The 144,179-nt window shown below is 49.4% G+C and overlaps 3 protein-coding genes across 6 annotated transcripts; 2 read left to right on the top strand and 1 right to left on the bottom strand.

Moving 5' to 3' along the window:
• Positions 1-39,388: 39,388 nt before the first annotated feature.
• Positions 39,389-103,678, top strand: POLA2 (DNA polymerase alpha 2, accessory subunit). Of its 4 annotated transcripts, none has more exons than XM_038764392.1 (18): positions 39,389-39,418; positions 48,651-48,775; positions 49,552-49,631; positions 49,955-50,012; positions 56,952-57,058; positions 68,303-68,496; positions 70,504-70,592; positions 78,836-78,991; positions 80,351-80,413; positions 80,581-80,623; positions 86,473-86,591; positions 89,602-89,640; positions 91,506-91,579; positions 99,513-99,621; positions 99,967-100,073; positions 102,471-102,530; positions 102,827-102,953; positions 103,300-103,678. In XM_038764392.1, coding segments are annotated over exons 1-18 (1,701 nt in total). In that variant the 5' UTR covers positions 39,389-39,417; the 3' UTR covers positions 103,450-103,678. The 4 variants fall into 4 exon arrangements, with proteins under 4 accessions (XP_038620320.1, XP_038620318.1, XP_038620322.1 ...); XM_038764390.1 differs by lacking the exon at positions 39,389-39,418 and adding an exon at positions 41,064-41,185; XM_038764393.1 differs by lacking the exon at positions 39,389-39,418 and adding an exon at positions 45,264-45,272.
• A 2,472-nt stretch (positions 103,679-106,150) lies between these two features.
• LOC119944150 (basic proline-rich protein-like) lies at positions 106,151-138,954 on the bottom strand. Its single transcript, XM_038765369.1, has 7 exons — positions 138,887-138,954; positions 124,721-124,895; positions 124,113-124,600; positions 121,105-122,058; positions 120,704-120,930; positions 120,456-120,607; positions 106,151-106,249 (listed from the first exon to the last, which is right to left on the bottom strand). Exons 1-7 carry the CDS (start codon positions 138,952-138,954, stop codon positions 106,151-106,153), a joined length of 2,163 nt encoding a protein of 720 aa, XP_038621297.1.
• On the top strand, positions 138,681-139,658 carry CDC42EP2 (CDC42 effector protein 2). Its single transcript, XM_038764786.1, is given in 2 exon segments — positions 138,681-139,239; positions 139,241-139,658. Coding segments are annotated over 2 exon segments (627 nt in total). The 5' UTR covers positions 138,681-138,952; the 3' UTR covers positions 139,581-139,658.
• The last annotated feature ends 4,521 nt before the right edge of the window (positions 139,659-144,179 follow it).

The following is a 144,179-nucleotide window of genomic DNA, read 5'->3' as shown; positions in this document are numbered from 1 at the left end:
TCGAACCCATGACCTCCGACTCCAAAGCCTGGGCTCTTTCCATTGAGCCACACTTCTTCTGATTGTATTCACCCCAGTCCTGAGTACAGTGCCTGGCACACAGTAAGCGCTTAACAAATACCAGGATTATTATTATAATAATGATGGTATTTGTTAAGTGCTTGCTATGTGCGAAGATTATGCGCCTAGTCCACTGCTCTGCACCCAGTAAGCGCTCAATAAATACGAGTGATTGATATATTGTAAAATGGGGATTAAAACTGTGAGCCCCACTTGGGACAAACTGATAACGTTGCATCTCAGAGAAGCAATGTGGCTCAGTGGAAAGAGCCCGGGCTTTGGAGTCAGAGGTCATGGGTTCAAATCCCGGCTCTGCCAATTGTCAGCTGTGTGACTTTGGGCAAGTCACTTCACTTCTCTGTGCCTCAGTTGCCTCATCTGTAAAATGGGGATTGACTGTGAGCCCCCCGTGGGACACCCTGATCACCTTGTAACCTCCCCAGTGCTTAGAACAGTGCTTTGCACTTAATAAATGCCGTTATTATTATTATCTCCCCCAGTGCTTAGAATAGTGCCTGGCACATAGTAAGTGTTAGCAAATACCATTAATTTCTAGATTGTGAGCCCATTGTTAGGTAGGACTGTCTCTGTTGCCAAATTGTACTTTCCAAGCGCTTAGAACAGTGCTTTGCACATAGTAAGCACTTAATAAATGCCATTATTATTATTATTATCTCCCCCAGTGCTTAGAATAGTGCCTGGCACATAGCAAGTGCTTAGCAAATACCATTATTTTCTAGATTGTGAGCCCATTTTTGGGTAGGACTGTCTCTGTTGCCAAATTGTACTTTCCAAGTGCTTAGAACAGTGCTTTGCACATAGTAAGCACTTAATAAATGCCATTATTATTATTATTATTATCTCCCCCAGTGCTTAGAATAGTGCCTGGCACATAGCAAGTGCTTAGCAAATACCATTATTTTCTAGATTGTGAGCCCATTGTTGGGTAGGACTGTCTCTGTTGCCAAATTGTACTTTCCAAGTGCTTAGAACAGTGCTTTGCACATAGTAAGCACTTAATAAATGCCATCATTATTATTATTATTATCTCCCCCAGTGCTTAGAATAGTGCCTGGCACATAGTAAGTGCTTAGCAAATACCATTATTTTCTAGATTGTGAGCCCATTGTTGGGTAGGGACTGTCTCTGTTGCTGAATTGTACTTTCCACGTGCTTAGAACAGTGCTTTGCACATAGTAAGCACTTAATAAATGCCATCATTATTATTATTATTATCTCCCCCAGTGCTTAGAATAGTGCCTGGCACATAGTAAGTGTTTAGCAAATACCATTAATTTCTAGATTGTGAGCCCATTGTTGGATAGGACTGTCTCTGTTGCTGAATTGTACTTTCCACGTGCTTAGAACAGTGCTTTGCACATAGTAAGCACTTAATAAATGCCATTATTATTATTATCTCCCCCAGTGCTTAAAATAGTGCCTGGCACATAGTAAGTGCTCAGCAAATACCATTATTTTCTAGATTGTGAGCCCATTGTTGGGTAGGACTGTCTCTGTTGCTGAATTGTACTTTCCAAGCGCTTAGAACAGTGCTTTGTACATAGTAAGCACTTAATAAATGCCATTATTATTATTATTATTATCTTCCCCAGTGCTTAGAATAGTGCCTGGCACATAGCAAGTGCTTAGCCAATACCATCAATTTCTAGATTGTGAGCCCATTGTTGGGTAGGGACTGTCTCTGTTGCCGAATTGTACTTTCCAAGCGCTTAGTACAGTGCTCTGCACACAGTAAGCGCTCAATAAATATGATTGAATGACTGAATATCGACTCACCCTCGGAGTTGAGCCCTGAGCCAGGACCTGAGCTTTGATCCGTGGCCTCCTCTCTCCCCTTGGGGCCAGCTAAGTGCCAGATTGGCATTCATTCAGAGCTTCCCAAGCGCTTAGTCCAGTGCTCTGCACACAGTAAGCGCTCAATAAATACGATTGATTGATTGACTGATTCAATCATATTTACTGATCTCTTCCTGGGTGCAGAGCACTGGACTAAGCGCTTGGGAGAGTACACTAGAACAATAGAACAATTGTCTGTTTCCTCCTTCTAGACTGTGAGCCCACTGTTGGGCAGGGACCGTCTCTATATGTTGCCGACTTGTACTTCCCAAGCGCTTAGTCCAGTGCTCTGCACACAGTAAGCGCTCAATAAATATGATTGAATGAATGAACAGACACATTCCCTGCCCACAACGAGCTTACAGTCTTTCTTTATAGACTAGTGATGTCCAGATGTAGGCTTACCGTTGGGGGGTCCTTTTGGTCCATAAGGAAGGGAGAACACCCAGCTCCCTCCCTCACTGTACCCCTTCCCTCCTCCTCCCCAATTCATCTTCCTCAGACCAGAAGGGGCCTTTTGAATAATAATAATAATAACAACAATAATAATAATAATAATGATGATGAGCAGCAGTGTGGCCTAATGGATAGAGCCCAGGCCCAGGAGTTAGAAGAACCTGGATGAATAATAGTAATGATGGCATTTGTTAAGCACTTACTATGTACAACGCACTGTTCTAATAATAATAATAATAATAATGGCATTTATTAAGCGCTTACTATGTGCAAGGCACTGTTCTAAGCGCTGGGGGGGATACAAGGTCATCAGGTTGTCCCACATGGGGCTCACAGTCTTTATCCCCATTTTACAGATGAGGGAACTGAGGCCCAGAGAAGTGAAGTGACTTGCCCAAAGTCACACAGCTGACAGTTGGCGGAGCCAGGATTTGAACCCATGACCACTGACTCCAAAGCCCGTGCTCTTTCCACTGAGCCACGCTGCTTCTGATCCTGGTTCCGCCACATATCTGCCTTGTGACCTTGGACAAGTCACTTCACTTCTCTGGGCCTCAGTTACCTCATCTGTAAAATGGGGGTGAAGAGTGTGAGCCCCATGGGGGAGAGGGACTGCGTCCAACCTGATTAAGAAGAGTGCTGTGCACGTAGTAAGTGCTTAACAAATACCACAATGAATTAACCCCCGGGCCTGGAATGCCCCCAATCCCTCTGCCCATCCGCCAAACTAGCTCTCTTCCTCCCTTCAAGGCCCTGCTGAGAGCTCACCTCCTCCAGGAGGCCTTCCCAGACTGAGCCCCTTCCTTCCTCTCCCCCTCGTCCCCCCTCCATCCCCCCCATCTTACCTCCTTCCCTTCCCCACAGAAACTGTATATATGTATATATATTTGTACATATTTATTACTCTATTTATTTATTTATTTTACTTGTACAATCTATTCTATTTATTTTATTTTGTTAGTATGTTTGGTTTTGTTCTCTGTCTCCCCCTTTTAGACTGTGAGCCCCCTGTTGGGTAGGGACTGTCTCTATATGTTGCCAACTTGTATTTCCCAAGCGCTTAGTACAGTGCTCTGCACACAGTAAGCGCTCAATAAATACGATTGATTGATTGATTGATTGATTGATTAACCAGCCCAGCCCTCTGCGTCCATTCCAGGCCATCTCCCCTCCACCCTCCACGTTCCTTGTACCCAAGAAACCCCAGCTGGTGGCCCTGGGGAGAGACCGCAGTCATTCACTCATTCATTCAATCGTATTTATTGAGCGCTTACTGTGTGCAGAGCACTGTACTAAGCGCTTGAGAAGCACAAGTCGGCAACATATAGAGACGGTCCCTACCCAACAAAGGGCTCACAGTCTAGAAGGGGGAGAGAAGTGGCAGAAATGGAGGCAGCAGAAGCGGCGAAGTGGGGAAGCACCACGGCCTAGGGATAGAGCACGGGCCTGGGAATCAAGCGGTCACAGATTCTAATCCTGGCTCTGCCACTTGTCTGCTGTGTGGCCTTGGACGAGTCACTTCACTTCTCTGTGCCACAGTTACCTCGTCTATAAAATGAGGATTGAGATGGTGAGCCCCACGTGGGACGGGGCCTATGCCCAACCCAATTTGCTTGTAATAATAATAATAATAACTGTGGTATTTGTTAAGCGCTTACTACGTGCCCCGCACTGTACTAAGCGCTGGGGTGGATACAAGCAAATCGGGTTGGACACGGGCCCTGTCCCACATGGGGATCATCGTCTTAATCTCCATTTTACAGACAAGGGAATTGAGGTCCGGAGAAGTGAAGTGACTCACCCAAGGTCACGCAGCAGACAAGTAGCAGAGCGGGATTAGAATCCATCCACTCCCAAGACCATGTTCTATCCACTACGCCAGGCTGCTTTGCTTAGTACAGTGCCTGGCACATAGTAAGCGCTTAATGATCATAATAATGGCATTTGTTAAGCGCTTACTAAGTGCAAAGCACTGTTCTAAGCGCTGGGGAGGATACGAGGTGATCAGGCTGTCCCACGTGGGGCTCACAGTCTTCATCCCCATTTTACAGATGAGGGAACTGAGGCCCAGAGAAGTGAAGTGACTTGCCCCAAGTCACACAGCTGACAACTGGCGGAGTCGGGATTTGAACCCTTGACTTCTGACTCCAAAGCCCGGGTTCTTTCCACTGAGCCATGCCGCTTCTCTAATAAATACCACTATTATTATTATTATTATTAATAATAATAATAACCTACCCGCTCCACGCACCAGGACCATGGCTGCCAGCACCAGGAACCCTGTCCACTTCATGGCCAGGCAGACCTCCCTGGAGCCAGAAAGTCTGGCAGGGTTATATCCTGCGCCTCCCTCCCCCCTCGAACTCCTCCCCTGAGGGTCAGGGTGCGGGGATATGTCTCTGTCACCGTCGGGATCATCCTTCTGAAGCGGGAATGTTTGTCCAAGGAGAGGGCCGGATCCCGTGTAAACATCTCCCCCCTGGGCCGCCCCACCAGTCGTGGACAATTCCTGGGGAGGAAAACCGGGCACCGTTCTGCAACGCCTTTTAGAGTTTCTGAAGGTTTGTCCCTGTCGGGCCCAAAAGGTGGTCAATCAGTTAATCTGTGTGCCGAGCACTGTACTAAGCGCTTGGGAAGAGTAGAATGTAACAATAATAATAATAATTACAATAATTATTGTACCTGTTAAACGCTTACTATGTTCCAAGCACTGGAGTAGATCTAAGGTAATCAGGTTGGACACACTCCCTGTCCCGCATGGGGCTCACACTCTTAATCCCCGACTTACTGATGAGGTAACTGAGGTACAGAAGAGTGAAGTGACTTACCCAAGGTCACGCAGCAGACGTGTGGTGAAGCAGGAATTAGAACCCAGTTCCTTCCAACTCCCAGGCCCATGCTCTATCCACTAAGCCACGCTGCTTCAAGGCCCTTCAAGGCCCTACTGAGAGCTCACCTCCTCCAGGAGGCCTTCCCAGACTGAGCCCCTTCCTTCCTCTCCCCCTCGTCCCCCTCTCCATCCCCCCATCTTACCTCCTTCCCTTCCCCACAGCACCTGTATATATGTATATATGTTTGTACATATTTATTACTCTATTTATTTATTTTACTTGTACATATCTATTCTATTTATTTTATTTTGTTAGTATGTTTGGTTTTGTTCTCTGTCTCCCCCTTTTAGACTGTGAGCCCACTGTTGGGTAGGGACTGTCTCTATATGTTGCCAACTTGTACTTCCCAAGCGCTTAGTCCAGTGCTCTGCACACAGTAAGCGCTCAATAAATGCGATTGATGATGATGATGATGATGATGCTTCCTGACACATTACAGACGCATTCCTCACCCAAAACAAACTTATGGTCTAGAGGATTGTTGGGGGCGGGGGGGGACCGAACTCAGCAGGACAAGGGTAGGGACTGTCTCTATATGTTGCCAACTTGTACTTCCCAAGCGCTTAGTACAGTGCTCTGCACACAGTAAGTGCTCAATAAATACGATTGATTGATTGATTGATTGACAGCTGATAGGTGGGGGCAGGAGTAGGCTTTTTCTGGCCTAGGGGCTTGCCCTTCTACCATCTTGAGTCCCAGGCCATGGTGAGTCAGTGAGTCAGTCAGTCAATTGTATTTATTAGTAGTAGTAGTAATAATAATAATAATAATAATTACAGCATTTGCTAAGCGCTTACTATGTGCCAAGCACTGTTCTAAGTTCTGGGGTAGATACAGGGTAATCAGGTTGTCCCACGTGAGGCTCACAGTCTCATTCCCCATTTAACTGAGGCACAGAGAAGTTAAGTGACTTGCTCAAAGTCACACAGCTGACAAGCAGCGGAGCCGGGATTAGAACCCATAACCTCTGACTCCCAAGCCCGTGCTCTTTCCACTAAGCCACAGCTTATTATGTGCAAAGCACTATACTAAGCACTTGGTTGAGCACAAATATAACATTCATTCAAGCATTCAGTCGTATTTATTAAGTGCTTACTCTGTGCAGAGCACTGTATTAAGCACTTGGCTCAGTGGAAAGAGCCCGGGCTTTGGAGTCAGAGGTCATGGGTTGAAATCCCGGCTCCACCACTTTGGGCAAGTCACTTAGCTTCTCTGCGCCTCAGTTCCCTCATCTGTAAAATGGGAATGAAGACTGTGAGCCCCCCCATGGGACAACCTGATCACCTTGTAACCTCCCCAGCGCTTAGAACAGTGCTTTGCACATAGTAAGTGCCTAATAAATGCCATTATTATTATTATTATTACTTGGGAATGTACAATAGGGCACTAAAGACTGACAATCCCTACCCACAAAGAGCTCCCAGTCTAGAGGGGTGGAGACAGGCATCAATGCAAATAAACAGATATCAATATAAATAAATAAAATGACAGATAGGGACATAAGCGCCGCGGGGCAGGGGAAGGGGGAAAGAACGAAGGGAGCAAGTGAGGGTGAAACAGAAGGGAGTGGGAGATGAGGAAAAGTGGGACTTGGTCTTGGAAGTCCTCTTGGAGGAGATGGGCCTTCAGAAAGGCTTTGAAGGGAGGGGAGAGTCATTGTTTGGCGGATTGAGGAGAGAGGGCATTCCCGGTCAGAGGTAGGACGTGGCCAGGGATTGGCAGCGGGACAGGAAAGATGGAGGCCAAGTGAGATTTGTAACTATTCTGTGCTGTCATTTACCTCACGGACCTCACCATGACCTTTCAATAGCCCCGCTCCTGTCTGCCCATCCCAGTACTAAGCCCCCCCTTTCCTCAGCCTCCCCATCTCCCCGACTCACTCCCTTCGCTCTATTCCCCTGCCCCTCGGCACTTGGGTACATCTGTATATATCAATCAATCAATCAATCAATCGTATTTATTGAGCGCTTACTGTGTGCAGAGCACTGGACTAAGCGCTTGGGAAGTACAAGTTGGCAACATATAGAGTTTTAGACTTTTAGACTGTGAGCCCACTGTTGGGTAGGGACTGTCTCTATATGTTGCCAATTTGTACTTCCCAAGCGCTTAGTACAGTGCTCTGCACATAGTAAGCGCTCAATAAATACGATTGATGATGATATAGAGACAGTCCCTACCCAACACTGGGCTCACAGTCTAAAAGGGGGAGACAGAGAACAAAACCAAACATACTAACAAAATAAAATAAATAGAATAGATATGTACAGATAAAATAAATAAATAGAGTAATAAATAAGTACAAACATATATACATATATACAGGTGCTGTGGGGAAGGGAAGGAGGTAAGATGGGGGAATGGAGAGGGGGACGAGGGGTAGAGGAAGGAAGGGGCTCAGTCTGGGAAGGCCTCCTGGAGGAGGTATATATCTATGAGAAGCAGCGTGGCTCAGGGGAAAGAGCCCGGGCTTTGGAGTCACAGGTCAGGGGTTCAAATCCCAGCTCTGCCAATTGTCAGCTGGGTGACTTTGGGCAAGTCACTTAACTTCTCAGTGCCTCAGTTACCTCATCTGTAAAATAGGGATGAAGACTGTGAGCCCCCCGTGGGACAACCTGATCACCTTGTAACCTCCCCAGCGCTTAGAACAGTGCTTGGCACGTAGTAAGTGCTTAATAAATGTCATTATTATTAGTAGGAGGAGGAAATCAGCAAGGAAAGAGAAGAGGGGGTGAGCTAATTGAGTGCTTTAAAGCCAACGGTGAGGAGTTTCTGTTGGATGTGGTGGTGGAGGGGGAACCACTGGAGGTTCTTGAGGAGTGGGGAATGTTTTTTTAGGAAAATGATCCGGGCAGCAGAGTGAAATAGAAACGCCGGCCGCCTGCTCCCCAACCGATCCACAAAATCAGGTGCAGAGTTGGCAGAGAGCGGGCAGGTATGGCAAGCTTTGGAGTGTAATAATAATGATAATGATAATGTTGGTAATAATAATAATGACAATGGTATTTCTTAATCACTTACAATGCTGCTGCTGCTGCTGCTGATGGTATTTGTTAAGCACTTACTATACGTCAAACACTGTTCTAAGTTCTGGGGTAGATATAAGCTAACCAGGTTAGACACAGTCTCTGTCCCACATGGGGCTCACAATCTTCATCTCCGTTTTACAGATGAGGCAACTGAGGCCCAGAGAAGTAGTTATAGTAAGTAGTAATAGCACTTATTAAGCGCTTAATATGTGCAGAGCACCATACTAAGCGCTGGGAAGGAGTATACAAGAAGTGAAGTGATTTGTCCAAGGTCACCCAGCAGATAAATGGCAGAGGCAAGATTAGAACCCAGGTCCTTCTGATTGCCGGGCCCATGCGCAGTCCACTAGGCCGTGCTGCTTCTCAATTAAGCGTTCAATAAATACTACTGATTGATTGATACTATTACTCATAGGGACCAGGAGTCTTCAGCATGTACATAGGTTCGGCAGACTTCCTCAAAGAGTCTTTTTGGATGTGTCCTCATAACAATAATGGTATTTGTTAAGCGCTTACTATATGCGAAGCACTGTTCTAAGCACTGAGCACTGTTCTAAGCGCTGATGATGCTATTGCATGGCCTAGTGGAAACAGCCCGAGCCTAGGAGTCAGAGACTTGGGTTCTAATCCCACGTCCTCCATGTACCTGCTCAGTAACCCTGAGCAAGTCACTTAACTTCCCTGTGCCTCAATTCCTTCATCCGCAAAATGGGGATTCAGTCGGTTAGTCAGTCAATCAATCAATCATATTTATTGAGCGCTTACTGTGTGCAGAGCACTGGACTAAGCGCTTGGGAAGTACAAGTTGACAACATACAGAGACAGTCCCTACCCAACAGTGGGCTCACAGTCTAGAAGGGGGAGACAGAGAACAAAACAAAACATATTAACAAAATAAAATAAATAGAATAGATATGTACAAGTAAAATAAAGAGTAATAAATATGTATAAACATATATACATATATACACGGACCACCGAGCATCGCTGGGCCGTGGGCACGGAAGGTTCTCTACCAGTGGAAAAGGATACAATCAGTCGTATTTGCTATGTGAAGAACGCTGGCCTAAGCGCTTGGGAGAGTACAATATGACAATATAACAAACACAATCCCTGCCCACCTACAGGTTTACAGTCTAGAGAAAGAGACAGATATCAATATAAATAAATAAAATGACAGATGTAGACATAAGTTCTGTGAGGCTGGGACGGGGAAGGGGGTGAATAAAGGGAGCAAATCAAGGCAACGCAGAAGGGAGCGGGAGAAGAGGAAAGGAGGGCTTATTCAGGGAAGGCTTCTTGGAGGAGATGGGCCTTCAGTAAGACTTTGAAGCCCGGGGAGAGTCATTGTCGGATTTGGGGGGTGGGGGGATCGTTCAAGGCCCTGCTTTCCTCCCTACTTTGTCTGTGAGCCCCATGTGGGACCCGATGATCTTTTATCTACCCCAGCTCTTCGGTACAGTGCTTGGCACATAGTAAGCATTTAACAAGTACCATAATTGTTATTATTGTGGCTATTATTAGTATATTACGTAATGTCTAAAGAATGCCCAATATTCTCCAGTATTAAGCACCTACAGGGTGCAGAGCACTGTATTAAGCACTTGGAAAGTATCATTCGGCAACAGATAGAGACAATCCCTATCCAACAACGGGCCCACAGCCTTGAAGGATTGCAGATGGACACGGGCTTTTCTGGGAGAAATGTGTCCCCGTTATTGGGTAGGGACCGTCTCTATATGTTGCCGTCTTGTACTTCCGACTTGTACTAAGAGCTTGGGAGAGTATAACACAACAGTATAACAGACCCATTCCCTGCCCATAATGAGCTGGGTAGGATAATAGTAATAATAATAAATGTGGATTGTTAAGGGCTTTCTATGTGCCAAGTACTGGGGTAGATACAATAAAATCAGATCAGACACAGTCCCCTTCCCACACTAGTCGGTGTATATATGTACATATGTTTGTACGTATTTATTACTCTATTTATTTATTTTACTTGTACATATCTATTCTATTTATTTTATTTTGTTAATATGTTTTGTTTTGTTCTCTGTCTCCCCCTTCTAGACTGTGAGCCCACTGTTGGGTAGGGACTGTCTCTGTATGTTGCCAACTTGTACTTCCCAAGCACTTAGTCCAGTGCTCTGCACACAGTAATCATAAATATGATTGAATGAATGAAGCAGAGGAACAGCAGGTACTCATTCATTCATTCAATAGTATTTATTGAGCGCTTACTGTGTGCAGAGCACTGGTGTAAGCACTTGGGAAGTACAAGTTGGCAACATATAGAGACAGTCCCTACCCAACAGTGGGCTCACAGTCTGGAAGATGGAATCCCCATTTTACAGAAGAGGAAACTGAGGCACAGAGAAGTTAGAGAAACAGCGTGGCTCAGGGAAAAAGAGCACGGGCTTTGGAGTCAGAGATCATGGGTTCAAACCCCAGCTCCACCAATTGTCAGCTGTGTGACTTTGGGCAAGTCACTTAACTTCTCTGTGCCTCAGTTACCTCATCTGTAAAAATGGGGATTAAGACTGTGAGCCCCCCGTGGGACAACCTGATCCCCTTGTAACCTCCCCAGCACTTAGAGCAGTGCTTTGCACATAGTAAGCGCTTAATAAATGCCATCATTATTATTATTATTAAGTGACTCGCCTAAGGTCACTCAGCAGACAAGTCACAAGGCTAGGATTAGATCCCAGTTTTCCCGACTCCCAGGCCTGTGGGGGTTTTTTCCATTAGGACATCCTGTTTACACAACAAAGAAATGACTTGTTCCTTGCCTTCAAGGAGCTAACACCAGAAAATCCGGCCTTGGTCCATGGGGTGGAATTTTCAGACTTGGAAGGTTCTACCATTCATTTTCATTCATTCAATCATATTTATTGAGCGCTTACTGTGTGCAGAGCACTGTACTAAGCGCTTGGGAAGTACAGGTTAGCAACATAATCGACATAATTCCAAGAGAACCTGCCCAGAATCCTTTCGGCTTTCCCCACGCTGTTTCTCCCAGGCCACTGATCCCAGAAGGGCTGACTTCTTTCCATGAGTGGGGCAGCTTAGTGCGTGTGACCTGATGATTTTACAAAGAACCGACCCACAGCTTGCTTCCACAGAGAGAGCAAGCCTGGTTTCTTTATGGCATTTGTTAAGCGCTTCCTATGCATCAGGCACTTTACTAAGCACTGGGATAGACGGAGGGAAATCAGATTGGACGCAGTCCCTGTCCCATAGAGCGCTCACAGTTTTAATCCCCATTTTACAGGTGAGGTAACTGAGGCCTGCAGAAGACAAGTGACTTGCTGAAGGTCATACAGCAAAGAACCCAGTTTCTCTGATTCCCAGGACTTGGGCTCTTTTCAGTAAGCCCCAGTACCTGTGCTCAGAAACTGAGGTTAGACCAGAAGCATGGGGTCAGATGATCAAATAACGGCATGAGAAGCAGCATGGCCTAGTGGATAGAGCACGGACCCAAGAGTAGGTTGGATCTAGGCACGGCCACTCGTCTGCTGTATGACCCTGGGCAAGTCATTTAACTTCTCCATACCTCAGTTCCCTCATCTGTAAAATGGGGATGAAGACTGTGAGCCCCTGGTGGGACAGGGGCTGTGTCCAACCTGATTGACTCGTATCTACCCCAGCACTTAGAACAGTGCCTGGCACATAGTAAGCGCTCAACAAATACCATTAAAAAAAAGCAAACAGGTTTTTACTGAAGGGAAAACAGCTGTCACAGAAAAGGAATGTTTTCTGGAGCAGGGCAGAATACCGAAACTGCGGAAGAAAACTGGGCATGGATTCGCTGGTAAATAGCTTAATCCATTCTATAAACAAGTTATTTGTTTTGGGAAGCAAGCAGTGGGAGATGGCTTTTCAGTGAAGGACTGCATAAGACCTAGAGTGAACTGGCTATGAATTGAGGTTTTTGGCCAGTCAGTCAATCGATCAATCAATCAATCAATCAATCAATTGTATTTACTATGTGCAGAGCAACATACTAAGTGTTTGGGAGAGTACACGATAACAGAGTTGGTGGACACTTTCCCTGCCTGTAGCGAGTTCATAGTCTAGAGAAGTGTGGACGTGGATCGGCTTAAAATTCCAGTGATTTAAAATCAACAGTGCGTGTTTGGTTTATGTAAAGTCAAGAGAAGCAGCGTGGCTTCGTGGAAAGACCCCAGGCCTTGGAACCAAAGGACCTGGGTTCTAATCCCAGTTCTGCCGCTTGTCCGCCGTGTGACCTGGGGGCAAGTCATTTAATTTCTCTGTGCCTCAAATATCTCATCTGCAAAATGGGGGTTGAGACTGTGAGCCCCGTGTTGTATCCTACCTGATTAGCTTGTATCTGCCCCAGGCTTAGTACAGTGCCTGGTACACAGTAACTACTTAACAAATATCATTAAAAAAATGTTTTCTGATAGGAGACTCAATCACCATCAGAATAAGAAATCTGGGCATGCAGAAAAATCCCTGGGAGAGACTGCCCTGAATTTACATAAAACCCCTGAATCATGTCAAGTTGCAGGGACCGTTATTATTGTCGTTATTATTATTATATTTATTAAGTGCTTACTGTGTGTCGAGCACTGTTCTAGGTGCTGGGGTAGATACAGGATAGGTCAGACACAGTAGGAGGGAGAACAGGTCTCAAATTCCCATTTTACAGCCGAGGAAACTGAGGCAAGAGAAGTTAAGTGACTTTCCCAAAGCCACCCAGCAGGTGAGTGAGAAGTACCATGGCTAAGTGGATAGAGCACAGGCCTGGGAGCCAGAAGTCGTGGGTTCTAATCCTGGCTCCACCACTTGTCTGCTGTGGACCTTGGGCAAGTCACTTCACTTCTCTCTGCCTCAGTTCCCGCATCTGTAAAATGGGGATTGAGATTGTGAGCCCCAAATTTTTCATGGACCATGTCCAAACTTATTAGCTTGTATCTAACCAGTGCTCAGTACAATGCCTGGCACATAGCAAGCACTCAACAAGCACCACAAAAAAGTGGCAGAACTGGGATTAGAACCCAGGCCTAAACTCTTTCCCCTAGGCCATACTGCTTCTCTTACAGAGGGGAAGTGTAGTAGAGCAAATAATATATGTTCTTTTAGACTGTGAGCCCACTGTTGGGTAGGGACTGTCTCTATATGTTGCCAACTTGTACTTCCCAAGCGCTTAGTACAGTGCTCTGCACACAGTAAGCGCTCAATAAATACGATTGATGATGATGATATGTACAAAAATGCCTAGAGGTTGTGGGAACTACAGTGCTTTTGGTGATGAAGAAAGACTGAGGTGGAAATCTGGGGGTATAAAGTGAGGAGGCTAGAGATTAAGTGGGGAAGGCTTCCTGGAAAACTCACCACTGGCTTCAAAGCTCTCCGTCCATCACCTTTTTACCTCACCTCCTTTCTCTTCTTCTCCATCGCAGCCTGCACGCTCCGCTCCTCTGGTGCCGCTAACCTCCTCACTGGGCCTCCTTCTCGCCTGCCCTGTCTTCGACCCCTGGCCCACGTCCTACTTCTGGCCCGGAACGTCCTCCTTCCTCAAATCCACCAAACAATCACTTTTCCCCCCTTCAAAGCCCTACTGAAGGCTCACCTCCTCCAAGAGGCCTTCCCAGACTAAGCCCCCCTTTTCCTCAGCTCCCCCTCCCTTTCGAGTCACCTCGACTTGCTCCCTTTGCTCTCCCCGCCGCCCCACATGTATATATCTATAATTCTATTTATTTATAATGATGCCTCTTTACTTGTTTTGTCGTCTGTCTCCCCACTTCTAGACTGTGAGCCCAGTGTGGGCAGGGATTGTCTCTATTACTGAATTGCACTTTCCAAGTGCTTAGTACAGTGCTCTGCACACAGTAAGCGTTCAATAAATATGATTGAATGAATGAATGAATGAATAGAAGGTGATCTCAGAAGGGTTTTGAAGATGGGGAGAATTGTCATCTGCTGGATTTGAAGGAGGATGGAGTTATCCATTCATCAATCTATCAATGAAATTTATTCATCAACTCATTGAGCACTTGGGAGAGTACAATATAAGAGAGCCGGTAGACATCTTTTAGACTGTGAGCCCACTGTTGGGTAGGGACTGTCTCTATATGTTGCCAACTTGTACTTCCCAAGCGCTTAGTACAGTGCTCTGCACACAGTATGCGCTCAATAAATACGATTGATGATTGATGATGATGTTCCCTGCTCACGGTCTCGAGGGGGAGACAGACAGAAATAAAAGTAAATAAATTACAGATATGGCAGATATGAAAGAAATAAATTACAGATATGTATATAAGTGGTGCGGGACTGGGACGGGGGAAGAACAAAGTGCTTAGAACGGTGCTTGGCACATAATAAGCGCTTAACAAATACCATTATATATCACAAAGGGAGTAAGTCAGGGCAACATAGGAGAGGGGGGAAGAAAAGGAAAGAAGGGCTTAGGATGCGGACGAGAGATCAGTGGAGAGATAGACAAGATAGAGATACAGTGAATAGAGAAATGAAGATTCAGTGTGGATTCAATCCTCCTCCCTCTTACTTGGAGTGTGAGCCCCATGTGGGACAGGACAGGGTTTAACCTGATTACCTTGTATCTACCCCAGCGCTTGGAATAATAATGATAATAATAATGATAGTATTTGTTGAGCGCTTACTATGTACCAAGCACTGTTCTAAGCGCTGGGGTAGGTACAAGATTATCAGGTTGTCCCATGTGGAGCTCACAGTCTTCATCCCCATTTTGCAGATGAAATAACTGAGGCACAAAGAAGTGAAGTGACTAGCCCAAAGTCACACAGCTAACAAGTGGCGGAGCCGAGATTAGAACCCATGACCTCTGACTTCCAAGCCCGGGCTCTTTCCACTAAGCCACGCTGCTTCTCGCTTGGAACAGTGCTTGGCACATAGTAAACACTCAATAAATGCCATAAATACCCTTTGTACCTATCTTATGCACTCTCTGTTCACCCTATAAATTCTATATGCTCACACACTCTATGTACCACCTTTCGATGGTGTGTAGATATCATATATTCTACAAAGTTATATACCTATGTGACTATCTCCATCACCGCCCTGAGGTTGTTGCCGTTCATTCATTTTTCATTCATTCGTATTTATTGAGTGCTTACTTGGTGCAGAGCACTGTACTAAGCGTTTGGGAAGTACAAGTTGGCAACAAATAGAGACGGTCCCTACCCAACAATGGGCTCACAGTCTAGAAGGGAGTGACAGACAACAAAACAGAGCATGTGGACAGGTGTCAAGTCGTCAGAATAAATAGAATTAAAGCTAAATGCACATTATTAACCAAATAAATAGAATAGTAAATATTTACAAGTAAAATAAATAGAGTAATAAATGTCATTGCCATCACTATAGTTGTATACCTATGAAACTATCTCATATACCCTAAGTGTATCTCATGGCTCAGTGGAAAGAGCCCGGGCTTTGGAGTCAGAGGCCGTGGGTTCAAATCCTGGCTCCGCCACTTGTCAGCTGTGTGACTTTGGGCAAGTCACTTCACTTCTCTGGGCCTCAGTTCCCTCCTCTGTAAAATGGGGATTAAGACTGTGAGCCCCTCGTGGGACAACCTGATCACCTTGTAACCGCCCCAGCGCTTAGAACAGTGCTTTGCACATAGTAAGCACTTAACAAATACCAACATTATTATTATTATTATGTACTTATACATTATACGCACCTATCTTGTATGCTCTATGTACTTACATATTCTGGGTACTTATTCATTCACTCATTTATTCATTCAATCGTATTTATTGAGCACTTACTGTGTGCAGAGCACTGTACTAAGTGCTTGGAAAGTCCAATTCGGCAACATATAGAGACAATCCCTAGCCCACAACGGGCTCACAGTCTAGAAGCGGGGAGAGGGTCTATGACAGAGGTGCAGTTTGCATAAGAGGCTCTTATTTGGACTTCAAATGTGCCTGGGAGCCCTTTCAAATCTACCAAACTATAGTAGAAGAGGTTGAACTATGACTCAACATTCATTCATTTATTCCTTCTTTGAGCCCGTTGTCGGGTAGGGACCGTCTCTTTACGTTGCCGACTTGTGCTTCCCAGGTGCTTAGTACAGTGCTCTGCACACAGTAAGCGCTCAATAAATACGATTGAATTCATTCATTCATTCATTCAATAATATTTATTGAATCCACACACACGAAGGTACACACAAGCAGGGACACCTAGGCATGCGCCTGCGTACAAACGTGTACACTCAGACGTACATGCAGATACTATCAAGCAAAAACCCTCGCTCTCGGCTTCAAGGCTGTTCATCCCCTCGCCCCCTCCTACCTCACCTCCCTTCTGTCCTTCTCCAGCCCAGCCCGCACCCTCCGCTCCTCCGCCGCTAATCTCCTCACCGTTAGGCCTCGTTCTCACCTGTCCTGCCGTCGACCCCCTGCCCACGTCCTCCCCCGGGCCTGGAATGCCCCCAATCCCTCTGCCCATCCGCCAAGCACGCTCTCTTCCTCCCTTCAAAGCCCTACTGAGAGCTCACCTCCTCCAGGAGGCCTTCCCAAACTGAGCCCCCTTTTTCCTCTCCTCCTCCCCGTCCCCCCCGCCCTACCTCCTTCCCCTCCCCACAGCACCTGTATATATATATTCATACAGATTTATTACTCTATTTATTTTACTTGTACATATTTACCATTCTATTTATTTGGTTAATGATGTGCATTTAGCTTTACTTCTATTTATTCTGACGACTTGACGCCAGTCCACCTGTTTTGTTGTCTGTCTCCCCCTTCTAGCCTGTGAGCCCGTTGTTGGGTAGGGACCGTCTCTAGATGTCGCCAACTTGGAGTTCCCAAGCGCTTAGCGCAGTGCTCTGCACACAGTAAGCGCTCAATAAATACGATTGAATGAATGAATACACAGACACAAACCCAGATGCGTTGCTGCACTTGTTTTATTTGACTTATGTGGGTAGGAAAAGCTCTGTCGCCGCCTAAGCGGCCTACGCCCTCTCTCTCCGGGGCTCAAGGAGGCTGGAGGAAGGGGCCGGGATCATAGCCCCGGGAAAACCGGGGGTCCCGGCGTGGGGGGACGGGAATGGCAACACCAGCTCTGGGCATCCTCACTGGCCGGCCTGGCATTGCACGTCCTGGTAGACCTTGTCCTGGAGAGAGGGGGTAGAGCAGTGAGGATGGGTTAGATCTGCTGGGGGGAACCATTTGCTCATTCAATCCTATTTATTGAGTGCTAACTGTGTGCAGAGCACTGTACTAAGCGCTTGGGAGAGAACAAAAAAAAGAAAGACATATTCCCTGCTCACAAAGAGCTTACAGTCTAGAGGGGGAGGCACAGTAAGCACTCAATAAATAGGATTGAATGAAAGAAACGTCATAACCATAGTACTAGTAATAATAATAATAATAATAATAATAATAATAAAGTAGTTAATGATGATAATAAAGTAGTTAAGTGCTTACTATGTGCCAGCCACCATTCTAAGCACTGGGTTAGATACATGATGATCGGGTTGGACACAGCCCTTGTTCCACAGAGGACTCACCGTCTTAATCCCTCTTGTAATGATAATAATAATGATGGCATTTATTAAGCACTCACAGTGTGCAAAGCACTGTTCTAATAATAATAATAATAATAATAATAATGGCATTTATTAAGCGCTTACTATGTGCAAAGCACTGTTCTAAGCGCTGAGCGCTGGGGAGGTTACAAGGCGATAAAGGTGTTCCACGGGGGGCTCACGGTCTTAATCCCCACTTTACAGATGATGATGATGATGATGATGGAATTTATTAAGCGCTTACTACGTGCAAAGCACTGTTCTAAGCGCTGCGGGGTGGTACAAGGTAGTCAAGTTGTCCCACGGGGGGCTCACAGGCTTCATCCCCATTTTACAGAGGAGGTAACTGAGGCCCAGAGAAACTAAGTGACTTGCCCAAAGTCACACAGCTGACAATTGGTGGAGTCGGGATTTGAACCCATGACCTCTGACTGCATAGCCCGTGCTCTTTCCACTGGGCCACGCTGCTTCTGTACAGATTAGGGAATTTGAGGCACAGAGAAGTGAAGTGACTTAACCAAGGTAACACAACAGACAAGTGGCCCAGCTGGGATGAGAACAAAGCAGCGTGTCTCAGTGGAAAGAGCACAGGCTTTGGAGTCAGGGGTCAGGGGTTCAAATCCCGGCTCCACCCATTGTCAGCCGTGTGACTTTGGGCAAGTCACTTCACTTCTCTGTGCCTCAGTTACCTCATCTGTAAAATGGGGATTAAGACTGTGAGCCCCCCGTGGGACAACCTGATCACCTTGTAACCTGAACAGTGCTTTGCACATAGTAAGTGCTTAATAAATGCCATAATTATTATTATTATTATTAATAGTAATAAAAAGAATAATGGCATTTGTTAAGCACTTACTACATGCCAAGCACTGTTCTAAGCACTGGGGTAGTTACAAATTCATCAGGTTGGGATGCAGTCCCTGTCCCACATGGGAACTGTGTGGGAGAGATGAGGGAAGTGATTTGCCCAAGGTCACACAGCAGACAAGTGGCGGAGCGGGGATTAGAACCCATGACCTCTGACTCCCAAGCCCGGGCTCTATCCACTAAGTCCACGCTGCTTCCTGCCTCGGGGTCGGGGGTCGGAGGTCAGAGGTCAGCAGCAGCTTTCCTCCAGCGGGGAACAGTTGTACGGTCTTCTAGACTGTGAGCCCACTGTGGGGTAGGGACTGTCTCTATATGTTGCCAACTTGGACTTCCCAAGCGCTTAGTACAGTGCTCTGCACACAGTAAGCGCTCAATAAATACGATTGATTGATTGATTGATTGATTGGTGGAGGCAGGGGCAGGGCACCTTGGCCTCACTGGACTTTCTCCAGCCCAGGGGTTTGCTCTCCTCCCCTTCCTCCTCCTCTTCCCCTGCCCATGAAGCTGAAGGAGAAGCAGCATGGCTCAGTGGAAAGAGCCCGGGCTTTGGAGTCGGAGGTCATGGGTTCAAATCCCGGCCCCGCCACTTGTCAGCTGTGTGACGTTGGGCAAGTCACTTCACTTCTCTGGGCCTCAGTTCCCTCATCTGTAAAAAGGGGGTTAAGACTGTGAGCCCCCCGTGGGACAACCTGATCGCCCTGTAACCTTCCCAGCGCTTAGAACAGTGCTTTGCACATAGTAAGCGCTTAATAAATGCCATTATTATTAAGGAGTGTTGCCTAGTGGGTTCGGCCTGGGAGTCAGAAGACCTGGGTTCTAATCCCGGCTCCGCCACTTGTCTTCTATGGGATCTTGGCTACAAAGTCACTTCACTTCTCCAGGCCTCAGTTACCTCATCTATTAAACGTCGGGAAGCAGCGTGGCTCAGTGGAAAGAGCCCGGGCTTGGGAGTCAGAGGTCACGGGTTCAAATCCCAGCTCTGCCACTTGTCAGCTGGGTGACTTTGGGCAAGTCGTTTGACTTCTCTGTGCCTCAGTTACCTCATCTGTAAAATGGGGGTGAAGACTGTGAGCCCCCCATGGGACAACCTGATCACCTTGTAACCTCCCCAGCGCTTAGAACAGTGCTTCGCACATAGTAAGCACTTAACAAATGCCATTATTATTATTATTATTATGCATATTAAGACTGTGAGCCCTATGTGGGACAGGGACTGTGTCCAACTGATTACCTTGTACTCATTCATTCATTCATTCAATCATATTTATTGAGCGCTTACTGTGTGCAGAGCACTGTACTAAGCGCTTGGGAAGTACAAGTTGGCAACATATAGAGACAGTCTCTACCCAACAGTGGGCTCACAGTCTAGAATTCATTCATTCATTCATTCATTCAATCGTGTTTATTGAGCGCTTACAGTGTGCAGAGCACTGTACTAAGCACTTGGGAAGTACAAGCTGGCAACATATAGAGACGGTCCCTACCCAACAGTGGGCTCACAGTCTAGAATTCATTCATTCATTCATTCAATCATATTTATTGAGCGCTTACAATGTGCAGAGCACTGTACTAAGCGCTTGGAAAGTACAAGCTGGCAACATATAGAGACGGTCCCTACCCAACAGTGGGCTCACAGTCTAGAATTAACTCATTCATTCATTCAATCATATTTATTGAGCGCTTACAGTGTGCAAAGCACTGTACTAAGTGCTTGGGAAGTACAAGTTGGCAACATATAGAGATGGTCCCTACCCAACAATGGGCTCACAGTCTAGAATGTCCGTAGCTGTCATTTCTTTATTTCTATGAACGTCTGTCTCCCCTTCTAGACTAATAAGCTTGTTGTGGGCAGGGAGTAGGGAAGCAGCGTGGCTCAGTGGAAAGAGCCCGGGCTTTGGAGTCAGAGGTCATGGGTTCAAATCCCAGCTCCACCGCTTGCCAGCTGTGTGACTTTGGGCAAGTCACTTCACTTCTCTGTGCCTCCGTTACCTCATCTGCAAATGGGGATGAAGACTGTAAGCCCCCCGTGGGACAACCTGGACACCTTGTATCCTCCCCAGCGCTTAGAACAGTGCTTTGCACCTAGTAAGCGCTTAACAAATTCATTCATTCAATCGTATTTATTGAGCGCTGACTGTGTGCAGAGCACCGGACTAAGCGAGTTGGCAACATATAGAGACGGTCCCTACCCAACAGCGGGCTCACAGTCTAGAAGATGTCATCATTATTATTATTATTATCTGTTTATTGTTCCACTGGACTCTCCGAAGCACTCAGCACAGTGAACGAAGGAATGGATTTATAAACATAAAAAAAGAACCCGATTCCTCCAGTGCAGCGGCGGTAGCCCCCCCCCCAAACCCCATGAGCGGTGGGTGGCGAGGGGGCAGGGGGTCACTTACGAGGATGACCTTGATCTTCCGTTTGTAGGGGACAGCGAGATCGTCCAGGTGGGCCTGCAGCTGGCCCAGGGCGGCCACGGCCTCCTCGTTGGGATCGAAACGGCCCGCGATCTCCATCACAGCCCCGGGGTTGTTGCCGTTGAGCAGGAGGGAGAAGATGTTCTGGTAAATCGGGCAGACGCCATGGCCGCTGGCTGAAAGACAATGGCGTGGGCGCTGGGCACAGCGTCGTCGGGCGGGAAACCCCAACTGTCTGCCCGAGAGACCCCCTCTCCCAGCCCGCCCTAGCCCCTTTTCTCTTTTAATGGTATTGGCTAAGTGCTCACTATGTACCTCATTCATTCAGTCGTATTTATCATCATCATCATCATCAATCATATTTATTGAGCGCTTACTATGTGCAGAGCACTGGACTAAGCGCTTGGGAAGTACAAATTGGCAACATATAGAGATAGTCATCATCATCATCATCATCATCATCATCATCATCAATCGTATTTATTGAGCGCTTACTATGTGCAGAGCACTGGACTAAGCGCTTGGGAAGTACAAATTGGCAACATCTAGAGACAGTCATCATCATCATCATCATCAATCGTATTTATTGAGCGCTTTCTATGTGCAGAGCACTGCACTAAGCGCTTGGGAAGTACAAATTGGCAACATCTAGAGACAGTCCCTACCCAACAGTGGGCTCACGGTCTTAAAGGGGGAGACAGAGAACAAAACCAAACATACTGACAAAATAAAATAAATAGAATAGATATGTACAAGTAAAATAAATAAATAAATAAATAGAGTAATAAATATGTACAAACATATATACATATATACAGGTGCTGTGGGGAAGGGAAGGAGGTAAGATGGGGGGGATGGAGAGGGGGGCGAGGGGGAGAGGAAGGAAGGGGCTGAGTGTGGGAAGGCCTCCTGGAGGAGGTGAGCTCTCAGCAGGGCCTTGAAGGGAGGAAGAGAGCTAGCTTGGCGGATGGGCAGAGGGATTGGGGGCATTCCAGGCCCGGGGGATGACGTGGGCCGGTCATGGTATTGGCTAATGGTGTTGGCTAAGTGCTCACTATGTACCTCATTCATTCAGTCGTATTTATTGAGCGCTTACTGTGTGTGGAGCACTGTACTAAGCACTTTTTTAAAAATGGCATTTATTAAGCACTTACTATGTGCAAAGCATTGTTCTAAGCACTGGGGAGGTCACAAGGTGATCAGGTTGTCCCAAGGGGGCTCACAGTCTTAATCCCCTGTATATATGTTTGTACATATTTGTTACTCTATTTATTTATTTATTTATTTTACTTGGACATATCTATTCTATTTATTTCATTTTGTTAGTATGTTTGGTTTTGTTCTCTGTCTCCCCCTTTTAGACTGTGAGCCCACTGTTGGGAAGGGACCGTCTCTATATGTTGCCAACTTGGACTTCCCAAGCGCTTAGTCCAGTGCTCTGCACACAGTAAGCGCTCAATAAATACGATTGATGATGATGAATCCCCATTTTACAGATGAGGTGACTGAGGCCCAGAGAAGTGAAGTGACTTGCCCAAAGGAGTCAGGATTTGAACCTATGACCTCTGACTCCAAAGCCCGGGCTCTTTCCATTGAGCCACGCTGCTTCTCTGTACTTGGAAGGGACAATTCGGCAACAGATGGAGACAATCCCGGCCCAACAATGGGCTCGCAGTCTAGAAGGGGGGAGACAGACAACAAAACAAAACAAGTAGACAGGCGTCAATAGCACCAGAATAGCGCTTAGTACAGTGCTCTGCACAAAGTAAGCACTCAATAAATACGATTGAATGAATGAATGAATGAATAGATAAATATTAATAATAATAATGGCATTTATTAAGCACTTACTATGTGCAAAGGGCTCAATAAATACGATTGAATGAATGAATATGTATATATGTTTGTACATATTTATTGCTCTATTTATTTTACTTGTACATATTCTATTTACTTATTTTATTTTGTTAATTTGTTTTGTTCCCTGTCTCCCCCTTCTAGACTGTGAGCCCGCTGTTGGGTAGGGACCGTCTCTAGATGTTGCCAACTTGTACTTCCCAAGCGCTTAGTCCAGTGCTCTGCACACAGTAAGCGCTCAATAAATACGATTGAATGAATGAATGAATATGTATATATGTTTGTACGTATTTATTACACTATTTATTTATTTTACTTGTACATATTATGTAATGGCATAAATGGCATAAATATTATATAATGGCATGAATGGCATTAATGGCATAAATATTCTATTTATTTTATTAATATGTTTTGTTTTGTTGTCTGTCTCTCCCTTCTAGACCGTAAGCCCGCTGTTGGGTAGGGACCGTCTCTAGATGTTGCCAACCTGTACTTCCCAAGTGCTTAGTACAGTCCTCTGCACACAGTAAGCGCTCAATAAATACGATTGAATGAATGAATGAATGAATGAATGAATGAATGAAAGCAAAGCACTGTTTTAAGCGTTGGGGAGGTTACAAGGTGATCAGGTTGTCCCACGGGGGGCTCACAGTCTTCATCCCCATTTTGCAGATGAGGTAACTGAGGCCCAGAGAAGTGACAGCTGACAATTGGCAGAGCCGGGATTTGAACCCATGACCCGTGACTCCAAAGCCTGGGCTCTTTTCAACTGAGCCACGCTGCTTCACTAGATTAGAATATAGAATAGAAATGGAATTATAGATATATGCACATCATTAATAAAATAAATAGAATAATAAATATGTAATAAATAATAAATAAATATTATTTATTTATTTATTTTACTTGTACATATCTATTCTATTTATTTTATTTTGTTAGTATGTTTGGTTTTGTTCTCTGTCTCCCCCTTCTAGACTGTGAGCCCATTGTTGGGTAGGGACTGTCTCTATATGTTGCCAACTTGTACTTCCCAAGCGCTTAGTACAGTGCTCTGCACACAGTAAGCACACAATAAATATGATTGATTGATTGATTGATTGATTGATTGATTTACAAATATACACAAGTGCTGTGGGGCGGGAAAGGGGGTAGAACAGAGGGAGGAAGTAGGGACGATGGGGAGGGGAGGAGGAGCAGAGGAAAAGGGATACATCATCAGGTTGGATACAGTCCCTGTCCCACATGGGGGGGTAGGCAGTCTTAATCCCCATTTTACAGATGTGGAAACTGAGGCAAAGAGAAATGAAATGACTTGCCTAAGGTCACACAACAGAGAAATGGTGGAGCTGGGATTATTAGTGTTATTATTATGGTATTTGTATACCATAATAATATGGTATAATATGGTATTTGTTAGACACTTACTATGTGCAAGGCACTGTGTGAGAAGTAGTTTGGCGTAGAGCATGAGCTTGGGAGTCAGAAGGTCATGGGTTCTAATCCTGATCTGCTACTTGTCTGCTGTGAGGCCTTGGGCAAGTCGCTTCACTTCTCTGGGCCTCAGTTACCTCACATGTAAAATGGGGATTAAGACCGTGAGCCCCATATGGGACAGGGACTGCGTCCAACCCGGTTTGCTTGCATCCATCCCAGTGCTTAGTACAGTCTTGGCACATAGTGAGTGCTTAACAAATACCGCAGTTATTGTTGTTATTATTATTATTACTAAATGCTGGGGAGAATACAAACAAATCAGGTTGGACACGGTCCCTGTCCTGCATGGGGCTCACGGTCTTAATCGCCTTTTTCCAGGAAAGGAACTGAAGCCCAGAGAAGTGAAGTGACTTGCCCAACCAAGGTCACACAGCAGACGAGTGATGGAGCCGGGATTAGAACCCAGGTCCTCTGAGACCTAGGCCCTTTCCACTAGGCCACACTGCTTAGCCTTCCAATCCATCAATGGTCCAGTGCTTAGTAAAGTGCCTGCTACATAGTAAGCGCTTAGCAAATACCATTTTTTTAATGGTATTTATTGAGCGCTTACTGTGTGCAGAGCAGTCCACTAATAATAATAATAATGATGGTATTTTTTAAGCACTTATACTTCCCAAGTGCTTAGTACAGTGCTCTGCACACAGTAAGTGCTCAATAAATACAATTGAATGAATGAATGAATGAATGAATGTGCAAAGCACCGGGGAGATACAGGGTGATCAAGCTGTCCCACGTAGGGCTCACAGTCTTAATCCCCATTTTACAGATGAGGGAACTGAGGCGCAGAGAAGTTAAGCGACTTGCCCAAAGTCACACAGCTGACAATTGGCGGAGCCAGGATTTGAACCCACGACCTCTGACTCCAAAGCCCGGGCTCTTTCCACTGAACCATGCTAAGCACTTGAGAGTCTACAACAGAGCTGATAGGCAGGTTTAGGGTAGTGGTTCCTCCTTATCCTGCCCCCAACCTTAGAACAAAAATTAACAATTATGGTATTTGTTAAGCACTTATTATGTCCCAGGCACTGTACTAAGCTCCCAGGCCACACACCACGGGGACTGGTGGCCAGGGACTCTGCTAGCCCCTGGCCTCAAACCTTCCCTTTTCCTCTCCCCCACTACTGGCCCCAAAGCACTTATGTCCATATAATAATAATAATGGCATTTATTAAGCGCTTACTATGTGCAAAGCACTGTTCTAAGCGCTGGGGAGGATACAAAGTAATCAGGTTGTCCCATGGGGGGCTCACAGTCTTAATCCCCATTTTCCAGATGAGGGAACTGAGGCGCAGAGAAGCGAAGTGACTTGCCCAAAGTCACACAGCTGACAAGTGGCAGAGCTGGGATTTGAACCCTATCCGTCACTTCATTTATTTGTACTGATGACTGCCTCCCCTAATGCTAATAATCATGGTATTTGTTAAGCGCTTACTATGTCCCAAGCACTGTACTAAGTGCTGGGATAGATACAAGGTCATCAGGTTGTCCCACGTGGGGCTCGCAGTCTTCATCCCCATTTTCCAGATGAGGGAACTGAGGCACAGAGAAGTTAAGCGGCTTGCCCAAGGTCACACAGCAGACGAGTGGCGGAGCGGAATTAGAACCCACATCCTCTGACTCCCAAGCCCGGGGCTCTTTCTACTAAGCCACGCTGCTTCTCACTCTAGATGTGAGTTTGTTGTGGGCATGGAATGTCACCATTTATCGTTGTCTTGTACTTGTCCAAGGCTTAATGCAGTGCTCTGCACACAGTAAGCGCTCAATAAATACGATTGATTGATTGATTGATTACTTGTACGTATCTATTCTATTTATTTTATTTTGTTAGTATGTTTGGTTTTGTCTCCCCCTTTTAGACTGTGAGCCCGCTGTTGGGTAGGGACCGTCTCTATATGTTGCCAATTTGTACTTCCCAAGCGCTTAGTACAGTGCCCTGCACACAGTAAGCGCTCAATTAATACGATTGATGATGATGATGATTGATAGAGAAGCAGCATGGCTCAGTGGAAAAGAGCCCGGGCTTTGGAGTCAGAGGTCATGGGTTCAAATCCCAGCTCCGCCACTTGTCAGCTGGGTGACTCTGGGCAAGTCACTTGACTTCTCTGGGCCTCAGTTCCCTCATCTGGAAAATGGGGATGAAGACTGGGAGCCCCCCATGGGACAACCTGATCACCCTGTAACCTCCCCAGTGCTTAGAACAGTGCTTTGCACATAGTAAGTGCTTAATAAATGCCATCATTATTATTATTATTATTGTTATTATTATTATTATTGAAGAACATCTGGAGGGTCCCCAGGAGAAGCTCCCCTTCTGGGCTTCCCTGGGCCCCAGTTGGGGGGGGTCAAGTCATGCCAATTTGTACTTCCCAAGCGCTTAGTACAGTGCTCTGCACATAGTAAGCGCTCAATAAATACGATTGATGATGATGATGATCCTCTTGGGTAAGAAGCAGAACCATGGGACTGGGAGTCAGAAGGATCTGGGTTCTAATCCCTGCCCCGCCACGTGTCTGCTGTGTGACCTCGGCCAAGTCACGTCACTTCTCTGGACTTCAGTTCCCTCATCTGTAAAATGGAGATTAACACTGGGAGCCCCGTGTGGGACCGGGACTGTGTCCAACCCGATTATCTTGTATCTACCCCCAGCGCTTAAAACAGTGCCTGGCCCATAGTAAACGCTTATCAAACACCACAAATATTCTTGTTATTCATAATAATAATAATAATGATGGCATTTATTAAGTGCTTACTATGTGCAAAGCACTGTCCTAGATACCGGGGAGGTTACAAGGTGATCAGGTTGTCCCACGGGGGGGGCTCACAGTCTTCATCCCCATTTTACAGATGAGGTAACTGAGGCACAGAGAAGAATAATAATAATGTTGGGATTTGTTAAGCGCTTACTATGTGCAAAGCACTGTTCTAAGCGCTGGGGAGGTTACAAGGTGACCAGGTTGCCCCACAGGAGGCTCACAATCCCCATTTTCCAGATGAGGGAACTGAGGCCCAGAGAATAATAATAATAATAATAATAATGGCATTTATTAAGCGCTTACTATGTGCAAAGCACTGTTCTGAGTACTGGGGAGGTTACGAGGTGACCAGGTTGTCCCACAGGAGGCTCACAATCCCCATTTTCCAGATGAGGGAACTGAGGCCCAGAGAATAATAATAATAATAATAATGGCATTAAGTGCTTACTATGTGCAAAGCACTGTTCTGAGCGCTGGAGAGGTTACAAGGTGACCTGGTTGTCCCACAGGAGGCTCACAATCCCCATTTTCCAGATGAGGGAACTGAGGCCCAGAGAATAATAATAATAATAATGGCATTTATTAAGCACTTACTATGCGCAAAGCACTGTTCTGAGCGCTGGGGAGGCTACAAGGTGATCAGGTTGTCCCACGTGGGGCTCACAGTCTTAATCCCCATTTTACAGATGAGGTCATTGAGGCCCAGAGAAGTGAAGTGACTTGCCCAAAGTCACACAGCTGACAATTGGTGGAGTCGGGATTCAAACCCATGACCCCTGACTCCAAAGCCCGGGCCCTTTCCACTGAGCCACGCCGCCCAAAGTCACACAGCTGACTATTGGCGGAGCCGGGATTTGAACCCATCACCTCTTTCCACCGCGCCACGCTGCTTCTAGATAGACAGGGTAGACTCCCCTGCCCTCCCTGCCCTCAGCGAGCTTCCAGTCGATCCAAGTCACCCACCCCGTCTCCTCCTCACCCGGCGGGCAAGGCGGGCGAGGACTCTTACCGTGGGGGAAGCAGAATGCCAGGAAGGCGAGCAGCGGGACAGGATTCATCCTCGGGCCTGGGGAAAACTCTGGGAGCGGCTTTCCGGTACGGCCTGGCTTTTATCCCTGGACTCTTCCCAGGGAAGCGCTCGGCTCTGCCCGTGAACGCTGGGTAAATCCTGGGGCACCACTCCCATCCCGCTCCCTTTCCGGCCTGCCTCTGGGGATAGATGGGGAATGGGCACCTCTCAGTGGGCCTGGGGCACCGTGGCCACAGGAAGCTTACAGTCTAGAGGGGGAGGCGGACGTTACCAAAAATAAGGATATGGACATTAAGAATATGGACATTGGTTCTGTGGGGTTGAGGGAGCGATGTACTGTACTAAGCGTTTGGGAGAAAACATTGCAGTAGAGTTGGTAGATATGTCCCCTGCCTACAATGAATTGACAATCTAGAGGGGGGAGAGAAACAGCATGGCTCGGTGGAAAGAGCCCGGGCTTTGGAGTCAGAGGTCATGGGTTCAAATCCCCGGCTCCGCCAATTGCCAGCTGTGTGACTTTGGGCAAGTCACTTCACTTCTCTGGGCCTCGGTTCCCTCATCTGGAAAATGGGGATTGAGACTGTGAGCCCCATGTGGGACAACCTGATCACCTCGTAGCCTCCCCAGCGCTTAGAACAGTGCTTTGCACATAGGAAGCGCTTCATAAATGCCATTATTATTATTCTCTGTGCCTCAGTTACCTCATCTGTAAAATGGGGATTGAGACTGTGAGCCCCATGTGGGACAACCTGATCACCTTGTAACCTCCCCAGAGCTTAGAACAGTGCTTTGCACATAGGAAGCGCTTAATAAATGCCATTATTATTATTATTATAGAAACATTAATATAACTATCCCCCCCCATCTTACCTCCTTCCCTTCCCCACAGCACCTGTATATATGTATACACAGCACCTGTATATATATATATGGGCTGACTGGTTTCTAGGACCAGAACATTGGCTCCTCCTCCATCACCATCATCATCGTCGTCGTCGGTGGTATTTTCTGAGCGCTTACTGCGTGTGGAGCCATCAATTGAATTTACTGATCGCTTACTGCATACAGCGCACCTGCTCCACCACTTTGCTGTGTGATCCTGGGCAGTTGCTTCACTTCTCTGGGCCTTAGTTACCACATCCGTAAAAGGGGGATTAGGACTGTGAGTCCCATGTGGGACATGATTATATGCTTATATATGACTATATGTTGCCAGCTTGTACTTCCCAGGCGCTTAGTCCAGTGCTCTGCACACAGTAAGCGCTCAATAAATCATCATCATCATCATCAATCGTATTTATTGAGCGCTTACTATGTGCAGAGCACTGTACTAAGCGCTTGGGAAGTACAAATTGGCAACATATAGAGACAGTCCCTACCCAACAGTGGGCTCACAGTCTAAAAAGGGGAGACAGAGAACAAAACCAAACATACTAACAAAATAAAATAAATAGAATAGATATGTACAAATAAAATAAATAAATAAATAGAGTAAAAAATAATGTACAAACATATATACATATATACAGGTGCTGTGGGGAAGGGAAGGAGGTAAGATGGGGGGATGGAGGGGGGGACGAGGGGGAGAGGAAGGAAGGGGCTCAGTGTGGGAAGGCCTCCTGGAGGAGGTGAGCTCTCAGCAGGGCCTTGAAGGGAGGAAGAGAGCGAGCTTGGCGGATGGGCAGAGGGAGGCCATTCCAGGCCCGGGGGGAATACGATTGATTGATTGATTGATCAATTGATTGATTGAATAAATACAATTGATTGATTGATTAGTACAGTGCTCTGCACACAGTAAGCGCTCAATAAATACGATTGATTGATTGATTGATTGATTGGTTAGCTTGGATCTACCCGAGAGTTTAGCACAGTGCCTGGCACATCGTAAGCACTTGAGAAATACCATTTTTAAAAAAATTATACTAACCACAACTGTGGTTTTTCACTCATTCAATTGTATTTATTGAGCGCTTACTGTGGTTTTTGTTTTATTATCAATCAATCAATCGTATTTATTGAGCGCTGACTGTGTGCAGAGCACTGTACTAAGCGCTTGGGAAGTACAAGTTGGCGACATATAGAGACAGTCCCTACCCAACAGTGGGCTCACTGCAGTAAGTTCAGGGGTGGACACAAGCAAATCGGGTTGGACACAGTCCCTGGCCCACATGGGTCTCACAATCTTAATCCCCATTTTACAGCTGAGGTAACTGAAGCCCAGAGAAGTTAAGTGACTTGCTCAGGGTCACACAGCTTGAGGGAGCACAATCTAACAGAGTTGGTAGGCACGTTGCCTGACCACAAGAAGCTTACAGTCTAGAGGGGGAGACAGACGTTACCATAAATAAGGATATGGACATTAAGAATATGGACATTAGTACTGTGGGGTTGAAGAAGGGATGTACTGTACTAAGCGTTTGGGAGAATACATTGCAGTAGAGTTGGTAGATACGTTCCCTGCCTACAATGAATTTACAATCTAGAGGGGGAGAGAAACATTAATATAACTATCCCCCCCCATCTTACCTCCTTCCCTTCCCCACAGCACCTGTATATATGTACATATGTTTGTACATATTTATTACTCTATTTATTTATTTATTTTACTTGTACATATCTATTCTATTTATTTTATTTTGTTGGTATGTTTGGTTTTGTTCTTTGTCTCCCCTTTCTAGACTGTGAGCCCATTGTTGGGTAGGGACTGTCTCTATATGTTGCCAACTTGGACTTCCCAGGCGCTTAGTACAGTGCTCTGCACACAGTAAGCGCTCAATAAATATGATTGATGATGATGATGATGATGATATCTATTCTATTTATTTTATTTTGTTACTATGTTTGGTTTTGTTCTCTGTCTCCCCGTTTTAGACTGTGAGCCCACTGTTGGGTAGGGACTGTCTCTATACGTTGCCAACTTGTACTTCCCAAGCGCTTAGTACAGTGCTCTGCACACAGTAAGTGCTCAATAAATACGATTGATGATGATGATGATGATATCTATTCTATTTATTTTATTTTGTTACTATGTTTGGTTTTGTTCTCTGTCTCCCCCTTTTAGACTGTGAGCCCACTGTTGGGTAGGGACTGTCTCTATACGTTGCCAACTTGTACTTCCCAAGCGCTTAGTACAGTGCTCTGCACACAGTAAGCGCTCAATAAATACGATTGATGATGATGATGATGATATCTATTCTATTTATTTTATTTTGTTACTATGTTTGGTTTTGTTCTCTGTCTCCCCGTTTTAGACTGTGAGCCCACTGTTGGGTAGGGACTGTCTCTATACGTTGCCAACTTGTACTTCCCAAGCGCTTAGTACAGCGCTCTGCACACAGTAAGCGCTCAATAAATACGATTGATGATGATGATGATGATGATATCTATTCTATTTATTTTATTTTGTTACTATGTTTGGTTTTGTTCTCTGTCTCCCCCTTTTAGACTGTGAGCCCACTGTTGGGTAGGGACCGTCTCTATACGTTGCCAACTTGTACTTCCCAAGCGCTTAGTACAGTGCTCTGCACACAGTAAGCGCTCAATAAATATGATTGATGATGATGATGATGATGATATCTATTCTATTTATTTTATTTTGTTACTATGGTTTTGTTCTCTGTCTCCCCCTTTTAGACTGTGAGCCCACTGTTGGGTAGGGACTGTCTCTATACGTTGCCAACTTGTACTTCCCAAGCGCTTAGTACAGTGCTCTGCACACAGTAAGCGCTCAATAAATATGATTGATTGATTGATAACTAAATAATGTATATTATTGCTATTATTATGAACAATAATAATAATGTATTGACAACAATTCCTCCAGTGGGGAAGGGCCTGAAGTGGATCTGGCCCATCTTTCCAGCGTGGCCTAGCAGAAGGAGCCCAGGATGGTGAATCAGGAGCCCTGGGTGCTAATCTTGCCTCTACCACTTTCGTTTTTATGGTATTTGTTAAGCGCTTACTATGTGCCAAGCACTGTTCTAAGCACTGGGGTAGATAAAAGGTGTCCCACGTGGGGCTCGCAGTCTTAATCCCCATTTTACAGGTGAGGTAACTGAGGCACAGAGAAACTAAGTGGCTTGCCTAAGGTCACACAGCAGGCAAGTGGCGGAGCCGGGATTAGAACCCACGTCCTCTGACTCCCAAGCCCGGGCTCTTCATCATCATCATCAATCGTATTTATTGAGTGCTTACTATGTGCAGAGCACTGTACTAAGTGCTTGGGAAGTACAAATTGGCAACATATAGAGACAGTCCCTACCCAACAGTGGGCTCACAGTCTAAAAGGGGAAGACAGAGAACAAAATCAAACATACTAACAAAATAAAATAAATAGAATAGATATGTACAAGTCAAATAAATAAATAGAGTAATAAATATGTACAAACATATATACATATATATAGGTGCTGTGGGGAAGGGAAGGAGGTAAGATGGGGGGGATGGAGAGGGGGACGAAGGGGAGAGGAAGGAAGGGGCTCAGTCTGGGAGGAAGGGGCTCACTCAACACAAAGCTCCCTGTTTCACCTGTCTGCTGTGCGACCTGGGGCACGTCACTCATTTTCTCTGAGCCTCAGTTTCCTCATCTGTAAAATGGGGGTTCAATCCCCATCTCCTCCCACTTTCAACTGTGAGGCCCGTGTGGGACAAGGACCGTATCTGATCTTATTGAATCGAGCCCAGGGTTTACTCTAGTGCTTGGCACCCATAATTTATTTTGTTAATGATGCTTTATTTCTATTTATTCCGACGACTTGACACCTGTCCACATGTTCTGTTTCGTTGTCTGTCTCCCCCTTCTAGACCGGGAGCCCGTTGTTGGGTAGGGACCGTCTCTATATGTCGCCAACTTGTACTTCCCAAGCGCTTAGTACAGCGCTCTGCACACAGTAAGCGCTCGGTAAATAGGATTGAATGAATGAATTGCCCTAAACAATTGGTGTAATTGTTACTATCATTTTTGGCCTAACCAGGATAGGGACAGCCTTTGCCTTAGGCCATTCAGGGAAGCCCAACCCTGCCGTTCCAGTCAGTCAATCAATCATATTTATTGAGCGTTTACTGTGCAAAGCAAAGTTCTGAGCATTTGAGAGAGGACAATAGGACAATATAACAGACACAGTCCCTGCCCAAAATGAACTTACAGTCTAGAGCGGAGGACAGACACTGATATAATAATAATAATAATAATAATGGTGTTTTTTAAGCGCTTACTATGTGCAAAGCACTGTTCTAAGCACTGGGGGGATACAAGGCGATCAGGTTGTCCCACGTGGGACTCACAATCTTAATCCCCATTTTACAGATGAGGGAACTGAGGCACAGAGAAGTGACGTGACTTGATATAAATAAATAAGTTACGGATAATAATAATGTTGGCATTTGTTAAGTGCTAACTATGTGCAAAGCACTGTTCTAAGCGCCGGGGGCGGGGGGGATATAAAGTGATCAGGTTGTCCCATGGGGGGCTCACAGTCTTAATCCCCATTTTACAGATGAGATAACGGAGGCTCAGAGAAGTTAAGTGACTTGCCCAAGGTCACACACAGACATGTGGCAGAGCCAGGATTCGAACCCATGACCTCTGACTCCAAAGTCCGGGCTCTTTACACTGAGCCACGCTGCTTCTCAGCTGGGGCTATGGACAGAGAAGCAGTGTTGCTCAGTGGAAAGAGCACAGGCTTGGGAGTCAGAGGTCATGGGTTCTAATCCCTGCTCCGCCACTTGTCAGCTGGGTAACTTGGGGCAAGTCACTTCAATCAATCAATCGTATTTATTGAGCGATTACTGTGTGCAGAGCACTGTAGTAAGCGCTTGGGAAGGGCAAATCGGCAACATATAGAGACGGTCCCTACCCGACAGCGGGCTCATGGTCTAGAAGGGGGAGACAGACAACAAAACCAAAACATACTAACAAAATAAAATAAATAGATCTGTACAAGTAAAATAAATAAATAAATAAATCGTATTTATTGAGCGCTTACTGTGTGCAGAGCACTGTACTAAGGGCTTGGGAAGTCCAAGTTGGCAACATATAGAGACGGTCCCTACCCAACAGCAGGCTCACAGTCTAGAAGGGGGAGACAAAGAACAAAACCAAACATACTAACAAAATAAAATAAAATAAAATAAGTGACCTCATCTGTAAAATGGGGATTAAGACTGTGAGACCCACGTGGGACAACCTGATCACCTTGCATCCCCCCAGCGCATAGAGCAGTGCTTCGCATATAGTAAACGCTTAACAAATACCATCATTATTATCATTATAAGTGCTGTGGGGCTGGGAGGGGGATGAATAAAGGGAGCAAGTCCGGGTGACACAGAAGGGAGCAAGAGAAGAGGAGATGGGATCGTGGTCACAGGGAGCCGACCAGCCTGGCTCAGTGGAAAGGGCACAGGCTTGGGAGCCAGAGGTCATGGGTTCTAATCCCGGCTCCGCCACTTGTCAGCTGTGTGACTTTGGGCAAGTCACTTCAATCAATCAATCAATCGTATTTATTGAGCGCTTACTATGTGCAGAGCACTGTACTAAGCGCTTGGGAAGTACAAATTGGCAACACATAAAGACAGTCCCTACCCAACAGTGGGCTCACAGTCTAAAAGGGGGAGACAGAGAACAGAACCAAACATACCAACAAAATAAAATAAGTAGGATAGAAATGTACAAGTAAAATAAATAAATAAATAGAGTAATAAATATGTACAACCATATATACATATGTACAGGTGCTATGGGGAAGGGAAGGAGTTAAGATGGGGGGATGGAGAGGGGGACGGGGGGAGAGGAAGGAAGGGGCTCAGTGTGGGAAGGCCTCCTGGAGGAGGTGAGCTCTCAGCAGGGCCTTGAAGGGAGGAAGAGAGCTAGCTTGGCGGAGGGGCAGAGGGAGGGCATTCCAGGCCCGGGGGAGGACGTGGGCCGGGGGTCGATGGCGGGACAGGCGAGAATGAGGTACGGTGAGGAGATTAGCGGTGGAGGAGCGGAGGTTGCGGGCTGGGCTGGAGAAGGAGAGAAGGGAGGTGAGGTAGGAGGGGGCGAGGGGATGGACAGCCTTGAAGCCCAGGGTGAGGAGTTTCTGCCTGATGCGCAGATTGATTGGTAGCCACTGGAGATTTTTGAGGAGGGGAGTAATATGCCCAGAGCGTTTCTGGACAAAGATAATCCGGGCAGCAGCATGAAGTATGGATTGATTCTCTGGGCCTCAGTGACCTCATCTGTAAAATGGGGATGAAGACTGTGAGCCCCACGTGGGACAACCTGATCACCTTGTTTCCCTCCCAGTGCTTAGAACAGTGCTTTGCACACAGTAAGCGCTTAACAAATGCCATTATTATTATTATTATCCCTGGCTAGATTTGGGCTGGGTTCCCCACAGGGCACCCCTAGGCCCTCTCTCCCCGACCTCGAGGTCGCAGTGGCCACCTCGGGCTTCCAGGTTTCCGGTCACCGTACACGCCCCGGGCCAGCTTGGAGACTAGTTCGGCTCGTGGCAGGCCAGGGCGGACCCTGATCCGGATCGCGCGGTGACGGCAACCCAAACACGGCACCATTTGCTGCCACGGTCGGCTGCGTGTCGTTTGCCCCGTCAATCACCTCGGCCCAGATCCCGCCTGGCCCTGAAGCTTTCAGATCCTGGTCCTGTTCCCCTCACCTGATCAGGAACCGGGAACCTCCCCTTATTTTTTTTTTTTAATGATATTTGTGAAGTGCTTGTAGGTGCCAGGCACTAAGTGCTGGAGTCGACACAAATTAATCAGATTGGACACAGTCCCTCTACCACATTGGGCTCACAGTTTTAATCCCCGTTGTACAGCTGAGGTAGCTGAGGCACGGAGAAGTGAAATGAGTTGTCCAGAAAGTCACCCACTTGTCTGCTGTGTGACCCTGGGTGAGTTGTTTCACTTCTCTGGGCCTCATTTACCTCATCTGTAAAATGGGGATTAAGTTTGTGAGCCTCATTCATTTGAAATGAGTTGTCCAAACTCACCCCCTTGTCTGCTGTGTGACCCTGGGTGAGCTGTTTCACTTCTCTGGGCCTCATTTACCTCATCTGTAAAATGGGGATTAAGTTTGTGAGCCTCATTCATTCGAAATGAGTTGTCCAAAGTCACCCACTTGTCTGCTGTGTGACCCTGGGTGAGCTGTTTCACTTCTCTGGGCCTCATTTACCTCATCTGTAAAATGGGGATTAAGTTTGTGAGTCTCATTCACTCATTCATTCATTCATATTTATTGAGCACTTACTTACTTACATATTTATTACTCTATTTATTTATTTATTTATTTATCTTACTTGTACATATCTATTCTATTTATTTTATTTTGTTAGTATGTTTGGTTTTGTTCTCTGTCTCCCCCTTCTAGACTGTGAGCCCGCTGTTGGGTAGGGACTGTCTCTATGTGTTGCCGACTTGTACTTCCCAAGCGCTTAGTACAGTGCTCTGCACACAGTAAGCACTCAATAAATATGATTGATTGATTGATTGATTACTGTGTGCAGAGCACTGTACTAAGCGCTTGGGAAGTACAATTTGGCAACATATAGAGACGGTCCCTACCCAACAACGGGCTGACAGTCTAGGATGTCCTCATGTGGGACAGGGACTGTGTCCAACCTAATTAGCTTTTGTGGTTAGGGAATATGTCTGTTTATTGTTGTATTATACTCTCCCAAGTGCTTATAACAGTGCTCTACACACAGAAAGCCCCCAATAAATATGATTGAATGAATGAATAAATGGATTTACCCCAATGCTTAGTACAGTGTCTGGCCCATAGGAAGTGCTTAATACCATTTTAACCCCCCCACCAAAAAAAAATGGGATTAAATCCCAATTTTGCAAAAGAGCAGCGAGGCATAGTGGCTAGAGCACAGCCTAGGAGTCAAAAGGTCGTAGGTTCTAATCCTGGCTCTGCCACTTGTCCGCTGTGTGATCTTGGCCAAGTCACTTCACTTCCCTGTGCCTCAGTTCCTCCATCTGTAAATTGGGGATTGAGACTGTGAGCCCCACGTGGGACAGGAACCGTATCCAACAAGATTTGTTTGTAACTACCCTAGTGCTTAGTACAGTGCCTGGCACATCATAAGCGCTTAACAAACACCACAATTATTATTATGAGGGAACTGAGGGGACGAAAGTGAAGTGACTTCCCTAAGGTTAAGCAGCAAACAAGTGGTGGAGTTGAAGCAGCTGGGCTTAATGGAAAAACCCCGGGCTTGGGAATCAGAGGTCTTGGGTTCTAATTCCACTCTGCCACCTACTTTGGGCAAGTCACTTAACTTCTCTGGGCCTCAGTTCCCTCATCTGTAACATGGGGATTAAGACTGTAAACCCCACGTGGGACAACCTGATCACCTTGTATCTCCCCCAGCCCTTTGAACAGCCCCCACTTTTCCTCTGCTCCTCCTCCCCTCCCTGTCACCCCCACACCCTCCCTCTGCCCTACCCCCTTCCCCTCCCCACAGCACTTGTGTATTGTTGTACATATTTATTACTCTATTTTATTAATGTGTATATAGCTATAATTCTATTTATTTTGATGGTATTGACGTCTGTCTACTTGTTTTGTTGTCTGTCTCCCCCCCTTCTAGATGGTGAGCCCGTTGTTGGGTAGGGATATACAGCACTTGTGTATATTTGTACATATTTATTACTCTCTATTTTATTAATGATGCTTAGGAGAAGCAGCGTGGCTCAGTGGAAAGAGCCAGGGCTTTGGAGTCAGAGGTTATGGGTTCAAATCCCAGCTCCACCAACTGTCAGCTGTGTGACTTTGGGCAAGTCACTTCACTTCTCTGTGCCTCAGTGACCTCATCTGTAAAATGGGGATTAAGACTGTGAGCCCCCCATGGGACAACCTGATCACCTTGTAACCTCCCCAGCGCTTAGAACAGTGCTTTGCACATAGTAAGCACTTAATAAATGCCATTATCATTATTATTATTAATGATGTGTATATAGCTATGAGACTGTGACACCTTTTAGACTGTGAGCCCACTGTTGGGTAGGGACTGTCTCTATGTGTTGCCAATTTGTACTTCCCAAGCGCTTAGTACAGTGCTCTGCACATAGTAAGCGCTCAATAAATACGATTGATTGATTGATTGAGCTATGATTTTATTTATCTATTTTGATGGTATTGATGCCCTATCTACTTGTTTTGTTGTCTGTCTGCCCCCTTCTAGACTGTGAACCCAGAAGCAGCGTGGTTCGGTGCAAAGAGCACGGGCTTTGGAGTCAGAGGTCAGGGGTTCAAATCCCTGCTCCGCTACTTGTCAGCTGTGTGATTTTGGGCAAGTCACTTAACCTCTCTGTGCCTCAGTTACCTCATCTGAAAAATGGGGATTAAGACTGTGAGCCCCCTGTGGGACAACCTGATTATCTTGTATCCCCCCCAGCGCTTAGAACAGTGCTTTGCACATTGTAAGCACTTGATAAATACCATTATTATTATTATTATTATTATTATATGTTGCTGATTTGCACTTCCCAAGCGCTTAGTACAGTGCTCTGCACACAGTAAGTGCTCAATAAGTGATTGAATGAATGAATGAATGAATGAACAGTGCTTGACACATAGTAAGCGCTTAACCAATGCCATCATTATTTTCTAGACTGTGAGCCCGTTGTTGGGTAGAGATTGTTTCTATTTGTTACCAAATTGTACTTCTCAAGCGCTTAGGCTGGGGGTTGCACCGCGCATGCGCGCCCTAGAAAACTGGCCCAAACCTGCGGACGTTTGTGCGCACGCGCGGGCGGGGGGGGGCACTGCTCCGGTCTGCGGACGTTTGTGCGCACGCGCGGGAGAGGCCGGGGGGGGGGGGCGGAGGCTGTGCACCGCGCATGCGCACCCTAGAAAAACCGGCCCCGACCTGCGGACGGGGGGGGGGGGGGGGGGGGGGTACTGCACATGCGCGCCCTAGAAAACCGTCCCCTGTGCGGACGTTTGTGCGCACGCGCGGGAGTGGAGGTGGGGACGATTGTACATATTTACTATTCTATTTATTTTATTTTGTTAATATGTTTTGTTTTGTTCTCTGTCTTCCCCTTCTAGACTGTGAGCCCGTTGTTGAGTAAGGACCGTCTCTAGATGTTGCCAATTTGTACTTCCCAAGCGCTTAGTCCAGTGCTCTGCACACAGTAAGCGCTCACTAAGTACGATTGAATGAATGAATGAGGAGGAGGGGCGCATGCGCGCCCTAGAAAACCGTCCCCGCCCTGCTTAGTAGTGCTCTGCGCACCGTAAGCGCTCACTAAATACGGTTGAAGGAATGAATGAATGAGGGGGCGGGGCGCAGAAAGCGGTCCCCGCCCTGCGAACGGTTGTACGCACGCGCGGGAGGTGGGGGGGGCCGCCCCGCGCATGCGCGGCGTTGCGTTTGGCGGGTTTTTTAGGCCGGTGAGGGTCCTCGTTCGGTCAGTGAGGGGGTGAGGCGCCCCCGGTCCCGAGGCGGCGGGGGGGAGGGGGGCTGGGTCCGTGTCCGTGTCCGTGTCGCTGCCCTGAGCGTGAGCGAGGCCTTCCTGCCCCGTTGCTCGGGGGCCGCTCAGGGGGCTGCTCTCCGCCTCCCCGGGACCACAACGACTAAGGGCTCGAAGGCCGCCTGCCTTGTCCGAGGGGGCCCGGACCCGCCCTCGTCGTCGTCGTCGTCGTCGTCGTCTCCTCCTCCTCCTCCTTTCCTCCTCCTCCTCCTTTCCTCCTCCCTCCCTCCCTCTCTTCCTCCTCCTTTCTTTTCTTCCTCCTCCTCCTCCTCCTCCTTTCCTCCTCCTCCTCCTCCTCTCCTCCTCCTTTCCTCCTTTCTTCCTCCTCCTCCTTTCTTCCTCCTCCTCCTCCTTTCTTCCTCCTCCTCCTCCTTTCTTCCTCCTCCTCCTCTCTTCCTCTTTCTCCTCCTCTCTTCCTCTTTCTCCTCCTCTCTTCCTCTTTCTCCTCCTTTCCTCCTCGTCCTCCTCCTTTCCTCCTCGTCCTCCTCCTTCCCTCCTCGTCCTCCTCCTTTCCTCCTCGTCCTCCTCCTTCCCTCCTCGTCCTCCTCGTCCTCCTCCTCGTCCTCCTCCTTTCCTCCTCCTCCTTTCCTCCTCCTCGTCCTCCTCCTTTCCTCCTCCTCGTCCTCCTCCTTTCCTCCTCCTCGTCCTCCTCCTTTCCTCCTCCTCGTCTCCTCCTTTCCTCCTCCTCGTCCTCCTCCTTTCCTCCTCCTCGTCTCCTCCTTTCCTCCTCCTCGTCCTCCTCCTTTCCTCCTCCTCGTCTCCTCCTTTCCTCCTCCTCGTCTCCTCCTTTCCTCCTCCTCGTCCTCCTCCTTTCCTCCTCCTCGTCCTCCTCCTCGTCCTCGTCCTCCTCCTCGTCCTCGTCCTCCTCCTCGTCCTCGTCCTCCTCCTCGTCCTCCTCCTTTCCTCGTCCTCCTCCTTTCCTCGTCCTCGTCCTCCTCCTCGTCCTCCTCCTTTCCTCGTCCTCCTCCTTTCCTCGTCCTCCTCCTTTCCTCGTCCTCCTCCTTTCCTCGTCCTCCTCCTTTCCTCGTCCTCCTCCTTTCCTCCTCCTCGTCTCCTCCTTTCCTCCTCCTTTCCTCCTCCTCGTCCTCCTCCTTTCCTCCTCCTCGTCCTCGTCCTCCTCCTTTCCTCCTCCTCCTCCTTTCCTCCTCCTCCTCCTCCTCCTCCTCCCCTCCTCCTTTCCTCCTCCTCGTCCTCCTCCTTTCCTCCTCCTCCTCCTCCTCCTCCTTCCTTCTTCCTCCTCCTCGTCCTCCTCCTTTCCTCCTCCTCGTCCTCCTCCTCCTCCTCGTCCTCCTCCTCCTCCTCCTCCTTTCTTCCTCCTCCTCCGGGGGTCCGGTCGGGGGGCCATGGCGGTGTCCACTGAGCGCCTGGCCCAGGACCTGAGAGACTTTGGCCTGGAATTCGAGGAAGACGAGGCCGTGTGCGAGAAAAGTGAGTCTGCCGCCCCTATTACCCATCTGGCCGTTCATTTATCAATCAATCAATCAATCGTATTTATTGAGCGCTTACTGTGTGCAGAGCCCTGTACTAAGCGCTTGGGAAATACAAGTTGGCAACATGTAGAGACGGTCCCTGCCCAACAGTGGGCTCAGGCCCAGTGCTCTGTATTCATTCATTCAATCGTATTTATTGAGCGCTTACTGTGTGCAGAGCACTGGACTAAGTGCTTGGGAAGTACAAGTCGGCAAAATATAGAGACAGGCCCTACCCAACAGCGGGCTCACAGTCTAGAGGGGGGAGACAGACGACAAAACAAAACATTAACAAAATAAAATGACCTCGGGCAAGCCACTTCACTTCTCTGGGCCTCAGTTCCCTCATCTGTAAAATGGGGATTAAAACTGTGAGCCCCCCACCGTGGGACAACCTGATCACCTTGTAACCTCCCCAGCACTTAGAAGAGTGCTTTGCACATAGGAAGCGCTTAACAAATACCATTATTATTATTCTAAGCGCTTGGGGGATGCAAGGTGGTCAGGTTGTCCCACGTGGGGCCCACAGTCTTCATCCCAAAGCACGGGCTTTGGAGTCAGAGGTCATGGGTTCAAATCCCGACTCCGCCACCTGTCAGCCATGTGACCGAGGGCAAGTCACTTAACTTCCCTGGGCCTCAGTGACCTCGTCTGTAAAATGGGGATGAAGACTGTGAGCCCCCCATGGGACAACCTGGTCACCTTGTAACCTCCCCAGCGCTTAGAACAGTGCTTTGCTCATAGTAAGCGCTTAATAAAATGCCGTCATTATCCCCATTTTACAGATGAGGGAACTGAGGCCCAGAGAAGTGAAGTGCCTGGCCCAAGGTCACACAGCTGATAAGTGGCGGAGGCGGGATTCCGATTCCCAAGCCCAGGCTCTTTCCACTGAGCCACACTGCTTCTCTGTACTGCTCTGCGAAGCAGCGTGGCTCAGTGGAAAGAGTATGTGCTTGGGAGTCAGAGGTAGTGGGTTCTAATCCCGAATCTGCCGATTCATTCATTCACTCAATCATATTTATTGAGCGCTTACTGTGTGCAGAGCACTGTACTAAGCACTTGGAAAGTCCAAGTCGGCAACATATAGAGACGGTCCCTACCCAACAGTGGGCTCACAGTCTAGAAGGGGGAGACAGAGAACAAAACCAAACATGGAGACAGGTGTCAAAGTCGTCAGAACAAATAGAATTAAAGCTATATGCTTATCCGCTGTCTGACCGTGGGCAAGTCACTTCACTTCTCTCCAGTGCCTCAGTGACCTCACCTGTAAAATGGGGATGAAGACTGTGAGCCCTATGTGGAATAACCTGATTACCTTGTATCCTCCCCAGCGTTTAGAACAGAGCTTGGCACATAGTAAGCACTTAATAAATGCCATCATCATCATCATTATTATTATTATTGTTACTGAGCGCTTGGGGGGGGGGGGGGTCTCGGCTCTGCCACTTACCAGTTGTGTGACTTTGGGCAAGTCACTTAACTTCTCTGTGCCTCAGTTACCTCTTCTGTAAAATGGGGATGCAGACTGTGCCCCACGTGGGACAACAATCAATCAATCGTATTTATTGAGCGCTTACTGTGTGCAGAGCACTGTACTAAGCGCTTGGGAAGTACAAGTTGGCAACATATAGAGACAGTCCCTACCCAACAGTGGGCTCACAGTCTAAAAGCCAACAAGTCTAAAAGTCAACAAGATCACCTTGTATCTAGATTAAGAGCCTGACATATGACAGGGAGACAGAGAAGCAGCGTGGGTCAGTGGAAAGAGCCCGGACTTGGGAGTCAGAGGTCATGGGTTCTAATCCCAGCACCGCCATGTCTGCTGTGGGACCTTGGGCAACTCACTTCACTTCTCTGAGCCTTTTACCTCATCTGTGAAATGGGGATTAAGACTGAGCCCCACATACGACAACCTGATCACCTTGTATCCCCCCCAGCGCTTAGAACAGTGCTTCGCACATAGTAAGGGCTTAACAAATACCATAATTATCATTATTATCATCTATCCCAACTGAAAAGTGGCGGATCTGGGATTAAAACTGTGACTCCGATGCCCAGGCTCTTTCCGCTAAACCACGCTGCTTCTCTGTCTCCCTGTCATATGTCAGGCTCCTAATCTAAGAGGGAAGGAGAACAGGTATTTAATCCCCATTTTAAAAATGAGTAATGTCAGGCACAGAGAAGTCAAGTGATTTGTCCCAGGTCCCACAGCAGGCCAGTGGTAGAGCCAAGATAAGAATCTGGGGCTCCTGGCTATCAGGTCTGTCCTGTTTGCACTAGGCCACAGTGCTTCCCTTCTCTACCATATAATAATAATAATAATAATAATGATAGCATTTATTAAGTGCTTACTACATGCAAAGCACTGTTCTAAGCGCTGGGGAGGTTACAAGGTGATCAGATTATCCCATGGGGGGCTCACAGTCTTAATCCCCATTTTAAAGATGAGGGAACTGAGGCCCAGAGAATCAATCAATCAATGAATCAATCGTATTTATTGAGCGCTTACTATGTGCAGAGCACTGTACTAAGCGCTTGGGAAGTACAAATTGGCATCACATAGAGACAGTCCCTACCCAACAGTGGGCTCACAGTCTAAAAGGGGGAGACAGAGAACAGAACCAAACATACCAACAAAATAAAATAAGTAGGATAGAGAAGTTAAGTGACTTGCCCAAAGTCACACAGCTGGCAACTGGCAGAGCCAGGATTTGAACCCACGACCTCTGACTCCAAAGCCCGTGTTCTGCCCACTGAGCCACGCTGCTTCTCTGGCTGGTTAAACCCCAAGATGGGTGTGGGAGTACAAAATAGCACCTCCACTTAAGAAGAGGAAATACAGTGAAGTAAGAGGATTTTGAAGTCCTAGGGAGAGCAGTAGGTGGGACCAAGAATAATAGGTGCTCAGTTAATGCTATTGATCTTGTAAGCTTCTAGAGAGCAGGGATAGTGTCTATCCATTCACTCAATCGTATTTATTGAACGCTTACTGTGTGCAGAGCACTGTACTAAGCGCTTGGAAAGTACTAGTCGGCAACATCTAGAGACGGTCCCTCCCCAACAACGGGCTCACAATCCAGAAGGAGGAGACAGACATCAAAACAAAACATGCAGTCAGGTGTCAAAGTCGGCAGAACAAATAAAATTAAAGCTCTGTGGACATCATTAACAAAATAAATGGAATAGTAAGTATGTACAAGTAAAATAAATAGATTAATAAATCTGTACAAATATATATACAAGTGCTGTTACTTGTTACTCCCTTTCTCAAAAATGTTACTCCCCTCCTCAGAAATCTCCAGTGGCTACCAATCAATCTGCGCATCATCATCGTCATCAATTGTATTTATTGAGCGCTTACTGTGTGCAGAGCACTGTACTAAGCACTTGGGAAGTACAAATTGGCAACATATGGAGACAGTCCCTACCCAACAGTGGGCTCACAGTCTAAAAGGGGGAGACAAAACCAAACACATAGCATCAGGCAGAAACTCCTCACCCTGGGCTTCAAGGCTGTCCATCCATCCCCTCGCCCCCTCCTCCCTCACCTCCCTTCTCTCCTTCTCCAGCCCAGCCCGCATCCTCCGCCGCTCATCTCCTGACCGTCCCTCGTTCTCGCCTGTCCCGCCGTCGACCCCCGGCCCACGTCATCCCCCTGGCCTGGAATGCCCCCAATCCCTCTGCCCATCCGCCAAGCTCACTCTCTTCCTCCCTTCAAGGCACTACTGAGAGCTCACCTCCTCCAGGAGGCCTTCCCAGACTGAGCCCCTTCCTTCCTCTCCCCCTCATCCCCCTCTCCATCCCCCCCATCTTACCTCCTTCCCTTCCCCCACAGCACCTGTATATATGTATATATGTTTGTACATATTTATTACTCTATTTATTTTTCTTGCTTGTACCTATCTATTCTATTTTATTTTGTCAGTATGTTTGGTTTTGTTGTCTGTCTCCCCCTTCTAGACTGTGAGCCTGCTGTTGGATAGGGACTGTCTCTATGTGTTGCCGACTTGTACTTCCCAAGCACTTAGTACAGTGCTCTGCACACAGTAAGCACTCAATAAATACGATTGATTGATTGGAATGCCCTCCCTCTGCCAATCCGCTGAGCTAGCTCTCTTCCTCCCTTCCAGGCCCTACTGAGAGCTCACCTCCTCCAGGAGGCCTTCCCAGACTGGGCCCCTTCCTCTCCCCCTCGCCCCCCCTCCATCGCCCCGTCTTACCTCCTTCCCTTCCCCACAGCACCTGTATATATGTATATATGTTTGTACATATTTATTACTCTATTTATTTATTTATTTATTTATTTTACTTGTACATATCTATTCTATTTTATTTTGTTAATATTTTTGGTTTTGTTTTCTGGCTCCCCCTTCTAGACTGTGAGCCCACTGTTGGGTAGGGACTGTCTCTATATGTTGCCAACTTGTACTTCCCAAGCGCTTAGTACAGTGCTTTGCACACAGTAAGCGCTCAATAAATACAATTGATTGATTGCTGTGGGGAGGGGAAGAAGGTAGGGCTGGGGGATGGGGAGGAGGAGAGGAAAAAGGGGAAAAGGGGGCTAAGTTTGGGGAACAGTAGTATTTCATTCAATCGTATTGAGCGCTTACTGTGTGCAGAGCAGTGTACTAAGCGCTTGGGAAGTACAAGTTGGCAACATATAGAGATGGTCCCTACCCAACAACGGGCTCACAGTCTAGAAGGGGGAGACAAACAACAAAGCAAAACAGACAGGTGTCACGTATTTTGAGTGCTTATTGTGTGCAGAGCACCATACTAGGAGCTTCAGAGAGTACAATATAATGGAGTTGGTAGACGTGTTCCCTGCCCACTAGGAGCTTACACTCTGGAGGGGGGAAACAAACATTAATATAAATAAATTAGAGATAAGGACCTAAGTGTGGTGGGGCTGAGGGTGGGGTGATTAAGGGTGTGAATCCAAGTGCCAGGGTGTTAGAGAAGGGAGAGGGAGAAGAGGAAATGGGAGCTAAGTGGTGGAAGGCCTCTTGGAGGAGATGTGTTTGTAATGAGGTGTAGAAGGTGAGAAGAGTGATTTTCTGTTGGATATGAAGTGGGAGGGAGTTGGCAGAGGCTGGGGGGCGGGGGCGGGCGGGTAGGTTTCAGTGGTGAGTTTGCCAAGTGCTTAGTTTAGTGCTCTGCACAGAGTAAGCGCTCAATAAAGTCTATTGATTGGTGTATCGTAGAAGAAAGAGAACACTTTAAGTCCCCAAACCCTTTCCTGGAGGGGATGGTATTGATGAGCTCCTGAAACTTCATTCATTCCCATCACTGTAGACGGCACTACCGTCCTTCCCATCTCACAAGCCCGCGACATTCTTGTCATCCTTGACTCAGCTCTCTCGTTCACCCCTTACATCCAAGCCGTCACCAAAACCTGCCAGTCTCTCTTCCACAATATTGCCAAGATCCACCCTTTCCTCTCCATCCAAACCGCTACCCTGCTGGTTCAGTCTCTCATCCTATCCCGACTGGATTACTGCATCAGCCTCCTCTCTGGTCTTCCATCCTCCTGTCTCTCCCCACTTCAGTCTATACTTCACGCTGCTGCCCGCATCATCTTTGTGCAGAAACGTTCTGGGCATGTCACTGCCCTCCTCAAAAATCTCCAGTGGTTACCAGTCGACCTACGCATAGGCAAAAACTCCTCACTCTCGGCTTCAAGGCTTTCCATCACCTCGCCCCCTCCTACCTCACCTCCCTTCTTTCCTTCTACAGCCCAGCCCGCACCCTCTGCTCCTCTGCCGCTAACCTCCTCACTGTGCCCATTTTCTCCTGTCCCGCCGTCGACCCCCGGCCCACTTCCTCCCCCGGCCTGGAATGCCCTCCCTCCGCCCATCCGCCAAGCTAGCTCTCTTCCCCCCTTCAAAGCCCTACTGAGAGCTCACCTCCTCCAGGAGGCCTTCCCAAACTGAGCTTCCTCCTTCCTCTCCCCCTCCCCATCCCCCTGCCCAACCTCCTTCCCCTCCTGTATATATGCTTGTACAGATTCAGTACTCTATTTTACATGTACATATTTACTATTCTATTTTATTTTGTTAATGATGTGCATCTAGCTTTACTTCTATTTATTCTGATGACTTGACACCTGTCCACATGTTTTGTTGTCTGTCTCCCCCTTCTAGACTGTGAGCCCGTTGTTGGGTAGGGACCGTCTCTATTTGTTGCCAACTTGTACTTCCCAAGTGCTTAGTACAGTGCTCTGCACACAGTGAGCGCTCAATAAATATGATTGAATGAATGAATTGAGCGCTTACTGTATGCAGAGCACTGTACCAAGTGCTTGGGAGAGTACAATACAGCAATAAACAGTCACATTCCCAGCCCACAGTGGGCTTGCAGTCTAGCTGGGGGGAGACAGACATCGATACAAATAAACAATTACGGATATATACATAAGTTCTGTGGGCTGTGGGGGGTGGCGGAAAGTAAAGAGCAAGTCAGGGTGACACAGAAGGGACTGGGAGATAAAGAAAAGTGGGGTTCAGTCTGGGAAGGCCTTTTGGAAGAGATGTGCCTTCAATAAGGCTTTGAAGTTGGGGAGAGGAATTGTCTGTCGGATTTGAGGAGGGAGGGTGTTTCAGGTGGCGGAGGGTTTTAAAGCAAATGGTGAGGAGTTTTTGTTTGATGCGGAGGTGGATAGGCAACCACTAGAGATTTTTGAGGAGCGGGGTGACATGTCCTGAACGTTTTTGTAGAAAAATGAACCGGGTAGCGAAGTGTGGTGTGCCTGGAGTAGGGAGAGACAGGAGGCTGGTAGGTCAGCCAGGAGGCTGATGCAGTCATCCAGGTGGGAGAGGATGAGTGATTGTATCAGAGTGGTAGCAGTTTGGATGGAGAGGAAAGGGTAGATTTTAGTTGTGTTGTGAAGGTGGGACCTATAAGATTTACTGATGGATTAAATATGTGGGTTGAATGGCAGCGAGGAGTCAAGGATTATGCCAAATTACGGGCTTGTGAGACAGGAAGGATGATAGTGTCATCTACAGTGATGGGAAAGTCGGGGGGAGGACAGGGTTTGCGGGGGAAAGATATGGAGCTCTGCTGCTGCTTTTTCCTCCTGCTCCTTTTAATTTTCTGCAACTGGGACCCTCTCCCATAATGTGGTATGCACCAATCAATTACAAGGTGCCAAAGCAGTGTGATAAATACAAACTCAACTAATTGGACACAGAATTTGTCATACCTGGGACTCAACCTAAAAGGTAGGGAGAGCAGGTGTCATCCTTATTGTACAGGTGAAGAAACTGGAGGAGAGAGAGATTGAGGCGTTTGCCGAAGATCGTACAGTATATAGGGATATAGAACTGAAGACTCTGAGTGTTTGGGAGGGGGGGGTTCCTTCTTCCCAGGGTGGAGGGCATGGGCAGCGAAGAGCGGGTCGATATTTTCTTGTGTCTCTACAGTGGTGGAGTTATGTCTCATGCACCGGATGAAGGACGACGAACTGGCTAGGGAGCTCATAGCCTACACAACGAACAAAAGAGAAGCGCGCATCACCCTAGAGCTCCTGAACGTCTTTGAGCATGATGTAAGGACCAGAGTTAAGATAACCACCTTTATCAAACTTATCCCGCCAGATTCGAGATCGGCAGACGGGACGCGACCCCTGTACCCCGAGGGGGCTCTCCGTATGTGCGGTAGGGAGAGCAGGATGCTTATTCCCCTTGTGCAAGTGGGGGAAACTGAGGCCCCTGAAAGGTTAAGTGGCGGGCCCAAGTTCCCGAAATCTCCCAATTGAAATTCACATATGCTGCCCAATGAGCCTCTCTGCCTACGCCGATTTCTACCATCTCTAAGGAAGAGGCTTTGAAGCAGCTCGTCAGAATAACGTTCCCCGACGAAGCCCCCCTTTTCCTCTGCTTCTCCTCCCCTCCCCATGGCCCCAACTCACTCCCTTTACTCTACTCCCCCCACAACACTTATGTATATATGTACATATGTATAATTCTGTTTATATTAATGATTTGTATATATCTATAATTCTGTTTACTTGATGCTATTGATGCCTCTTTTGATGCCTGTCTCCCCCCCCCCCCCTTCTAGACTGTGAGCCTGCTGTGGGCAGGGATTGTCTCTGTTGCCGAAATTGGACTTTCCAAGTGCTTAGTGCAGTGCTCTGCACACAGTAAGCGCTCAGTAAATATGATTGAATGAATGAATAATGGGTCCTTTTTCAGTGTCGTATTTATTGAGCGCTTACTGTGGGCAGAGCACTGTACTAAGCGCTTGGGAGAGGACAGTAGAACACGACGTACACATTCCAGAGTCGGTATGGCCCATTCACCCTCTCCCTTCACTCTTTAGTTGGCGAACAGGAGGACGAGCACAGCCAAGAGAGGCGGAGGGCACGCTGGGCCTAGAGACATCACTTCCATCCAGGAACTGTATCCTTTTCCACCGGTAGAAAACCTTCCGTGCCCACGGCCCAGCGATGCTCGGTGGTCCGTGTATATATGTTTGTACGTATTTATTACTCTATTTTACTTGTACATATCTATTCTATTTTATTTTGTTCTCTCTCCCCCTTCTAGACTGTGAGCCCACTGTTGGGTAGGGACCGTCTCTGTATGTTGCCAACTTGTACTTCCCAAGCACTTAGTACAGTGCTCTGCACACAGTAAGCGCTCAATAAATACGATTGATTGATTGGTCCCGGTCGGTTTCCACTGGAGGGTGGTGCTTTGTTTTCCTTGACAGGCATCCGTAGGATTGAAGAAGAGGCTGAAGTGGAAGACTTACTGGATTCCTACACGTCCTCTTCCAAGGTAAGCAGACCCAACCCTGAAAATGGGTTTTGGGGGTTTATTTTTCCTTCTTAAATGAGGAGGTCCATGAAATGCGAGCCTAGCGTCTCACAGACTACCTTCAAGGAAGCGGAGTGGCGGAACTCCTGGGGTGAAGAAGCCAACAAATCTACTTGGAAAGATGTAGAGGAGCGACAGACATTTTAGTTATATATTTGTTTAAATGTCTGTCTCCCTCTCTAGACTGTAAGCTCTTTTGGGGGAGGGAATGTGTCTGTTATACCATACACTCCCAAGCGCTTAGTACAGTGCTTTCATGTGGTAAGCGCTCAATAAATACAATTGGATGATTGACTGACCTCTAGTTGTAACTGAGGAAGACAGGGCGGGGAGCCTAGAGTGGGTGGATCTCTTTCATCAATCTTCAGTTATTATTGAACATCTACTGTGTGCTGTAGCAAGTGCTTAGGAGAATGCAACAAAATGAGAAGGTGGGGTGTTTTTAAAGGTGAGCATGGGGAAGAGACATAAATTTACAGAGAGGGGAGAGGAAAAACAGATATGCAGAGGAACAAGGACTTAAATAGTTGGGTATTTAAACGAATCCATGTGTGCGTAAGTGCTGTGTAAATTGGCACAGGAGTGCTAAGATGGTAGTTCAAAACCCCCTCTTTTTGGAAAGTTCTGTGCAAATCAGGACTCCTTATCTTCCCACCCATATCCTGACAGCCCCGTGACTGTTCTATCTCCGTAGACCCCATCACTATCCTCCCACCTCACAAGCCTACATAGTTTTGACACTCCCCTTGACTAATCTCTTTCATTCAACCCACACATTCGATCTGTCATGAAATCCTGAAAGTTCTACCTTCGCCACATCTTCAGAATCCACCCTTTTCTCTCCGTCCTGACTGCTACTGTGCTGAGCCCGTTGTCGGGTAGGGACCATCTCTATATGTTGCTAACTTGTACTTCCCAAGCGCTTAGTCCAGTGCTGTGCACTCAGTAAGCGCTCAGTAATGAGAACGAACGATCAAAGCGCTCATCAGTTCCCACCTTGACTACTGCATCCACCTCCTTGCTGACCTCCCTATGCTGAAGCCCGTTGTTGGGTAGGGACCATCTATATGTTGCCAACTTGTACTTCCCAAGCGCTTAGTCCAGTGCTGTGCCCTCAGTAAGCGCTCAGTAATGAGAACGAACGATCAAAGCGCTCATCAATTCCCACCTTGACTACTGCGTCCACCTCCTTTCTGACCTCCCTGCCTCCTATCTCTTCCCCACCTCAATCTATACATCTCTCTGCTGCCTGGATTGTTTTCCTACAAAAGCGTTCAGTCCACGTTTTTCCCCACTCCTCAAACGCCTCCGGTGGTTGCCCACCCACCTCCTCATCAAACAGAAACTCCTTTCCATCGGCTTTAGGGCATTTAATCGGCTCGATCCCTCCTGGCGTACCTCCTACCACAACCAATCCAGACATTTCCCTCCTCTAGTGCTGACTTAGTTTACCTCAGTCTCATCTATCTCACCATTGACCGATTGTTCACATCCTCCCTCTCCCTTTATACCCCACAGCCCACTGCTCTCCCCACCTTCAAAACAATCCTAAAATCACATCTCCTCCAAGAGACCTTCACCTGACCAAGCCCACATTTCCTGTTCCCCCTCCTGTGCATCACCTCTGCTTTTGACTGTGGACCCCCTAAGCACTTTGATGCCCCCCCGCACCCCCACTTACGTATGTATATCCTTTATACTCTACTATTTCCAGTCTCTGTACTTTCTTTTAATGCCTGCCTCCCCCAGAGGCTGTAAGATCGTTGTGAGAAAAGATCAGGTCTACCTCCTCTGTCATATTGTACTTTCCAAAGCGCTTAGTACAGTGCTCTGTACGTAGTAAGTGCTCCATAAATGCCATTGATTAGTTGATTGAATGGCGCCGCGGGACTTAGAAGCAGCCTGGCTCAGTGGAAAGAGCACGGGCTTTGGAGTCAGAGGTCATGGGTTCAAATCCCGGCTCCGCCACTTGTCAACTGTGTGACTTTGGGCAAGTCACTTAACTTTCATATGCCTCAGTTACCTCATCTGTAAAATGGGGGTGAAGATTGTGAGCCCCACGTGGGACAACCTGATTACCTTTTATCTACTCCAGCATTTAGAACAGTGCTTGGCACACAGTAAGCGCTTAACAAATACTGTTATTAATCCCATTTCCATAACTTTGCTGTGTGACCTTGGACAAGTCACTTCACTTGTCTGTGCCTGCTACCTCATCTGTACAGTGGGAATGAGCTGTGTGGGACAAGGACTGCGTCCGACCTGATGGTCTTGTATCTACTCCAGTACTAGTACAGTGCACAGGATAAGTGCTTAACAAGTACCCTGGGAATGATTGTTTGGTATGGAAGTCCAGGTAATAATAACGATGCCATTTATTAAGCGCTTACTATGTGCAAAGCACTGTTCTAAGTGCTGTTTTAAGGTGTAAGAAGTGCCTGTGTAAATTGGTAATGCAAACCGTCCCCCTCTCCCCCACCCCAACCTTTTTTAATAAAAATGGTATTTAAGTGTTTAGTATGTGCCAGGAACTGTAGTGTGTCCTGGAGTAGATACAAGTCAGTCAGGTTGGACGCAGTCCCGGTCCCATGCAAGGTTCATAGTTTTAATCCCCATTTTACAGATGAGGTAACAGAGGCCCAGAAAAGTGAAGTGACTTGCCCCGGGTCACTTAACCGAGTTAGAGCCCAGGTCCTTCTGACCCCCAGCCCGGGCTCTATCCAGTAGGCCATGCTGCTTCCATAGAACACCAGCTAACCACCAGGCCAGCTGGTATTCATTCAATCGTATTTATTGAGCACTTACTGTGTGCAGAGCACTGTACTAAGCGCTTGGGAAGTACAAGTTGGCAACATATAGAGACGGTCCCTATTCATTCAATCGTATTTATTGAGTGCTTACTGTGTGCAGAGCACTGTACTAAGCGCTTGGGAAGTACAAGTTGGCAACATATAGAGACGGTCCCTATTCACTCAATCGTATTTATTGAGCGCTTACTGTATGCAGAGCACTGTACTAAGCAGGTGGGAAGTACAAGTTGGCAACATATAGAGACGGTCCCTATTCATTCAATATTATTTATTGAGCGCTTACTGTATGCAGAGCACTGTACTAAGCGGATGGGAAGTACAAGTTGGCAACATATAGAGACGGTCCCTATTCATTCAATCGTATTTATTGAGCGCTTTGTATGGGGTAGTTTTTTAGAAAAATAATTTCCTCTGAGCCCTGGGAGTCTATCTCTTGGAATTTGAGGAGGGGGCAGCATTTTAGTACAGTGCTCTGCACACAGTAAGCGCTCAATAAATACGATTGATTGACTGATTTTTAGGGAGAAAGGTCCCTTCAGTTCTTTCCCCATCGAGTCCCTGTTGCGAGCAGGTCAGCCACTAGGAGGCGCCCTTGCCTGGGCAGCCAGTCAATCAATCAATCAATCGTATTTATTGAGCGCTTACTGTGTGCAGAGCACTGTACTAAGCGCTTGGGAAGTACAAGTTGGCAACATATAGAGACAGTCCCTACCCAACAGTGGGCTCACAGTCTAAAAAGTCACCAGGAGTCAGTCCGCCTCCCTCAGTCAGGTGGGGAGGGGCCCACCGGTGACTTGCCCTCCCGCCTGGGGCCTGACGGAAGGAGAGGCCCCCGAACCCAAGTCATCATCATCAATCGTATTTATTGAGCGCTCACTGTGTGCAGAGCACTGTACTAAGCGCTTGGGAAGTACAAGTTGGCATCATATAGAGACAGTCCCTGCCCAACAGTGGGCTCACAGTCTAAAAGTCCAGGGGAGTGTCGGTTGACGCTTGGTTCACTCTCCGGCCTGGAGGTTGGACGCGCTGCCTGTCAAGTGTCATCGCGTCTTTGGATGTAACGCACGGAAAAAACAGGTGGGAACAATTAAAGGGGTGGTGACGTGCCTTCCCACGGCACCGACAGTCGGGTCATAATAATAATAAGAATTTAATTGTGGTCTTTAAGCGGTTACTGTGTACCATGTAGTCTAGTAATCGCTGGATTAAGCTCATTGTGGGCAGGGAATGCATCTGCCAGCTCGGTTGTATTGTACTCTCCCAAGCGCTTAGATAGTGCTGTGCCCACAGTAAGCCCTCACTAAATCCCGTTCATTAATTAGGTACAAGTTGATCAGGTCAGGCCCCGTCCGTGCCCATATGGGGCTTAGTACAGTGCTCTGCACACAGTAAGCGCTCGTTAAATACAATTAAATGAATACGGGACTCGCAGTCTGAGTAGGGTTCAAAGACCGGTTCTCCCTCCTCAGTTTTACTGATGAGGGAACCGAGGCCCAGAGAAGTGACGTGACTTGCCCAAGGTCACCCCAGCAGGCAAGTGGTAGAGCTGAGATTAGAACCCCCGTGCCCTGACTCCCGGGCCTGGGCTCTTTCCACTAGACTATGCTGCTTCTCAAGTTTGTAATAAGTAAAAGAGTAGGTTCAAAGGTTCAAGCGATTAAAAGTGAAATGAAACAATTAAACTGTTGGGCACAGGGGTGCTAAGTGGCCAGTATGTGGGATTGTGCACAAGTGTGTGTATAGGGGAACATGACCAGGAAACTGGGAATTAGGGAGGGCCATTAGGAGGAGGTGGCGCTTAGTAGGGCTCTGAAAGTGGGCACGGAGGGGCAGAGTTTGGTGGCCGTGGGGCGGGCAGGGGTTCCATACCAGGAGAAAAGTACGAGCAGTGAGCCAGAGGGTGGGAGGAACCACCAAGGCCTGGTTTGAAGGACGGGGGAAGAGCAAAGAGTGGGACCTGGGGTATAGTTGAGAAGCAGATGGATTAAGTCATCATCATCGTCATCAATCGTATTTATTGAGCGCTTACTATGTGTAGAGCACTGTACTAAGTGCTTGGGAAGTACAAATTGGCAACATATAGAGACGGTCCCTACCCAACAGTGGGCTCACAGTCTAAAAGGGGGAGACAGAGAACAAAACCAAACATACTAACAAAATAAAATAAATAGAATAGATATGTACAAGTTAAATAAATAAATAAATAGAGTAATAAATACATACAAGCATATATACATATATACAGGTGCTGTGGGGAAGGGAAGGAGGTAAGATGGGGGGATGGAGAGGGGGACGAGGGGGAGAGGAAGGAAGGGGCTCAGTCTGGGAAGGCCTCCTGGAGGAGGTGAGCTCTCAGCAGGGCCTTGAAGGGAGGAAGAGAGCGAGCTTGGCGGAGGGGCAGAGGGAGGGCATTCCAGGCCCGGGGGATGACGTGGGCCGGGGGGTCGATGGCGGGACAGGCGAGAACGAGGTACGGTGAGGAGATTAGCGGCGGAGGAGTGGAGGGTGCGGGCTGGGCTGGAGAAGGACAGAAGGGAGGTGAGGTAGGAGGGGGCGAGGGGATGGACAGCCTTGAAGCCCAGGGTGAGGAGTTTCTGCCTGATTAAGTGGGAGACAGCTGGCATAAAGTCTTGAAATCAGGGGTCAGGAATGTTGGTTTGAAGCCAGAAGAAATAGGAGCCATCAAAGACTTTGGAGGAGGGAATGGTGCCCCGAATGGCATTTTCATCCCATGAAACATGCTCTGTGTATGTGGAATGGGCGGGCAAGGGGAAAGCATTGAGGCTAGAGGGCCTGTAATAATAATAATGATGACATTTATAAAGTGCTTACTATGTGCAAAGCCCTGTTCTAAGCGCTGGGGAAGTTACAGGGTGATCAGGTTGTCCCACGAGGGGCTCACAGTCTTCATCCCCATTTTACAGATGAGGTAATTGAGGCACAGAGAAGTTAAGTGACTTGCCCAAAGTCGCCCAGCTGACAGTTGGCAGAGCTGGGATTTGAACCCATCACCTCTGACTCCAAAGCCCGGGCTCTTTCCACTGAGCCACGCTGCTTCTCAGTAAAAGGGCTATTCCAGTATCCTGGCCAAGTGGCAGTGAGGGTTTTGAGGCAGGGTGGTGGCTGAAAGCTGGGAGAAAGAGGAGCAGATTGAGGAAGAACTGGAAGGATTTAGAGCCTGACCGAAACAGGGCGGTAAATGACAGAGGAATCAAGGGGGCCCCAAAAGTCGAGAGCTTCTAGGACAGAAAAGATGGGGATGGTCTTGTGAGTGACCCAAGCTCCCGGGCCCGGCTCTTCGCGTGGGGTGCTCGGTCTGTCCTGCTCATGGTGACCATTGCAGGATCATCGGGAAGCAATGTGAGCTAGTGGGTACCAGCCTGGAAGTCAGAGGCCCTGGGTTCTAATCCTGTCTGCTGGGTGACTTTGGGCAAGTCACCTCTATGGGCCTCAGGTCCCTCATCTGTAAAATGGGGGATTCAGTACCTGTTCTCGTGCCTGCTTAGACTGGGAGCCCCAGGAGGAACAGGAACCATGTCCAACCTGAGAAACTGGAATTGCACCACCGCTTAGTACGGCGTGTGGCACATAGTAAGCGCTTGACAACTGCCACAATCAATCAATGCTATTGAGCGCTTCTATGTGCAGAGCACCATACTAAGCGCTTGAGAGAGTACAGTACAGTTGGGAGAGTACAGTACAGCAGAGTTGGTAGACACATTCCCTGCCCACAGAGAGCTCCTAGTGTAGAAGGGGAAACAGGCATTAGACTGTGAGCCCACTCTTTTAGACTGTGAGCCCACTGTTGGGTAGGGACTGTCTCTATATGTTGCCAACTTGTACTTTCCAAGCGCTTAGTACAGTGCTCTGCACACAGTAAGCACTCAATAAATACGATTGATGATGATTAATATCAATAAATTACAGATATGAACATAAATGTTGTTAATTCTTATTAGTGACTCTCCAAATCCCTTTACTCCCTCCCGCCGTCCTCCTCTTCCCCCAGCCCAGAAGTTGGGTAGGGAACTTTGCCCGTTAGCATCGAGTTAATCTTAAAACTGACCCCCCATCCCCTTTTCATCCCCAGAGCTCCCAGAAGCGAATCATCACCACGCCAGAAACACCGCGGTCGAAGAGGATCGTGTCGACCCGAAGTCCTCACCTGCTCTTCTCTCCCACCAGCTTCTCCCCAAGGTAGGGACCCAGCCGAATGTGGCCTCGAGGGCCAGCAGGAGGTATTTAAGCCGCCTCCTTCCTCACCCTCCCCTCTGCTCTTCGGCCCTCATCCCGCTAGACTCAATCTCTGGTTGCCTGTGGCCGATCCATGAATATTAACGTCTTTCTCCCCCTATAGACTGTAAGCTCTTTGTGGGCAGGGAACACATTTACCAACTCGTATTGTATTATTATTGTAGTATTGTACTTCCCAAGCACTTAGTGCAGTGCTCTGCACACAGTAAGTGCTCAATAAATACGACTGAATGAATGGTCTCCCAAGCGCGTAGTCAGTGAGCACTCAGTTAATCCCACTGCTTTAGGTGTCCTTGAGCAGAGCCGTTACTGGATCAGACCGGGCTGATTAATTTTTATTAATGTCTGCCTCCCCTTCTAGACTGTAAGCTTGCTGTGGGTAGGGAACGTGTCTACCAAGTCTGTACTGTATTCTTCCAAGCACCGAGTATAGTGCCCTGCACAGAGTAAGCACCCAATCATTACGATTGATCAAGGAGTCCTCAGCAGGGCCATTATTGGATCAGACCAAGGTGGCACCGGGCTTCGAATCCCTCTTGGAGGGAGCCTGATTCCCCTCCCCCAGGGAAGGGCCCACTCTGGTCTGTAATTGAAGAAATACAATTTCCACCCACGTCTCAATCATTTCCTCGTTAAAGAACAGTCTCGGCTGTGTGCCGGGATGACCCTCAGGGCCGGTTTCAGCTCAAGAACGGAGAAAATGATGCCCCGAACTTCATCTCTTCCCGGATTGTCCACAGCCCTCTCCAGGGAAGGCCCAGTTCACTCCCTCTCCCCCCTCGCCACCCACCCAACTTCCGGAAATCCGGACTGCCATTGGGGTGTCGTCACCTCCGAGCTTCCCCAAGCTCCTCTGTACATGAGCCCTTCCTCTTCCTCCTCCCAACACGTCCTCCTCCTTTCGGGGAAGGGGGTCCGGGAAGCTCCTTCCTCCCAGCTGTGTCATCCCACCTCCCGTGAGTCAGCCTGGTGAAACTAAACTCTAGGGAGGAATTGAGGCCCATTAAAGGAGCCTCTTGTAAACGGGCCTCCCCTCCCCCTGCGAGCGAGGTACTGCCAGTAGATCTGTGCTCAGTCAGCCAGCTAATCGTATTTATTGAGCGCTCTCTGTGTTCAGAGCACTGTATGAGATGCTTAGGAGAGCACAATGGAAAAATAAATAGGCACATTCCCTGCCCACAGTGAGCTAAAGATGCTGAGCTGTAAAGCCCCACCCACAGCCATCCATACCCAAGTTCTTCGGCTGGCATCCGGGGACTGCCCGTCTGGGAGAAATGGACTTTGAGTCTAGCCTTTGGGATGACCATTCATTCATTCATTCATCATTGTATTTATTGAGCGCTTCCTCTGTGCAGAGCACTGTACTAAGCACTTGGGAGAGGACAGTAGAAAAATAAGCAGATGCATTCCCTGCCCTCAGTGAGCTTACAGTGGCCACTGGCCACTCATCCGTCCTCCAGGGGCCCGGCAGGCTTAATTTTTTTAATGGTATTCGTTACGCGCTTCCTATATGCCTGGCACCGTGCTAGGCACTGGGGTGGATACAAGCTAAGGACACAGTCCTTGTCCCACATCAATCAATCAATCGTATTTATTGAGCGCTTACTATGTGCAGAGCACTGTACTAAGCGCTTGGGAAGTACAAATTGGCATCACATAGAGACAGTCCCTACCCAACAGTGGGCTCACAGTCTAAAAGGGGGAGACAGAGAACAGAACCAAACATACCAACAAAATAAAATAAGTAGGATAGAAATGTACAAGTAAAATAAATAAATAAATAAGTAGAGTAATAAATATGTACAACCATAATAAATATGTACAACCATAAATACCATGGGGCTCACGGTCTTACTCCCCATTTGACAGAAGAGGGAACCGGGGCCCAGAGAAGTGAACTGATTCGCCCAAGGTCACACAGCTGGCAAGTGGTGGAGCCAGGATTAGAACCCAGGTACTTAATTTTCAGGGATTCCTCTTTGTCTCCGTAGAGGTCCCTCCCTGAGTGATTTGGACACAGTTTTCCAAAATGACACGAACCTGTTTTTTGAGGTCTACTTGATGGGCGGCCGTGAGCCCTGGAAGGGCGTTGATGGCCTCATTCGCCCCCACCTAATGACCCTTTCCTGCTCCTCCCTCCTCCTCTTCCCCCACCCTTCATCCTCTGTGGTTTTGCCACCACAGCAGGTGGAGAAATCAGGCTGAGCCCAAATCTCCCCGACCCAAAGGGCATGCCCCAGAAGCAAAAGGAACTCTTCTAGCTCTCTTCCTCCCTTCATCATCAATCATCAATCGTATTTATTGAGCGCTTACTATGTGCAGAGCACTGTACTAAGCGCTTCAGAGCCCTACCGAGAGCTCACCTCCTCCAAGAAGCCTTCCCAGACTGAGCCCCCCGTTCCTCTGCTCCTTCTCATTCATTCATTCATTCATTCAATCGTATTTATTGAGCACTTACTGTGTGCAGAGCACTGTACTAAGCGCTTGGGAAGTACAAGTTGGCAACATATAGAGACAGTCCCTACCCAACATCCCCGTCACCCCCCACTCCCCTCTGCCCTACCCTCTTCCTGTCCCCACAGCACTTGTGTATATTTGTACATATTGATTACTCTATTAATGATGTGTATATATCTATAATTCTATATTTATTTTGGTGCTATTGATGTCTACTTGTTTTGTTCTGTTGTCTGTCTCCCCCTTCTAGACTGTGAGCCCGGTGTTGGGTAGGGACCGTCTCTATATGTTGCCGAGTTGTACTTCCCAAGTGCTTAGTACAGTGCTCTGCACACAGTAAGTGCTCAGTAAATACGATTGAATGAATGAATGGAAGACTGGTTTAACTCTTGCACCCCAAGGGAATCGGTACATTGCAGTATCTATTCTATTTATTTTATTTTGTTAGTATGTTTGGTTTTGTTCTCTGTCTCCCCCTTTTAGACTGTGAGCCCACTGTTGGGTAGGGACTGTCTATATGTTGCCAATTTGTAGTTCTCAAGCGCTTAGTACAGTGCTCTGCACATAGTAAGCGCTCAATAAATACGATCGATGATGATGATTGCAGAAGCGTGTGAAATCGCCCCCCGGCTGATGTTCTAAAAGCCTTTGCGCTCCCCCTAAATATTTAAGCTACTGTTTGGGAGTGGGGGTCCTCTCGGGCACTTTGTGAGGGGTTCGAGGCCTAATTCTCTCGGGGCCCGAGCTTCTGTCCGAGTTAAACCCTGGCAGTGAGGAATTAGAAAGATTGCATTTAAGGGTACGTGCGGGGAGACTCGGAAGCAGAGCTGGGCCTGGAGAGAGGGGAGCGGGCCTCATCGCTGGTGGCTCAGTGGAAAGAGCCCGGGCTTTGGAGTCAGTGGTCAAGGGTTCAAATCCCGGCTCCGCCAACTGTCAGCTGTGTGACTTTGGGCAAGTCGCTTCACTTCTCTGGGCCTCAGTGCCCTCATCTGGAAAATGGGGTTTGACTGTGAGCCCTCTGTGGGACAACCTGATCACTTCGTAGCCTCCCCAGCGCTTAGAACAGTGCTTTGCACATAGTAGGCGCTTAATAAATGCCATTATTATTATTGTTATCGCTCACTTTCACATTCGACCAAGACCACAGATGAGAAGCAGAATGTCCTAGTGGATAGAGCGCGGGCCTGGAAGCCAGAAGGACTTTAGTTCTAAACCCGGCTTTGCCACTGCATCATCAATCGTATTTATTGAGCGCTTACTGTGTGCAGAGCACTGTACTGAGCGCTTGGGAAGTACAAATTGGCAACATATAGAGACAGTCCCTACCCAACAGTGGGCTCACAGTCTAAAAGGGGGAGACAGAACAAAACCAAACATACTAACAAAATAAAATAAAGAGAATAGATATGTACAAGTAAAATAAATAAATAAATAGAGTAATAAATATGTACAAACATATATACATAGATACAGGTGCTGTGGGGAAGGGAAGTAGGTAAGATGAGGGGGAGAGGAAGGAAGGGGCTCAGTCTGGGAAGGCCTCCTGGAGGAGGTGAGCTCTCAGTAGGGCCTTGAAGAAGAGGAACTCTGCTAGCTCTCTTCCTCCCTTCAGAGCCCTACTGAGAGCTCACCTCCTCCAGGAAGCCTTCCCAGACTGAGCCAGACTGCTGTGTGATCTTGGGCAAGTCATTTAACTTCTCTGGGCTTCAGTTACATCATCTGTAAAATGGGGATGAAGACTGTGAGCCCTGTGTGGGACAGGGACTGTGTCCAACCTCATTGGCTTGTTTCTACCCTAGTGCTTAGTACAGTGCCTGGCACATAGCAAGCACCTAACAAATGCCATTTAAAAAAAAAAGATGATAAAGTCTTCATTCTAGTCACGGCTTCGCCTCTTGTCTGCTGGGTGACCCTAGGCAAGTCACTTCCCTTCTCTGTTCTCTGTGTTGCCAATTTGTACTTCCCAAGCGCTTAGTCCAGTGCTCTGCACATAGTAAGCGCTCAATAAATACGATTGATTGATTGTTCCTCAGTTACCTCATCTGTAAAATGGAGATTAAGACTATGAGCCCAATAATAATAATAATAATGATGGCATTTATTAAGCGCTTACTATGTGCAAAGCACTGTTGTAAGCGTTGAGGAGGTTACAAGGTGATCAGGTTGTCCCACGGGGGGCTCACAGTCCTAACCCCCGTTTTACAGATGAGGGAACTGAGGCCCAGAGAAATGAAGTGACTTGCCCAAAGTCACACAGCTGACAGTTGACAGAGCTGGGATTTGAACCCGTGAACTCTGACTCCAAAGCCCGGGCTCTTTCCAGTGAGCCACGCTGCTTCTCAGAACTTGTAACTCCCCCAGCGCTTAGTGCAGTCCCTGGCACATAGTAAGCACTTAGCAAATGCCATTAAAAAAAATAATAATAATCATGGAGTCCTGCCTGACTTCCACTTAGGGTGGCTTTTGCTTCACCACAATTTGGACGTGGAAATGAGGTCATCCAAGAAGCGGGAAACGCAGAGGAGAGGGCCTCGGCTCGATTTTCCTCTCCCCCTCGTCCCCCTCTCCATCCCCCCGTCTTACCTCCTTCCCTTCCCCACAGCACCTGTATATATGTATATATGGTTGTACATATTTATTACTCTATTTATTTATTTATTTATTTATTTTGCTTGTACATTTCTATCCTACTTATTTTATTTTGTTGGTATGTTTGGTTCTGTTCTCTGTCTCCCCCTTTTAGACTGTGAGCCCACTGTTGGGTAGGGACTGTCTCTATGTGATGCCAATTTGTACTTCCCAAGCGCTTAGTACAGTGCTCTGCACATAGTAAGCGCTCAATAAATACGATTGATTGATTGATTTGTGAAGAAACTCGGAGGCTCCTTTCATAAAGTCGCAGTTCCTCTGCAACCTCAAGCAACCACTAGCATTTATTGAATGCTTCCTGTGGGCTGAGCCCCGAACCAGGCGCTTGGGAGTGTGCCAGGGAATCCGAAGACACGTTCCCTGTCCTTCGGGAAAAGACGGAGAAGAGCTGTGACGCATATTGGATGAAGGGGGAGAGAGTTCTAGGCAAGGAGGATGTGAGCAAGAGGTCAGGGGTTGGGAGACAAGGATGAGGCACATTGGGTTAGCTGGAGGGGAACAAAGATGGTGAGCTGGGGTGTGGTGGGAAAAGAGAGGGGATAAATAGTCCTCTAGACCTGTTTTGGGTAGGGAAATTCTACTAATTCTCTTGTATAATAATAATAATAATAATAATAATAATAATGGCATTTATTAAGCGCTTACTATAAAGGAGTGAAACTCTTTGTTTTTGTTGAACCCAGTCCTGTGAACTGTGACTTGGTGTTGGCATAAGGGTTACATTTCATTAAGCTCAACCTCCATCTCTATATGTTGCCAACTTGTACTTCCCAAGCGCTTAGCACAGTGCTCGGCACACAGTAAGTGCTCAGTAAATACGATTGATGGTGATATTTATTACTCTATTTTACTTGTACATATCTATTCTATTTTATTCTGTTAGTATGTTTGGTTTTGTTCTCCGTCTCCCCCTTTAAGACTGTGAGCCCACTGGTGGGTAGGGACTGTCTCTAGATGTTGCCAACTTGGACTTCCCAAGCGCTTAGTACAGTGCTCTGCACACAGTAAGCGCTCAGTAAATACGATTGATGATGATGATACTATGTGCAGAAGCACTGTTCTAAGCGCTGGAGAGGTTACAAGATGATCAGGTTGTCCCACGGGGGGGCTCACAGTCTTCATCCCCATTTTCCAGAGAAGTTAAGCGACTTGCCCAAAGTCACACAGCTATACCCTCCCAACTGCTTAGTACAGTGTGCTGCACATAGTGAGTACTTAATAATAATGATGATGATGATGATGTATTTAAGCGCTTACTATGTGCCAAGCACTATTCTAAGCGCTGGGAGAGATACAAGGTAATCAGGTTGTCCCATGTGGGGCTCACAGTCGGGGATTAAAATGTGAGCCCCACGAGGGACAACCTGATGACCTTATATCTCCCCCAGTGCTTAGAACAGTGCTTGGCACATAGTAAGCGCTTAAAAAATGTCATTATTATTATTATTATTAATCCACATTTTACAGGTGAGGTAACTGAGGCACAGAGAAGTGTGAGGTGACTTGCCCAAAGTCACACAGCTAAATGGCAGAGCCAGGATTAGAACCCAAGACTCCCAAGCCCGGGCTCTTTCCACTGAGCCACGCTGCTTCTCAATAACTACAGTGGATCGATTGTTAAATTGGAATACTTTAAGGCTGGGGTTGGTATAGCCACGCTCCCCTACTTCCTCTAGATTCATTCATTTATTCAGTCGTATTGGAGCGCTTACTGTGTGCAGAGCACTGTACTAAGCGCTTGGGAAGTACAAGTTAATCTCCACCCTCCCGTGTGCCCTTTCTCAGGATTTCTAATAAAAGAGCAGGTGGGCTTAGATCCCCAGCAGTCAGTCAGTGGTATTTATTGAGTGCTTCCTGTGTGCAGAGCACTGTACTAAGCGCCTGGAAAAGTCCCGTTGGTTAGGAGCAGTGTGGCCCAGTGGAATGCGCCCGGACTTGGGAATCCGACGACGTGGGTTCTAACCCCGGCTTCGCCCAGTGCCTGCTGTGTGACCTTGGGCAGGTCACTTCTTGGTACCTCAGTTTCCTCATCTGTAAAATGGGGGTTCAATCCCTGGTCTCCTTCCTACTTAATATTAATAATGATTGTGGTATTAGGTGCTTACTATGTGCCAGGCACTGGCCTAAGCTCTGGGGTCGAAACAAAATAATTGAGGTGGACACAGTTCCTGTCCCACAGCGGGCTCATGGTCTTAATTCCCATTTTACAGATGAGGTAACTGAGTAACAGAGGAGTGAATCAATCAATCGTACTTATTGAGCGCTTACTGTGTGCAGAGCACTGTACTAAGCGCTTGGGAAGTACAGGTTAATCTCCACCCTCCTGTGTGCCCTTTCTCAGGATTTCTAATAAAAGAGCAGGTGGGCTTAGATCCCCAGCAGTCAGTCAGTGGTATTTATTGAGTGCTTCCTGTGTGCAGAGCACTGTACTGAGCGCCTGGAAGAGTCCTGTTGGTTAGGAGCAGTGTGGCCCAGTGGAATGCACCCGGACTTGGGAATCAGAGGACGTGGGTTCTAACCCCGGCTTCGCCCAGTGCCTGCTGCGTGACCTTGGGCAAGTCACTTCTTGGTACCTCAGTTTCCTCATCTGTAAAATGGGGGTTCAATCCCTGGTCTCCTTTCTACTTAATATTAATAATGATTGTGGTATTAGGTGCTTACTATGTGCCAGGCACTGGTCTAATCTCTGGGGTCGAAACAAAATAATTGAGGTAGACCCAGTTCCTGTCCCACATCGGGCTCATGGTCTTAATTCCCATTTTACAGATGAAGTAACTGAGTAACAGAGAAGTGAATCAATCAATCGTATTTATTGAGCTCTTACTGTGTGCAGAGCACTGTACTAAGCACTTGGGAAGTACAAGTTGGCAACATATAGAGACAGTCCCGACCCAACAACGAGCTCACAGTCTAGAAGGGGGAGACAGACAACAAAACATATTAACAAAATAAAATAAATAGAATAAATATGTACAAGTAAAATAGAGTAATAAATTCATTCATTCATTCAATCGTATTTATTGAGCGCTTACTGTGTGCAGAGCACTGTACTAAGCGCTTACAGTGTGGCTTACTGGAAAGAGCCCGGGCTTGGAAGTCGAAGATTGTGGGTTCTAATCCCGGCTCTGCCACTTAACCAGCTGTGTGACTTTGGGCAAGTCACTTCTCTGTGCCTCAGTTCCCTCATCTGTAAAATGGGGATGAAGACTATGAGCCCCACGTGGGACAACCTGATTACCTTGGATCTACCCCAGTGCTTAGAACAATGCTTGGCCCATAGTAAGTGCTTAGCAAAACGGGGATTATAGATGAGGTAAGCAGTGTGGCTCAGTGGAAAGAGCCCGGGCTTTGGAGTCAGAGGTCATGGGTTCAAATCAATCAATCAATCGTATTTATTGAGCACTTACTGTGTGCAGAGCACTGTACTAAGTGCTTGGGAAGTACAAGTTGGCAACATATAGAGACAGTCCCTACCCAACAGTGGGTTCACAGTCTAGACGGGGGAGACAGAGAACAAAACCAAACATATTAACAAAATAAAATAAATAGAATAGATATGTACAAGTAAAAGAAATAAATAGAGTAATAAATATCAATCAATCAATCGTATTTATTGAGCGCTTACTGTGTGCAGAGCACTGGACTAAGCGCTTGGGAAGTACAAGTTGGCAACATATAGAGACAGTCCCTACCCAACAGTGGGTTCACAGTCTAGAAGGGGGAGACAGAGAGCAAAACCAAACATATTAACAAAATAAAATAGAATAGATATGTACAAGCAAAAGAAATAGAGTAATAAATATCAATCAATCGTATTTATTGAGCGCTTACTGTGTGCAGAGCACTGGACTAAGCGCTTGGGAAGTCCAAGTTGGCAACATATAGAGACAGTCCCTACCCAACAGTGGGTTCACAGTCTAAAAGGGGAAGACAGAGAACAAAACCAAACATATTAACAAAATAAAATAAATAGAATAGATATGTACAAGTAAAAGAAATGAATAGAGTAATAAATATCAATCAATCAATCGTATTTATTGAGCGCTTACTGTGTGCAGAGCACTGGACTAAGCGCTTGGGAAGTCCAAGTTGGCAACATATAGAGACAGTCCCTATCCAACAGTGGGTTCACAGTCTAGAAGGGGGAGACAGAGAACAAAACCAAACATACTAACGAAATAAAATAAATAGAGTAATAAATATCAATCAATCAATCGTATTTATTGAGCGCTTACTATGTGCAGAGCACTGGACTAAGCGCTTGGGAAGTCCAAGTCGGCAACATATAGAGACAGTCCCTACCCAACAGCGGGCTCACAGTCTAGAAGGGGGAGACAGAGAACAAAACCAAACATATTAACAAAATAAAATAGAATAGATATGTACAAGTAAAAGAAATAAATAGAGTAATAAATATCAATCAATCAATCAATCGTATTTATTGAGCGCCTACTGTGTGCAGAGCACTGGACTAAGCGCTTGGGAAGTCCAAGTTGGCAACATATAGAGACAGTCCCTACCCAACAGCGGGTTCACAGTCTAGAAGGGGGAGACAGAGAACAAAACCAAACATATTAACAAAATAAAATAAATAGAATAGATATGTACAAGTAAAATAAATAGAGTAATAAATACGTACAAACATAAATACATATATACAGGTGCTGAGGGGAAGGGAAGGAGGTAAGGTGGGGGGGATGGAGGAGGGGGCTAAACTGACTCTGTGACTGAGTGAACTGACTCAGCAGACAAGTGGTGGAGCTGGGATTAGAACCCAGGTCTTTCTGACTCCCCAGGCCGTTTTCCATCCACTAGGCCACACTTGCTTTTCCTGCTTGGGCCGTGAGCCCCACGCGGGGCAGGGACTGTGTCTGACCTTGTTAACTTGAATCCATGCCAGCGCTTAGCACAGCGCTTGACCCACGGTAAGAGCTTAACGAATACCGTCCTTATTATTGCAGCAAGAGAATGGGTACACACTATCCCTGCTCTCAAGGAGTTTACTGGGAAGCAGCATGGCTCAGTGGAAAGAGCCCGGGCTTTGGAGTCAGAGGTCATGGGTTCAAATCCCAGCTCCGCCAATTGCCAGCTGTGTGACTTTGGGCAAGTCGCTTCACTTCTCTGTACCTCAGCTACCTCATCTGTAAAATGGGGATTAAGACTGTGAGCCCCATGTGGGACAACCTGATCACCTTGTATTCCCCCCCCCCCCCCCCCCCCCCAGCGCTTAGAACAGTGCTCTGCACTGTTAGAGAAGCAGCATGGCTCAGTGGAAAGAGCCCGGGCTCTGGAGTCAGAGGTCATGGGTTCGAATCCCTGCTCCGCCACATGTCTGCTTTGTGACCTTGGGCAAGTCACTTAACTTCTCTGAGCCTCAGTTACCTCATCTGTAAAATGGGGATTAAGACTGTGAGCCCCACGTGGGACAACTTGATCACCTTGTATCCCCCCCCCCCCCCCAGCGCTTAGAACAGTGCTCTGTACATAGTAAGCGCTTAACACATGCCATTATTATTATTATTATGTGGGACAACCTGATCACCTTGTAACCTCCCCAGCGCTTAGAACAGTGCCTTGCACATAGTAAGCGCTTAGTAAACGCTATCATTATTTATTATTATTATTATTATTATTTACTCACCACTGGGTTGGTTACCGCTCTAGATTTGGCACTCTTCTAAACCGTAAGCTTGTCGTGGGCAGGGAATGTCTTTTTATTGTTGCACTGTGCTCTCCCGAGCGCTTAGTCCAGTGCTTTTACTTGTCCATATCTATTCTATTTATTTTATTCTGTTAGTATGTTTGGTTTTGTTCTCTGTCTCCCCCTTTTAGACTGTGAGCCCAATGTTGGGTAGGGACTGTCTCTATACGTTGCCAATTTGTACTTCCCAAGCGCTTAGTACAGTGCTCTGCACATAGTAAGCGCTCAATAAATACGATTGATGATGATGCTGTGCACACAGAAAGCGCTCAATAAATACAACTGACTGCTCCCCTTCCCAGATTGATTTGTGGGGTTAATCCCTCCGGCCGTCCCCCCCCTCCCCGGGCCCTGAGGTTTGCCCGTCTGTTTCTACCCAGCGCGACTCCCTCTCAGAAATACAGCTCCAGGAGCAGCCGCGGAGAAGTGGTCACCTCCTTCGGCTCAGCCCAGGGCATGTCTTGGTCCGGGAAAGGCGGAGAGGGAAACGTCAGCCTGAGCGTCCTGGGCTGTCCGGAATCGCTCACCGGGACCTACAAATCCATGTTCCAGAAGCTGGTGGATATCCGGGAAGGTGGGTGTCCCCGCGCTCTTGGTCTTTAGTGGGAAGCGGAGTGGCCTAGTGGGTAGAACCCGGGCCTGTAATCCTGGCTCCGCCACTTGTCCGCTGTCGGCTGTGTGACTTCGGGCAAGTCGCTTCACTTCTCTGGGCCTCAGTTCCCTCATCTGTAAAATGGGGGTGAAGGCTGTGAGCCCCGTGTGGGACAACCTCATCACCTTGTAACCTCCCCAGCGCTTAGAGCAGTGCTTTGCACATAGTAAGCGCTTATTAAATGCCATCATTATTATTATTATTACTGCTTGGTGAACTTGGGCAGGCCATTTCCCTTCTCTCTGCCTCAGTTCCCTCATCTGTAAAAAGGGGGGTTAAGACTGAGCTCCATGTAGGACAGGGGCTGTATCCAACCTGATTATCCCGTATCTACCCCAGCACTTAGAACAGTGCTTGACACATAGTAAGCGCTCAACAAATACTGTTATTATCGTTGTTATTACTAGTGATAACAATGGTCTCAGCTCCGCAATATTGCCAAGATCCGCCCTTTCCTCTCCATCCATACCGCTACCCTGCTCATTCAAGCTCTCATCCTATCCCGTCTGGACCACTGCATCAGCCTTCTCTCTGATCTCCCATCCTCGTGTCTCTCTCCACTTCAATCCATACTTCATGCTCCCCGGATTATCCTTGTCCAGAAACGCTCTGGGCATATTACTCCCCTCCTCAAAAATCTCCAGTGGCTACCAATCAACTTGCGCATCAGGCAGAAACTCCTCACCCTGGGCTTCCAGGCTGCCCATCCATCCATCCCCTGGCCCCCTCCTCCCTCACCTCCCTTCTGTCCTTCTCCAGCCCAGCCCGCACCCTCCGCTCCTCTGCCGCCGCTAACCTCCTCACCGTACCTCGTTCTCGCCTGTCCCGCCGTCGACCCCCGGCCCACGTCCTCCCCCGGGCCTGGAATGCCCCCAATCCCTCTGCCCATCCGCCAACCTAACTCTCTTCCTCCCTTCAAGGCCCTACTGAGAGCTCACCTCCTCCAGGAGGCCTTCCCAGACTGAGCCCCTTCCTTCCTCTCCCCCTCGTCCCCCTCTCCATCCCCCCATCTTACCTCCTTCCCTTCCCCACAGCACCTGTATATATGTATATATGTTTGTACATATTTATTACTCCATTTATTTATTTTACTTGTACATATCTATTCTATTTATTTTATTTTGTTAGTATGTTTGGTTTTGTTCTCTGTCTCCCCCTTTTAGACTGTGAGCCCACTGTTGGGTAGGGACTGTCTCTATATGTTGCCAACTTGTACTTCCCAAGTGCTTCGTACAGTGTTCTGTACACAGTAAGCGCTCAATAAATACAATTGATTGATTGACTGAGACAAGGGAACCTGTCCTCCCAGTGATCATTATGGTGTAATTTATTTGTATTAATAATAATCATCACGGTATCTGTTAAGCGCTTACTACATGCTTTCCACTGAGCCACGCTACTTCTGTTAAGGCCTAGTAACCTTTGACAGGCCATTCAAAAAGAGTTCACTACCCTAATTGTCTCTCTTTGCCCCTTTTGAAACCCTTTTGTTCTTTAACCCGATCAGAAAGGGAGTTTTAGTTGTGATAACATTCTGTGGAAGTGACATTCTGCAGGTGTTTGGGATTTTTGGGTTTTTTTATTTTATTTTATTTTTATTTTATTTTATTTTATATTATTTTATTTTTATTTTATTATTTTATTTGATTTTATTTTTATTCTGTTAGTATGTTTGGTTTTGTTCTCTGTCTCCCCCTTTTAGACTGTGAGCCCACTGTTGGGCAGGGACCGTCTCTATATGTTGCCAACTTGGACTTCCCAAGCGTTTAGTACAGTGCTCTGCACACAGTAAGTGCTCAATAAATACGATTGATTGATTGATTGATATGCGAGGCACTTTGCTAAGAGCTGGGCTTGTTTTCCCCTTGGCCTGGGTTAGAATCCTAAAATGACTTTTTTTTTTTTTTTCTTTAACCTCTTGGATTCCAGTCCTGATCTGTAAGATTGAAGACCTGGGATATGAGCTGAAGGAAGTGTACAACATTGAGGCCTTTGCTCCTGTCTTGGAACCAGCACAGGTAAGAGCCGACCACCTCCTCGAGGAGGAAGGTGTCTGCCCCAGTTCAGTCCGGCCAGCTGAAGCGGGGTCTGGGTTAGCAGGGTCGTGGCTGGTTTGGTTTGCCCAGACAGAAGCAGCATGGCTCAGTGGAAAGAGCCCGGGCTTGGGACTCAGAAGTAGTGGGTTCTAATCCCGACTCCGCCACTTGTCTGCCGTGTGGCTTTGGGCAAGTCACTCCACTTCTCTGAGCCTCTGTTTCCCTCATCATCATCAATCGCATTTATTGAGCGCTTACTATGTGCAGAGCACTGGACTAAGCGCTTGGGAAGTACAAATTGGCAACATATAGGAACAGTCCCTACCCAACAGTGGGCTCACAGTCTAAAAGACTGTAAAATCTCCGTAGTCTGTAAACTGTAATCCCTCATCTGTAAAGTGGGGATTCAGACCGGGAGCCCCACGTGGGACAGACTGATCACCGTGTTTTGGAGAAGCAGCGTGGCTCGGTGGAAAGAGCACGGACTTTGGAGTCGGAGGGCATGGGTTCAAATCCCGGCTCCGCCACTTGTCAGCTGTGTGACTTCGGGCAAGTCCCTTCACTTCTCTGGGCCTCAGTTCCCTCATCTGTAAAATGGGGATGAAGACTGGGAGCCCCACATGGGACAACCTGATTACCGTGTATCCCCCCAGCGCTTAGAACAGTGCTTTGCAGATAGTAAGCGCTTAATAAATGCCATCATTATTATTATTATTGTAGCTCCCCAGTGCTTAGAACAGTGCTTGGCGCATAGTAAGTGCTTAACAAATGCCATTATTATTATTTATCAGAACACTTTGGGTCTGGGTGCTTGGTGGCGCTTAGGAACGTCCATAATAATAATTATGGTACTCGTTAAGCATTTACTCTGTGCCAAGCACTGTTCTAAACCCCGGGGTAGCTCCAAGTTAATCAGGTTGGACACAGTCCCTGTCCTCCACGGGGCTCACACACTTAATCCCCATTTTACGTCATCATCATCATCATCAATCGTATTTATTGAGCGCTTACTGTGTGCAGAGCACTGTACTAAGCGCTTGGGAAGTACAAATTGGCAACATCTAGAGACAGTCCCTACCCAACAGTGGGCTCACAGTCTAAAAGGGGGAGACGGAGAACAAAACCAAGCATACTAACAAAATAAAATAAATAGAATAGATATGTACAAGTAAAATAAATATGTACAAACATATATACAGGTGTGTATATATACACATTTACAGCGCTTAGAACAGTGCTTTGCACATAGTAAGCGCTTAATAAATGCTATTATTATTATTACAGACCAGGGACTGAGGCCCAGAGAAGTAAAGCGCCTTGCCCAAGGTCACACAGCAGACATGCGGCAGAGCTGGGATTAGAACCCAGGTCCTTTTGACTCCTAGGCCCGGGCTCTATCCACTAGCCCACGCTGCTTCTTTATCATTGACCTCCCCGACGTGGGGTGTTTATTGAGTGCCTCCTCAGTACTGAATGCCCTCCCTCTGCCCATCCGCCAAGCTCGCTCTCTTCCTCCCTTCAAGGCCCTGCTGAGAGCTCACCTCCTCCAGGAGGCCTTCCCACACTCAGCCCCTTCCTTCCTCTCCCTCTCGTCCCCCTCTCCATCCCCCCCATCTTACCTCCTTCCCTTCCCCACAGCACCTGTATATATGTAAATATGTTTGTACATATTTATTACTCTATTTATTTTACTTGTACATATCTATTCTATTGATTTTATTTTGTTAGTATGTTTGGTTTTGTTCTCTGTCTCCCCCTTTTAGACTGTGAGCCCAATGTTGGGTAGGGACTGTCTCTATATGTTGCCAATTTGTACTTCCCAAGCGCTTAGTACAGTGCTCTGCACATAGTATGCGCTCAATAAATATGATTGATTGATTGAAAGGATAGTCTAGTAGGGGCGGTAGATACGATCCCTGCCTTCAAAGAGCCGGCTCGCCAGCCGAGGGATGGGCGTGTAAAAAATAGCGGGTAGCTGGGGCAGCTGAGTGCTACGTGCACGTGTGCTGTGGGGTTAGAGTGGAGAACAATACATATTGTACATATTTACTATTCTATTTATTTTCTTAATGATGCGCATCTAGCTTTACTTCTATTTATTCTGATGACTTGACACCTGTCCACATGTTTTGTTGTCTGTCTCCCCCTTCTAGACTATGAGCCCGTTGTTGGGTAGGGACCGTCTCTATATGGTGCCAGCTTGTACTTCCCAAGCGCTTAGTACAGTGCTCCCTGCACACAGTAAGCGCTCAATGAAAGGATCAGTTGGCTCAGTGGAAAGAGCCCAGGCTTTGGAGTCAGAGGTCGTGGGTTCAAGTCCCGGCTCCGCCAGTTATAATAATAATAATAATGGCATTTGTTAAGCGCTTACTGTGTGCAAAGCACTGTTCTAAGCACTGGGGGGATACAAGGTAATCAGGTTGTCCCACATAGGGCTCACAGTCATCATCCCCATTTTACAGAGGGGGTAACTGAGGCTCCGAGAAGTTAAGTGACTTGCCCAAGGTCACACAGCAGACATGTGGCGGAGCTGGGATTCGAACCCACGACCTCTGACTCCAAAGCCCGTGCTCTTTCCACTGAGCCACGCTGCTTCTCTCTATCAGCTTCTCTTGTCAGCTGTGTGACTTTGGGCAAGTCACTTCCCTTCTCTGTGCCTCAGTTAGCTCCTCTGTAAAATGGGGGTGAAGACTGTGAGTCCCCTGTGGGACAACCTGATCACCTTCTAGCCTCGCCAGCGCTTAGAACAGTGCTTCGCACATAGTAAGGGCTTATTATTATTTATCTGTCCTCTTTAAGGCCTTGATAATCGTCCCCCACTTCAGTCCCACAGCCCTTAGGTCCAGATCCATCTTTGATTTTAGTATCTGTCTCCCCCACCCATCTGTAAGCTCTCTGTGGGCAGGGAACATGTCCATCAACTCTGTTATATTCTACTCTCCCAAGCGCTTAATAGACCTCTCTACTCTCGTACTACAACCCAGCCCACACACTTCTCTCCTCTAATGCTAACCTTCTCACCGTACCTCAATCTTGTCCGTCTCGCCACTGACCTCTCGCCCACGTCCTGCCTCTGGCCTGAAACACCCTCTCTCATATCCCAAGCGCTTAGTACAGTGTTCTGCACACAGTAAGCGCTCAATAAACTTAATTGAATGAATGAATATCCATATCCGACAATGACTCTCCCCCCTTTCAAGGCCTTATTGAAGGCCCGTCTCCTCCAAAAGATGACTAAGCCCTCCTTTCCTCTTCTCCTGCTCCCTTTTACATCGCTCCAACTCGTTCCCTTCCTTCATCTCCCCCAGCCCCACCCCACAGCACTTTTGTCCGTAATTTATTTGTTTATATTAAGGTCTGTTTCCCCCTCTAGGCTGTAAGCTTGTTGTGAGCAGGGATTGTTTGTTTATTGTTCTTTTCTGCTCTCCCAAGCTCTTAGTACAGTGGTCTGCACACAGTAAGCGTTCAGTAAGTGCCAATGATCGATTGATTGATGGACTCAAGTGCACAGGTAACCCAGAAGGGAAGGAAAGTAAGGTAGGGACTTGACTTGCGAGGAATAAGTTGACACACAGGAAAAGCCAAAATCGGTCCAACCTTAAGCGTTCATCACGTGGGGGAGGGAAGTTTCCCCTCAGTGGGACCTTCCAGAACGGTTGAGGAAAAACTCACTTGAGCCTTAATTAATTAATAATGGCATTTGTTAAGCGCTTACTATGTGCAAAGCACTGTTCTAAGCGCTGGGGAGGATACAAGGTGATCAAGTTGTCCCACGTGGGGCTCACAGGTTTAAACCCCATTTGACAGATGAGGTAACTGAGGCCCAGAGAAGTTAAGTGACTTGCCCAAGGTCACACAGCAGATGCTTGGTGGAGCCGGGATTAGAACCCACGACCTCTGACTTCCAAGCCCAGGCTCTTTCTACTGAGCCACGCTGCTTCTCTAAGCCTTGGCTTCCAACCTCAGGCCAAAGTCCGACCTCCCTTTTCGGACGTGAGGCAACCGGCTTTCCTCGGATCATCCTCGTCTGTCCGTCAGGATCGTGCATTCCCGCCGGTGGGTCCGAGTTGGGAATGGCCTCAGGCCCCCTTTGGGCCTCCTCCATCAGGATGTGGACACCCTGAGGGCAGGGATCAGGGCCTTTACTTTTGAACGTCCCCAAGCCGGTCAATCAGTCAGTGGTATTTATGGGCTTCTAGACTGTGAGCCCGTTGTTGGGTAGGGACCATCTCTATCTGTTGCCGACTTGTACTCCCCAAGCGCTTAGTACAGTGCTCTGCACACAGTAAGCGCTCAATAAATCATCATCAATCGTATTTATTGAGCGCTTACTGTGTGCAGAGCACCGGACTAAGCGCTTGGGAAGTACAAGTTGGCAACGTATAGAGACAATCCCTACCCAACAGTGGGCTCACAGTCTAAAAGTATTCAATAAATACGATTGAATGAATGAATGGAGCGCTTACCACACGCAGAGCACTGAGCTAAGCATCTTGGCAGAAGTTCAGGACAATATGAGTTCTCTAGATCATAAACTCGTTTTGAGCAGGGAATGTGTCTGTCCTAATCCCGCCTCTCCCACTTGTCTGCTGTGTGACTTTGGGCAAGCCACTTAACTTCTCCATGCCTCCGTTACCTCATCTGTAAAGTGGGGATTTAAGACTGTGAGCCCCATGTGGGACAACCTACCGTGTATCCACCCCAGTACTTAACAGTGCTTGGCATATAGTAAGTGCTTAACAAATACCATCATCATTATTATTATTATTATTATTATTTTAGTCTCCCAAACGCTTAGAACAGTGTCCTGCACACAGTAACTGCTCAATAAATACTACTGACTGACTGGAGTCAGGCCCTGCTGAGAGCTCACCTCCTCCAGGAGGCCTTCCCAGACTGAGCCCCTTCCTTCCTCTCCCCCTCGCCCCCCTCTCCATCCCCCCATCTTACCTCCTTCCCTTCCCCACAGCACCTGTATATATGGATATATGGTTGTACATATTTATTACTCTATTTATTTATTTATTTATTTAGCTTACTTGTACATTTCTATCCTATTTATTTAATTTTGTTGGTATGTTTGGTTCTGTTCTCTGTCTTCCCCCTTTTAGACTGTGAGCCCACTGTTGGGTAGGGACTGTCTCTATGTGTTGCTAATTTGTACTTCCCAAGCGCTTAGTCCAGTGCTCTGCACATAGTAAGCGCTCAATAAATATGATTGATTGATTGATTGGAGTCAGCACACCCAATTGCTGCCCCCAAGGAGATTTCAGTCTAGTCCACCCATAGGCCCTCAATTCAGTCAATTTTATTAAACACTTATTGTGTGCAAAGCACTGTATTGGGTCCAATCTGGTTAACTTGTATCTCTCCCAGTGCTTAGAACAGTGCTCGGCACATAGTAAGCACTTAACAAGTACCATAATTTTTTTCTTTTTTTACCAAGTGCTTGGGGGGGTACAGTATAGCAAGAAACAGACGCACTCCCTGCCCACAAGGAGCTTACGGTCTAGCTTGCACTCAATATTGTCCACACGCCGTCAGTAGCACTGATAAGCTCGTAGTGGGCAAGGAACCTGTCTGCTAACTCTGTTGTATTATACTCTTTCAAGCACTTAGTAGTGATGATGGTATTTGTTAAGCAATCAATCAATCAATCAATCGTATTTATTGAGCGCTTACTATGTGCAGAGCACTGTACTAAGCGCTTGGGAAGTACAAATTGGCAACACATAGAGACAGTCCCTACCCAACAGTGGGCTCACAGTCTAAAAGGGGGAGACAGAGAACAGAACCAAACATACCAACAAAATAAAATAAATAGGATAGAAATGTACAAGTAAAATAAATAAACAAATAAATAAATAAATAAATAAATAGAGTAATGAATATGTACAACCATATATACATATATACATAATAAGCACCTATGTGTCAAGCACTGTTCTAAGCACTGGGATAGAGAAGCAGTGTGGCTCAGTGGAAAGAGCCCGGGCTTGGGAGTCAGAGGTCACGGGTTCAAATCCCCAGCTCTGCCAATTGTCAGCTGTGTGACTTTGGGCAAGTCACTTCACTTCTCTGGGCCTCAGTTCCCTCACCTGTAAAATGGGGGTTAAGCCTGTGAGCCCCACGTGCGCCCAACCTGATCGCCTTGTATCCTCCCCGGCGCTTCGAACAGTGCTTTGCACATAGTAAGCGCTTAACAAATACCATCATTATAAGCCCTTAACAAGTAGTATTACTGTTATTATTGGTTTTATAAAGGCTCTGTCATTTTCTGAACTCATCTGTATATATGTATATGCATCTGTATATATGTTTGTACATATTTATTACTCTATTTTATTTGTACATATTTTTTCTATTTTATTTTGGTAATATGTGCTGTTTTGTTGTCTGTCTCCCCCTTCTAGACTGTGAGCCCACTGTTGGGTAGGGACCGTCTCTATCTGTTGCCGACTTGTACTTCCCAAGCGCTTAGTACAGTGCTCTGCACACAGTAAGCGCTCAATAAATACGATTGAATGAATGAATTATGGTTATCATTATTATAGGTACAAGTCAATCAGGTTGGACATAGTCCCTGTCCCACATGGGGCTCACAGTTACAGTTAATCCCCCATGTTACAGATGAGGTAATTGAGGCACAGAGAAGTGAAGTGACTTGCCCAGGGTCACACAGCAGACAAGTGTCAGAGGCGAAATTGGAACCCAGGTGCTTCCAACTCCCAGGCCTGTGCTCTATCACAGTAAGTGTTCCATAAATACCACTGATGGATTGATTCGATACCTATATTTTGGTTGGGTAATCCGCTGCATATATAGCAAAAACATTTCCTTGTGGGTGGCCACATGCCCTTGATGAGCAGTATTCATGCTGAGGCTACCCCAAAATTCATTCATTCCATCTTATTTGGTGAGCACCTACTGTGTGCAGAGCACTGTACTAAGGGCTTGGTAGAGTACAGTAGACACATTTCTGGCCCACAGTGAGCTTACAGTCTAGACAGGGAGACAGACATCAATTCAAAAAAGTAAATGACAGATATGGACATAAATGATGGGGGGGATTGAGGGGCGATGAATAAAGGGGGTAAGTCAGGGTGATGCAGAAGGGATTGGGTTACTGCATCAGCCTCCTCTCTGATCTCCCATCCTCCTGTCTCTCCCCACTTCAGTCTATACTTCACGCTGCTGCCCGGATCGTCTTTGTGCAGAAACGCTCTGGGCATGTTACTCCCCTCCTCAAAAATCTCCAGTGACTACCAATCAACCTACGCATCAGGCAAAAACTCCTCACTCTCGGCTTCAAGGCTGTCCATCACCTCACCCCCTCCCACCTCAACCTCCCTTCTTTCCTTCTCCAGCTCAGCCCGCACCCTCCGCTCCTCTGCTGCTCACCTCCTCACTGTGCCTCATTCTCGCCTGTCCCGCTGTCGACCCCCGGCCCACGTCATCATCATCATCAATCGTATTTATTGAGTGCTTACTGTGTGCAGAGCACTGTACTAAGCACTTGGGAAGTCCAAGTCGGCAACATATAGAGACAGTCCCTACCCAACAGTGGGCTCAAAGTCTAGAAGGGGGAGACAGAGAATAAAGCCAAACATACTAACAAAATAAAATAAATAGAATAGATATGTACAAGTAAAATAGAGTAACACATATGTACAAACATATATACATATATACGTCCTCCCCCTGGCCTGGAATGCCCTCCCTCCCCACATCCGCCAAGCTAGCTCTCCTCCTCCTTTCAAAGCCCTACTGAGAGCTCACCTCCTCCAGGAGGCCTTCCCAGACTGAGCCCCCTCCTCCCCACAGCACCTGTATATATGTTTGTACATATTTATCACTCTATTTTACTTGCACATATTTACTATCCTATTTATTTTATTTTGTTAATATGTTTTGTTTTGTTGTCTGTCTCCCCCTTCTAGACAGTGAGCCCGCTGTTGGGTAGGGACTGTCTCTATATGTTGCCAACTTGGACTTCCCAAGCCCTTAGTACAGTGCTCGGCACACAGTAAGCGCTCAATTAATCCGATTAAATGAATGAATGAGTGAGTGGGAGAAGAGGAAAGGAGGGCTTAGTCAGGGAAGGCCTCTTGGAGGAGATGGGCCTTCATTAAGCCTTTGAATGAGGGAGAGTCGATGTGTGTCGGAAAGCCAAAAGATCCGTGGGCACCTCAGAAGACCAGGAGCCTCATTGCAGTTTTCCCTAGGAACCGGTCACTGTGCTCGGGCAGATCGGCTGCGACAGCAACGGGAAGCTGAACCCCAGCTCAGTTATCCTGGAAGGGGATCGGGAGCATTCCCTAGGAGCTCAGGTGCCCGTGGACTTGTCTGAGCTCCAGGAATATTCCCTCTTCCCTGGTCAGGTGAGCCCCATGCCCCCTACACTCTTTTTTTTTTTTATGATTGTTATGCACTTACTATCTTTCTCCCCCGCTCTAGCCTGTAAACTTGTGGGCAGTGAATATGTCTTTATTTTTGTATTGTACTCTCCCAAGCGCTTAGTACAGTGCTCTGTACACAGTAAGCGCTCAGTAAATACGATTGAATGAATGAATATGTGCCAGGCACGGTACTAAGCACCGGGGTAGATACAAGATCATCAGGTTGGACACAGTCCCTGTCCCGTGTGAGGCTCAAAATAATGATGGCATTTGTTAAGCGCTTACTATGTACAAAGCACTGTTCTATGCGCTGGGAAGGATACAGGGTTTTCAGACTGTCCCACATGGGGCTCACAGTCTTAATCCCCATTTTACAGATGAGGGAACTGAGGCCCAGAGAAGTGAAGTGACTTGCCCAAAGTCACACAGCTGACAGTTGGCGGAGCCGGGATTTGAACCCATGACCTCTGGCTCCCAAGCCCGGGCTCTTTCCACTGAGCCACGCTGCTTCTCTTATCCCCACCTTAGTCCCCATTTTACAGATGAGGCTCGGAGAAGTGAAGGGACACGCCCAAGGTCACACAGCGGGCAAGCGGCGGAAGCCAGAATTAGAACCCAGGGCCTGGGAGTGAGAGGCCCAAGCTCTTTCCACTAGGCCACACTGCTTCTCCTGGCCTTCTAGACTGTGAGCCCACTGTTGGGTAGGGACCGTCTCTATAGGTTGCCAACTTGGACTTCCCAAGCGCTTAGGGTTGTGGGGTGTAGAGAAGCAGCGTGGCTCAATGGAAAGAGCCCGGGCTTTGGAGTCGGAGGTCATGGGTTCAAATCCCGGCTCCGCCCCTTGTCAGCTGTGTGACTTTGGGCAAGTCACTTCACTTCTCTGGGCCTCAGTGACCTCATCCGTCAAATGGGGTTTAAGACTGGGACCGCCCCCCGTGGGACAACCTGATCACCTTGTAACCTCCCCAGCGCTGATAATAGTGCTTGGCACATGGTAAGCACTTAATAAATGCCATTAGTAGTATTAATTAATAATAATAGTAATAATAGTATAATTAATTATCCAGGACAGTCAGGATCCCCGGGATATGGTCTCAGCTCTGCCTCTGGCCTTTCCATCCCTAGAAAACAACTCCAAGCGGGCTCATAGAGGATGTCGGGAGCCCGTGAGACACTATCCATGAGGGACTGGGGGGCACCACACCCCTTTTAGACTGTGAGCCCACTGTTGGGTAGGGACCGTCTCTATATGTTGCCAATTGGTACTTCCCAAGCGCTTAGTACAGTGCTCTGCACATGGTAAGCGCTCAATAAATACGATTGATGATTGGTGTATTTCAGGTCGTGGTGATGGAAGGAACCAACACGACAGGGAAAAAGCTGATCGCCACCAAGATCTACCAGGTATGCGAAGTAGGGCTGAGCGTCCCCCCCCCAGGACGAGGGTCGAGAACCGGCCGTCCCCCCCAGCTGTTTCCAAGTGATAAATGGGCACCCCCGTCCCCTCCCCAGGTGAGCATCTTCACCCCCCCCCCTTCGGACGCAGGCTCATTTGGCTCTCCTGTTTTCAGGGTGTGCCGCTGCCCTTCCACCAATCCGCCGAAGAAGACACAGGTGAGTCGGGGGGCCGCGGGTGAAGACTTGTAGACTGTGAGCCCACTGTTGGGTAGGGACTGTCTCTATATGTTGCCAATTTGTACTTCCCAAGCGCTTAGTACAGTGCTCTGCACACAGTAAGCGCTCAATAAATACGATTGATGATGAGGATGATGATGAAGCCGATCCCCTCCACAGAGCCTGGTCTGAAGAGGCCTTGGACGGTGATGCCATTAGTATTATTAATTAATTAATAATTAATAGTATAATTAGTATAATTAATTATCTTAGTTAATTAAGGTGATGGACGGGAGCCCTGGGGCCTCAGCGGGGTTAGGACAAGGTGGGCCGGGGTGGAAGAGGTTCAGGCCCGGAGAGGAAGGTGTGGCGGCCAGACACAACCACTGATGTCACGGGGCCTCAATCAATCATTCAATCAATCGTATTTATTGAGCGCTTACTGTGTGCAGAGCACTGGACTAAGCGCTTGGGAAGTCCAAGTTGGCAACATCATCATCATCAATCGTATTTATTGAGCGCTTACTGTGTGCAGAGCACTGGACTAAGCACTTGGGAAGTCCAAGTTGGTAACATCTAGAGACAGTCCCTACCCAGCAGTGGGCTCACAGTCTAAAAGGGGGATACAGAGAACAAAACCAAACATACTAACAAAATAAATAGAATAGATATGTACAAGTAAAATAAATAAATAAATAATCACATTTACCGGGCGCTTACTGTGCGCAGAGCATCATCAATCATCATCAATCGTATTTATTGAGCGCTTACTGTGTGCAGAGCACTGTACTAAGCGCTTGGGAAGTCCAAGTTGGCAACGTAGAGAGACAGTCCCTACCCAACAGTGGGCTCACAGTCTAAAAGGGGGAGACAGAGAACAAAACCAAACATACTAACAAAATAGAATAAGTAGAATAGATATCATCATCATCAATCATATTTACTGAGCACTTACTGTGTGCAGAGCACTGTACTAAGCGCTTGGGAAGTACAAGTTGGCAACGTAGAGAGACAGTCCCTACCCAACAGTGGGCTCACAGTCTAAAAGGGGGAGACAGAGAACAAAACCAAACATACTAACAAAATAGAATAAATAGAATAGATATATCATCATCATCAATCGTATTTATTGAGCGCTTACTGTGTGCAGAGCACTGTACTAAGCGCTTGGGAAGTGCAAGTTGGCGAGATATAGAGACAGTCCCTACCCAGCAGTGGGCTCACAGTCTAAAAGGGGGAGACAGAGAACAAAACCAAACATACTAACAAAATAGAATAAATAGAATAGATATGTACAAGTAAAATAAATAAATCAAGAGTAATAAATATGTACCAATATATATACAGGTGCTGTGGGGAAGGGAAGGAGGTAAGGTAAACCCAAGTGATCTGGTCCCCACTGGCTGTCCCTGTGTGCCAAGCACAGACCCAAGTTGATGTTAAATAGCCAAAGGGTGATAAGTCTGAGTGCTACACTAAGGTGAATTACTTGCTGTGGTTATGTAACTCAAAGGGAGAGAAATTAAGGGGATTTTACTTTTGGATAAAGTGGCATAAAGTAGTAAACTGTAATCCATTCAGAAGGCTGTCGAGGCCCGATCCCCGTGGCCCAGTTTCGGGGGGATCTGACTCTCCTGAGGGGAGCAGCAGGAGCCTTGCAATAACGAGCACTTAGTCCAGTGCTTTGCATGCAGTAAGCGCTCAATAAATACTATTGGATTGGATTAGTGCTTAGAGAAGCAGCGTAGCTCATTGGATTGAGCACGGGCTTTGGAGTCGGAGGTCATGGGTTCAAATCCCAGCTCCGCCAATTGTTAGCTGTGTGACCGGGCAAATCGCTTCACTTCTCTGGGCCTCAGTTCCCTCATCTGTAAAATGGGGATGAAGACTGTGAGCCCTCTCTGGGACCACCTGATTGCCTTGTAATCTCCCCAGCGCTTAGAACAGTGCTTTGCACATAGTAAGCGCTTAATAAATGCCATCGTTATTATTATTATTATTATTAACTTCTCTGGGCCTCAGTTACCTCATCTGTAAAATGGGGATTAAGACTGCCAGCCCCCAGTGGGACAGCCTGATCACTTTGTAACCTCCCCAGCACTTAGAACAGCGCTTTGCACATAGTAAGCGCTTAATAAATGCCATCATTATTGTTATTATTATTATTATGAATGATTGTAAGGGGTGAACAAAGCATAAACACGCCTCTTCGACTGGGGCGGAGGGTGGGGGAGATCAACCTTTTTCTGCCTCTTTCCCAGTAGCAGCTTAATCGACAGTATTTATTGAGTGCTTATTGTGTGCAGAGCACTGAACTAAGAGCTTGGTGGAGTCCAGTACATCTGAGTTGGCAGACATATTCCTTAGACGGGGTTATTGCGTATAAATAAGGAAGTGTCTCGTGTAAATGAGAAGCAGCATGGCCTAGCGTATAGACCACAGGCTTGGGAGTCGGAAGGACCTGGGTTCTAATTCTGACCACGCCACTTGTCTGCTGTGTGACCTTGGTTGAATCACTTCACTTCTCTGTGCCTCAGTCACCCCATCTGTAAGATGGGGATTAAGACTGTGAGCCCCATGTGGGACAGAGACTGTATCCAACCTAATTAGCTTGTATGTGTCCCAGTACTTAGTACAGTGCCTGGAACATACTAAGCGCTTTACAGATGCCATTCAAAAATACATATAAATTGTTAAATGAGAGATGTGGTTGTAAGTACTGTGGGGCTAAGGGTGGGGTGACTATCAAGTGTTAACAGGGTACAGTCCTGTTGGAAAGAAGAGGAGCCTTTTCCCGTTTGGCATGGGTCTGAGCCCTTTCCAAGCAAAGCATTCCCATTGGAGGGGTCCGTATAACTACCCGGGACTCGCTGTGTTGATACCGCGGAGTCATGCAGTAAGATCGATCAGTAGTATTTATTGAGCACTTCATTCAATCGTATTTATTTTATTTTATTTTTTTTTTGGTATTTGTTAAGCACTTACTATGTGCAAAGCACTGTTCTAAGCGCTGGGGCAGATACAAGCTAATCAGGTTATCCCACGAGGGGCTCACAGTCTTCATCCCCATTTTACAGATGAGGGAACTGAGGCCCAGAGAAGTGAAGGGACTTGCCCAAAGTCACACAGCTGACAAGTGGCGGAGCCGGGATTTGAACCCACGGCCTCCGACTCCAAAGCCCGTGCTTTTTCCACTGAGCCACGCTGCTTCCAAAGCACGCACTTATTGAGCGCTTACTATGTGCAGAGCACTGTACTAAGCGCTTGGGAAGTACAAGTTGGCAACATATAGAGACGGTCCCTACCCAGCAGCAGGCTCACAGTCTAGAAGGGGGAGAAAGACAACAAAACATATTAACAAAGTAAAATAAGTAGAATAAATATATACAAATAAAATAAATAGAGTAATAAATACATACAAATATACAGGTGCTGTGGGGAAGGGAAGGAGGTAAGGCGGTGGGGGGAAGGGGAGAGGAAGGAGGAGGCTCAGTCTGGAAGTACATGCAGGGCACTGTACTAAACGCTCGGGAGAGTCCAAAACAACAGTTGGTAGACCCATTCTCTGCCCACAACGAGCTTGCCGTCTAGAGGAGGTAGCAGCGTGGCTCAGTGGAAAGAGCCTGGGCTTTGGAGTCAGAGGTCATGGGTTCGAATCCCGGCTCCACCACATGTCTGCTGTGTGACCTTGGGCAAGTCACTTAACTTCTCTGAGCCTCAGGTACCTCATCTGTAAAATGGGGATTAAGACTGTGAGCCCCACGTGGGGCAACCTGATCACTTTGTATCCCCCCAAGCGCTTAGAACAGTGCTTTGCACATAGTAAGCGCTTAACAAATGCCAACATTGTAAGATCATCAGTTCCCACATGGGGCTCACAGTCTAGTAAGAGGGAGAACAGGTATTGAATCCCCATTTTGCAGATGAGGAAACTGAGGTGCAGTGAATATAGCTATAATTCTATTGTGTATATAGCTATAATTCTACTTATTCTGATGGTAGTGACACCTGTCTACTTGTTTTGTTTGGTTGTCTGTCCCCCCCCTTCTAGACTGTGAGCCTGTTGTTGGGTAGGGACCGGCTCTATATGTTGCCGATTTGTACTTCCCAATTCATTCATTCATTAATTCAATCGTATTTATTGAGCGCTTACTGTGTGCAGAGCACTGTACTAAGCACTTGGGAAGTACAAGTTGGCAACATATAGAGACGGTCCCTACCCAACAGCGGGCTCCCAAGCACTTAGTACAGTGCTCTGCATGCAGTAAGTGCTGAGTAAATACAATTGAATGAATGAATGAATAAAGTGACTTGCCCCAGGTCACCCAACAGACAAGCGGTGGAGTCAGGATTAGAACCCGGGTCCTTCTGACTTCCAGTCCTGGGCTCTAGCCACTAGGCCACATTATTATTATTATTATTGTTGTGGTAAATGTTAAGCGCTTACTACGTGCCAAGTACTTTTCTAAGCTCTGGGGTAGATAGAAGCTAATCAGTTGGACCCAGTCCCTGTCCCACATGGGGCTCACAGTCTTCATCCCCATTTTACAGATGAGGGAACTGAGGCCCAGAGAATGTGTGAACTTGCCCCAGGTCACCCAGCAGACATGTGGCAGAGCCAGAATTAGAACCCAGGTCCTTCTGACTCCCAAGCCCCGGGCTCTATGCACTAAGCCACGTTGCTTCCCTAGGACCCTGAGCTAGGGAATAGAATCGATCGTATTTATTGAGCGCTTACTGTGTGCAGAGCACTGTACTAAGCGCTTGGGAAGTACAAGTTGGCAACATATAGAGACGGTCCCCACCCAACAGTGGGCTCAGAAGAAAGCTAGACGGTCTCCGGTCCTGCGGGTGCCGACCAGGAAAACGGTTTTAGAGGTTAGAGTGGATGGGGCTGGCCTGGAGTCCCAGGAATGCTTCTACCAACTCCCCCCTACTGCGCTCTCCCAAGCGCCCAGTATAGTGCTCAGCCCCCAGGAAGCGTCCAGCACGTAGTATCCATGGACGGATCAACAGGCATTCACCCAGCCAAGCGGCTGCTGTGAACCTGAGCTGAGCCGAGGGAATTCCGGGCGGCTCCTCGGGATGTTGGGGCCGGAGGGGAGCGATGGGGATACTTTTCCCTTTTCCCCACAGGCCGCCTAAAGCCTGGGCAGGTACCCTCAGTGTGCCACTATTCAACTAGACTTCCAACTACCAATCTGATTTAACCTAACATATGTTAGCAAGGAGAGCGACGATAAGAAGAGACCAGTGATCATTCACCGAGCTATTCTAGGATCAGTTGAAAGAATGGTAGCCATCCTTTCAGAAAACTACGGAGGAAAATGCCCAGCCCGCACCCTCCGCTCCTCCGCCGCTAACCTCCTCACCGTACCTCGCTCTCGCCTGTCCCGCCATCGACCCCCGGCCCACGTTATCCCCCGGGCCTGGAATGCCCCCAATCCCTCTGCCCATCCGCCAAGCTAGCTCTCTTCCTCCCTTCAAGGCCCTGCTGAGAGCTCACCTCCTCCAGGAGGCCTTCCCAGACTGAGCCCCTTCCTTCCTCTCCCCCTCGTCCCCCTCTCCATCCCCCCCATCTTACCTCCTTCCCTTCCCCACAGCACCTGTATATATGTATATATGTTTGTACATATTTATTACTCTATTTATTTTGTTAGTATGTTTGATTTTGTTCTCTGTCTCCCCCTTTTAGACTGTGAGCCCAATGTTGGGTAGGGACTGTCTCTAGATGTTGCCAATTTGTACTTCCCAAGCGCTTAGTCCAGTGCTCTGCACATAGTAAGCGCTCAATAAATACGATTGATGATGATGGGTTCCTCCCGCCTCCTTTCTGGCCTGTTCTTTAGAGCAGCGGATGGTGGTGGTGGCCTCGGGGCCTTACACCACTTCGGACAGCATCACTTACGACCCCATGATGGACCTCATCGCCGTCGTCAACCGGGACCGGCCCGACGTCTGCATTCTGGTGAGAGGGTCGGGGCATCGGGGGGCCAGAGCCGGACTTTGGCTCCCATCACCCTCGATCAATCGGCCTCTCGGGGGGGTCTGTCCTCTCGCCCACCTCTGGGCCTCTCTCTTCCTCCCCAACTCCCACCAGGCTTTCGCTGCAACCTAAGGAGACCCATTAATAACGCGGCTTCTCAGGAGGATCTGTCCTCTGCCTCTGGCCTTCTGTCTACCCCCCGGCTGCCGCGCTCCACCCACCGAAGTGGGAGAGGATCAGTGCCGAAAATGATAAATTTAGTCAGTGAGAAAACAAGTGTCAAATTCAGCACATCCAAAATACCTCAACACTGCAGGCCAAACCATCCTTGGGGAGAAACGACCTCAACCTTCAGAGGCAGAGGGTGGTCTGCCGTGGCAGTGGGCGGCAGGATAAGGGTACCCCCCTTGGACCCCTGGAGCCCCCATGGTGGGGGAGGGCTCCGGCTTCCTGGCAGCGGGTATTAAAGCCAGGATGTGGCGGAGGAGCCGGGAATTTGGGGTTCAGGGACCATCCCTAGCTGCGTTTTTAAAAAAAAAAAAAAAAAATTTGGATAGCATTTATTAAGCGCTTACTATTTTACTATTTACTATTTTACTATTGTATTTCTTTTGTTAATGATGTGCATCTAGCTTTACTTCTGTTTATTCTGATGACTTGACACCTGTCCACATGTTTTGTTGTCTGTTTCCCCCTTCTAGACTGTGAGCCAGTTGTTGGATAGGGACCGTCTCTATATGTTGCCAACTTGTGCTTCCCAAGTGCTTAGTAGCGTTCTCTGCACACAGTAAGCGCTCAATAAATACGATTGAATGAATGAATGAATTAATTAAGTGTCTTGCCCAAAGTCACACAGCTGGCAACTGGCATAGCCGGGATTTGAACCCACAACCTCTGACTCCAAAGCCTGTACTCTTTCCACTGAGCCACGCTGCTTCTCTAAGAGCTTGGAGAAGGAGCGTGGCTTAGTGGAACGAGCCCGGGATTGGGAGTCAGGGGTCGTGGGTTCTAATCCCGGCTCCGCCACTTGTCAGCTGTATGACTTTGGGCAAGTCACTTAACTTCTCTGGGCCTCAGACTTCTCTGACTTCACTCAGACTTCACTTCTCTGTGACTTCTCCTGCAAAGTGGGGGTGAAGACTGGGAGCCTCACGTGGGACAACCTGATTACCTTGAATCTACCCCAGTGCTTAGAACAGTTCTTGGCACATGGTAAGTGCTTAGAAATACCATCATCATCATCATCATTATTATTATTATTATTATTACTAAGTGCCAGGCACTATACTAAGCACTGAGGTAGATGCAAGTTAATTAGTAAGGACAGAGTCTTTGTCCCACTTAGGGCTCACAGTCTCAATTTGACTCAATTATTAAGGAGTTACTGTGTGCCAGACCCTATAGTAAGCACTGGGGTAGATACAAGGTACCCAATTGGACACAGCCCCTGTCCCATATGGGGCTCACAGTCTTAATCCCCATTTTACAGATGAGGGAACTGAGGCCCAGAAAAGGGAAGTGACTTGCCCATTATCACACAGAAGGCAAGTGGCAGAGTGGGAATTAGGACCCACGTCCTCTGACTCCCAAGCCTCATGCCCTTTCCACTAATCCATGTTGCTTAAAGTATCTCTTCCCTTATTAATAATAATAGTAATAATGGTATTTGTTCATCACTTACTATATGCCAGGCAAAATCAATCAATCGTATTGAGCGCTTACTGTGTGCAGAGCACTGTACTAAGCGCTTGGAAAGTACAAGCTAGCAACATATAGAGACAGTCCCTACCCAACAGTGGGCTCACAGTCTAGAAGGAAATAAAATAAAGATAGATAGAAAATAAAGATAGATAAAAGGTAGTCGGGTTGGGCACAGTCCCTGTCCCATGTGGGGCTCACATTTTCAACCCCCATTTTACAGATGAGGGAGCTGAGGCCCGGAGAAGTGAAGTGACTGGCACAAGATCACACAGCAGACAGTTGGAGGAGCCGAGATTAGAACCTAGGTCCTTCTCACTCCCAGGCCCGTGTTCTATCAATTAGGCCTTAAGATCATCATCATCATCAATCGTATTTATTGAGCGCTTACTATGTGCAGAGCACTGTACTGAGTGCTTGGGAAGTACAAATTGGCAACATATAAAGACAGTCCCTACCCAACAGTGGGCTCACAGTCTAAAAGGGGAGACAGAGAACAAAACCAAACATACTAACAAAATAAAATAAATAGAATAGATATGTACAAATAAAATAGAGTAATAAATATGTCCAAACATATATACATATATACAGGTGCTGTGGGGAAGAGAAGGAGGTAAGATGGGGGTGATGGAGAGGGAGACGAGGGGGAGAGGAAGGAAGGGGCTCAGTCTGGGAAGGCCTCCTGGAGGAGGTGAGCTCTCAGCAGGGCCTTGAAGGGAGGAAGAGAGCTAGGTTGGCGTATGGGCAGAGGGATTGGGGGCATTCCAGGCCTGGGGGATGACATGGGCTGGGGGTCGATGGCGGGACAGGCGAGAACGAGGTACGGTGAGGAGATTAGCAGCAGAGGAGCGGAGGGTGCGGGCTGGGCTGGAGAAGGACAGAAGGGAGGTGAGGGAGGAGGGGGCGAGGGGATGAATGGATGGGCAGCCTGGAAGCCCAGGGTGAGGAGTTTCTGCCTTAAGATCCCAGAGACGGCTTAGGAGGGCAGTCGTACTGTCCGTTGTCTTTGCAGGAGAAAGGCAGCTGGCCAGGGAGGGATCGATCTGAAGGTCTGACGGTGACCCTTGGTGACAGGGCCTGGGAACTAGGCCGCCCCTCCTGCTGCCTCAGCACGGTCACCCCAAGCCTCGCCAGGGTCACGGCATCGTTGTGGAGCGCGGGCCCGTCCGGGCAGAGCGGGCCCCTCGACCAGCTCGTGTTAACGCCCTGTGGGTCCCTGCTCTGTCCCCTGCCATCTCGTTCTCTGACACCGGGTTCTCCTCCCTCACCTGTTTGTCTTCTCTTGCTGCAGTTTGGACCTTTTCTGGATGCGAAACACCAACAAGTGGAGGTGAGAGCCTTGCGAAAGCTCCTGAGAGCTCACCTCCTCCAGGAGGCCTTCCCAAACTGAGCCCCTTCCTTCCTCTGCCCCTCGTCCCCCTCTCCATCCCCCCCATCTTACCTCCTTCCCTTCTCCGCAGCACCTGTATATATGTATATATGTTTGTACATATTTATTACTCTATTTTATTTTGTTAGTATGTTTGGTTTTGTTCTCTGTCTCCCCCTTTTAGACTGTGAGCCCACTGTTGGTAGGGACTGTCTCTATATGTTGCCAACGTGTACTTCCCAAGCGCTTAGTACAGTGCTCTGCACACAGTAAGCGCTCAATAAATACGATTGATTGAAAGGGTGGGAGTCCCACTCAGTACGCTGGCATCCCATGCCAAATTTCCTCTGCCCGCTGAGAATCCTGCCCCATTCATTCAGTCTTCCAATTTATTGAGTGCTTACTTTGTGCAGAGCACTGTACTAAGCACTTGGGAGTGGACAGTATAACAATAAACAGACATCCCCTGCACACAACCAGCCGACAGTCTTGGTTCTGGGGTTTGGGGTTTTTTTTTTTGTTACCTCTAAGCACTGGAATGGATACAAAGAAATCAGGTTGGGCACAGGCCCTGTCTCATGTGGGGCTCATGGTCTTAATCCCCACTTTACAGATGAGGGAACTGGGGCCCGGTGAAATGACTTGCCCATGGTCACCCAGCAGACAGGTGGAGGAGTCAGGATTAGAACCCAGGTCCTAGTGACGCCCAGGCTCGAGCCATTAGGCCACGCTGCTACTTCAGCAGGGTGGGGTTTGGGAATGTCTCTGGAGCCTTAGGCTTTCGTGAAGTCAGGCTCAGGAAGTCAGTCTCCCTCCCTCCCCCTCCCCGCTTTGAGGCCCAAGGTAGCCCACCTTACCTGGGTAGTAGCCACTGCTGCCGCATCAGCTTATTGAGGGCAGATAAAAATAATGATGGCATTTATTAAGCGCTTACTATGTGCAAAGCACTGTTCTAAGCGCTGGGGAGGTTACAAGGTGCTCAGGTTATCCCACAGGGGGCTCACAGTCTTAATCCCCATTTTACAGATGAGGTCACTGAGGCCCAGAGAAGTGAAGTGATTTGCCCAAAGTCACACAGCTGACAATTGTTGGAGCAGGGATTTGGACCCATGACCTCTGACTCCAAAGCCTGTGCTCTTTCTATTGAGCCACGCACCGAGCTGTCCTATGGCACTTCTACAATGGGCACCCTTTTTAGATATCTAAGCCACTGCTAACAACCGTTCACTGTCTTTTTTTCTTTTTCTTTTTCTTTTAATGGTATTAAGCACTCTTACTTTTCCAGGCACTGTGCTGAGCGCTGGAGTAGGTAGATACATGCTTAGCATTTTGGACCCAGTCCCTGTCCCACATGGATTTCATCATCATCATCATCATCATCAATCGTATTTATTGAGCGCTTACTATCTACAGTCTAAATGGCAGGGAGCGGGGTTAAATCCCTATTTTACAGATGAGGCAACCGAGGCCCAGAGAGTGAAGCGGCTTGCCCAGGGCCCTGCAGCCGATAAGTGGTGGCGCTGGGAGTAGAGCCCAAGGTCCTCTGACTCCCAGCCATGCCGCTTCTCCCACCATGTAGCTCCGCGCTTTTTGCCACGCTTCTAGACTGTGAGCCCACTGTTGGGTAGGGACTGTCTCTATGCGTTGCCGACTTGTACTTCCCAAGCGCTTAGTACAGTGCTCTGCACCCAGTAAGCGCTCAATAAATACGATTGATTGATTGATTCTGCCCCCAAACTCCTACTTGCCTCCAAGCGGAATGGCGTGCGAGGGTTTGCCGGGATCCTTCCTGAGAGCCCCTGTGTGTGCCCCTTTTCTGCCTGCAGAACTGCCAGCTGACCAGCCCGTTTGAAGACGTGTTCAAGCACTGCCTTCGGACCATCATCGAAGGAACCAGAAGGTTGGGGCTCCCGGGTCGCCGGCAGAAGCCAGTCCGTGTCGGGGTGTCTGGGGCTCCCTAGTTGGGGGGCTCGGAAGGCCGGGACCAGTTGAACCAGTTGGGGTCAAAAAGCAGCAGAGGGCAAAAAGCCCCGATCTGCCCTCGCTCCCACTGGGGAAGACTTCAAAAGGCTCCCAGGGAAACAGATTGGAAAGGAGGAGGCCAAAAACACTCCCTCTCTCTCACTCTCTCAATCAAATACTCAAAGGGCTCCCAGGGAAACAGATTGGAAAGGAGGAGGCCAAAAACACTCCCTCTCTCTCACTCTCTCAATCAAATACTCAAAAGGCTCCCAGGGAAACAGATTGGAAGGGAGGATTCCAGAAACACTCCCTCTCTCTCACTCTCTCAATCAAGTACACACACACACTTATACTCACACTCACCCTTGTTCTCTCCCACACATAACTCAAACTCTGGGAAATCTTTCCTTAGGTGAGCCTGTCATTCAGTCGTATTTAATGAGCACTTACCGCGTGCAGAGGACTGTACTAAGCGCTTGGGAGAGTACACCACAACAACAGATACGTTCCCTGGCCACAGTGAGCTTACAGTCTAGACGGGAGGTCAGTTGAAGGGGCTCGGTTTGCAGTGGGAGAATCCGAAAATCCAGTCTGGGAATCTCGAAAGGGGCCCCCAAACCTTCACCTTTTCCCGGGGGGACGGGCAGCCACCAGGACCGCCGGCCAGTCATTAGGGCGGTGGTGTTTTTGAGCCCTCATCACGGGCCAGCCCAGAGGGGCTGCAGCAGGGTCGTATCCGGAGCGGAAGGGCCTGCCCGCTTCTAATTTGGGGAGCGTGGGGAGAACTATTCCCGGAAGAGACTAGAAGGCTATTCTCGTGCCGGGCAGCCTTAATTACGGTGGCCTCTCTCCAAGGCTGTGGTGTCGGGAGGGAGGAAAGGAGGTTGACTGGTTAGGTGATGGGGGCAGGGGTGGGGGACCCCTCCCTGCTAGGGTGCTGGCTTTATCTGAGGTCATAAAACCCAGGGCTCCCAGAGCTAAGCTCTTGTAAACAAGGCTGGTGAGAGGTGGTTGTTTTAAAAGGAGATGAGCCACCTTCGCCCCAGAGGCCGTGAGAACCGGCCAGCACCCGAGCTTTGGTTGGGCTGGATGATATCTTCATTCATTTTGTTTTGTTTTTTTTATAGAGAGAGAGAGAGATAGTGCTTTACTGCTACTAATGCCCCACCTCTGCCTCCCCACCTCCTTTCCATCCATAGAGAAGCAGCGGGGCTCAGTGGAAAGAGCCCGGGCTTTGGAGTCAGAGGTCAGGGACTCAAATCCCGGCTCCACCAGTTGTCAGCTGTGTGATATTGGGCAAGTCACTTCTCTGTGCCTCAATCAATCAATCAATCGTATTTATTGAGCGCTTACTGGGTGCAGAGCACTGTACCAAGCGCTTGGGAAGTACAAGTTGGCAACATATAGACAGTCCCTACCCAACAGTGGGCTCACAGTCTAGAAGTTACCTCATCTGTAAAATGGGGATTAAGACTGTGAGCCCCCCCCCGTGGGACAACCTGATCACCTTGTAAGCTCCCCAGCACTTAGAACAGTGTTTTGCACAGAGTAAGTGCTTAATAAATGCCATCATTATTATTAATAATAATAATTGTAGTGTTTGTTAAGCACTTACTATGAGCCAAGCACCCTTCTACATGCTAGGGTAAATACAAGGTAATCAGGTCAGATGCAGTCCCTGTCCCACTTGGGGCTCACAGCCTTAAACCCCGCTTTACAGATGAGGGAACTGAGGCCCAGAGAAGCGAAGCAACTTGCCCAAGGTCCCACAGCAAAAATGCGGAAGAGCCGGGAGTAGACCCCGCATCCTCCGGCTTTCGGGCCCGTGTTCTTTCCTTTAGACAACTCTGCTCCTCAGGTACTAGTGCTTACCTGACCTTTCTGAGGTCAGGTAGGTATTAGTGTTTTGCAGACAGGGAAACTGAGGCATGCAGCGACTTAAGTGTCTGGCCCCAAAGTCACCCAGCGGGTTACAGAAACAGAGCTAGGACTGGAGGACCCCAGGACTCCTTTCATGCCACCACCGAGCTAGGCCATGGCTGCCCCTTCCCTGCTTCCTGACCTCCTGGGGTAAAGGGAAGGAAACAAGCGGGCTTGCGTTCCAGTGGGGTGCTCAGGGGTGGGCAACACTGGCTCGGCCGGCGTGGCCCTCTCTGGACCCCGGAGTTCGGTTGTGGGCTTCTGTGCCTCCCCCCACGTGGTATCGCCAGCAACGAAACAAACAAAAGAACAAGCCAGACTTTGTCTCGCTGGAGAGCACTCGGAGCCACCAGGGCCTTTCATCGGCTGCCATGGGCTGGTTGGTGGGGGGCCAGCCCCCCTCCTTCCCAAAATAACACCCAAACTTCCCTCGGGATGGAATTTATCTCCACCTCCCTCCCCTGAGAGAAGAATGCTCCGTCTTCTGGAACTGGCGGCCGTCGGGTCCAGAGGTCCCACCTCCACGAGATGGCCCGGCCACAAAAGCGGGAATCTGCCTGGATCGGCCAGTAGCGGTCCCGGGCCCCATCCTGCCCGCATCCGGGTGGACGAGGTGTCCAGGCGTTTCCTGCCGTGGCCCGAGGAGAACGGGGGGGCCCGTTTTCCCATTTCCCATGCCGGCTCCTGGAGAGGGAGGCAGGCTGTGGGAACCCTCCCACCACGCCGGCTGGAATTGTGCAATCCAGAATAGTTGGAATTTTCCTCCAGCTCCCTCCCCCCCACAGCTGGTGTGTAACCACAGCTGGAGGGGGCCCGTTTCCTCTTTAACAATAGCTCTGGGAACGCCTCCGTCCGGAGTCGAGGCAAGCCGTCCACTCGCGGCCCGTTAGGCCGGCTTCCCCTTGAGCCAGGAGCTTAGCCACGCTCACGAGGGTCCATGAGGACGGGTGGGTGGGCTCGGCCAAGCTGCAGTCTTCCCCCCCGGTTCCCCGTGGGGAGAAGGGGCGCAGCCCATGTGGAAAATTCCAAGCATTCCCCTCCAGAACTCTTTCGGAGCAGGACCGGCTCAGGCCCCATGTGTTAGCAATCAGCAGGGTCGTCGTGGAGGTGAAACGGCACTCAGCTCGGGGAAGTGGCGGAAGAAATTCAGTCAGCTGAGATGGGAGTTACGGTATTCCTTCCTTGGCTCCGTATCTCTCCCTGCCGGGGTCGACCAAAGGAAACGGAGCATGTAGGGTTTTTTTTTTCTCTCTGCTAACTCCAGGGCTGAGATCTGTCAAACATGCTGGGACCATCAGGCCCTCCCCATACCCTCTGAGCAAAGAAGGGTCAATTGAGTCAATCGGTGTTATTTATTGAGCACTGACTGCCTGGACAGCACTGTACTAGGCGCTTGGGGAAGTACAGTATGATAGTTCGTTGGTTCCCTGCCTGCAAGGAGCTTACAGTCTAGAAGGGGAGGCAGACATTAAAATCAATTCTGGATATGGGCATAAGGGGGTTGTGGGTGGGGAGACTATCAAGGGCTTATGGGAAGCAGCGTGGCTCAGTGGAAAGAGCCCGGGCTTTGGAGTCAGAGGTCATGGGTTCGAATCCCGGCTCCGCCACTTGTCAGCTGTGGGACCTTGGGCAAGCCACTTAAGTTCCCTGTGCCTCCGTTACCTCATCTGTAAAATGCGATTAAGACTGTGAGCCCCACGTGGGACAACCTGATCACCTTGTATCCCCCCAGCGCTTAGAACAGTGCTTTGCACATAGTAAGCACTTAATAAATGCCATTATTATTATTAAAGGAGACAGATCCATCTGCATTATCTCCCCTTCTTGACTCTAAGCTCCTTGCGGTATTGATGCCTGTCTACTTGTTTTGTTTTGTTGTCCGTCTTCCCCCTTCTAGACTGTGAGCCTGTTGTTGGGTAGGACTTATCTCTTGTTGCCAGATTGTACTTTCCAAGCACTTAGTACAGTGCTCTGCACACAGTAAGCACTCAAATATCATTGATTGATTTAGAGGGAGTAAGGCAGGGAAGGCCTTAGAGAAGAGATGTTATTTTAATGAGGCTTTGAAAGTTGGTTCGGGCTAACAAGGTGAAAGGTTGAATCTGTGTGAGCCCCAGGTGGGACAACCTGATCACCTTGTAAATTCCCCGGCGCTTAGAACAGTGAGCGCTTAATAAATGCCATCATTATTATTATTATTATCTGTTGATTTCTTGTCACTCCCTGGAGCGGTTCTGTTCCCTTTTTGCCATGCCGATCCAGCCCAGGTTCTGGGCGAGCCAGGGAACACCATAGTCTTATGGTGATGTCCTTGGGATTAGCCTGCCCCCAATTTTTTTTTTTTTATGGTATTTGTTAAGTGCTGATTATGTGCCAGGCACTATACTAACTGCTGGGGTAGATACAAGCTAATTAGGTCGGACACAGTCCATATCCATATCCAGTCCCCCATCTTACCTCCTTCCCTTCCCCACAGCACCTGTATATATGTATATATGTTTGTACATATTTTTTTACTTTATTTTATTTGTACATATCTATTGTATTTATTTTATTTTGTTGGTATGTTTGGTTTTGTTCTCTGTCTCCCCCTTTTAGACTGTGAGCCCACTGTTGGGTAGGGACTGTCTCTATATGTTGCCAATTTGTACTTCCCAAGCGCTTAGTACAGTGCTCTGCACATAGTAAGCGCTCAATAAATGCGATTGATGATGATGATGATATCCCACATGGGGCTCACAGCCTTAATCCTCCTTTTACAGATGAGAGAACTGAGGCCCAAAGAAGTCAAGCAACTTTGCCCCAGGTCACAGTGCAGGCACAGGGCGGAGTGGAATTAGAACCCAGGTCCTTCTGACTCCCAAGCCTGTGCTCTATCCACTAAGCCACGCTGCTACCCGGAATTCCCTCCGGGCGAATCCCCAGTCCTGGATGTGGGACTCAAAGATGCAGAAGCTGTTGCTGATCCCAACCCCAGCGGGGTGGAGCCGAGTTGCCAGTAGCTGGGGCTCCTGCAGCTATATTCCTGAATGGGTCTCTCCTAAGTGCCTCTTAATAATAATTTTGGCATTTGTTAAGCACTTACTATGTGCCAAGCACTGTTCTAAGCGCTGGGGAGGATACAAGGCGATCAAGTTGAACCATGTGGGGCTCACAAACTTAATCCCCATTTTACAGATGAGGTGACTGAGGCCCAGAGAAGTGAAGTGACTTGCCCAAAGTCACGCAGCTGGCAAGCAGCAGAGCTGGGATTTGAACCCATGACCTCTGACTCCCAAGCCCATGCTCTGTCCACTGAGCCACACTGCTTCTCTTTTCTTCTCCTCCTTTTCTTCTCCTCCTTTTCTTCTCCTCCTTTTCTTCTCCTCCTTTTCTTCTCCTTTTCTTCTCCTCCTTTTCTACTCCTCCTTTTCTACTCCTCCTTTTCTACTCCTCCTTTTCTTCTCCTTTTCTTCTCCTCCTTTTCTTCTCCTTTTCTTCTCCTCCTTTTCTTCTCCTCCTTTTCTTCTCTTCCTTTTCTTCTCCTCCTTTTCTTCTCCTTTTCTTCTCCTCCTTTTCTTCTCCTTTTCTTCTCCTCCTTTTCTTCTCTTCCTTTTCTTCTCCTCCTTTTCTTCTCCTCCTTTTCTTCTCCTCCTTTTCTTCTCCTCCTTTTCTTCTCCTCCTTTTCTTCTCCTCCTTTTCTTCTCCTTTTCTACTCCTCCTTTTCTTCTCCTCCTTCTCTTCTCCTCCTTCTCTTCTTCTCTTCTCCTCCTCCTTTTCTTCTCCTCCTTCTCTTCTCCTTCTCTTCTCCTCCTCTTCTCCTTCTCTTTTCTTCTCCTTCTCTTCCTCCTCTTTCCTTCTCCTCCTCTTCTTTTTCTTTTCATCTCTTCTTCTCTTCTGCTTCTCCTCCCCCTACCTCCTCCCCCGTCTCTAACTCCTGCTCCGTGGAGCCGTGCTGGCAGTGACATTTATCCAGTGCCCACTTGATGCGGGCCACTGTACTAAATGCTTGGGAAAGTACTGGAAGCAGCATGGCTCAATGGAAAGAGCACGGGCTTCCGAGTCAGGGGTCATGGGTTCAAATCCCGGCTCCGCCACTTGTCAGCTGTGTGACTTTGGGCAAGTTACTTCTCTGTGCCTCAGTTCCCTCATCTGTAAAATGGGGATTAAGACCGGGAGCCCCACGTGGGACAACCTGATCACCTTGTAACCTCCCCAGCACTATATGCTTTGAGTAAGTGCTCAGTAAATGCCATTATTATTATTATTGCATAGCTGTATACTCTGCCACTTTACCTATCTGTAGTTTATTTTCATGTCTTTCCTCCACTAGACTGGAACCTTCTTGAGGGCAAGGGATCGTGTATACCAACTCGCTTTTATTTCACGCTCCGAAGCGCTTAATGCAGGGTCCTGCACGCAGAAGGCACTCAGTAAATCAAAGCTCAACCAGGTTGCCTCTCTACACAAGGAGTTCCAATGATAACGGGGATGGGGAGAGACAAGTTGAAGTGTTTCCTTAGTGGGACCCCTTCCTTCCGAGGGATTTGGAAGAGGGTGCGAGGGACGTTATCCAAGGAAAGTGGCATTTCTCAAGAGTTGGGGCAGAATGCGAGCACAGGAGTTCAGGAGGCCGTGAGGTGGCTGGAACCGGGATGTTCCCTGGATGGAGTCCTCCGCCGCCGAATCCCGGCACAGGATGTCGGAACCGTCGTCGGGCTGTGGCAGAAGCCCAGTTTGGAAGTCCTGAGTCCGGAGAAGCAGCATGGCCTAGTGGAAAGCACCTGGGCTTGAGGGTCAGACGACCTTCTAATCCCGGCTCCACCACTTCTCTGCTAAGTGACCTTGGGCAAGTCACTTCTCTGGGCCTCAGCTAGCTCATCTGTAAAATGGGGATTCATTCAATTTATTGAGCGCTTACTGGGCGCACAGCACTGTACTAAGCGCATGGGAGAGGACAATACAACAATAAACACATTCCCTAGCTAGCTCATCTGTAAAATGGGGATTCATTCAATTTATTTATTGTGCGCTTACTGTGCGCATAGCACTGTACTAAGCGCATGGGAGAGGACAATACAACAACAGATTCCCTGACCACAACGAACTTACAGTTTAGAATAAATATGTGAGCCCCATGTGGGACAGGGATTGTGTCCGAGCCCATTGTTGGGTAGGGACCATCTCTATATGTTACCAGCTTGTACTTCCCAAGCGCTTAGCACAGTGCTCTGCACACAGTAAGCGCTCAATAAATACAACTGAATGAATGAACCTGATTTAACTTGTATCCACCCCAGGCTTAGGACAGCATTTGGTACATAGTAAGCGCTTAGCAAGTACCATAATTATTATTAATAATAATAATAATCCTGGCTCCACCACTTGTCTGCTGTGTGACCTTGGGCAAGTCGTTTCACGTCCTCTGTGCCTCAGTTCCCTCATGCAGAATGGGAATCATCATCATCATCAATCGTATTTATTGAGCGCTTACTATGTGCAGAGCACTGTACTAAGCGCTTGGGAAGTACAAATTGGCAACACATAGAGACAGTCCCTACCCAACAGTGGGCTCACAGTCTAAAAATTCAGGGAACAGGGATTCAATCCCTGTTCTCCCTCCTTCTTAGATCCTGAACCCCTTTTGGCAGCTAGTGAACTTATACCTACCCCACGCTTAGTACAGGGCTTGGCACATACAACTTAACAAATGCCGCAGTTAGGATTGTTGTTTTTCCTGAGCAAGGATGCTGAAACTGAGTTCTCATGGTTCAGGCCGTATAGGGTGGGGTGGCCGGGGGGACGGAGAGGGAGGAAAAAAATGGGAGAACGAACAGAGTCCGTATTTGCGGCCTGGTTGTTCCATCCTCAGAGCTTTTCCTGGGACAAGCCGCGCATCCCTTGTTAGCTCTCCCTCGATCGCCATCCCCACCGTTGTCATCCCTGCCCCCCTTTGTTTTCCCACGCTCCAGTTCCGGCTCCCATCTCGTGTTCGTCCCGTCGCTGAGAGATGTGCACCATGACCTTGTGTACCCACAGCCCCCTTTCAGCTGCTACGAGCTGCCTAAAGAAGACAAACAGGTACGGCGGCCCTGGAACTCGACTCGGCCTCCCCCCGGGGACCCGGGCGGGGTGCGGAGAGACGGGGGCGTCTTGGGTTTCCACCTCAGGTTCCACGTTTTCCTGGGCAGAACAGCCTTGTGTGTTTTGAAGAGAGCAGGCAGGTGGGTTGCCGGGCTCCGCGCAGTTGTCAGCCATCCCACCCGGCTCGATTTAAGTGTATTAAGTGGTTTCTATGGGCCTGGCACTGTACTAAGCACTGGGGTGGATATGAGCAACTTGGGTTGGACACAGTCCCTGCCCCTCCCACCCCCAGGAGAGCCGCGGACCCCGGGGGCCTCGTTAACGTGCCCTTCCCCATTTCAGCGGGTGCTCTTCGTCTCCGACCCCTGCACCCTGTCCATCAACGGTGTGGTGTTCGGCTTGACGTCTACGGACCTGCTGTTCCACATGGGATCCGAGGAGATCTGCAGGTAGGCCACCCGTGGGAGCTGGGAACCCTCTCCCGGCCCCTCCCCTGGCCTGCATTTATTGGCATCGGCGGGGAGAAACAAAGGAAACCTCACCCACCACCTCAGTACCTTCTGGGTTCCTCCACTCTCCAGTGTTGGAGGCCTTTTCCAGCTAGTGTATTGGAAAAATCCGGTCCAGAGGGTGGCGGGGGCCGGGTGGCTCCCTGGTTCCCGCTGCCTTCCTGGGAACCCTTGCCCAAATCCTTGGAAATGCCCCACCCACCCCCCCGGGGCCGTCACACTCCTGCCCTCAAAATGGGAAGCCGGGTGGGGCCGGGAGGAGAGGGCTGGCAAGATCAAACCCTGGCTGGCCCACCCAGTTTCATCCCCTCGGGGCCCACTGGGGCGAGGGCGAGGAATGGGGGCGGTAGCCTGAGACCCAAAACCCCACTATTCATTCATTCGATCGTATTTATTGAGCGCTTACTATGTGCAGAGCGCTGTACTAAGAGCTTGGGAAGTCCAAGTTGGCAACATATAGAGACGGTCCCTACCCAACAGTGGGCTCACAGTCTAGAAGGGGGAGACAGAGAACAAAACATCTTAACAAAATAAAATAAATAGAATAAAAATGTACAAGTAAAATAGAGTAATAAATACGTACAAGCATATATACAGGTGGTAAGGCGGGGGGGACACTAGACTTGGGGAGAAACATGTCTGTTCTAGGAAAGTCACCTCAGCCCCCTCCCTCCCCACCCTTGTCTCTGTGTCTATCTCTCTCTGCTTTACACACACACAAGCGTGGCTCAGTGGAAAGAGCCCGGGCTTTGGAGTCGGAGGTCATGGGTTCAAATCCCGGCTCTGCAAGCTGTCAGCTGGGTGGCTTTGGGCAAGTCACTTAACTTCTCTGGGCCTCAGGTACCTCATCTGTAAAATGGGGATTAAGACTGTGAGGCCCCCCGTGGGACAACCTGATCACCTTGTAACCTCCCCAGCGCTTAGAACAGTGCTTTGCACATAGTAAGCGCTTAATAAATGCCATCATTATTATTATTATTCTGAGGCCTAAAGGAGGCTACATAGTGGGGGCGAGGACTCCGGAAGGAAGGGTCTCCACTCCCATCGGGTCCCAGGGGGAGAAGGGAGCTGCTCCGTTGGGACTTGGCGGTCCAGCCCGGAGTGGAGTGGAAGGACTGCTGGAGCCATTTGTACCTCGTTCTCGCCTGTCCCGCCATCGACCCCCAGCCCACGTCATCCCCCGGGCCTGTAATGCCCTCCCTCTGCCCACCCGCCAAGCACGCTCTCTTCCTCCCTTCAAGGCCCTGCTGAGAGCTCAACTCCTCCAGGAGGCCTTCCCAGACTGAGCCCTTTCCTTCCTCTCCCCCTCTTCCCCCTCTCCATCCCCCCATCCTACCTCCTTCCCTTCCCCACAGCACCTGTATATATGTATATATGGTTGTACATATTTATTACTCTGTTTATTTTACTTGTACATATCTATCCTATTTATTTTATTTTGTTGGTATATATCATATATCATATCATATCGATCGTATTTATTGAGCGCTTACTATGTGCAGAGCACTGTACTAAGCGCTTGGGAAGTACAAATTGGCATCACATAGAGACAGTCCCTACCCAGCAGTGGGCTCACAGTCTAAAAGGGGGAGACAGAGAACAGAACCAAACATACCAACAAAATAAAATAAATAGGATAGAAATGTACAAGTAAAATAAATAAATAGAGTAATAAATATGTACAACCATATATACATATATACAGGTGCTGTGGGGAAGGGAAGGAGGTAAGACGGGGGGATGGAGAGGGGGACGAGGGGGAGAGGAAAGAAGGGGCTCAGTCTGGGAAGGCCTCCTGGAGGAGGTGAGCTCTCAGCAGGGCCTTGAAGGGAGGTTTTGTTTTGTTCTCTGTCTCCCCCTTTTAGACTGTGAGCCCACTGTTGGGTAGGGACTGTCTCTATGTGTTGCCAATTTGTACTTCCCAAGCGCTCAGTACAGTGCTCTGCACATAGTAAGTGCTCAATAAATACGATTGATGATGATGATGATGATTCTTCTGCTGAGTTGGGTGGGAGGGTGCGTGCGGGCCCAGGTTTAGCGATCCAGAGGTCACCAGGGTGGCCTTGTGGGCGGGCCCGCGGGCCTCTTGCCTAACTCCGGCAGGATTGTATCGTCCCCTTCCCCGGAACAGGCTGTGGGTCCTCTCTCTGGGTGCCCCGCCTATGCCATTAAACCTCCCTGTGGTTCACAAAGGCTTTCCGATCGGCCCTGCCCGGCAAGGCGGGGGCGGGACGCCGTCCCCAGCTCTCCCAAGGGGATCGGGCGACTGGCGTCCACCCGCCGACTGTGGGTCTTACGATGCCATCTGGCCCCCTGCCCCGCCATTCTCCCCCTCAGCTCCTCCGGTGGCCCGGACAGATTCAGCCGGATTCTGAAGCACATCCTGACTCAGAGGAGGTGAGGGCAGCTTCCAGCGACACAGGGCCCGCCGGGAAGCCCGTCCTCAGTTTCCACGGCCTGTGCCAGACCACCTCTGGGGCGGCTGGGGCCCAGCCGGGACCGCTCCTCCAAAATCCAGGCGGGAAAGGACACCGATTACCCCATCTGGGGGCGTGGGCTGGGGTGGGAGAGTGGGTAGCAGCCCGTTCCGGCCACCTGGGTGGGAGAATGTGGGGGAAGGGGAAGGGCAAGGCCACAGTCATTCCCCAGGACCGACTCCAACCAGCCGCTCCCCTCGCCTCACCCCCTTGTAGCTACTACCCCCTGTACCCGCCGATGGAAGAGATGGCCATCGACTATGAGAATTTCTTCACCTACGCCCAGCTTCCGGTCACCCCCGACATCCTCGTTGTGCCATCTGAGCTGAGATACTTCGTGAAGGTAAAGTCCAGGGCGGACTTAGAGGTTGCCCCGGGGCTTAGAGGAAGCCATCAAAGCAGCCTTCTGATGCCTGGGACGGAGCTGTGGAGGGTGGCATCAGATCTGTCAGCCTGGGGGAGGGCGTTTATCCCTGTAAATGGGCCGGCTCGGGTCCACTCGGGTCGAAGAGGGTCCTGGGGAAAAAAACCACCTAGGAGAATTGGCCTGCCAGGCACATGCAGCCCTGGGCACGTTGGGAGGCCAGGCAGGGAGGGCCATCTCAGCCTCAACCGCTTCTGAGGGTCTGGGAGCCGGAGGGCGAGAGGGGTGGTCCCGGCCACAGACCCTGTCCCCCCCCCGCCTCCAGGACATCCTTGGCTGCATCTGCATGAATCCCGGCCGCCTCACCAAGGGGCAGGTGGGCGGCACCTTTGGACGCCTCTACATGAGGAAGCAGAACCCTGGCCAGGAGGGACGGAAGAGTCCGTGTGTTGCTGCCCAAGTGGTCAAGATCTGATGCGCTGACCCCCTGCCCACGGGGCAGTGGACACCAGGAGAGCTCCGGGGAGGACCCCCCGAGAGGACTGGCAAGGAGCTGGCCACATGGGCCTGGACCAGGACTCCCCCGGCCCGAGAGATGCCCGGTGCGGGACTGGCATATGCCTCGTGGATGGAGGGCATCTGGCCGGCATCTGTCCAAACAGTGACTACCGTTGGCTTGGAGGGTAGAATAAAAACGCAGGTTTCACAGGGAACGCACCCCAGATGCTTTTTCCTCTTCTGAGGTGGGAGTTTGGTGGGTGGTCAGCCAGTCGATGGTATTTATTGAACGCTTACTGAGTGCAGAGCACTGGACTAAGCATTTGGGAGAGTACAATATAATAGAAACATTCCCTGCCCGCAACATGCATGCGGTCTAGAGGGGAGGACAGATGTTAATAGAAATAAATTATGGAGACAGACAAGTGCCGTGGGACTGGGAGGGGGGATGAATAATGGGAGTGAGTCGGGGGATTGCAGAAGGGCGTGGGAGAAGAGGAAAGGAGGGTTTAGGGAAAGTCTCCTGGAGGAGGTGGGCCTTCGGGTTTGAAGCTGGGAAAGAATAATGGTCTATCAGATAGGAGGCAGGATGGGGGTGAGGGGTTGGCGGTGAGATAGACGAGATCATCATCATCATCAATCGTATTTATTGAGCGCTTACTATGTGCAGAGCACTGTACTAAGCGCTTGGGAAGTACAAATTGGCAACATAATGACGAGATGGAGGGACAGTGAGGAGTTTGGCATTAGAGGAGCCAAGTGTGCGGGCTGGGTTGGAGGAGGAGGGGGTGAGATGATGGAGGGATTTAAATCACTGTCCAGGACAGCCCACACCCCTCCCCGCCAAAAGCATCCATCATGCCAGTTCCAGCTGCTCCCTGGACAAAGGCCACGCCGGTGATGCCTGTGAACGAACAGCTGGCTGGAACCGACTCCCAGCCGGAGGGGAGGCGGCCAGAGCCGCCCCCGGCCCCCAAAACGCCAGCCCAGACCTCACTGCTTACGTCAGCTCGGCCCCCAACACCCAGCCACTGGCCCACAGCTCACTGCTCATGCCACGGCTCCTTGGCCCGCAGCTCTGAGCCCCCGGCTGACAGCTTGCTGGCTGTCCGTGGCGTGCTGGGGGGTGGTCCCAGCCCCTCAACCTTGAGCCACTGACCCCCCGCCAACCCCGAGCCGCCGGCTGAGAGCTCGCCGTTAACATCTGGCTGGAAGCTCCAGGCCCCCAAGACACGGGCCAAGAGCTCGCCGTTCACATCACGCCATAGGTCCCTGGCCCGCGAACCCCTGGTTGCAAGCTTGTTCGCGTCAAGCCAGCTGTCCCACCCAGTCAATTATGTTTATCGTGCTCTCACTGGGTGCAGAGCACTGCACGAAACGCTTGGGAGAGGACAATAGACCAGGCACATTCCCTGCCCACAGAGCGCTTTCAGCCCCCCAATCCTGAGTCACTGGGCAAGAGCTAGGCCTTCCAGTGAAGCCGGGGATTCCTGACCGCCCCCCACTAGCCAAGAGCTTGCTGTTCATATTAGGCCCCCGCCTCGAGTCGATGGCTCATTGATGGAGAAGCAGCGTGGCTCCGTGGAAAGAGCCTGGGCTTGGGAGCCAGAGGTCAAGGGTTCGAATTCCGACTCCACCACTTAGCTGTATGACTTTGGGCAAGTCACTTCTCTGCGCCTCAGTTACCTCATCTGTCAAATGGGGATGAAGACTGTCAGCCCCACGTGGGACAACCTGATCACCTTGTATCCCCCCAGCGCTTAGAACAGTGCTTCGCACATAGTAAGCGCTTAATACCAACATTATTATTATTATCACACCAGGGGTCACTCACCGTTCACATCACCCCACGGTTCGCCGGTACCCAACCCTGACCTGCTGGCCAAGAGCTCTGTGTCCACATCTCACCACGGGGCCCCGGCCCTGAGCCGTTGGTGCTGCCATGGCCAGTTGCCTTGGGGCAAGCTGGGTTCTGCCCAGGCAAAGCCCGCGGTGACTGCCAGCCCACACCCCTCTGAGGTCCTGACTCCCAGATAAATACGTAATTTAATGGGCTTCAATCAATCAATCAATTGTATTTATTGAGCGCTTACTGTGTGCAGAGCACCGTACTAAGCGCTTGGGAAGTACAAATTGGCAACATCTAGAGACAGTCCCTACCCAACAGTGGGCTCACAGTGTAAAAGGGGGAGACAGAGAACAAAACCAAACATACTAACAAAATAAAATAGAATAGATACGTACAAGTAAAATAAATAAAGAGTAATAAGTATGTACAAACATATATACACATATACAGGTGCTGTGGGGAAGGGAAGGAGGTAAGATGAAGGGGGCGGAGAGGGGGACGAGGGGGAGAGGAAGGAAGGGGCTCAGTGTGGGAAGGCCTCCTGGAGGAGGTGAGCTCTCAGTAGGGCCTTGGAGGGAGGAAGAGAGCTAGCTTGGCGGATGGGCAGAGGGATTGGGGGCATTCCAGGCCCGGGGGAGGACGTGGGCCAGGGGTCGATGGCAGGACAGGCAAGAACGAGGCCTAACGGTGAGGAGATTAGTGGCAGAGGAGCGGAGGGTACGGGGTGGGCTGGAGAAGGAGAGAAGGGAGGTGAGGTAGGAGGGGGTGAGGGGCTGGACAGCCTTGAAGCCCAGGGTGAGGAGTTTCTGACTGATGCGCACATTGCGCATCAGGCAGAAACTTTAGCCATGCCGCCTGAGGAGGAAAAACCCACCAGTTTCCCGCTGAGGGTGGGCAGAGGAATGGCCAGCTGGCCAGATGCCTCTTCCTGGCCACCCAAAAGCCCGAGTACCCAAGAGCCCGACCTGCGGGCCATTTTCCCCTCACGCCCTCATCCCTTGCTGGGCCTGTTTCCCATCCCTGTTCTCCTGAGTTGGCCTGTCCAGCCTGCCGAAATGAGTGTGACCTTCACCATTCACTCATTCATTCATTCATTCAATTGTCTTTATGGAGCACTTACTGTGTGCAGAGCACTGGACTAAGCGCTTGGGAAGTACAGGTTGGCAACATATAGAGGCAGTCCCTATCCAACAACAGGCTCACAGTCTAGAAGGGGGAGACAGACAACCAAACAAAACATGTGGACTGGTGTCAAGTCATCAGAACAGATAGAATTAAGACTAAATTCATTCATTCAATCGTATTTATTGAGCGCTTACTGTGTGCAGAGCACTGGACTAAGAGCTTGGGAAGTACAGGTTGACAACATGTAGAGACGGTCCCTACCCAACAACGGGCTCAGTCTAGAAGGGGGAGGCAGGCAACCAAACAAAACATGTGGACTGGTGTCAAGTCGTCAGAACAGATAGAATTAAAGCTAAATGCACATCATTAACAAAATAAATAGAATAGTAAATATGTACAAGTAAAATTAATAGAGTAATAAGTCTGTACAAACATGTATACAGACTGAGCCCCTTCCTTCCTCTCCGCCTCGTCCCCCTCTCCATCCCCGCCATCTTACCTCCTTCCCTTCCCCACAGCACCTGTATATATGTATATAAGTTTGTACATGTTTATTACTCTATTTATGTATTTATTCTACTTGTACACATCTATTCTATTTATTTTATTTTGTTTGTATGTTTGTTTTGTTCTCTGTCTCCCCCTTTTAGACCGTGAGCCCACTGTTGGGTAGGGACTGTCTCTATATGTTGCCAATTTGTACTTCCCAAGCGCTTAGTACAGTGCTCTACACATAGTAAGCGCTCAATAAATACGATTGATGATGATATATGCAGGTGCTGTGGGGAGGGGAAGGAGGTAGGGCTGGGGGGGTGGGGAGGAGGAGAGGAAAAGGGGGGCTCAGTGTGGGAAGGCCTCCTGGAGGAGGTGAGCTCTCAGTAGGGCCTTGAAGGGAGGAAGAGAGCTAGCTTGGCGGATGTGCGGAGGGATTGGGGGCATTCCGGGCCAGGGGGAGGACGTGGACCGGGGGTCGACGGCGGGACAGGCGAGGATGAGGTACAGTGAGGAAAACGAGGTACAGTGATCTTAGGAATCTTAGGAATCTGAATGGGCACAGATAGGCGACCTCCATCATCAATCGTATTTATTGAGCGCTTACTATGTGCAGAGCACTGTACTAAGCGCTTGGGAAGTACAAATTGGCATCACATAGAGACAGTCCCTACCCAACAGTGGGCTCACAGTCTAAAAGGGGGAGACAGAGAACAAAACCAAACATACTAACAAGACCTCCAGCCCTCTGCACACCCCGACTGAGCTCACCAGGGGAGTCCTGCTTCTCCCACACTACAAATCTGCAGGGAGAGGGATCTCTCGCCCTGCTCCACCCTGCCAAAGATTAACCACCACCCCCCAGCCCTGGAAGGCCCTGAAAGATAAGCCAGGACCACCACTGGCTCATCCTCTGTAGTGGGGGTGGGGATGGGGGAGGGAGAGAGAGAGAGAGAGAGAGAGAGAGAGAGAGAGTGTGTGTGTGTGTGTGTGTGTGTGACTGGCTTTCGTCTCCCTTCTCGGCCACCCCCTATCCAGCACCCCCATCCCTTCTTTTTGGCTGCAGCATAGATGAACAGTGCTTGGCACACAGTAAGGGCTTAGCAAATTACCATCGTTATTATTATTATTCCCCTCTTCTGCCTCCCCAGAAGGCCCAACGGAGGAGAGAGAGAGAGAGAGAACACGTGCAAAGCCCTCCTGAGAGCTCACCTCCTCCAGGAGGCCTTCCCAGACTGAGCCCCCTTTTTCTTCTCCTCCCCATCACCCCCCGCCCTACCTCCTTCCCCTCCCCGCCGCACTTGTGTATATTTGTACAGATTTATTACTCTATTTATTTTACCTGTACATATTTACTACTCTATTTTATTAATGATGTGCGGATAGCTATAATTCTATTTATTCTAAAAGTTTTGACACCTATCCACATGTTTTGTTTTGTTGTCTGTACATATGTATATATGTTTGTACATATTTATTACTCTGTTTTACTTGTACATATTCTATTTATTTTGTTAATATGTTTTGTTTTGTTGTCTGTCTCCTCCTTCTAGACTGTGAGCCCGCTGTCGGGTAGGGACCGTCTCTATATGTTGCTGATTTGCCCTTCCCAAGCGATTACAACAGTGCTCTGCACACAGTAAGCGCTCAATAAATACGATTGATTGATTGCTTGATCTTTTAGACTGTGAGCCCACTGTTGGGTAGGGACTGTCTCTATATGTTGCCAATTTGTACTTCCCAAGCACTTAGTACAGTGCTCTGCACATAGTAAGCGCTCAATAAATACGATTGATGATGATGATGATGATGATGATGACTCCCAAGCCTGGGCTCTATCTACTAGGCTACTCTGCTTCTCCATCCCGGCCCCTGGAGTGGGCTGGGCCAAACCCCGAGGAATTCCGGCCCGGCCATAGGGAGGGATTTCCAGGTCTTCTGGTCCCTGAGCGCGGCTGCCCTGGGGCGGGCCTCCCACAAGTTTGGCCCAAAAATCACCAGTCATTCACTCAATCGTATTTACTGAGCGTTTACTGTGAGCGGAGCACTGTAGGAAGCCCCCACAGAGGGGTCCCACGAAAACCACTGCCCGGACATTTCCTCCTGGCTGGACGCGAGCCAGCTGGATTCAATCTGCCCGCCGGAGGTAATAATAATAATGATGGTATTTATAAGGCGCTTACTATGTGCAAAGCACTGTTCTAGGCGCTGGGGGCGATACAACGTGATCAGGTTGTCCCACGGGGGGCTCACAGTCTTAACCCCCATTTGACAGATGAGGTAACTGAGGCCCAGAGAAGTGAAGTGACTTGCCCAAAGTCACACAGCTGACAAGTGGCAGAGCCGGGATTTGAACCCATGACCTCTGACTCCAAAGCCCGGGCTCTTTCCATGGGTTCGAATCCCCCTTTTAGACTGTGAGCCCACTGTTGGGTAGGGACTGTCTCTATATGTTGCCAATTTGTACTTCCCAAGCGCTTAGTACAGTGCTCTGCACATAGTAAGCGCTCAATAAATACGATTGATGATGATGATGATGATGACTGTGAGCCCCCTGTGGGACAACCTGATCACCTTGTATCCCCCCCAGCACTTAGAACAGTGCTTTGCACATAGTAAGCGCTTAATAAATGCCATCATTATTATTATTATTACTTCCACTGAGCCACGCTGCTTCCCATAGGTAGCTGGGTATGCACCTGGCAGTCCATGGCCCATACAGAGCGCCCTTGGATGGGCCTTTTTTTTAAATGGTATTTATTTAGCACTTACTATGTGTCAAGCACTGTTCTAAACGCTGGGGTAGATGTATGTAGGTTAATGGAGTCACACACAGTCCTTGCCCAACATGGGACTCACCGTCTAAATAAGGAGGGAGAAGAGGTACTTTGTCCCCATTTTTCAGTTGAGGAAACTGAAGCACAGAGAATAATAATAATAATAATGGTATTTGTTAAGCTCTCACTATGTGCAGGCACTGTATTAAGCGCTAGGGTGGATACAAGCAAATTGAATTGGACACAGTCCCTGTCCTATGTGGGGCTCACAGTCTCAATCTCCATTTTACGGACGAGGTAACTGAAGCCCAGAGCAGCGAAGGGACTTGCCCAAGATCACGCAGCAGACAAGTGGTGGGGCGGGATTAGAACCCAGGTCTTTCCGATTCCCAGGCCCGTACTCTATCCACTAGACCCACTGCTTCAATTAGTACAAGGAAATCGGGTTGGACCCATTCCCTGTCCCGCTTGGGGCTCACAATCTCAATACCCATTTTATAGATGAGGGAACTGAGGCCCAGAGAAGTGAAGTGACCTGCCCAAAGTCACACAGCAGACAAGTGTGTGCTCGTCAAGGGACTCTGAAATTCCTCTCTCTGATCATAACCTTCTCACCTACCTCCTCACTCACACTCCTCTCCCCTGTAAATCTATATTACTACCTCACAGAGACCTCCTCTCTCTCTTTTAGACTGTGAGCCCACTTTTAGACTGTGAGCCCACTGCTGGGTAGGGTCTGTCTCTATATGTTACCAACTTGTACTTCCCAAGCGCTTAGTCCAGTGCTCTGCACACAGTAAGCGCTCAATAAATGTGATTGATGATTGATGATGACCCCATCCATCTTTCTGAGCGCCTCACACCCCACCTCGCCTCCCTTTCCTCTCTACCCAATCTTGATGATCCGATTACTGCTCTCGACTCTACCCTCTCTACTTAGCTCGACTCTCTCACTCCCCTTTCCCTTCGCCGCTCTCGTACCACTAACCCACAGCCCTGGATCACTGCCACTGTCCGCCTCCTTCGCTCTTATGCTCGAGCTGCCGAATGCTGCTGGCGAAAGTCTAAACACCATGCCAACCTCGTTCACTTCAAGTTTATTCTTTCCCGCCTTAACTCTGCCCTCTCCTCTGCCAGGCAAAACTATTTCTCCTCCCTTATTGACATCCAGGTCCATCATCCCCGTCAGCTCTTCCGTACATTTAACTCCCTTCTCAGGCCCCCTGTTCCTCCCCCTCCTCCATCCCTCACCCCCAACGATCTGGCCTCCTACTTCATTAGTAAAATTAACTCCATCAGGTCTGAGCTCCCCAAAGTCGCTCCTCCCCCTTCTCCAACCCCCCTCCTCTCAACCCTCTCCGCTACTCTCCCATCCTTCCCAGCGGTATCCTCAGATGAGATCTCCTCCCTCCTCTCAAGTGCTACTCTGGCCACCTGTGCTTCTGACCCCATTCCCTCTCAACTTATGAAATCTCTCGCCCCATCCCTCCTCCCCTCCTTAACTTCCATCTTCAACTGCTCACTCTCCACTGGTTCCTTCCCTTCTGCCTTCAAACATGCCCACGTCTCTCCCATCCTAAAAAAACCCCTCTCTTGACCCCACCTCCCCTTTTAGTTATCACCCCATCTCCCTCCTACCATATCTTTCCAAACTCCTTGAGCGAGTCATCCAGACCTGCTGCCTCAAATTCCTCAAAACTAACTCTCTCCTTGACCCCCTCCAATCTGGCTTCCGTCCCCTACACTCCACCGAAACTGCCCTCTCAAAGGTAACCGATGACCTCCTCCTTGCCAAATCCAACGGCTCCTACTCTATCCTAATCCTTCTCAACCTCTCAGCTGCCTTCGATACTGTGGACCACCCCCTTCTCCTCAACACGCGATCCGACCTTGGCTTCACAGACTCTGTTCTCTCCTGGTTCTCCTCTTATCTCTCGGGCCATTCATTCTCAGTCTCCTTTGCGGGCTCCTCCTCCCCCTCCCGTCCCCTTACTGTAGGGGTTCCTCAAGGGTCAGTTCTTGGTCCCCTTCTGTTCTCTATCAACACTCACTCCCTCGGTGACCTCATTCGCTCCCACGGCTTCAACTATCACCTCTACGCTGATGACACCCAAATCTACATCTCTGCCCCTGCTCTCTCTCCCTCCCTCCAGGCTCATATCTCCTCCTGCCTTCGGGACATCTCCAACTGGATGTCCACCCGCCACCTAAAACTCAACATGTCCAAGACTGAACTCCTTATCTTCCGTCCCAAACCCTGCCCTCTTCCTGGCTTTCCCATCACTGTAGACGACACTACCATCCTTCTCGTCTCACAAGCCTGCAACCTTGGTGTCATCCTCGACTCTGCCCTCTCGTTCACCCCTCACATCCAAGCCGTCACCAAAAACTGCCGGTCTCACCTCCGCAACATCGCCAAGATCCACCCTTTCCTCTCCATCCAAACCGCTACTCTGCTGGTTCAATCTCTCATCCTATCCTGACTGGATTACTGCATCAGCCTCTCTGATCTCCCATCCTCCTGTCTCTCCCCACTTCAGTCTATACTTTACACTGCTGCACGGATCATCTTTGTGCAGAAACGCTCTGGGCATGTTACTCCCTTCCTCAAAAATCTCCAGGGGCTACCAGTCAACCTACGCATCAAGCAAAAACTCCTCACTCTCGGCTTCAAGGCTGTCCATCACCTCGCCCCCGCCTACCTCACTTCCCTTCTCTCCTTCTCCAGCCCAGCCTGCACCCCCAACTCCTCTTCTGCTCACCTCCACACTGTGCCTCGTTCTCGCCTGTCCCGCCGTCGACCCCCGGCCCACGTCCTCCCCCTGGCCTGGAATGCCCTCCCTCCGCACACCCGCCAAGCTCGCTCTCTTCCTCCCTTCAAGGCCCTACTGAGAGCTCACCTCCTCCAGGAGGCCTTCCCAGACTGAGCCCCCTCCTTCCTCTCCCCCTCCCCATCCCCCCTGCCCTACCTCCTTCCCCTCCCCACCGCACCTGTATATATGTCTGTACAGATTTATTACTCTATTTATTTTACTTGTACATATTTACTATTCTATATATTTTATTTTGTTAATATGTTTTGTTTTGTTGTCTGTCTCCCCCTTCTAGACTGTGAGCCCGTTGTTGGGTAGGGACCGTCTCTATGTGTTGCCAACTTGTACTTCCCAAGCACTTAGTACAGTGCTCTGCACACAGTAAGCGCTCAATAAATACGATTGAATGAATGAATGAAAGTGGCGGAGCTGGGACTATCTACCCACTATCTACCCTACCTGTAATATATGAATGAATGAATGAATGAAAGTTATATTAATGTCTGTCTTCTCCTCTAGACTGTAAGCCTCTTATGGGCAGGGAACGTATCTGCTAATTCTGTTGTAGTATACTCTCTCAAGTGCTTAGTACATTCATTTATTCACTCACCCATTCAATTGTATTTACTAAGCGCTTACTGTGTGCAGTGCACTATACTAAGCGCTTGGGAAAGTACAACGCAACAATAAACAGTGACAATCCCTGCCCATGATGAGTTCACAGTCTAAAAGAGCACGGGCTTGGGAGTCAGAGGTCATGGGTTCTAATCCTGCTCCGCCACTGTAAAATGGGGATTAAGACCATGAACCCCACGTGGGACAACCTGATCATCTTGTATCCTCCCCAGCGCGTAGAACAGTGCTTTGCACATAGTAAGTGCTTAACAAATGCCATCGTTATTATTATTATTATTGTTAAAAGAGCACGGGCTTGGGAGTCAGAGGATATGGGTTCTAATCCTGCCTCCGCCACTTGTCTACTATGTGACCTTGGGCAAGCCACTTAACTTCTCTGTGTCTCAGTTCCCTCATCTGTAAAATGGGGATTAAGACCCTACGTGGGACGACCTGATTACCTTGCATCTACATCCCAGGTAGGAGGGAGAACAGGTATTTAATCCCCTTTTTACAGTTGAGGAAACTGAGGCACATAGAAGTTAAGTGACTTGCCCAAGGTCACACAGCAAGCAGTTGGCAGAGCCGATATTGGAACCCAGGTCTTCCAGGCTCTGGAGATCTTTCCCCCCTGAAAAGTATGGGGATTTTCCGTTAATCCCCTGGGAGGCAAAAGGTATCCAGGAAGGAGGATATATGGAATATGGATGTATGGGTATATCTATATATCCATATATATACGGAGTATATATGGAGAAGCAGCATGGCTTGGTGGAAAGAGCATGGGCTTTGGAGTCAGAGGTCATGGGTTCGAATCCCGCTCCACCACAAGTCTGCTGTGTGACCTTGGGCAAGTCACTTCACTTCTCTGAGCCTCAGTTACCTCATCTGTAAAAATGGGGATTAAGACCGTGAGCCCCGCGTGGGACAACTTGATCCCATTGTATCCCCCCCAGCGCTTAGAACAGTGCTTTGCACATAGTAAGCGCTTAAAAAATGCCATTATGATTATTATTATTATTATTGAAGGAGGATATATGGAATATGGGACCTCCTCTCCCCCTCGTCCCCCCTCCTCTCCCCCTCGTCCCCCTCTCTATCCCCCCATCTTACCTCCTTCCCTTCCCCACAGCACCTGTATATATGTATATATGGTTGTACATATTTATTACTCTATTTATTTATTTATTTATTTATTTTGCTTGTACGTTTCTATCCTATTTATTTTATTTTGTTGGTATGTTTGGTTCTGTTCTCTGTCTCCCCCTTTTAGACTGTGAGCCCACTGTTGGGTAGGGACTGTCTCTATGTGTTGCCAATTTGTACTTCCCAAGCGCTTAGTACAGTGCTCTGCACATAGTAAGCGCTCAATAAATACGATTGATTGATTGATTGATTGAATATGGATATATGGATATACGGATCTATCCCCCTCTCTGTCCTGTAGCTTTTCCTTTCCCTTAGGCGGGGATCCCTGGGCCCGGGTCTGAGTAGGGGTGGGATGGCGGTGGGACAGGAGCCCCAGGGTGACCCCGGCACCGGCTGAAGAAGCTAAATCAGCTGAATCACTGGGCCGGGACTCCACCGCTTGGAGATCCGAGAAGCACGCTGAGAAGCGGCGTGGCTCAGTGGAAAGAGCCCGGGCTTTGGAGCCAGAGGTCATGGGTTCAAATCCCGGCTCCTCCACTTGTCAGCTGTGTGACTTCGGGCAAGTCACATAACTTCTCTGGGCCTCAGTTACCTCCTCTGTAAAATGGGGATTAAGACTGTGACCGCCCCCCGTGGGACAACCTGATCACTTTGTAACCTCCCCAGCGCTTAGAACGGTGCTTTGCACATAGTAAGCGCTTAATAAATGCCATTATTATTATGTGCCAGGCACTGTGAGCCCACTATTGGGTAGGGACTGTCTCTCTATGTTGCCAACTTGTACTTCCCAAGCGCTTAGTACAGTGCTCTGCACCCAGTAAGCGCTCAATAAATACGATTGATGATGGGGTGGATTTAAGCAAATCAGGTTGGACGCAGTCCCTGTCCCACGGGGGCTCACACTCTCAATCCCCATTTTCCAGATGAGGTAACCGAGGCCCTGAGAGGTGAAGTGACTTGTCCAACGTCCCACAACAGACAAGTAGGATTAGAACCCACGACTTTTGGACTCCCACTTCCACCCCCACCCCCTATCTGTCTCCCTGGGGGTAGACTAGGGTCTCAAATGCCTCACAATTCATTCATTCATTCAATCGTATTTATTGAGCGCTTACTGTGTGCAGAGCACTGTACTAAGCGCTTGGGAGAGTACAATTCGGCAACATATAGAGACACAGTCTCCCCCTTTTAGACTGTGAGCCCACTGTTGGGTAGGGGCTGTCTCTATATGTTGCCAATTTGTACTTCCCAAGCGCTTAGTACAGTGCTCTGCACATAGTAAGCGCTCAATAAATATGATTGATTGATTGATTGATTAACTTTCTCAATCTCCCTCTTGGACTTGAGACTTGTTTCCCTTTAAGGGAACTGCCTAGGATCAGGATGACATCTGTTACCCTCTGACCCTTTCCAACCCCCTCACCCCACCCTGATCTCTGTGTTTCTTTCCTCGAACCCCGGGCATCCTGCCAAACAGCCGCCAATCCCTGTGCGCAGAAGTCCTCCCGATCCCGGCTCCTGCCCCTGCCCCGGATTTTCCCAGGGTTTAAACCTTTTCCTTCAAGGAAAACACCGGCAGGCAGCTGGGAATCCCTGTGCCATCCCCGGGCACAGGGGTGGCCCCCGCACGGGACGGGCCAGGATAATGATCACGGTGGTACGTGTTAAGCGCTTACTTGGTACCAGATGCTAGGGTAGATACAAGATAAGTGGGTTGGACACCGCCCCTGTCCCTCATGGGGCTCTCAGTCTCAACTCCCATTTTACAGATGAGGTAACTGAGGCACAGAGAAAAGTGAAGTGACTTACTCAAGGACACAAAGCGGGCAAGGGCGGAGCCGGGATTAGAACCCAGCTCCTTCTGATTCTCAGGCCTGTACTCTATCCGCTAAGCCGTGTTGCTCCTCTCCAATCAATCAATCAATCAATCGTATTTATTGAGTGCTTACTATGTGCAGAGCACTGTACTAAGCGCTTGGGAAGTACAAATTGGCAACGCAATTGGGTCTCCAGAGCCGCTGGACGCCGATTTCTCCACAGAGGGAATCCCTCTCCGGTTCTGTGGAGGAATAATGACGGGGGAGGCAGGATGCCTGGGGTTCAAGTCCCCAGGGCCCTAAAACAACTAAGCACTGTACTAAGCGCTGGGATAGATACAAGACAATCAGGTCCCACACGGGGCTCTCAGTTTCAGGAGGGAGAACAACCCGCCAGCTCTAGATTGTAAGCTCGTTGTGGGCAGGGAATGTGTATGTTTATTGTCACATTTTACTCTCCCAAGCACTTAGTACAGTGCCCTGCACACAGTGAGCGCTCAATAAGTACGATTGAACGAATGAATGAATCCCCCTTTTGCAGTAGCGGGAACGAAGGCACGGAGATGTTGAGTGACTTGCCCGAGGTCACGCAGCAGACAAATAACAATGATAATAATAATGATGGCATTTGTTAAGCTCTTACTATGTGCCAAGCACTGTTCTAAGCAAGATAATCAGCTTGTCCCACGTGGGGCTCACATTCTTAATCCCCATTTTACAGATGAGGTAACTGAGGCACGGGGAGGTGAAGTGACTTGCCCAAAGTCACACAGCTGACAAGTGCTGGAGCCGGAATTAGAACCCATGACCTCTGACTCCCAAGCCTGTGCTCTTTCCACTGAGTCACGTTGCTTCCCCACAAATGGTGGTGTCAGGATTAGAACTCAGACCCTCTAACTCCCAGGCCCAGTGACTAGGCCATGCTGCTTCCCAGTGGTACTTGTTAAGTGCTTATTGGGAACCCCTTTCAATACTAAGCTCTGAGGCAAATATAAGATCATCATCCATTCAATTGTATTTATTGAGCGCTTACTGTGTGCGGAGCACTGGACTAAGCGCTTGGGAAATACAAGTCGGCAACATATAGAAATGGTCATTCATTCATTCAATCGTATTTATTGAGTGCTTACTGTGTGTAGAGCACTGTACTAAGCGCTTGGGAAGTCCAAGTTGGCAACATCGAGAGACAGTCCCTACCCAACAACGGGCTCACAGTCTAGAAGGGGGAGACAGAGAACAAAACAAAACATGTAGACAGGGGGCAAAATCATCAGGACAAATAGAATTATAGCTAAATGCACATCATTAACAAAATAAATAGAATAGTAAATATGTACAAGTAAAATAGAGTAATAAATCTGTACAAATATATATACAAGTGCTGTGGGGAGGGGAAGGAGGTAGGGCGGGGGGGTGATGGGGAGGAGAGGATAAAGGGGGCTCAGTCTGGGAGGGCCTCCTGGAGGAGGTGAGCTCTCAGGAGGGCTTTGAAGGGAGGAAGGGAGCTGGCTTGGCGGATGTGTGGAGGGACGGCATTCCGGGCCGGAGGAGGATGTGGGCCGGGGGTCGACGGCGGGACAGGCGAGAAGGAGGCCCAGTGAGGAGGTTAGGGGCGGCAGAGGAGCGGAGGGTGCGGGCCGGGCTGCAGAAGGAGAGAAGGGAGGGGAGGGAGGAGATTGTTCCCAGGCCCTCTCCTGCTTGGAGCTCACAGTCTAAGTATGATACGAGGACAAGGGAAATCAATCTGCGCATCAGGCAGAAACTGCTCACCCTGGGCTTCAAGGCTGTCCATCCACCCATCCCCTTGCCCCCTCCTACCTCACCTCCCTTCTCTCCTTCTCCAGCCCAGCCCGCACCCTCCGCTCCTCCGCCACCACTAATCTCCTCACCTTTAGGCCTCGTTCTCGCCAGTCCCGCCATCGATCCCCGGCCCACATCATCCCCCGGGCCTGGAATGCCCTCCCTCTGCCCATCCACCAAGCACGCTCTCTTCCTCCCTTCAAGGCCCTACTGAGAGCTCACCTCCTCCAGGAGGCCTTCCCACACTGAGCCCCTGCCTTCCTCTCCCCCTCATCTCCCCTCCACCCCCCCATCTTACCTCCTTCCCTTCCCCCCAGCACCTGTAAATATGTATATATGTTTGTACATATTTGTTACTCTATTTATTTATTTATTTATTTTACTTGTACATATCTATTCTATTTATTTTAATTTTGTTAGTATGTTTGGTTTTGTTCTCTGTCTCCCCCTTTCAGACTGTGAGCCCACTGTTGGGTAGGGACTGTCTCTAGATGTTGCCAACTTGGGCTTCCCAAGCGCTTAGTACAGTGCTCTGCACACAGTAAGCGCTCAATAAATACGATTGATGATGATGATGATTGGGAAGCAGTGTGGCTTAGTGGATAGAGCAGAAACCTGAGAGTCGGAAAGACCTGGGTTCTAATCTTGGCTCCGCTTCTAGTCTGCTGTGTGGAGAGACAAGCACCCAGGATCACTGAAACACAGGCGATGTATACCCTCAGCCCCCTGTAGACAGGTTCAATTACACTCAAGGATAAGCCTGGGGCCCAGGACCCCTGGGTCCATGGTCCCCTCATCCTGCATCTCTGCTCCTGCCCCATCCTTTGCCCCATCTTTGCCCCTAAACCTTGCCCCTGCTCTGCCCTTGCTTCTATTCCCACCTCTAGCCCTGCCAATAATAATGATGGCATTTGTTAAGTGCTTACTAACAAGCACTGTGCTAAACACTGGGATAGATACAAATAATAAATAATAACGGCATTTGTTAAGTGCTTACTATGTGCCAAGCACTGGTCTAAGCACTGTGGGGGATACAAGATGATCAGGTTGTCCCACATGGGGCTCACAGTCTTAAGAGAAGCAGTGTGGTGCAGTGGAAAGAGCCCGGGTTTGGGAGCCAGATGTCATTCATTCATTCAATAATATTTATTAAGCACTTACTGTATGCAGAGCACTGTACTAAGCGCTTGGGAAGTACAAGTTGGCAGCATATAGAGATGGTCCCTACCCAACAATGGGCTCACAGCCTAGAAAGGTTCTAATCCCGACTCCACCACTTGTCAGCTGTGTGACCTCGGGCAAGTCACTTAACTTCTCTGGACCTCAGTTCCTTCATCTGTAAAATGGGGATGAAGACTGTGAGCCCCACGTGCGACAACCTGATCACCTTGTATCCCCCCCAGCACTTAGAACAGTGCTTCACGCATAGTAGGTGCTTAACAAACGCCATCATCATCATCATTAATCCCCATTTTACAGACGAGGTAACTGAGGCACAGAGAAGTGACTTGCTCAAAGTCACACAACTGGTAAATGGCAGAGCTGGGATTAGACCCCGTGACCTCTGCCTCTGCTTCTCTAAGGTTACAAGATAACCAGGTCAGTCACAATCCCTGTCCCTCATCCGATTCACAGGAGGAGGGAGAATGGGTATCTAATCCTCATTTTCAGATGAGGAAACTAAGGCCCAGAAAAATCAAGTGACTTGCCCAAGGTCACAAAGGAGGCAAGTGGTAGAGCTGGGATTAGTACCCAGGTCCTCTGATTCAATCAATCAATCAATCAGTGGTATTTACTAAGCGCTAACTGTGGGCAGCGCATTGTATGAAGTGCTTGGGAGACTTCAATACCATAGAATTGGTAGACATGATCCCTGACCTCGAGGAAGCCTCCAGGGACAGGGGCCCCAGAGGACTCTGCCCCTCTGCCCCTCCGCCAAGCTAGCTCCCTTCCTCCCTTCAAGGCCCTGCTGAGAGCTCACCTCCTCCAGGAGGCCTTCCCACACTCAGCCCCTTCCTTCCTCTCCCCCTCGTCCCCCTCTCCATCCCCCCATCTTACCTCCTTCCCTTCCCCACAGCACCTGTATATATGTATATATGGTTGTACATATTTATTACTCTATTTATTTATTTATTTGTTTATTTTACTTGTACATTTCTATCCTATTTATTTTATTTTGTTGGTATGTTTGGTTCTGTTCTCTGTCTCCCCCTTTTAGACTGTGAGCCCACTGTTGGGTAGGGACCGTCTCTATGTGTTGCCAATTTGTACTTCCCAAGCGCTTAGTACAGTGCTCTGCACATAGTAAGCGCTCAATAAATACGATTGATTGATTGATTGATTGATTGATTGACTTCTTGGGGAGGGGGAGGGGGAGGGGGACCATCCCGGCCCCGGATTGGCTCTGCCCGCATGAGGGGGCGGGGCCTGTTTCCTGGGGGCGGAGCCAGTCCTCGGCCTGGACCATCCCGGCCCCGGATTGGCTCTGCCCGCCTGAGGGGGCGGGGCCTGGGGGCCTGGGGGCGGGGCCAGTCCTCGGCCCGTACCATCCCGGCTCCGGATTGGCGCTTCCCGCCTGAGGGGGCGGGGCCCATGGTCAGGGACGGGCCCTGGGCCCGGGGGGCGGGGCCCGGGGGCTCCTGTGGGCGGGGCCAGCCCGCGGCTCGGACCAACCCGACCCCGGATTGGCTCTGCCCGCCTGAGGGGGCGGGGCCTGGGAGTCAGGGGAGGGGCCTGTGTCCTGGGGGAGGGGCGCGTGGGCGGCCTGGGGGCGGGGCCAGTCCTCGGCCCGGACCCGCCCGACCCCGGATTGGCTCTGCCCGCCTGAGGGGGCGGGGCCTGGGAGTCAGGGGCGGGACGCGTGGGGCCCGGTGGGCGGGGCCAGCCAGCGGCCCGGACCATCCCGGCCCCGGATTGGCGCTTCCCGCCTGAGGGGGCGGGGCCTGTGCATTGGGGGCGGGGCCTGTGGGCGGTGCTAGCCCGCGGCCCGGACCATCCCGGCCCCGGATTGGCTCTGCCAGCCTGAGGGGGCGGGGTCCGCGTCTTGGGGGCGGGGACAAGCCGCGGCCCGGACCATCCCGACCCCGGATTGGCTCTGCCCGCCTGAGGGGGAGGGGCCTGGGAGTCAGGGGCGGGGCCTGTGTCCTGGGGGCGGGGCCCGTGGGGGGCCTGGGGGCGGGGCCAGTCTGCCCGGGCCGTCCCGATCCCTGATTGGCTCTGTCCGCCTGAGGGGGCGGGGTCTGCGTCTTGGGGGCGGGGCCAGGCCGCGGCCCGGACCATCCCGACCCCGGATTGGCTCTGCCCGCCTGAGGGGGAGGGTCCTGGGTCCTGGGGGCGGGACCCGTGGGCTCCGGTGGGCGGGGCCAGCCCTTGGCCCGGCCCCGCCCGGACCCGGATTGGCTCTGCCAGCGTGAGGGGGCGGGGTCTGCGTCTTGGGGGCGGGGCCAGGCCGCGGCCGGACCATCCCGACCCCGGATTGGCTCTGCCCGCCTGATGGGGAGGGGCCTGGGTCCTGGGGGCGGGACCCGTGGGCTCCGGGGGGCGGGGCCAGCCCTTGGCCCGGCCCCGCCCGGCCCCGGATTGGCTCTGCCAGCGTGAGGGGGCGGGGTCTGCGTCTTGGGGGCGGGGCCAGGCCGCGGCCGGACCATCCCGACCCCGGATTGGCTCTGCCCGCCTGAGGGGGAGGGGCCTGGGTCCTGGGGGCGGGACCCGTGGGCTCCGGGGGGCGGGGCCAGCCCTTGGCCCGGCCCCGCCCGGCCCCGGATTGGCTCTGCCAGCGTGAGGGGGCGGGGCCTGCGGGGGCAGGGGGCGGGGGTCTTCGTCCTAGGGGCGGGGCCAGTGCTCGGCCCGGCCCCGGATTGGCTCTGCCCGCCTGAGGGGGCGGGGCCAGTCCCCGTCCCGGCCCCGGATTGGCTGTTCCGGGCCTGGGGGCGGGGCCTCGGAGCCGGGGCCCGGCTTGGGGAGCGGTGGGAGGCCCGGACCCTCCGCAGCGCCGGGACCGGCAGGACCGGCGGGCTCCTCCTCTGCTCTGCTCTGCCCGGTGAGTGTCCGACAGTCGGGCGGGCCCGGCCCGGCCCGGCCCGGACAGACCCCCCCCGGCAGATGCCCCGGTCCGGTCCGGTCCGGTTCGGTCCGGCCGCGGCCTCCACCCTTATTTATAGGAACGGGCGGGGCCGCGGCGGGGCGGCCTATCTTTAGCCGCGCCCCACGGGGCCGCCTGAAATGGATCCTCGGCGGGGCAGGGCAGGGCTGGCAGAGCAAGGAGGGCAAGGCAGACTGAGCCCCCTCCTTCCCCTCCCCGCACTCCACCTGTATATATAGCAGCATCATCAATCGTATTTATTGAGCGCTTACTGTGTGCAGAGCACTGGACTAAGCGCTTGGGAAGTCCAAGTTGGCAACATAGAGAGACGGTCCCTACCCAACAGTGAGCTCACGGTCTAAGAGGGGGAGACAGAGAACAAATCAATCAATCAATCGTATTTATTGAGCGCTTACTATGTGCAGAGCACTGGACTAAGCGCTTGGGAAGTACAAATTGGCAACACATAGAGACAGTCCCTACCCAACAGTGGGCTCACGGTCTAAAAGGGGGAGACAGAGAACAGAACCAAACATACCAACAAAATAAATAGGATAGAAATGTACAAGTAAAATAGATAAATAGAGTAATAAATCTGTACAAACATATATCCAGATATACAGGTGCTGTGGGGAGGGGAAGGAGGTAAGATGGGGGGATGGAGAGGGGGACGAGGGGAGAGGAAGGAAAGGGCTCAGTGTGGGAAGGCCTCCTGGAGGAGGTGAGCTCTCAGCAGGGCCTTGAAGGGAGGAAGAGAGCGTGCTTGGCGGATGGGCAGAGGGATTGGGGGCATTCCGGGCCCGGGGGAGGACGTGGGCCGGGGGTCGATGGCGGGACAGGCGAGAGCGAGGTACGGTGAGGAGATTAGCGGCGGAGGAGCGGAGTGTGCGGGCTGGGCTGGAGAAGGACAGAAGGGAGGTGAGGGAGGAGGGGGCGAGGGGATGGACAGCCTGGAAGCCCAGGGTGAGGAGTTTCTGCCTGACATTATATATATATATATATATTTGTACGTATTTATTACTCTATTATTTATTTCTTTTATTTGTACCTATTCTGTTTTGTTAATATGTTTAGTTGCCTGTCTCCCCCTTCTAGACCGTGAGCCCGCAGTTGGGTAGGGCCCGTCTCTACATGTTGCCCACTTGGACTTCCCAAGCGCTTAGTCCGGTGCTCTGCACCCAGTCAGCGCTCAATAAATACGATTGGATGAATGAGTGACGGCGAGGCTGGGCAGGGCTGGCAGGGCAAGGCTGGCATGGTCAGGCGGGGCGGGGGCAGGGAGCGTCCGGCTGAGGGCAGGCCCCGCCCTGGGCCGTGACCCGGCCCCGGGAACCTAGGGGAGGGGGCGGCGGCGCTGGGAAGCCGGACTCATCTTCATCATCATCATCATCATCATCATCATCAATCGTATTTATTGAGCGCTTACTGTGTGCAGAGCACTGGACTAAGCGCTTGGGAAGTCCAAGTCGGCAACATATAGAGACAGTCCCTACCCAACAGTGGGCTCACAGTCTAAAAGGGGGAGACAGAGAACAAAACCAAACATACTAATAAAATAAAATAAATAGAATAGATATGTACAAGTAAAATAAATAGAGTAATAAATACGTCTTGAGTCCAAGGCCCGAGCAGACAAGCAACAAGACCAACAAGCCCGCGGGCCCGGCAGCGGACGGACGGACTGATTGATTGATTGATGATTGATTGATTGATTGATTGACCACCGCCCGGCCGGTGTCTCCCAATCTCTCTTTGGGTCTCTGCCCCCTCCCTCGCTCGGGCGCCCCCTGCTGGGCCGGGGGGCCGGGAGACACGTCTGCCCCCTGGTGGCGGCTTTTTTTTTTGTTGCTGTTGTTAATATGTTTCGTTTTGTCGTCTGTCTCCCCCTTCTAGACTGTGAGCCCACTGCTGGGTAGGGACTGTCTTTATATATTGCCGACTTGTACTTCCCAAGCGCTTACTACAGTGCTCTGCACACAGTAAGCGCTCAATAAATACGATTGATTGATTGAGGGCGCCCCCTGGTGGCCTCTGGCGCCCCCTGCTGGGCCCGGGCCGGGAGACACGTCCGCCCCCTGGTGGCGGCGGCATGGGCCGGAGGGCCAGAGGGCACGTCCGCCACCTGGTGGCGGCGGCACGGGCCTGCGCGCCGGAGGGCGCCCCCTGGTGGCTGTTGGCCGCTGCCCCCCCGCCGGGCGGGGTGGGGGCGGGGTCGCTCGGGCGCCCCCTACTGGGCCCAGGCCGGGGGCACGTCCGGCCCCTGGTGGCGGCGGCACGGGCTGGAGGGCCGGAGGGCGCCCCCTGGTGGCCGGTGGCCGCTCCCGGGCGGGGTCGCTCGGGCGTCCACTGCTGGGCCCGGGCCGGGAGACACGTCTGCCCCCTGGTGGCGGCGGCACGGGCCGGAGGGCGCCCCCTGGTGGCCGCTGCCCCCCGCCGGGCGGGGTCGCTCGGGCGCCCCCTGCTGGGCCCGGGCCAGGGGACACATCTGCCCCCTGGTGGCGACGGCGGCACGGGCCGGAGGGCGCCCCCTGGTGGCCGCTGACCGGTGGGGCGGAACGGGGTCAATCGGGCGCCCCCTGCTGGGTGCGGGCCGGGTGGCACGTCCGCCCCCTGGTGGCGGCGGCGCGGGCCGGAGGGCGCCCCCTGGTGGCTGCTGCCCCCCCCCCCGCCGGGCGGGGTGGGGCAGGGTCTCTCGGGCGCCCCCTGCTGGGCCCGGGCCGGGGGCAAGACCGCCCCCTGGTGGCCGGTGGCCGCTGGCCCTGCTGGGCGCGGGCCGGGGGGCACGACCGCCCCCTGATGGCGTTGGCACGGGCCGGAGGGCGCCCCCTGGTGGCCGGTGGCCGCTGCCCCACCCGGTCGCTCGGGCGCCCCCTGCTGGGCGCGGGCCGGGGGGTACGACCGCCCCCTGGTGGCGGCGGCACGGGCAGGAGGGCGCCCCCTGGTGGCCGGTGGCCGCTGCCCCCCGCCGTGTTGCCCCAGGGTTCTCTGACCCTCCCCCAGACGCACCCATTCATTCAATCATATTTATTGAGCGCTTACTGTGTGCAGAGCACTGTACTAAGCGCTTGGGAAGTGCAAGCACCCATAGCCTCTGTTGGGGTGGGGGCCGCCTCGGGCTGCAGGGACCCCCCTGGGCTGGAGGACTGGGACTTTAAATCTACCTATGGAATGTATTGAGCACCTAATAATAATAATAATGACATTTATTAAGCGCTTACTGTGAGCAAGTCCTGTTCTAAGCGCTGGGGAGGTAACAAGGGTGATCAGGTTGTCCCACGGGGGGCACAGTCTTCATCCCCATTTTACAGATGAGGTAACTGAGGCACAGAGACTTGCCCAAAGTCACCCGGCGGACAATTGGCGGAGCCAGGATTTGAACCCATGACCTCTGACTCCAGAGCCCTCATAATAATAATCGTGGCATTCGTTGGGCGCTTACCATGTGCCAGGCACTGTACTAAGTGCTGGACGGAATACGAGCAAATCAGGTCGGGCGCAGCTCCTACAGGGTGCAGAGCACTGGACTAAGCGCTTGGGAGAGGACAGGGCAAGAGTTGGTAGACACAGTCATCATCATCATCAATCATCATCATCAAGCGCTTAGTACAGTGCTCTGCACACAGGAAGCGCTCAATAAGTACGATTGAATGAATCAATGGAATTTATTGAGCACTGGCTGTGTGCAGAGCACTGGACTAAGCGCTTGGGAGAGGACAGTGCAACGGAGGTGATACACAGTCATCACCTCAGTGGTATTTATTGAGCTCTGACTGTGGGCAAAGCACTGTACTAAACGCTTGGGAGAGGGCGATGCAACCAGGTTTTTAGCTACGGTCATCACCTCCGTGGTATTTATTGAACTCTGACTGTGGGCAGAGCACTGTACTAAGCACTTGGACGAGGGTGAGGCAACAGAGTTGGTAGATACAGTCATCATCTCGATGGTATTTATTGAACTCTGTGGGCAGAGCACTGTAATAATAATAATAGCAATTGTGGTATTTGTTAAGCGCTTACTAGGTGCCAAGCACTGTACTAAGCGCTGGGGTGGACACAAACAAATCGGGTTGGACCCAACTCCTGTCCCACATAATAATAATAATAATGGCATTTATTAAGTGCTTACTCTGTGCAAAGCACTGTTCTAAGCGCTGGGGAGGCTACAAGGTGATCAGGTTGTCCCACGTGGGGCTCACAGTCTTCATCCCCATTTTCCAGAAGAGGTAACTGAGGCACAGAGAAGTGAAGTGACTTGCCCAGAGTCACACAGCTGACAAGTGACGGAGCTGGGATTTGAACCCACGACCTCTGACTCCAAAGCCCGGGCTCTTTCCACTGAGCCACGCTGCTTCTCTGTGGGGCGCTCAGTCTCAATCCCCATTTTCCAGATGAGGTAACTGAGGCCCAGAGAAGTGAAGTGACTGGCCCCAGGTCACCCAACAGACACATGGTGGAGCCGGGATTAGAACCCATGACCTTCTGACTCCAGGCCTATGCTCTAGCCACTACACCATGCTGCTTCTCTAATAATAATAATAATGGTATTTGTTAAGCGCTTACTATGTGCCAAGCACTGTTCTAAGCACTGGGGTGGATACAAGGTAGCCAGTTTGTCCCACGTGGGGCTCACATGTGAGGCTGTACTAAGCGCTTGGGAGATTACAGGGCAACAGAGTTGGTAATAATAATAATAATAATGATAATGTTGGCATTTGTTAAGCGCTTACTATGTGCAAAGCACTGTTCTAAGCGCTGAGGGGGATACAGAGTGATCAGGTTGTCCCCCGTGGGGCTCACAGTCTTAATCCCCATTTTGCAGGTGAGGTAACTGAGGCTCGGAGAAGTTAAGCGACTTGCCCAAGGTCACACAGCAGACATGTGGCAGAGCTGGGATTCGAACCCATGACCTGTGACTCCAGAGCCCGGGCTCTTTCCACTGAGCCACGCTGCTTCTCACGCTGCTTCTGTGGTAGACACAGTCATCGTCATCTGTGGTATTTCTTGAGCCCTGACTGTGGGCAGAGCAATGAACTAAGCGCTCAGTTGAGGACAGTGCAACAGAGTTGGTAGACATGGTTCCTCCCCTCAAGAAGCTTATGGTCTAGAGGAGAAGCTTTAAATAATAATAATAATAATAATAACGGTATTTGTTAAGCGCTCACTATGTGCAAAGCACTGTTCTAATAATAATGGCATTTATTAAGCGCTTATTACGTGCAAAGCACTGTTCTAAGCGCTGGGGAGGTTACAAGGGGATCAGGTTGTCCCACAGGGGGCTCACAGTCTTAATCCCCATTTTACAGATGAGGGAACTGAGGCCCAGAGAAGTAAATCTATTCTATTTATTTTATTTTGTTAGTATGTTTGGTTTTGTTCTCTGTCTCCCCCTTTTAGACTGTGAGCCCACTGTTGGGTAGGGACTGTCTCTATATGTTGCCAATTTGTACTTCCCAAGCGCTTAGTGCAGTGCTCTGCACATAGTAAGCGCTCAATAAATACGATTGATGATGATGATGAAGTGAAGTGACTTGCCCCAAGTCACACAGCTGACAATTGGCCGAGCGGGGATTGGAACCCATGACCTCTGACTCCAAAGCCCGGGCTTTTTCCACTGAGCCACGCCGCTTCTCACAAGGTTGTCCCACGTGGGCCTTACAGTCTTCACCCCCCCCCCCCCATTTTACAGATGAGGGAACTGAGGCCCAGAGAAGTGAAGTGACTTGCCCAAGGTCACACAGCTGACAATTGGCGGAGATGGGATTTGAACCCGCGACCGCTGACTCCCGAGCCCGGGCTGTTTCCATGGAGCCACGCTGTTTTAAAGAGAAGCCGTGTGGCCTCGTGGCTTAGAGCCTGGGCCTAAGAGTCAGAGGACCTGGGTTCTAACCCTGGTTCGGCCACATGTCAGCTGTGTGACCTTGGGTAAGTCACTGAAGTTCTCTGTGCCTCGATACTTTATCCGTAAAATGAGGATTTTACACCGTCCTACTTGGACCGTGAGCCCCATGTGGGACAGGGGACTGCGTCCAACCTGATTAACTTGTAGGTGTTTAGAACAGTGCTCGGCACAGAGGAAGTGCTTAATAAGTACAGTAATTAAGCAGTGTGCCCTAGTGAGTAGAGCACAGACCTGAGTTCTAATTCTGACCCCGCCACTCGTCTGTTTGACCTCGGGCAAGTCACTTCTCTGTGCCTCAGTTCCCTCAAATGTAAAATGGGGGTGAAGACTTTGAGCCCCATGTGGGGTATGGACTGTGTCCAACCTGATTAGCCTGTAGTAATAATAATAATGGCATTTATTAAGTGCTTACTATGTGCCAAGCACTGTTCTAAGTGCTGGGGAGGTTACAAGGTGATCAGTGTGTGGCTTTGGGTAAGTCACTTCACTTCTCTGTGCCTCAGTGACCTCATCTGTAAAATGGGGATAAAGACTGTGAGCCCCCCCGTGGGACAACCTGATCACCTTGTAACCTCCCCAGTGCTTAGAACAGTGCTTTGAACATACTAAGTGCTTAATAAATGCCATTATTATTATTATTACCCCAGCGCTTAGCACAGTGTCTGACACATAGTAAGGGCTTAATATTGTTTAAAAAAAAAAAAAAGAGGGTGAGCCTTCACTCCGAAACAGTGCCTCACTGTCCAGGTGGTGAGGTTTAATGGTGTTGGGGGGAGCAGGTGTCCACCATTCATTCATTCATTCAGTCGTATTTATTGAGCGCTTATTGTGTGCAGGGCACTGTACTAAGCACCAGGGCCCGGAGAGCCAAGCTGACAGGAGGAGAAGGAAGAGGAGGCGGGGATGAATCAGGCTTTTGCGCAGAGCCGCTTCACGTCCATCTCTCACTTCCCTGCCAGGATCAGTGAGCGAGGGTCCCTCCCTTGCCCTCCATCCCCCCAAAAAAGATAATCAATCAATCAACCGTATTTATTGAGCGCTTACTGTGTGCAGAGCTCTGTACTAAGCGCTTGGGAAGTCCAAGTTGGCAACATATAGAGACAGTCCCTACCCAACAGTGGGCTCACAGTCTAAAAGGGGGAGACAGGGAACAAAACCAAACATACTAATAAAATAAATTGAATAGATAGGTACTTCTAATGGTAGCATGGCTCAGTGGAAAGAGCCCGGGCTTTGGAGTCAGAGGTCATGGGTTCAAACCCCGGCTCTGCCACCTAGCCGTGCGACTTTGGGCAAGTCACTTCACCTCTCTGGGCCTCAGTTCCCTCATCTGTAAAATGGGGATGAAGATTGTAAGCCCCCCGTGGGACAACCTCATTACCTTGTGACCTCCCCAGCGCTCAGAACAGTGCTTTGCACATAGTAAGCGCTTAATAAATGCTGTCATTATTATTATTATTTTTAGAGAAGCAGCGTGGCTCAGTGGGAAGAGCCCGGGCTTGGGAGCCAGAGGTCATGGGTTCGAATCCCGGCTCTGCCAACTGTCAGCTGTGTGACCTTGGGCAAGTCACTTCACTTCTCTGTGCCTCAGTTCCCTCATCTGTAAAATGGGGATTAAAACTGTGAGCCCCCCCGTGGGACAACCTGATCACCTTGTAACCTCCCCAGCGCTTAGAACGGTGCTTCGCACATAGTAAGCGCTTAATAAATGCCATCATTATTATTATTATTACAAGTTGGCAACATATAGAGATGGTCCCTACCCAACAGTGGGCTCACAGTCTAAAAGGGGGAGACAGACAACAAAACCAAACATACCAACAAAATAAAATAAATAGAATAGATAGGTACAAGTAAAATAAATAGAGTAATAAATATGTACAAACATATATACATATATACAGGTGCTGTGGGGAAGGGTAGGGACTGTCTCTATATGTGGCCAACTTGTACTTCCCAAGCGCTTAGTACAGTACTCTGCACACAGTAAGCGCTCAATAAATACGATTGATGATGATGATGGGGGCGGGGGGATGGAGAGGGGGAGATAAGGGTTCCAGTGTGAAAGAAGAGCCTGGGGGAGCCCTGCCTCACTTTTTTTGTGGCACAGTCCAGTGGGTTAATTAATTAATTAATAATAGCATTTATTAAGCGCTTACTATGTGCAAAGCACTGTTCTAAGCGCTGGGTTCTGATGTGGAGGGGCTCTTTGTGCCCACCCCCCGTACCCTCGTGGTCCAGGGAGGGGCTACTACAACCCTGATGTCCAGCGACGGCGGGGGGGAAACCAGGGCGGGCGCTCACATTGCACTTATAGGTCCGGCCGGAGCAGAGAGGGACCCATCATCATCATCATCATCATCATCATCAATCGTATTTATTGAGCGCTTACTATGTGCAGAGCACTGGACTAAGCGCTTGGGAAGTACAAATTGGCAACATAGAGAGACAGTCCCTACCCAACAGCGGGCTCACAGTCTAAAAGGGGGAGGCAGAGAACAAAACCAAACATACTAACAAAATAAAATAAATAGAATAGAGATGTACAAGTAAAATAGAGTAATAAATATCACCATCAATCGTATTTGCTGAGCACTTACTGTGTGCAGAGCACTGTACTAAGCGCTTGGGAAGTACAAATTGGCAACATCTAGAGACAGTCCCTACCCAACAGTGGGCTCACAGTCTAGAAGGGGGAGACAGAGAACAAAACCAAACATACTAACAAAATAAAATAAATAGAATAGATATGTACAAGTAAAATAAATAAAAAATAGAGTAATAAATATGTACAAGCATATATACAGGTGCTGTGGGGAAGGGAAGGAGGTAAGATGACGGTGGGGCGGGGAGAGGAAGGAAGGGGCTGAGTGTGGGAAGGCCTCCTGGAGGAGGTGAGCTCTCAGCAGGGCCTTGAAGGGAGGAAGAGAGCTAGCTTGGTGGATGGGCATCATCATCATCATCATCATCAATCGTATTTATTGAGCGCTTACTATGTGCAGAGCACTGTACTAAGCGCTTGGGAAGTACAAATTGGCAACATATAGAGACAGTCCCTACCCAACAGTGGGCTCACAGTCTAAAAGGGGGAGACAGAGAACAAAACCAAACATACTAACAAAATAAAATAAATAGAATAGATATGTACAAGTAAAATAGAGTAATAAATATGTGCAAACATATATACAGGTGCTGTGGGGAAGGGATGGAGGTAAGATGGGGAGATGGAGAGGGGGATGAGGGGAAGAGGCTGAGTGTGGGAAGGCCTCCTGGAGGAGGTGAGCTCTCAGTAGGGCCTTGAAGGGAGGAAGAGAGCGAGCTTGGCGGATGGGAAGAGGGATTGGGGGCATTCCAGGCCAGGGGGATGATGTGGGCCGGGGGTCGATGGCGGGATGGGCGAGAACGAGGCCTAACGGAGAGGAGATTAGGGGCAGAGGAGCGTGGGGTGCAGGCTGGGCTGGAGAAGGACAGAAGGGAGGTGAGGTAGGAGGGGGCGAGGGGATGGATGGACGGCCTTGAAGCCCAGGGTGAGGAGTTTCTGCCTGATGCGCAGATTGATTGCCCAGCCCCTCCAAACCAAGCCCTTCGTCCCCCGGCCAAGGGCTCCCTGGGTGGCGGGGCAGCCCCTCCCTAATCTGGCACTGAAGTGGACACATCTGGCCCGGGGTGAGGCCAACAGCTGGAGGGATTCTGGGGGGCCCCGGCGGAGGGGTGGATGGGCCGAGCCCCTGGATTTCCCATCTGGTGTGGGGCCCTTGGGGCGATATCAGGGGGTGGGGGCCCCCCAAATAATAATACGATGCTATTTATTAAGCAGAGCCCGGGCTTTGGAGTCAGAGGTCCCGGGTTCAAATCCCAGCTTAGCTGGGTGACTTGGGGCAAGTCACTTCGCTTCCCTGGGCCTCAGTTCCCTCATCTGGAAAACGGGGATGAAGACTGTTAGCCCCCCGTGGGACAACCTGATCACCTTGTATCCTCCCCAGCGCTTAGAACAGTGCTTTGCGCCTAGTAAGCGCTGAACAAATGCCACCCATCATCATTAAGCGCTTACTATGTGCAAAGCACTGTTCGAAGCACTGGGGAGGATACAAGGTGATTAGGTTGTCCCACGGGCCAGAGGCCACGGGTTGAAATCCCAGCTCCGCCAATTGTCCGCTGTGTGACTTTGGGCAAGTCACTTCACTTCTCTGGGCCTCAGTTCCCTCATCTGTAAAAGGGGGATGAAGACTGTGAGCCCCCCGTGGGACAACCTGATCACCTTGTAACCTCCCCAGTGCTTAGAACAGTGCTTTGCACATAGTAAGCGCTTAATAAATGCTATCATTATTAGTATTATTATTATTATTAATCCCCATTTTACAGATGAGGGAACTGAGGCACAGAGAAGTGACGTGACTTGCCCAAAGTCACACAGCTGACAAGTGGCGGAGCCGGGATTTGAACCCATGACCTCCAACTCCCAAGCCCGGGCTCTTTCCACTGAGCCACGCTCAAACCCTCCCTGCCCATCCAACTACGCCCATTCCTCCCCTCTAACTCCTTCCCCTTCCCCTCCACATGCTCAATCAATCAATCGATCGTATTTATTGAGCGCTTACTGTGTGCAGAGCACTGTACTAAGCGCTTGGGAAGTACAAGCTGGCAACATATAGAGACAGTCCCTACCCAGCAGCGGGCTCACAGTCTAGAAGGGGGAGACAGAGAACAAAACCAAACATACTAACAAAATAAAATAAATAGAATAGATAGGTACAAGTACCCTCCCTCAGCATCCCTTCCCCTCGCACACATTCCATTCATTAATTCAATCATGTTTATTGAGCGCTTACCGTGTGCAGGGCACTGTACTAAGCGCTTGGGAAGTACAAGTTGGCAACATATAAAGACGGTCCCTACCCAAAAACGGGCCCCCAGTCTAGAAGGGGGAGACAGACAACAAAACAAAACAGGTAGACAGGTGTCAAAGTCATCAGAACAAATAGAATTAAAGCTATATGCTCATCATTAACAAAATAAATAGAATAGTAAATATCCCACAAAGCTGGACGAGAAGTGCAGGCCGGATCCACACCCCCTTTTCCCCCCAAATAATAATAATAATGGCATTTATTAAGCACTTACTACGTGCAAAGCACTGTTCTAAGCGCAGGGGAGGTTACAAAGTGATCGGGTTGTCCCACGTGGGGCTCAGTCTTCATCCCCATTTTCCGTTCATTCATTCATTCAATCGTATTTATTGAGCGCTTACTGTGTGCAGAGCACTGTACTAAGCGCTTGGGAAGTACAAGTTTGCAACATATAGAGACGGTCCCTACCCGGATGAGGTCACTGAGGCCCAGAGAATAATAATAATAATAACATTCATTAAGCACTACTATATGCAAAGCACTGTTCTAAGCGCTGGGGAGGTTACAAGGTGATCAGGTTGTCCCCCGTGGGGCTCACAGTCTTCATCCCCATTTTCCAGATGAGGTCACTGAGGCCCAGAGAATAATAATAATAATAATGGCATTTATTAAGCGCTTACTATATGCAAAGCACTGTTCTAAGCGCTGGGGAGGTTACAAGGTGATCAGGTTGTCCCCCGTGGGGCTCACAGTCTTCATCCCCATTTTCCAGATGAGGTCACTGAGGCCCAGAGAATAATAATAATAATAATGGCATTTATTAAGCGCTTACTATATGCAAAGCACTGTTCTAAGCGCTGGGGAGGTTACAAGGTGATCAGGTTGTCACCCTTGGGCCTCACAGTCTTCATCCCCATTTTCCAGATGAGATCACTGAGGCCCAGATAATAATAATAATAATAAAATAATAATAATAATAATAATGGCATTTATTAAGCACTTACTATATGCAAAGCACTGTTCTAAGCGCAGGGGAGGTTACAGGGTGATCAGGTTGTCCCTTGGGGGGCTCACAGTCTTAATCCCCATTTTCCAGATGAGGTCACTGAGGCCCAGAGAATAATAATAATGGCATTTATTAAGCGCTTACTATATGCAAAGCACTGTTCTAAGCGCAGGGGAGGTTACAAGGTGATCAGATTGTCCCTCGGGGGGCTCACTGTCTTAATCCCCATTTTACAAATGAGGTCACTGAGGCCCAGAGAAGTGAAGTGACTTGCCCAAAGTCACCCAGCTGACAATCGGTGGAGCCGGGATTTGAACCCATGACCTCTGACTCCAAAGCCCAGGCTCTTCCACTGAGCCACGCTGCTTCTCTAATCCCTGGAGATGAAATGCCCCCCCTGCCTCCCCCACTGACCAGGTCACGCTCTTGGGCTCACGGCCCCATCCATGAATCCCAAAAGGATCCTACATCTGAATCTGCCCCAGGCAGGGAGGGTGTGAAATCAATCAATCAATCAATCACTCAATCGTATTTATTGAGCGCTTACTATGTGCAGAGCACTGTACTAAGCGCTTGGGAAGTACAGATTGGCAACACATAGAGACAGTCCCTACCCAACAGTGGGCTCACAGTCTAAAAGGGGGAGACAGAGAACAGAACCAAACATACCAACAAAATAAAATAAATAGGATAGAAATGTACAAGTAAAATAAATAAATAAATAAAAACAGACACCCCAAATAATAATGATAATAATAACAATAATAATAATAATAATAATAATAGTACTTGTTAAGCACTTAATATGTGCCAAGCACCGTTCTAGGCACTGGAGTAGATCCAAGTTAATCAGGTTGGGCGCAGTCCCTGTTCCCTATGGGGCTCACACTCTTAATCCCCATTTTACAAATGGGGGAACTGAGGCCCAGAGAAGTGAAGTGACTTGCCCAAGGTCACACAGCAGACATGTGGCACCAGAACCCAGGTCCTTCTGACGCCCGGGCTTCATCCACTAGGCCATGAAGTGACTTGCCCAAGGTCACACAGCCGACAAGTGGCAGAGCCAGGACTAATAATAAAAATAATTTTGGTATCTGTTAAGCGCTTACTATGTGCCAAGCACTGTTCTAAGCGCTGGGGAGGATACAAGGTGATCAGGTTGTCCCATGTGGGGCTCACAATCAACCCCCATTTTACAGATGAGGTAACTGAGGCACAGAGAAGGGAAGTGACTTGCCCAAAGTCACACAGCTGACAAGCGGCGGAGCCGGGATTTGAACCCGTGACCTCTGACTCCAAAGCCCAGGCTCTTTCCACGGAGCCACGCTGCTTCCCCTAGAACCCAGGTCCTTAATAATGATGGTTCATGTTAAGCGCTTACTATGTGCTGAGCACTGTTCTAAGCCCTGGGTGAAATACAAGGTTATCAGGTTATCCCACGTGGGGCTCACAGTCTTCAGCCCCATTTTACAGACGAGGGAACCGAGGCCCAGAGAAGGGAAGGGACTTGCCCAGAGTCACACAGCTGACAAGTAATAATAATAATAATAATGGTATTTATTATTGTAAGAAGCAGTGTGGCTCGGTGGAAAGAGCCCAGGCTTTGGATTCAGAGGTCATGGGTTCAAATGCTGACTCTGCCGTTTGTCAGCTGTGTGACTTTGGGCAAGTCACTTAACTTCTCTGTGCCTCAGTTACCTCATCTGTAAAATGGGGATGAAGACTGTGAGCCCCCCGTGGGACAACCTGATCACCTTGTAATCTCCCCAGCGCTTAGAACAGTGCTTTGCACATGGTAAGTGCTTAATAAATGTCATTATTATTAGTACACTGCTTGACACATAGTAAGAGCTTAATAAATGTCATCTTAGAGAAGCAGCGTGGCTCAGTGGAAAGAGCACGGGCTTTGGAGTCAGAGGTCATGGGTTCAAATCCTGCCTCCGCCACTTGTCAGCTGTGTGACTTTGGACAAGTCACTTAACTTCTCTGGGCCTCATTTAACTCATCTGTAAAATGGGGATTAAGACTGTGAGCCCCCCCGTGGGGCAACCTGATCACCTTGTAACCTCCCCAGCGCTTAGAACAGTGCTTTGCACATAGTAAGTGCTTAACAAATATCATCATCATCATTATTATTATTATTATTAAGCGCTTACTCTGTGCAAAGCACTGTTCTAAGCGCTGGAGTGGCAGAGCCGGGATTAGAACCCACGACCTTTTAGACTGTGAGCCTACTGTTGGGTAGGGACTGTCTCTGTATGTTGCCAACTTGTACTTCCCAAGCGCTTAGTACAGTGCTCTGCACACAGTAAGCGCTCAATAAATACGATTGATTGATTGATTGACCTATGATTCCCAAACCCAGGCTCTTGCCACTAAACCACGCTGCTTCTCCTTCTGGTGCCTGAATTCGAGGAGCGAAATATTTCCCACCGTGTCCCATCTAATTTGCTTGAATCTACCCCTACGCTTAGTACAGTGCCCGGCACGTAGCAAGCGCTTAACAAATACCACTCATTATTATTATCTAGTGGAAAGGGCAGGGGCTGAGGAGTCAATCAGTGGGATTTAATGAATACCTGCACTAATCCCCTGGGCGAGCACAATTGAGTGAGGAAAACGGACTCTTTTTCTGGCCCAGCTCTGGCCTTGCGTGTTGGTCAGCCTTGGACAATAATAATTATAACGATAAGAATAATAATTGTGGTATTTGTTGAGCGCTTACTATGTGCCAGACACCGTACTAAGCACTGGGGTGGATACAAGCCCGCTGTTGGGTAGGGACCGTCTCTATATGTTGCCAACTTGTACTTCCCAAGCACTTAGTACAGTGCTCTGCACACAGTAAGCGCTCAATAAATACGATTGATGATGATGATGATGATGAACACTCAATAAGTACGATTGAATGAATGAATGAATACAAGCAAATCGGGTTGGACATAGTCCCTGTCCCACGTGGGGCTCACAGTCTTGACAATTACAATTATTGTAATAATAGAGTAATAAATATGTACAAACATCTATACATCTATACAGGTGCTGTGGGGAAGGGAAGGAGTGAACATGGGGGGATGGAGATGGAGACGAGGGGGAGAGGAAGGAAGGGGCTCAGTCTGGGAAGGCCTCCTGGAGGAGGTGAGCTCTCAACTGGCAGGGCCGGGAATCGAACCCATGACCTCTGACTCCAAACCCCTTGCTCTGAGCCACGCTGCTTCTTCATCCCCATTTTACAGATGAGGTAACTGAGGCCCAGAGAAGTGAAATAACTTTCCCAGGGTCACACAGCAGATATGTGGCGGAGCCGGGATTCGAGCCCATGACCTCTGACTCCAAAGCCCGGGCTCTTTCCACTGAGCCACGCTGCTTCTCTATGGGCTGGGAGTCAGAAGGTTGTGAGTTCTAATCGCAGCTCTACCAGTTGTCTGCTGTGTGTCCTCGAGGAAGTCACTTCACTTCTCTGGGCCTCAGTTCCACTATCTGTAAAATGGGGATTAGGACTGTGAGCCCCATGTATATATGTATATGTCATCATCATCATCATCATCATCATCAATCGTATTTATTGAGCGCTTACTGTGTGCAGAGCACTGTACTAAGCGCTTGGGAAGTCCAAGTTGGCAACATCTAGAGACAGTCCCTACCCAACAGTGGGCTCACAGTCTAAAAGGGGGAGACAGAGAACAAAACCAAACATACTAACAAAATAAAATAAATAGAATAGATATGTACAAGTAAAATAAATAAATAAATAGAGTAATAAATATGTACAATAAATATGTACAAACATATATATGTTGCCAATTTGTACTTCCCAAGCGCTTAGTACAGTGCTCTGCACATAGTAAGCGCTCAATAAATACGATTGATGATGATGATGATGACATATACATATATACATGGGGCTCACAGTCCTAATCCCCATTTTACAGATAGTGGAACTGAGGCCCAGAGAAGTGAAGTGACTTGGCCCAAGGTCCCCCAGCAGACAAGGGGCAGAGCTGGGATTAGAACCCAGGTCCTTCGGGCTCCCGGGCCTGTCCTCTGTCCACTAGGCCACGCTGCTTCCTGCCACACAGTAAGCACTTAACAACTACCATCATTATTATTATTATTATTATTGCTGTTGCTATTATTATTAGCTCAATAAATATGATGGATTGGTCAAGTCACTTCACTTTTCTGTGCCTCAGTTACCTCATCTGTAAAATGGGGATGAAGACCGTGAGCCCCCTGTGGGACCACCTGATCACCTTGGAACCTCCCCAGTGCTTAGAACAGTGCTTTGCACATAGTAATGATGATGATGATGATGGCATTTATTGAGCGCTTACTATGTGCAAAGCACCGTTCTAAGTGCTGGGGAGGTTACAAGGTGATCAGGTTGTCCCGCGGGGGGCTCACAGTCTTCATCCCCATTTTACAGATGAGGTAGCTGAGGCCCAGAGAAGTAAAGTGACTTGCCCAAAGTAGTAACTTTGGACTTTTAGACTGTGAGCCCACTTTTAGACTTTTAGTAAACTTGTAGGCTGTGAGCCCACTTTTGGGTAGGGACTGTCTCTACGTGTTGCCAACTTGGACTTCCCAAGCGCTTAGTACAGTGCTCTGCACACAGTAAGCGCTCAACAAATGCGATTGATGATGATAGTAAGCGCTTAATAAATCATCATCATCAATCGTATTTACTGAGCGCTTACTATGTGCAGAGCACTGTACTAAGCGCTTGGGAAGTACAAATTGGCAACATCTAGAGACAGTCCCTACCCAGCAGTGGGCTCACGGTCTAAAAGACTGTGACTGTAAAAGTCTGTAAAAGACTGTAAAAGTCTAAATTAATAAATGCCATTATTATCATTATTATTAGTGGTAGATTGCTTGATAGAGGAACTGGTAACCTCCCCCCCGCATCTCCCCGACTCATCCGAACGCGCTCTATTCCAGGGTACCGCGGGGCTGGAAAGGAGCCGAGCGGGGGACAATCCCACCGTTGACCTCTGACCTCTGGAGAAGCCGCTCCAGGTGAGGAAGAAGCCATCCCCGCCCCGCAGCCTTCAGGGAGTTTCGGGGGCCCGGAAATCTCCACCGCTGCCCTCGTCCATCCCCGCCGGCGGCGGGGCCCGATGCAAACGGACGGCTAAGCGAGCCTTGGGGTCCGGGGAGGGGGAGCCGGGGCCGCCGCGTGCCTCCGGAGACCCCCGGCCTTCCGCGCCATGGCCACCAAAGTGCCCATCTACCTGAAGCGCGGCAGCGGCAAGGGGAAGAAGGAGAAGCTGCGGGACCTGCTGTCGTCGGACATGATCAGCCCGCCCCTGGGCGACTTCCGCCACACCATCCACATCGGCAGCGGCGGCGAGGGCGACGTCTTTGGGGACATCTCCTTCCTGCAGGGCCAGTTCCACCTGCTGCCCGGGGCGCCGGGGCCCCAGGAGGGGTCGTCGGACGCCCCCTTCGCCCTCCCCTTCCGCTTCTCCCGGACGGCCACGGTCGGGGGCCGCCCGGCCGGGGGGGCCGTCGCCCCTGCTGAAGAATGCCATCTCCCTGCCGGCCATGGGCGGGCCCCAGGCGCTCACGCTGCCCACCGCCCGGGCCCCGCCCAAGCCCCCGCGGCTGCACCTGGAGGCGCCCCTGCCCCCCGAGTCCCCCGAGGGGGCCGGGGGCCGGAGGACCGGGCCGGCCCGCAACGGCCTGGGCCTCGAGGGCCACCCCGAGGAGCCCTTCCTGCCTCACGCCAGCTCCCTCCTCTCCCTAGACGTGGACCTGGGGCCCTCCATCCTGGACGACGTCCTGCAGATCATGGACAGGCAGCAGGAGCTGGGCGGGACGGGGGTCCCCACGTAAACCCCTCCGTCCTCCCCCCCGCGCCTGGGGGTGACGACCGGGACGCCGGCCAACGGGGCGTAGGTTGGAAGGAGCTGGACGGTGATCACAGACCGCCCTCTCCATCTCCCCAGAGATGTTCTCTGCCCCCTCTGGACCCGCGCCGGGGGCGGATAACGGAGCCGGAGCCCCTCCGATGGGAGAAAGGGACGAGGGAATCGGGCTGGGCTTGGCCCTCCTGCTCGTCGGGTCCCCTCACCCTTGGGGTCGACCCCAGGTGCCCACCTCCATGCCCCCTTCCACCCCTTTAAGCAAGAACCGAACCATCTGGGTGGGTGGGATGGAGAAAGGGGCTCCAGCGTGGGGAGCTGTCGCAGGGCGGATTCTGGGGAGGGGGACCGCGACAGGAACGCACGCTGAGGGTCCGGGGCAAACTTGGGAACCATCCCCCCCGGCATCCCGCCTCGCCCCTTCACTTTGCGTGTGCCCAAGTTGCAATAAACGTTCCGGCGTCTCCCACTCTCCGCTCCAGTATTTCCAGCTCTTGGGGGCAGGACTGGGGAGTGGGACGGGGGTTGGGGGGGGAGGCAGAGGCCTTTTGTACCTATCTATTCTATTTATTTTATTTTGTTGGTACGTTCGGTTTTGTTCTCTGTCTCCCCCTTTTAGACTGTGAGCCCACTGTTGGGTAGGGACTGTCTCTATATGTTGCCAGTTTGTACTTCCCAAGTGCTTAGTACAGTGCTCTGCACACAGTAAGCGCTCAGTAAATACGATTGATGATGATGATGATGAGAGGCAGAACCGCCAGATTTCCTGGGTAAACCCTTCCCCCCGACCCCAGGCTTCCCCACTGGTCCGAAACTTCTCTGGGGAGGCATCAATCGCTGGTATATATTGAGCACTTGCCATGTGCGGAGCACTGTACTAAGGGCTTAGGAGAGTACGATACACCGGACACATTCCCCGCCCACAAAGAGTTTACAATTTAGGGGGGAGCTTCCAGGCACAATTGAGACTTAGGCCACAGAGAAGCAGCTCGGCCGAATGAAAAGAGCAGGAGCCTGCAAGTCGGAAGACCAGGGCAGGCCCCAACTCTGCAGAGTGACCTCCGGTCAGCCACTTCTCTGGGCCTCAGTTTCCTCATCTTTCCTTCCCCTTTTAGACTGTGAGCCCACTGTTGGGTAGGGACTGTCTCTATATGTTGCCAACTTGTACTTCCCAAGCGCTTAGTACAGTGCTCTGCACACAGTAAGCATTCAATAAATACGATTGATGATGATGATGATGCAGAGTGACCTCCGGTCAGCCACTTCACTGCTCTGGGCCTCAGTTTCCTCATCTTTCCTTCCCCTTTTAGACTGTGAGCCCACTGTTGGGTAGGGACTGTCTCTATATGTTGCCAACTTGGACTTCCCAAGCGCTTAGTACAGTGCTCTGCACATGGTAAGCGCTCAATAAATACGATTGATGATGATGATGCAGAGTGACCTCCGGTCAGCCACTTCACTGCTGTGGGCCTCAGTTTCCTCATCTTTCCTTCTCCTTTTAGACTGTGAGCCCACTGTTGGGTAGGGACTGTCTCTATATGTTGCCAGCTTGTACTTCCCAAGCGCTTAGTACAGTGCTCTGCACACAGTAAGCGCTCAATAAATACGATTGATTGATTGATTGATCTGTAAAATGGAGATGTGCTACCTCCTCTCCCGGCCTCTTAGACTGTGAGGCCTGTGTGGAAATGGGACCAATATGATCCTCTTGTATTCATTCATTCATTCAATCGTATTTATTGAGCACTTACTGTGTGCAGAGCACTGGACTGAGCGCTTGGGAAGTGCAAGTCGGCAACATGTAGAGACGGACCCTACCCAACATCATCATCATCATCAATCGTATTTATTGAGCGCTTACTGTGTGCAGAGCGCTGTACTAAGCACTTGGGAAGTACAAGTTGGCAACATCTAGAGACAGTCCCTACCCAACAGTGGGCTCACAGTCTAAAAGGGGGAGACAGAGAACAAAACCGAACATACTAACAAAATAAAATAGAATAGATATGTACAAGTAAAATAAATAGAGTAATAAATATGTACAAACATATATACATATATACAGGTACTGTGGGGAAGGGAAGGAGGTAAGATGGGGGCTCACGGTCTAGAAGGGGGAGACGGACAACAAAACCAAACACGTGGACGGGTGTCAAGTCGTCGGAACAAATAGAAGTAAAGCTAAATGCACATTATTAACAAAATAAATAGAATTGTAAATATGTGCAAGTAAAATAGAGTAATAAATCTGTACAAACATATATACAGGTGCTGTGGGGAGGGGAAGGAGGTAGGGCGGGGGGGATGGGGAGGAAGAGAGGAAAAAGGGGGCTCAGTCTGGGAAGGCCTCTTGGAGGAGTCTACCCTGACATCTAGCAGCATAAGGACTAAGCAGCGTGGTGTAGAGGATAGAGCACAGACCTGGGAATCAAGTCAGAAGGTCGTGGGTTCTAATCCTGGCTCCGCCACGTGTTTTCTGTGTGACCTTGGGCAAGTCACTTCACTGCTCTGGGCCTCAGTTACCTCATCTGGAAAATGGGGATCAAAACTGTGAGCCCCACAAGGGACAGGGACCCTGCCCAGCCTGATTAGCTTGTAATAATAATAATAATGATGGTATTTGTTAAGCGCTTCCTATGTGCAAAGCACTGGGGTAGGTAGAAGGTGATCAGGTTGTACCACATGGGGCTCACATTTTTGATCCCCATTTTACAGATGAGGTAACTGAGGCGCAGAGAAGTGAAGCGACTTGCCCAAAGTCACACAGCTGACAATTGGCGGAGCCGGGATTTGAACCCATGACCTCTGACTCCAAAGCCCGGCCTCTTTCTACTGAGCCACGCTGATCCACCCCAACGCTTAGTACATTGTTTGGCATACAATAAGCACTTAAATATTATTATTATTATTATTATTATTATATGTCCTGATTAGTGAATTCATCCGACTGGACTTCTAGACTGTGAGCCCGCTGTTGGGTAGGGACTGTCTCTATATGTTGCCAACTTGTACGGTCCCTACCCAACAGCGGGCTCACAGTCTAGAAGGGGGAGGCAGACAACAAAACAAAACATATTAACAAAATAAAATAAATAGAATAAATATGTACAAGTAAAATAAATAAATAAATGGAGTAATAAATATGTACAAACATATATACATATGCATGTATATACATGTATATATACATATATACAGGTGCTGCGGGGAGGGGAAGGAGGGGGCTCAGTCTGGGGGCCATGCTGGTATTTGTTAAGCACATACTATGTGCCAAGGACTGTGTGACTTTGGGCAAGTCACTTAACATCTCTGTGCCTCAGTCATCTTGTCTGCACAATGGGGATTCATCCATTCATTCATTCAATCATATTTTTTGAGCGCTTACTGAGTGCAGAGCACTGTACTAAGCGCTTGGAAAGTACAATTCGGCAACATATAGAGACAGGCAGACAGCAAAACAAAACAAGTAGACAGGTGTTAATACCATCACAATAAATAGAATTATATATAGTAAATAATAATAATGGCATTTATTAAGCGCTTGCTATGTGCAAAGCACTGTTCTAAGCTCTGGGGAGGTTACAAGTTCAAATCCCGGTTCTGCCAGTTGTCAACCGTGTGACTTTGGGCAAGTCACTTAACTTCTCTGTGCCTCAGTTACCTCATCTGTAAAATGGGGATTAAGACTGTGAGCCCCCCAGTGGGACAACCTGATCACCTTGTAACCTCCCCAGCGCTTAGAACAGTGCTTTGCACATAGTAACCTCTTAATAAATGCCATCATTATTATTACAAGGTGATCAGGTTGTCCCACGGGGGACTCGCAGTCTTAATCCCCATTTTACGGATTAGGTAACTGAGGCCCAGAGAAGTTAAGTGACTTGCCCAAAGTCGCACAGCTGACAAGTGCCGGAGCCGCGATTTGAACCCATGACCTCTGACTCCCAAGCCCGGGCTCTTTCCACTGAGCCACGCTGCTTCTTTTTAAGCTCCCCAGTGCTTAGAATAGTGCTTTGCACATAGTAAGCGCTTAACAAATGCCATCACTATTACTTATTAAGTGCTTACTGTGTGCCGAGCACCGCTCTAAGCACTGGGATAGATACAAGTTCAGCAGGTGGGGCACAGTCGCTGTCCCACATGGGACTCACACTCTTAATCCCCATTTTACAGATGAGGGAACTGAGGCCCAGAGAAGGGACGTGACTTGCCCCCAGGGAACACAGCAGACGTGTAGCAGAGGTGGGATTAGAACCCAGGTCCTTCTAACTCCCAAGCCCGTGCTCTATCCACTGAGCCACACTGCTCCCAGCCTTCTTCCCACTCCGTTGTTCAGCACCATGCCCCAGCGATGCCTTTTTCAATTTTTTTTTATGGTATTTGTTAAGCGCTTACTACGTGCCAGGCACTGTACGAAGCGCTGGGAGTGATACAAGATAATCAGGTGGGACACGATCCCTGTCTGACCCGGGCTCTCAGACTTAATCCGAGAAGCAGAATGGTGTAGGGGCTACATCATCATCATCATCAATCGTATTTATTGAGCGCTTACTATGTGCAGAGCACTGTA

This window comes from Tachyglossus aculeatus, chromosome 22 (genome assembly GCF_015852505.1).
Source record: "Tachyglossus aculeatus isolate mTacAcu1 chromosome 22, mTacAcu1.pri, whole genome shotgun sequence".
Lineage (NCBI taxonomy): Eukaryota > Metazoa > Chordata > Mammalia > Monotremata > Tachyglossidae > Tachyglossus > Tachyglossus aculeatus.
Note: the sequence above shows the minus strand (reverse complement) of the source record. Positions and strands in the feature narration are given on the sequence as shown.

Bases quoted from the DNA above. Each gene is read 5' to 3' on its own strand.
- POLA2 (XM_038764390.1), top strand. From the start codon at position 41,101: ATGGCGGTGTCCACTGAGCGCCTGGCCCAGGACCTGAGAGACTTTGGC. The intron at 50,013-56,951 runs GTAAGCAGACCC...TTTCATCCCCAG, and splicing joins CCTACACGTCCTCTTCCAAG to AGCTCCCAGAAGCGAATCAT. The intron at 99,622-99,966 runs GTACGGCGGCCC...TCCCCATTTCAG, and splicing joins TGCCTAAAGAAGACAAACAG to CGGGTGCTCTTCGTCTCCGA.
- LOC119944150 (XM_038765369.1), bottom strand. From the start codon at position 138,954: ATGGCGCGGAAGGCCGGGGGTCTCCGGAGGCACGCGGCGGCCCCGGCT. The intron at 124,601-124,720 runs GTCTTGCCCCCG...CGCCGCCACCAG, and splicing joins CCACCGGCCACCAGGGGGCG to GGGGCGGACGTGCCACCCGG. The intron at 120,608-120,703 runs GTCCGGGCCGAG...CCGCCCCCTCAG, and splicing joins GCCAATCCGGGGTCGGGCGG to GCGGGCAGAGCCAATCCGGG.